This window comes from Onychostoma macrolepis, chromosome 06 (genome assembly GCF_012432095.1).
Source record: "Onychostoma macrolepis isolate SWU-2019 chromosome 06, ASM1243209v1, whole genome shotgun sequence".
Classification (NCBI taxonomy): domain Eukaryota; kingdom Metazoa; phylum Chordata; class Actinopteri; order Cypriniformes; family Cyprinidae; genus Onychostoma; species Onychostoma macrolepis.
Window position 1 is genome coordinate 28,176,252 of NC_081160.1, and position 118,780 is coordinate 28,295,031.

General features: G+C 36.2%; 8 protein-coding genes across 10 annotated transcripts; 3 read left to right on the forward strand and 5 right to left on the reverse strand.

Moving 5' to 3' along the window:
• Positions 1-13,954: 13,954 nt before the first annotated feature.
• On the forward strand, positions 13,955-17,990 carry LOC131541849 (uncharacterized). Of its 2 annotated transcripts, none has more exons than XM_058777827.1 (5): positions 13,955-14,676; positions 15,214-16,030; positions 16,117-16,251; positions 17,009-17,079; positions 17,284-17,990. In XM_058777827.1, exons 2-5 carry the CDS (start codon positions 15,223-15,225, stop codon positions 17,314-17,316), a joined length of 1,047 nt encoding a protein of 348 aa, XP_058633810.1. In that variant the 5' UTR covers positions 13,955-14,676; positions 15,214-15,222; the 3' UTR covers positions 17,317-17,990. The 2 variants fall into 2 exon arrangements, with proteins under 2 accessions (XP_058633810.1, XP_058633809.1); XM_058777826.1 differs by having other exon boundaries at positions 13,960-14,631; positions 17,284-17,989.
• A 114-nt stretch (positions 17,991-18,104) lies between these two features.
• On the reverse strand, positions 18,105-21,249 carry LOC131541850 (patatin-like phospholipase domain-containing protein 2). Its single transcript, XM_058777828.1, has 4 exons — positions 20,708-21,249; positions 19,666-19,798; positions 19,411-19,533; positions 18,105-19,251 (listed from the first exon to the last, which is right to left on the reverse strand). Exons 1-4 carry the CDS (start codon positions 20,892-20,894, stop codon positions 18,780-18,782), a joined length of 915 nt encoding a protein of 304 aa, XP_058633811.1. The 5' UTR covers positions 20,895-21,249; the 3' UTR covers positions 18,105-18,779.
• Positions 21,250-22,511: 1,262 nt separating this feature from the next.
• rplp2 (ribosomal protein, large P2) lies at positions 22,512-24,903 on the reverse strand. The gene is made up of 5 exons (XM_058779226.1): positions 24,750-24,903; positions 23,910-24,033; positions 23,159-23,207; positions 22,951-23,052; positions 22,512-22,643 (listed from the first exon to the last, which is right to left on the reverse strand). The coding sequence occupies exons 2-5, from the start codon at positions 24,030-24,032 to the stop codon at positions 22,567-22,569; spliced, it is 351 nt and encodes a 116-aa protein (XP_058635209.1). The 5' UTR covers position 24,033; positions 24,750-24,903; the 3' UTR covers positions 22,512-22,566.
• A 2,914-nt stretch (positions 24,904-27,817) lies between these two features.
• rps26l (ribosomal protein S26, like) lies at positions 27,818-29,854 on the reverse strand. Its single transcript, XM_058779218.1, has 4 exons — positions 29,731-29,854; positions 28,296-28,473; positions 28,060-28,190; positions 27,818-27,914 (listed from the first exon to the last, which is right to left on the reverse strand). The coding sequence occupies exons 1-4, from the start codon at positions 29,731-29,733 to the stop codon at positions 27,879-27,881; spliced, it is 348 nt and encodes a 115-aa protein (XP_058635201.1). The 5' UTR covers positions 29,734-29,854; the 3' UTR covers positions 27,818-27,878.
• Positions 29,855-31,104: 1,250 nt separating this feature from the next.
• On the reverse strand, positions 31,105-44,999 carry ppp4r1l (protein phosphatase 4, regulatory subunit 1-like). The gene is made up of 20 exons (XM_058779889.1): positions 44,775-44,999; positions 43,948-43,992; positions 43,477-43,606; positions 42,850-42,956; positions 42,624-42,766; positions 41,279-41,425; positions 40,904-41,011; positions 39,978-40,043; positions 39,608-39,766; positions 39,254-39,378; positions 37,500-37,981; positions 37,196-37,413; positions 36,374-36,457; positions 35,899-36,084; positions 35,466-35,627; positions 34,841-34,941; positions 34,620-34,740; positions 34,288-34,422; positions 33,813-33,954; positions 31,105-33,432 (listed from the first exon to the last, which is right to left on the reverse strand). Exons 1-20 carry the CDS (start codon positions 44,779-44,781, stop codon positions 33,287-33,289), a joined length of 2,814 nt encoding a protein of 937 aa, XP_058635872.1. The 5' UTR covers positions 44,782-44,999; the 3' UTR covers positions 31,105-33,286.
• Positions 45,000-45,610: 611 nt separating this feature from the next.
• rab22a (RAB22A, member RAS oncogene family) lies at positions 45,611-60,722 on the forward strand. The gene is made up of 7 exons (XM_058779373.1): positions 45,611-45,954; positions 49,743-49,822; positions 50,902-50,983; positions 54,162-54,233; positions 54,718-54,824; positions 56,435-56,544; positions 56,958-60,722. The coding sequence occupies exons 1-7, from the start codon at positions 45,919-45,921 to the stop codon at positions 57,059-57,061; spliced, it is 591 nt and encodes a 196-aa protein (XP_058635356.1). The 5' UTR covers positions 45,611-45,918; the 3' UTR covers positions 57,062-60,722.
• A 1,207-nt stretch (positions 60,723-61,929) lies between these two features.
• Positions 61,930-84,556, forward strand: vapb (VAMP (vesicle-associated membrane protein)-associated protein B and C). Of its 2 annotated transcripts, none has more exons than XM_058779451.1 (6): positions 61,930-62,266; positions 71,911-72,063; positions 77,586-77,689; positions 79,004-79,084; positions 79,291-79,467; positions 80,430-84,556. In XM_058779451.1, exons 1-6 carry the CDS (start codon positions 62,209-62,211, stop codon positions 80,586-80,588), a joined length of 732 nt encoding a protein of 243 aa, XP_058635434.1. In that variant the 5' UTR covers positions 61,930-62,208; the 3' UTR covers positions 80,589-84,556. The 2 variants fall into 2 exon arrangements, with proteins under 2 accessions (XP_058635434.1, XP_058635433.1); XM_058779450.1 differs by having other exon boundaries at positions 61,931-62,266; positions 80,427-84,554.
• Positions 84,557-89,705: 5,149 nt separating this feature from the next.
• apcdd1l (adenomatosis polyposis coli down-regulated 1-like) lies at positions 89,706-102,269 on the reverse strand. The gene is made up of 4 exons (XM_058779159.1): positions 101,922-102,269; positions 93,030-93,213; positions 92,214-92,742; positions 89,706-91,355 (listed from the first exon to the last, which is right to left on the reverse strand). The coding sequence occupies exons 1-4, from the start codon at positions 101,980-101,982 to the stop codon at positions 90,585-90,587; spliced, it is 1,545 nt and encodes a 514-aa protein (XP_058635142.1). The 5' UTR covers positions 101,983-102,269; the 3' UTR covers positions 89,706-90,584.
• Between the last annotated feature and the right edge of the window lie 16,511 nt (positions 102,270-118,780).

The following is a 118,780-nucleotide window of genomic DNA, read 5'->3' on the forward strand; positions in this document are numbered from 1 at the left end:
CAACGTTATTCAAAACAGCTCAAAATGGTGGCTGAACATACATTTTGTACTCACTACTCCAGTGTTTTACATAATGACATTTTATTATAAACAGCATACATTAATATTTAATTTAATATCAGTTGTTAAACAATATATTTTGATATGTAAGGGTGGGCTAATCACATACAATAAAACCAGCTCAACAACTCACCAACAGATATTGTTAACCCAAAACTGTTCGTTTAGGATGCAGATCAGATAAGTATTACTATTTCTTCCTTTTTAGGATCTTTAAATACATTTTAACAAGTTAAACAACGTTAACCACTCGATTTCTCAGCTTCTCTTTGACCGTTAAAGTATACGTTCGGATTTCTTAAAGGGGAAGCGTCAGGACAATACCATATATAACGTTAGATGTTTGTGTTTCTATGAATTCCTACTAACATGTAATGCATTTTAAATTATTCAGACATTATGAAATGTCATACTTATCTTTGTCTTACTGTAATATTATGAATTTCAGTTATATTTGTGTGTATTCAGATGCATTTTTATTGAGGGTTACAAGTACACACATGCAGTGTTACTTTTAAAAAGTAATTAATTAACAGAATCAAATACAGTGCCTTGAGAATGTATTAATACCCCCTTTTTTTATGTTGCTGCCTTGTGTTAAACTGCTTTAAATTACTTTTTTCCCCCCACATCAATACACAGTGTTGGACAGTAACTAGTTACTAGTAATTTAGTTACTGTAATAATATTACTTTTTGCAGTAACTAGTAGTGTAACTAATTACTAATAAGATTTCAGTAATAATATTACAGTTACTTTCCATAAAACAGCTTAGTTACTTAGTTACTTTTGATGCCTCAACCCCGCTGATTTAAAATCTAACAATCAAATAATTACTAGATTTATTTTCATAATTTTCATGATTCACACATGCATGTGATGTCCCCAGTGCAGCAGGCAAGCTTGGAATATGGAAAAGCTTACATTCAGCAGATAGAAATATTGCATTATGTGGGATTACAAATTTATTTAAATGTTTAATTTAGATTCCAATGTAATAGTGTACAAACTGAAGAAGTTATATACCTTGTATTTAGCATTTAAGGTGAAAAATGGTGACATGAGTCAGATCACTACATCAGATGCAAGAGGTCCCTGCCAGTTCCTGTTCTCCTATTGTAAGTGAAATGAGCCAGACTCGAATCTTTTGTTCTGCAAATGGCTTTCGGAGCCCCCTGGCCCAGACATGAATCGTTAGACTGATTGGATTATCAATGCAATCGAGTGTTGTTGATTGGGTCTGTCTTTCTCATTTGCATGCTTTGTTTAAAGTCGTCACCCAGGTGCTTGGTCTCCATTCCTAAGCACTGCCCCCTAAATGTATTTAAAACTACAATGTATCACTGCTTTAGTTAGACTTGGATGACTACAGCGACGCGCAGCGAGTTCTCAATAAAGAGTAACTTCTGTATGAAAGATATCCCAACGTCTCCTGGTCTCTGCTTCGTAGAAGATAAAAGTTCACAACAGATGGTGCCGTGACCCGGATAGAGTTCCAGCTTCCTCACCTGAATCCAGTTTGAAAACTTCAAGCTCAAACAAAGATCTGCTTCCAGACTGCATCTTTTGGAATCCAGCGAAAACTTCAAGCTGAACAAAGATTTCCAGACTGAATTTTTCTCTCAACCAAGGTTGTGGTGAGTGCTGTCTCTAATCCAAAAGAACCTTTAAGACCAGTACAAATTTGTTTATCCTCTGCGCCACAGAGAAGAGTTAACAGACAGCTGTAGGGTTTGGTTAACTAAGTTTTCCTCTAAAAATGAACTTTTAGAGATGAAGTTACCCTCTGTCCAGGCAGGGAAGTTTAGCATCAAGTGCTAATATTGTTTTATCCTCTGTTCTGTGTAGGCAGGGAAGATTGGCATTTACGTGCTAGTTATTTTGGTTTATCCTCTTTTCACAGAGAAGTTTAGCATTTCATGCTAATAATTTTGGTTTATCCTCTGTTCTTGTAGGCAGGGAAGTTAAGTGTGAAGTGTTGGTAATTTGGAAAGTTAACAATAGTTAAGCTGTGTTAACAAGTGTACCCTCTGTTGATCAGAGAAGTTTTAGTGTTTTGATTGTGTGGTAACAAAGTTAACAATAGTTAAGCTGTGTTAACAAGTGTACCCTCTGTTGATCAGAGAAGTTTTAGTGTTTTTGTTTGTGTGGTACAGAAGAAACGTACAAAATGGTTAGAAGGAATGCTAGGCTGATTCCAACAACAGAAAAGGGTGGTCTTGCGACTCCTTTGTGGTCAGATAGCGAATTCAAATCACTGTTAGAGTGCAAATGAACCTAATAGTCACTGAAAAAGTTAGACAAGAACTAATTCAGAAATATGAGATCCATCCAGATAAGACTTGGTCTGTAGATGAGTGTAAAAGGTATTAGGAGCATGTGTTCGCAAGAACAATGTGAAAGGCATTATCTGCTGCCACAGAGAATTTGGTTTAGCACTAGCTACACAACAATCTCAGCGTAACTCAGAGCTAGAGAAACAGAACAATGAACTTCAAGCTAGAGTGTCCTCTTTGACTAAGAAATTGAACCGCAACAAAGCTGCAGCAAAACTGATGTGGAAGTTAGTCAGCGGATAAAATTTACCCTGATTTACAAGCATTCTTTGAAAGAGATGTAGCTCCAATCAGTAATTGATGTGCCTGTAAATTCGGTCAATGTTTGTGGTGCTCGGAGAAGATCTCAAGGCATTGAGGAAACTGAAAGTGTTCCTCTCAACTCTTCTGTTGTGCAAATACAAACTGTTGCCAAAACACTAGGACCTAAAGATATAGAGAGACTGTCTCAGAGCTTACCCTCAGCACGCACACATTTTTCTGAATTTAGAAGAGTATTGATCAGTAAAATGCGCCTTTACGACATGTCTTTAACAGAGGTAACGCAGTTGATGTCACAAATTCTAACTGAATCTGAATTCAACAGTTTTGAATCTGCTGTTACTTCTGAACTGCGACATGCAAGTAAAGGTGATTTAAGAGAAGGTATTTTGAAAATCCTAAAGAATATCTTAGGACCCAAAATAGATTGGTCTAGAATTACTACCTGTGTGCAAAAGAAAGAAGAAACTGTGAGTGAATATACTGAGAGATTTTGTCAGTCAGCTGTAATTTACAGTGGAATTGTTGATGACCCTGAAAGTGTGCTAGATGACAAGGGACCCCTAGTTCGTATCTGGTCAGATGGCCTTGTAGCCGAATACAGAAAAGCTTTACCATTCTTAGATCTAACTTGGTCTAACAGAACTCTCAGAAGTAACCTAGACAGGTTAGCTACATGGGAAAGAGATGCTGATGTCAAGGCAAAAGTGAGAGTAGCAGCAGCTACGTTTAACACAACAAAACAAGACAAGAGATGGTCTAAAGAGAAGGCAAATGCAACTACTGTGAAAAATTAGGACATTGGGAGAAAGAGTGTAGGAAGAAGTTGCAAGATAGTAAAAGAAATGCTATGCATAATTCTGCTCCTCCTCAGCCTGCCTACAACCCTGAAGTAGTTCCGCCAGTGACCACTGAAACTTTAGGACAGTTTCGTACAGGCTCTTGTAAGAGCACAACAAGACCAGGAAAAAACTAATTGTTGGGGCTGTGAGTAGCTACCTTTCCCCTGTAATCCATCACAATGACAAAATAATTTTTGTGAAAGGTAGCGTAAAGAGAAAGAGATTGATTTTTGCTTGATACAGGTGCAGAGTGTACAGTAATTCCTACAAAATTGGCACAAGTTTTAAACATCCCATACAAGAAAACCAAACTTTGTTTAACTGGCGTAATAGGTGAAGATTCTGTTTTGTATGAAACCCCGCCCATAGAGGTACAATTTGGCCCAAAAACTCTGACTACAAAATTGCTATGTGCTCCATTAAATACAGGTGCAATTTTAAGCATGGATCTTCTGAGACAAGTACATCTAACGTTAGACGTGTCCTCAGAATCCGCTAGCATAAAAATTTCCTCAGCACAAGTTTCTACCAATAATGCAATCCCTACTGAGTATGCTTTCTTACAGAATCATCTAATTTGGGCTAAAGACAAGGATGATTGTGGTTTGTTAACAGGTGTAGAACCAGTTAAATTGACGGAAATCCACCTCCGGTCACCAAACAATATCCGATTAATAAGGAAGCTATACAGGGAATCAAACCTATTGTAGAAAAGTTGCTGAAGCAAGGAGTGCTAGTTAAAACCAACAGTCCATGTAATTCACCCATATGGCCCATCAAGAAATCAAATGGGACATGGAGACTTACAATAGACTACAGAGTAGCCAATAAACATATTGATAAAATCACCCCTAGTGGCAGATCCATCTACAATTTGTAATGGCTTACCATTAGATTGTAAGATTTTTCAGTAATTGATATGTCTAATGGATTCTTTTCTGTACCGTTGCACTCTGACAGCCAGTCATGGTTAGCTTTCACAGTTGACTATGAACAATACCAGTGGACACGATTGCCACAGGGATTTCAAAACTCCCCAACCATATATCATCAGGCTGTCAGACGTGATTTGTGTGACCCAGAATGTCCAGTCAAACAGTCCACTATGATTCAATATGTCGATGATATTTTGCTTGCCTCAACAGACCACGAGGTACATCAAATTGAATTGACAGCATTGTTGGACTATTTGCATAAAAGGACACAAATGCAGCTTTCACAAAGCTCAAATTGCTAAAAAGCAAGTCACATTTCTGGGTCAAACAATTGGTGCAGGAAATAGATCCATTACACAGGATCGGCGGCTTCAGTCAAAGCCATACCTCCGCCTACTACCATTAAAACACTCCGCTCATTTTTAGGAACAGCAGGTTACTGTAGACCTTGGATTGAAGACTATGCCTTGATTGCACAGCCTCTCTATGATTTGTTGAAAGGCCATGGTAAAGATTCAGATACTGTTTGTATGGAAGAACTTCATATCAAAGCTTTTAATGATTTGAAGAGAGCACTATGTCAAGCACCAGCATTAGGAATTGCCCAATCTGATAGACCCTTTGTGCTTTATGTCCATGAACACTTAGGCTTTATGACTGCATGTCTAATGCAAGATCATGGGGCAGCTTACGCCCAATTCATTACTATTCTGGTAAACTTGACATAGTCGCTCAAGGTATGGGCCCATGCCTCAGAGCAGTACAGGCAGTTCATCTAGCGCTTCAGGCTTCATCAGGAATGGTGTTAGGTCAGAATGTAAATGTAAAATGCCCTCACGCAGTGTCTGCACTAATGAATCAAGCAAAAGTCACTTCTGTCACCTCCTCCCGTTGGGGAAATTGGTTAGCAACGCTCACAACCCCGAACATTGTTATACAGCGTGCACCAGTCACGAACCCATCCTCATGTATGATGTCTGCAATGACTGAAGTTGTGTTAGAGGGTGAAGGTGAAATGACTCATGATTGTGTTACGCTTACATATGCAGCGACAAGTGAAATAGCAGAAACTCCCATAGAGAACGCAGAATTGGAGTTGTTTGTTGATGGTTCAGCTCAAGTTATTGAAGGTAACAGACGAGCAGGATATGCAGTAACTTCCACCACTGAAGTAGTTGCTTCAGGTCGACTTCCAGATCATTTTTCAGCTCAAGCTGCAGAACTAGTAGCCTTAACAAGAGCATGCACGCTAGCTTCAGGATCAGTTGCAAATATCTACACAGATTCCAGGTATGCTTTTGGGGTAATTCATGATTTTGGTGTTATTTGGCAAACCAGACAATTTCTAACTTCTGCTGGATCCCCCATTAAGCATGCTGGATTAGTGAAAGATTTAATGTTTGCCATGAAACTCCCAAAGAAATTAGCGGTGATCAAAGTGAAAGCACACCTCACAACTAATACTACGGAAGCTAAAGGTAATGCTCTTGCTGATGTAGCGGCTAAACAGGCTTGTTTCTATGCAACTGTACAAGTGTGTTCAGGTAGTACAGCACAGAAGACAATTCTACCTCCGGAATCAATCATTGATCTGTATAAAGACGTTCCTCTATATGAAGCATGGACATGGTTAGAAAAAGGAGCCACTGTGGATTCATCCGGCTGCTGGACCAAAGGGGGAAAGTATGTTGCTCCCGAATCACTGTTGCCATATTTGGCTCAACAAATACACAATTTGGGTCACAGTGGTCCAGCAACGATGAATCACAGGTTCTCAAATCAATGGTGGAATCCAAAATTCAGAAACATAGCCACTGAAACAGTCAAGAGATGTGTAACATGTCAGAAAAATAATGAGGTACCAGCAGCCACCACACCAGCAGCACATACCCCAGCTCCACCAGGGCCATTTCGTCACCTGCAAGTTGATTACATATCATTGCCCCCTTGTAAAGGAAAAACTGACGTTTTGGTAGTAATAGACAAATTCTCAAGATGGGTAGAAGCTTATCCAACAGGGCGTGCTACAGCTGCACATACTGCTAAATGTCTTGTTACTGATTTCATTCCCAGATGGGGATTACCAGATTGCATTGACTCAGATCAAGGTACCCACTTCACAGGACAGGTAGTCAAGGAAGTGTCTAGAATGTTGAAGATTAAGTGGAACCTTCACTGTCCCTATAGGCCACAAGCATCAGGACAGGTTGAACGATCAAACAGAACAATCAAAACCAGGCTAAGCAAAATGCATCAGGAAGGAGTACCATGGGTTGAAGCACTGCCCGCAGTACTGTGTAGTATGAGAGCGTCACCTAACAGATCAGTAGGACTGAGCCCTCATGAGATTATTACTGGGCGTCCTATGCAGATGCCAGGTGTGATTGATCTTAGAAATGCTGATGTTCACATTGCTTCAGATGCCCTGATCGCTTACTGTGAAAACCTCACAAAGGCAGTACAGAGTGCCAGAGAGAGAGTTGAGTCGTGTTGGCAGACTCCACTAGAAGGTGGACACACTATCATCCCAGGTCAATGGGTCATGATAAAGTCGTTCAGAAACAAGCCATTAGAGCCTAAGTGGTACGGACCACATCAAGTGATGTTGATTACAGCAGCTGCAGTATTGTGTCAGGAAGGAAAACTTGGACTCATGTGTCACACTGTAAAGTTGTTCCTCCACCTACAGGGATAGGTTAGGACACATGGACCAGTGAGGAGCCCAGGGAAGAACCAGAGCAACAGGCTTCGGGGGCCAACCCTGCGGTGAACATCCCCTCATAGGCCTTCCCCATCCACTAGTCCACCCTCACCTCACTGTTCTTTAGGTGTCACAGGAATTAAGAAATAGGGAAAGAAGGAACAACAATAGCAGACGCAGATTGAACAGAGGATACAACCCTAATGTTTGTAGTCTTTAGAACAAATACTGCTGTCTTTTGTTTTCTTTCTTCCTCTGTGCAGATACCACTTGATGGCTGTCCTGAGACCCATACGCGCCAAACCCCTCACCTGCGCATGAAGCCAACAACAAGACCCACTACCGAGCCAACTGTCACGGAAGACAGAACAAAGAAAAAAATACACAACGCAGAGAATCACATACGAGAACTTCAGCCATCCAGCAACATGATCAAGACATTCTTGATCTTTCAGCAAAATTACACCAGATGGCTGAAGATAATTCTTCATGGTTCGGAAACCTGTTAGTATCAAGTGTTTCATGCAACAAATGACTCACGCCCATCACGAGAAATGACAGTTCCAACCAGAAAAGACTATTAAGAACTTCACGGACCATAATTGCATGTTTTGTTTCTGTGTCAGCATGCAATTACAGACAATCAACACAGAACAAGTGCTATGTGCCTGTAACGATCACAAGTTACAAGAATAAACTTTTAAGTGTCTAAATTTGTATTTTGTGAGAGTTATTAGAACTCTCAAAGGGGGAATTGTGGGATTACAAATTTATTTAAATGTTTAATTTAGATTCCAATGTAATAGTGTACAAACTGAAGAAGTTATATACCTTGTATTTAGCATTTAAGGTGAAAAATGGTGACATGAGTCAGATCACTACATCAGATGCAAGAGGTCCCTGCCAGTTCCTGTTCTCCTATTGTAAGTGAAATGAGCCAGACTCGAATCTTTTGTTCTGCAAATGGCTTTCGGAGCCCCCTGGTCCAGACATGAATCGTTAGACTGATTGGATTATCAATGCAATCGAGTGTTGTTGATTGGGTCTGTCTTTCTCATTTGCATGCTTTGTTTAAAGTCGTCACCCAGGTGCTTGGTCTCCATTCCTAAGCACTGCCCCCTAAATGTATTTAAAACTACAATGTATCACTGCTTTAGTTAGACTTGGATGACTACAGCGACGCGCAGCGAGTTCTCAATAAAGAGTAACTTCTGTATGAAAGATATCCCAACGTCTCCTGGTCTCTGCTTCGTAGAAGATAAAAGTTCACAACAATTATATTGATTTTGTCAGGAAAAAAGATCTGGCTTTACTTTACTCTGGCATTACATCCCTCTGATCGGCATGTGGTACATTATATTAATATAATTAAAAATATTGTTGGAAAATTAAACCGTTTCTTACAAACTCATGTGATTTGATAAAATACATAATGAAATTTAATTGCATATGGGTAACAGAAAAATTACTTCAAGCTAGACATGACAATTAATGAGATGAATACAACACTTGAATGTCACTATCAGTCAATATTGAGTGTTTGTAATAACTTCTGACTGCGATCCAATGTGGATTTTGGTCAAATGATGAGGCAGAAATATGTTGTTAGTAACATTCTAGAATAATTTTATCTGGAAGATACACAGTCACAACTTCTGTGGGGCGTGGAGAAAAACAAGTCAAGTCACCTTTATTTATATAGCGCTTTTAACAATACAGATTGTGTCAAAGCACTTAACAGTATCAAATTGGAGGATAGAGTGTCAGTAATGTATAATGATAAGATTAAACACTCAATTTTCAATTAAAGGCATTTCATTATTGAATTCAGAGATGTCATTATCTAGCTCAGTTTAGTTTAAATAGTATCTGTGCAGTAATGTAACTAGTAGTGTAGCTAATTACTGTTGCCAGTAACAATATTACTTTTGAAAGGAGTAACTAGTAATGAGTAATATATTACATTCTTTGAGTAACTAGCCCAACACTGTCCATACACCATATTGACAAAGCAAAAACCAAATTGTCACAAATTCATAAATTGATTAAAAATAAAAAACTCAAATAAGTACATTGCATAAGTATTCATACCCTTAACCAAATATTTAGCTGAAGTAACTTTACAGCCTCAAGTCTTTTTTGTTTGATGCGACAAGCTTTGCTCATCAACATTTGGCAATTATCTGCCATTTGTCTCCTTACCTCTTCATGTCTCAAGCTCTGTCAGGTTGGATGGGAGCAGACACACATTTTCAGGTTTCTCCAGAAATATTTGAGTGGTTGGGCCACTCAAGGACATTCACAGAGCTGTTTATAAGCGACTCTTGCTGTGTGTTTAGGGTCACTGTCCTGTTGGAAGGTGAACCTTCTGCCCGTCTGAGGTTCTGAATGCTCTGGACTGGGTTTTCTCTATATTTTGGTGCATTGAGCTTTTCTTCTATTCTGACAAGTCCCTCAGTCCCTGCTGCTGAAAAACAGCCCCACAGCATGAGACTGCTACCACCACACTTTACTTTTGGGACGGTACTCTGCAGGTGATGAGCAGAGCATGGTTTCCTTCAAACATGATGCTTAGAATTTAGGTTCATCGGACCAGATAATATTATTTTTCACAGTCTGAGGGTCCTTTAGGTGCTTTTTTTTCTTCTTTTGTCTTCACTGAGGAGAGGATTGAGTTTGGCCACACCGCCATAAAGCCCAGATCGGTGGAGTGTTGCAGTGATGTTTGTCCCTCTGTAGATTTCTCCTATCTCCACATATGATCATGGAGCTCAACTAGAGTGACCATCAGGTTTTTCGTCACCACTCTAACCAAAGCCCTTCTCCATCAGTTGCTCAGTTTGGCCAGGAGGCCAGCTCTAAGAAGAATCCTGGTTGTTTCAAACTTATTCCATTAAGGGTAACAGAGACTACATGCTTTTGTGAACCTTCAATGAAGCAGAATTTTTTTCTGAACTCTTCCCCAGATGTGTGGCTTGACACAAACCTATTTCTGAGCTCTACAGACTGTTCTTTTAACCCCAGGGCTTGGTTTTTGCTCTAATATGCATTATCAGCTGTTGGACCTTTTATTAAGACGTGTGTGCCTTTCCAAATCATACCCATTCAATTGAATTTGACACAGGTTACCTTCACTCAAAGTGTAGCAACACCTACAAGCAATATGAATGCTCCTGAGCTAAATTTCAGCTGTCCCAGGTAAGGGTATGAGTACTTATGCAATGGAATCATTTAAGTTTTTTATTTTTAATAAATTTGCAAACATGTTAAAAACCTTTTTTTTTTTTTTTTGCTTTACCATTATAGTGTATGGAGTGTAGATTGATGTGGAAAAAAGTAATTTAAAGCAGTTTAACATAAGGCAGCAAAATAAAACGTGAAAAAAATTAAGGGGCATGAATACTTTCGCAAGGCACTGTAAGATCTTACAGGACAAAGTGAATTTCCATTTAAAAATCACAATGTCCAATATGATACAAATCAATAAAAGATCCTACAGGAAAAATTAAAATGCCATTAAAATCAATCGGAATGTCCAATAGGATTCTAAGAATCCAATAAGATCCTAAAGGATAAACTGAAATTCCAATAGGATTTTTTGACAAGGGGTATACTGTGGCAGCCAACAACAGCACAGCAACCCTCCGCACATTTTTGTATGTGGTTATATTGAAAAAGTTTCAATTCAGTCCATCTTTTTTTTTTTACCCCGTTTTAACGGATTTCTATGGAGACCTGAACACGAGAGCACCCAAACGGAAGTTAGAATCCATCATGGCGCCGCTCATCGGTTATTCAGGAAAAAGGTCTATACTGTATGTAGAAGGGAGACGGACTTTCCATTTCTCTTCTCCCTCCTCCCCTTATAATAATTTCCAAAACTGTATTCTATATCTTATTATACCAGTGTCCTTCAGAAAGCTAAATAAATGTGTACTAACATCATTTGAAGTTTTTCCCAGAGGTTTCTTAAGTGAATTCCCTTGCACCCCCAAATTCCTTAAGCTTTCTTTCATCTTTATTCTTTCTCTCTCATACTTTTGGCATTCAAGTAGGCTACCACATGTTCAACAGATTCAATACTGTCACAAAATTCACATCTTCCTGATATATGCTTACCTGAGATATCTAAGCAGTAAGCACTTATTTAACCCACAATGTCCAATCCTTAACCTAGTGAAAATTATTTCTTCCCTTCAATTCCTTCCAGTGATCTTCTCTGTCCCAACCTTCTGTTGTATACTGTATAAATGTCTCCAATTAGCCTACAAAATACAGACTTTTTTATACACTTATGTTATTTCTTTTCTTTTCAAATATGAGATATGCTAAAATATACGAGATATGCTACCTATGTCGTAATATTTGGCCATGTAGGTTATCCTGATGGCTTGAGAAAGAAAATTTGCTCAGGAGAGTTTGGCACATAAATACGGGTAGATCGCCCAGTTACGATATAGATTGTTGTAATTATAAATGAGAATATCCTCTGCCTGTGTTCACGTGCTGGTTCTCCCTTCCTCTTAGCTCAATTAAGCTATAAAACAGCTAATGAATGTTACTCATCCCATGAGGGATTTCCCCTGTTGCTTCACGTCTGTCCCTCCAACTCTCTATTACCCAGCTTTGTTACACCCTCTTCATTCATTATTCACATGATGTTTTGGTCTCACTCAATAATTCAAAATGGTCACATGATGGTCTAATAACTGGAGTAAAGTTCAGAATAAAATAACTATTATGTTATTACTATGATGACACTCTCTCATGGTTGACTTGGCACTTGGCAGTGACCTGAAGAAAGACTTACTATATGAAAAAAATACAAAATAAGAAATGGGTGAATAAAATGGTGAAAAACATAAAATAAGTGGCCAATGAACTTTCCCTTATGAATTCATACCCATTTAAACCTAACCTTCCCACATAATTTGCCAGCTACCAACATACACAAACACCGCCATCAAAGATATTGAGTACTTTTCATTGGTTTTTAATGTTTGCATCATTAAGGTGTATCAAAGAAACAGATTCAGTTCATAAAGTACACTTTCAGAAATAAAGTTACAAAAGCTGTCACTGGGGCGGTACCTTTTCAAAACTTTTGTATCTATTAGGTTCAAATATGTATACTTTTAAGTACTAATATGTACCTTTAGGTACAAACATGTACCTTTTGAAAAGGTACTGTCCCAGTGACAGCTTTTGTACCTTTATTTCTGAGAGTGTAGCATGTTTAGCTATAAAAACCTACTTCATTACAGAGGAGTTTAAAGAAAAACATTAGTAAGCATGTGTATTTTTAGAAGCAATATGCAGCAAACATTAATCATCTGTCTGAGAACATATGTGTGTTTGGAAGGTGAGGTTCCTGCCAGCTGTGCATTGTTAACCAAGGAGATACTTTATCTTCTTTATGTCCATACATGTCCTTGCCTGGACACCGAAACCTCCAAATCACAAATGCACTGTGTGTAGAATAATGAGAATAGATGTGCTTTTCTGTTTGCACTCACACTCCATTTAGTTTGAGGGCACCATTCCTCACCTGAAGGCCAAACTGACAACATTTTCATGTTGTCCCTTCAAATAGATTGTCATATTTATATTTAAAAAAAAAAAAAAAAAATCTAGCTGACACCAGAATTTGCATTAGATCAGCCATACCTCTTTCTCAATAGCTCAAAGAATAAAGTTCTAAACATTATGTGGTCAAGGTTTCATCAAGAGATGAAAGCACAGCACAGTCATTAGTCATGAATCAAAATCACATCTTCCCAAATAATATGGAAAGAGGAACTTCCTTGTACAATGTTGTCTGATATGCATGGTGCATTTCCCATAAACCGCATCACTGAAAGCCAGATCTGGTTTGCTGATTACAGTGTCGCAATTACCGTGCCTGTGAATCATAAAAGGTCTGTCCCCTGAATTATGCGTGTCATATTTCCAAAACTGAAAGTCTTTAAAGGTGCGTGCAGTAATGCAGACATCATTCAGAGAAACAAGGTGAAAAGTCAATCATTATCCTTCCAGGAAACTGTCTACATAATTTCAGTAAAGCAGCCAAGGTCTGCCCCCACACATCCTTCAGATGACCTCTAGTGGTCATATTATTGAACTGTTTAGTGTGAATGGACCACATAGAGAAAATACACCAGAGATGCATTACTTAATACATCTTATATATGAAAATAGATGTATGTGATATGTAGAAAAATAAATCAAGACAGAGTGGCACTGTATCTTTACAGGATATGGCATATGTAAGCCATACAGAAAGTATGTGATATGCTATGAAAAAGTGTATCTGTCATCATTTACTGGATACCACTGTAATGTACAACTACACTGTCTGTATTGGTACTGTATACAAAATAAAAGCAATCACCTTGGTACTCTTGTAATCATCAATATAGAGCAATGCACTCCCATAGCATGTTTTTTTTTTTTTTAAGTAAGAAAGTGTCTGTTTTAAGACATCAATTTAACATGCATGTGGTTGTTATTGCCATTATCTAGCTATTTGTGCATTTATGTATTCAATAATTCAGTCAGCTATGAATACAATAAATATTAATCATTAGTAACCCGACCATAAAGTATTTCTTTATTTCATTCCATAATAATGAAAAGGTGAATAGTGAAAGTAAAAAGAGACCATGTCCTTTTTTGGTGACAAGCAGCCTGTAAACAAGGGGATAACTCAGCTGACAAACTGGTTTGACTTTAAATGGATTTTCCCTTTGTCCATTTTTATGCAAAAACATGTGACATAATGTTTTGAAGTAAGTCAAATTTATGGTCAATGCATGACATTTAACTTTTTTCCCCTGATTTTTGTCTGCTTGCATTTTAGTGCATTCTTTGATATGAATTAGGCTACTTATCACAAAATCAGAAATGTCATTCCCAGAAAATTTATTTATATCGCAATACCTGAATTTTTGCATATCCACTTGTCTTGTCTTGATTTCATTTTCATTAGCCACCAGAGTTTCTATGTCTTATCTTAGACCTACACAAAATGGAGGGTTCAGGAATTTCTTGCTCTAATGTCATCTAACAGAACACACATTAAATGGCTTACTGGCTGCAGAATGATGATATCTCTTCTCTTTATGTCACATAAATGCATAACTCTTGACTTAGAAAAAACAACTAAATAATTCTTATTGCACAACTCAGTTGAAACTACTTCTATTCAAACCCACTTGGAATTATAGGTTAGTTTCATTTTAAATTATTTTGTGGTGCCATTTCCTTATTCATCTTAAATTAAGAGAAAACATGCGTCAAAACCGTAAACATCACCTGACCTGACAAACCTTTTCCCAGACTACCTGTATGACGTCAACTCCTGCTGCAACGTCTGCTGATAGGTGTTTGCAAAATGGGCGTCGTTAACGTCGCCTACACGTCCAAGGTTCCTCAAAGACTTTGCACTAAACAGTCACCACTGGAGATAGAATCAACGTCGTAGAGTGCGAGAAATAGTAAGACAAAGGCAATGGTTTATTTCAAATCTTCAGTACATTCAAGTAAAGCTCGTCTTTTAATATCGTTTTGGGTTTGTGTTTTTGTTGTTAGCTGATTGTACACGTGCCGTTAACACGGTGTTCAAAATTATTTTAAGATCGACGATTCTTAAAGGGATAATTTCCGTAAAAACTAAAATTTCGTCTCCTTTATGTGGAGAAAATCATGTATATTGGTATAATTGAAATTTTTCCAATCAACACAAAAGGGGATTTGATACAATGAAAATTAATGGTGATGTTCTGCCTACAGTAATATGTGGCGATTTTATCGGCCGATTTTTAGCATTGTACGATTAGCTTGTCGGCAGATAACTTACTTTTTTTCTGTTTTCTGTTTTTCATTAGTTAATTTTGATTGAAATGTTTTGTTAACTAAGTGTTAATTTGCAGTTCAGCAATTTTGCATGTTTTGTTTTTGCTCTCTTTCTCTCTATATATATTAGGCCGTATTAGCCATCAACCTACCTGCATACATTGGAAATAAATAAAAAAACATTAGTCAATCATTAATACAAATGCTGATGCATTTTTTTGCAGTATGACACTATGGCATCCATTTCGAATGACCAGAATACACAGCCCACCCCTCAGCTGCTTTCAGTGGGAGAAAAGGATAGAAAAAGGCTCTTGGAGGTGTATGTAAAGCGAAGTCTCAGCCTTAACGATGGATTACAGTGTCCTCTGAGACAGGAGCAAAGATCACGCAAATCGGTTGCCATCAAAGAGCGCAAGACAAGAGATCGCAAACATTCCAGCGATACATCTCTGAACTTGACTTCACAAGCCTCCATCTCAGATGAGGACATTAGATATGAGCCCGTCGCTGAACCACCAGTGGATAAAAAGGAGACATCGTCTGAGAAGAAATCCAAAAAGTGGAGAGTTAAAGGGAGTCTGCGCCGCGACGATGGCTCTAATGCGTCGCAAAAGTCCAATAGCAAACCCAAGAAGAAGTTTCTACTTTTGGGCAAGGAGGAAGGCACTGATGCTTTATCCCCCCAAACAAGTACAGTTACTGCTGGAAATATACATTCAGGTGTGCAAGAAAATCTGGAGACTTCTACAACAGAAAGGAAGGACAAAGAAGGCAAGAAGACGAAGAAACCCACTGTATGGAAGAGTTTCTTGAGCTGGTTTTCCAAAGGAAACAGTGAAAAGGAGCAAGATCGTCAGAGAACCGAAGAACAGCTCCCTCTTTCCCATCCCTCAACACCCCAAATCTCTTGTTTGCCTTTAGCTGACACCATATCAAAAAGCGATATCAACCTGCGCCGTTCAAAATCTACGAAAAAGAAATCTTTGCACAGGAGATCATTAAAATGGAGGCGAAGTGGAGACATGTCCAGTGAAAAATGTATGTATCTCAGATTTTCTCCATGTATGTGCAACTTTATTATGGATGTTCTAATAAAGTTCTAATAAAGTTTGATTTTTTAACAGCTGTTAAGATGGTGGAACCCACTAACTCATACTATGAGAAAATGTCAGAGGAACTGGAGAAAATTGTGCATGAAGTGAAAGACAGTCCAGGCGATGACAATGCCGCTCAAATAACAGACCAGAATGGTGTAAATGGTGAGTGTTATTATAATAGATTATTTGAATAATGCAAAAGAGGTGGGTTAAATATTACACACAGAACAACACAAACCAGGTTCAGCTGGTTGTGTCTCAGTGTCTGAATTACAGCAGAATAGGAGTGAGATTAAAGGGATAGTTCACACCAAAACTGAAAATGCTGTTATCATTTACTTACTGTCATGTCGTTCCAAAATCATTCTTTCTTTCTTTCTTTGGTGAAACATAAAAGATATTTTGGAAAAAAAAGTCTCCTTTCCAATATTGTTTGATTTCAGACATTCTTCAAAATAAATTATTTTGTGTTCCACCAAAGAAAGTAAGTCATACAGGTTTGGAACGACTGAATTTGATCCTGGAGGACCAGTGTCCCTGCAGAGTTTAGCTCCAACCCTAATCAAACACACCTGAACCAGCTAATCAAGGTCTTCAGGTATTTTGTTTTCAGGGTTGGAGCTAAACTCTGCAGGAGAGTGGCCCTCCAGGATCAATGTTCCCCACCCCTGCTTTAGAGTTTGGCAGACATCATTAGCATAATATGTCATTGTACAGAAAAGATGGATGAAAATGTTTCCAAAATGTATCTTTGGTCTTCTGCACAAAAAGTAACCCAGTATACGGGTTTTGAATGATGAGTAAATAGACATTAGCCTCAGATTGTAATTTGTTCTTGTGATTTTTCTTGTTGCTCAAAGCACAAACAATGTATTTTCTAATATTTGCTCATTTTTCTATCATGTTTCTCAAACTATAGTCTCACAGGAAGAGGCTATCAGGAAAATCATAGAAATTATAAAACAGCAAGGAGACTTAATAAATATCAAGGTAAGTGTGTCTCATTCCTTCTGAAATCACTAAGTATTACTGAGACATTTTATAAGTATTGCAGATGTTTGGCTCAGTTTTAAACGGGTATGAAATGTTAAAAGCACCCAAGTATTGCCATTTTTTGCAATGTGTTATTTAAAGGAGATCCACCCATTTTCTTTAGATGCCTAATGTTTTCTGATCTCCTCTTCCCTCCCCCAGCTGAAAGAGAACAGCACCGTAACGCTTATCTGAATGGAATCACCTATAGATCCTTCCAGCAAATGGCTGATCAATACGTGCAGTCAGAAGTTCCCAATAACAAAACCCAGCCGCCTGTCGTGGCACCAGAGCTGGTGAAGTTCGCCTTCACTCTGGATTTCACAGCCAGAGTGGCTAATCTACACCGCCAAACCACGGGCCAAATCATGGGCTTCGGGAACCAGTATCTCCAAGATCGCTTCACTCACATGAGCGAGAGCCATCCGCACCTCTTTGACATTAAAGCAGAGGATCGGAAAACACAGAACTCTGAACAAGAATTCATAAGCTTGTAGAAGCATGAGCTTCTAGTTGAAATAGTTTTACTGCTTGATTTACCTTTGAAATGTAGCAACACAAAACAAAGCCATAGAAGGATTTTAAAATAGGATTTGTTTTTTGTTTAATTTTGCACAATAACACACACCATAAAGAACTGGGTTGGTAATATCATAAAACATTAATGTGAAATGTTACATAGTTTTACATCATAAAAAACCCTGTAAGAGAAATCAAAAATGTGATTTTTTTTTTGTTGACAAATTATGATGTATTTGCACAACTGCAATCATTGTTTTATTTACATAATGTATTTTTTTAATCTATGTATTATAACTCAAATTTATAAGCTTTACTCACTAAGCACACACACACACACATATATATATATATATATATATATATATATATATATTTAGTTATGTTGTAACTGTATATGCAGGCATATGCAGAATGTTTATTAATAAATGTTAAATATATTGAATAAACACATTTTGTCAAATGATGCTGATTTCATTTATTTCCTTCTAAAATTAAGTTAAAATGATGGAAAATTGTAATTAAAAATATGTATTGTTACATTAAAATATGTAAAAATTATTAAACAAATTATCCATTTTAATTATTCAAGATTTTAAAAAGCTAATTTAGTTATGAATGACAAAAAATATCACAGTATTATTACAGCCAACTATTGTCTGATATAGTTTAATGCTAATTTGTGCAATATTATTTTCATTGCTCTATTTGATCTGTCCTTAGTTTAATTATTTTTTTAATAAACAATATGTACAGTGAAATCAGTCTGTCCATAATGCATTTATTAGATTAGTCTTGCATACATAAAACAAAATATCACTGTGGCATGTTTATTATATTTTTACATTTAGTAATTTTGTCATTGTGATTTTGTCATTTTTATTGGATTTTGTTTTTAAAAAATTATTTCCATATAGCTTTTGTTTTTGTAATTTTAGTACTTTAACTTGTTTTCCTTTCATTTCCAAAGCAACATTTCTCATTTTTATTCTTTTTAAGTTTATCTAAAATTTATTTTATTTCAGTTTCAATTCATTATAATAACACTGATATGTATACATTGACATACCGTATTCATATTCTACTATTCTGCAGTAGAGACAGTAGAGACTTTTGTTTGCAATATAACACACAGTCATTCAGTCTTCCTCTTGTACATCCATGTCAGAAATAAAAGGAGAATAGAGATTCTCATCTACTTCTGTGTTTAGTAATAAACCTCCCTCATAATCTAGCTGGTCCTTCTGAAGCTGTAGTGGTTCAGGATGGCTGTCCATTTCTAACTCTAAGTTGAGCTGCAGGAGGAAGGCTGAAGATAGTGGCTCTGCATCTGTAAGGATGTCAGCTGTCTTTTTACAGAGACCACCAGATCCGGTGAACTGGAAGCAGAGGAGAGATCGTCGTCTAAACCTGAGAGGCTGTGTCTGGCTCGTGTGCTCCGGCTGGTTCTTTGAGGTTGAAGTGGAGAGACACCGTGGCAGAATATGCAAAGCAAGAGGAAGTAAAGGAAAAGAGGACCAAGGAATTAAAGTGAAGGGAAGAGATGGGAAACAGGACCAGGGTGCGAGAGCAAGCGTGGGGTGCAAAGTTGGAATTTGCAAAAGCAGGAATCTGGAAAAATTCAGGAACATCTAAAAATGTTAACAAGTTCAAAATCTACAATGCATTCACATTGTAATGTCACATAATGGAAGTTAAATGGGTTGCTAATGTCATTTCATGAATGAAAAGCTCAATCATGGATGCAAAACTTTGCTCTACTTGTTTTACCTGTTCGGCAAAAGTCCTCTCAAGTGTGCAAAGACTAACCGCAGATGTGCGATCACTTCCTGTTTCAATTCCCTGCCCGCATTCAGGACCTGGTGGGGAATTTTCTTCACCCAGCACAAAAATCTGTTTGGTGTCCAAACACACATAAAACATGTATGACAGTAGGTGCTTACATAGTTTTCTTCGTATCTCATGCACTGATAAGATACACAGAAATGACAAACACAAGCAACATATTTAGACTAAAGAGCTGACCTATAGATGAATGAGATGACGGCTGAAGCAGGCAGAGTGTACGGCAGTAGGGTGTAGGATATGAGACGATATAGCAGGATGTTGTTGTGGAAGGTCCAGATGCCAAACCGCTCAGCTAAGTTACAAAGCAAAGCTGAAGAGAGAGATTTTGTTTTAGCATGTGCGTTTATACAGTGCAAACATGGAAATTCTGTTAATTATTATATTATTGTTTAATCATTGTGCATTATACAGCTGCCTCAAAGTGTTAAATAATATTTCATTAAATAATATAAAATCAAGTGTAATCTGCAAACAAATGCTGCTATATAGATTTTCTCAAAATTAATGTTTCTGAGCCATCTTTGCAATGAAAGCCTGCATTTATTTGATAAAAAAAATACAATAAAAACAATAATATTGTGAAATATTGTTACCGTTTAAAATAGCTGTTTTCTATTTTAATATATTTTAAAATGTAATTTATTCCTGTGATGCAAAGCTGAATTTTCAGCATCATTACTCCAGTCTTCAGCGTCATATGATACTTCAGAAATCATTGTAATATTGATTTGCTGGTCAAGAAACATTTCTTATTATGTCATACAGTTTGCTGCTTAATATTTGTGTATAAAAAAAATAAAATAAAATAAAGAACAGCGTTTATTGCTTTTGATCAATTTAGTGCATCCTTGATGAATAAAAGTAAATAATTCTTTCAAAAAACACTTTTTGCTTTGATATTTTTAACATACTGCAATGATACTGCATTTTCAACACGACTTCACTGTTTAAATTCTTTTCAGGCCTGTATATCACTAGATACTGTTTGTCATATTTATTTCAGTCATGAACAACTTGTACCGCAAAAACATTTGCCCGACATGATCCTTCTGTAGAACAGGTGGGATATAAGGGGCGTAATGAGGGTAAGAGTGATGGATGGCTGCCCGCTGGCCCTCATAAAGCTCTGATGCAAGCTTTCCAGGTAAAATCAACAGTGAAAGCTGGAAGTTCATTGAATCTTTTCTGGATTGATCATGTATGTTATTGGGCTACTCACCTCTTTGTATCCATGCTGGCAGGCTGATATACAGTAACTGCTCCAGTGAGTTCAGGTTCCAGGGTAAATCGTCATGCCCATGATAGTACTCCTCCGGTAACTCATTATCCGCTTCATCTGCTTCGTCCCACCTTTTCTCTTCTTCTTCAATTATCTTATTTTCTCTGACTTCTTGCGTTCTCTTCATCTTCACGTCCTCAAGTAATTGTGTTAGATCATACCTCCACACCAGAATTATCAGATCCAGCCCCGGACACCAGATCCTGTCAGCAAATATCTGTATTGTCTGGTAACAGAACAGCTAGTCAGCAAAGTTGTCGAATATCCAAAACCTGTTAACAGTAAGTCTTATCTGGTACTCAAAACTGTATTAACAGTCTTTTATCAGCCAATAATTTGACTGAGTAAAGCCAGTGATGAGCAGAAGCAGGAGATAAGAGCAGAGTTTTTTGAATAGTCTTAGTTGTGTATGTTTCGATGCTCGGACTTAGACTGACCAGCACAATTCTAACAAGTGTTATTATTCCACAAGCAATAGCAATGGAAAATTACTGCTTCATAACAACAAACCTTGAAATGGCTGGTGGATTATATCATTGTAGCAAGTGGATTGCAAGCATGTTGTCTTTTATAAAGACCAACAAACTAAAATATTCAAAACTTAAAGGGAAAGTTCACCCAAAAACGAAAATTGCAATTATTTACTCACCATTAAGTTGTTCTGAACCTGTATGAGTTTCATTCTTCTTTTGAACACAAAAGATATTTTGAAGGATTTTGGTAACCTATACCAGTTGATTACTATTGTAGACAATATTGTCCTCCAAAATATATACTCTTTATATTTCACATATAAACCACCAGTTTATAAAAAAGTTGAGAACAAACCAACATGTAAAATTTACTTACGTCAGTTCATAACATCTTTCACGTCCAGGGAGAGAGAGCAGAGCAGCAGAAGCTCTACTGAAAGCCTGATTTTCCCTGAGCAGTGAATTGAGATCAAGCTTATTTTAGAGAGTGACAGTAGGCAGTCAGCATAACAAGGCATTGCCAGTTTATGCTATTTGGCCACCTGGACCTATTTTTATACACCCGACTAGTGATTGATGGCTGCAATAATGCAATTGACTTCTGACCAACACATGCTCAGAGGCTTTTGCCAGTCACTCATTGTGTTTTTCTCTAAGCAACATGTCCTATTTTATAAAAGTCACCGTGACCTTCCTAAAAAAAGGCTTATTTAATATATTTTCCCAGTTTGTCCCAGTTTAATATACTTATCAAAGTTCAATGGTTTAATTATCACAGTCTTCTTGATTGTTCCGACATGACAATTAGCTCAACCAATGCTATGAGTTTGGAGTAAATAAGTGAAGTAGAAGTGATGAAAAAATTAAATTTCCCCCCCAAAATTTTTAAAAAGCATTATTATTGAAGATCAGTTCCATTGAGTAAAACAATTCAAAGTAATTCCGACCATGACTTTCAACTTACAATATTTCTTAATTGTGAATTCTATCTTGCAGCATGCCTTCATATTTCATAACTGTGGATTTACAATTGCTTACAATTTGACTTTATTTTCTTATTTCAAACTTCACCAGTTTTCCCATACCATTTTGAACCGTTAAGAGATTACAAAAAATACAACCCTAATACCATATATATCCTTACAGAAAACATTGAATTCAGAACCTATTTTTGTTTGTTTGATGAGATCTATTCATCTTAGATCAGTAAGAAATATATATAAATAATAAAAACAATGTACCATTTTGCACACAAATGATCATAAGGCAGCTTTAAACACAAATCTTTTCCTTTTTTATTGTATTTTTACAGATACAAAAGAAAGATTAATCAAAGAGGCCAAAGCCCATGTCTTCATCAGACTCCTCAGATTCTTCTTTCTTCTCTTCCTTTTTCTCTTCCGCTGAAAAATAAACATGCAAATGTGAAATTACACATCACAAAGCTTCTTGGTTATTTCTGACTTCAACCACACAGTAAATTATCAGTGGACCAGAACAGCCTGTCTGAAATTAATGTTTGGACTGCTGCAATTTAGCATGAGGGAAGAAGGCAGGAATGCTACTATCTGATCCATTACAAACCATTAGTGTGAAAATGAAAATGAGAAATATTTATAGTTTTTGGTTTTAACAAATGCTTTTTGGTTTAATGGTTTCAATTTTAGTTTTCTATAAAAACCTTGGTAGCAGGTTAATTAGACTACCCACCTGCAGGTGCTTCCCCGGCAGGAGCGGCAACACCACCACCAGTGGCAGCAGCAGAAACCGCCACTGCACCACCCGCTGGAACGGAGGCTAACTTAGAGAGGCCTGTGGCAAAACAGAAGTAAACAACAAAGTGAGACTTATGAAGAACTCACAGCTCACGTGATTTTTATATTATGTAGGTCAAAGAGTAAATACAAAGCAGCCTTACCAGCATTCATGACTTCATTGATGTCTTTGCCATTCAGCTCACTGACGACCTGTTGAGTAACACCAGAGATTGAATCATTTGGGGAATTTGCTGCATTATGTGAGCACCCATCTTACTGATTAAGAACAAGCAAACAAGGGCAACAGAGTTGCATGTGCAAAACCAACAGAACTGTGTTGAATTCCTGATAAAGCTGATAATTTAGATTGAATATACCCGAGAGATTTATTTAATAGTCCTTTTTCACATTTCCGGGTTTCTCAGCAGCGGAAGTCATCATAGTTGGGATAACTTTGAGAGGAGTGAATGGGAGGGAACCACAAATATATATTTTTGCATTCCTATTTGCTCAAACAGCAAAAGAAAAACTCCACGATAGATTTTTCTCATGACTTTCCAAAAAATTGAGAGACTGATAACGGCAGTCTGAAGAGAGAACAATGTCAAATTTACAGTCTCTCCCATAGACGCTGCATTAGAAACACCCTTGCATTAGCGTTAAGCATTAACTAGTTTGTTGTAATTTGATGCAAAGATGATTGAATACAACGTATAGTGTTATAAATGTACATACATTTGAAAAAAAAAAAAAAAAAAGAGGATTTACGATGCAGATGAAATGCGTTATCAGTCTTGTGAAAAGGGTGCATATGGTAAAAGGCAGAAAACCAATTAATGTTAAGTTTAATTATAAAACACTTGTATAAAAAATCAGTTATATTGAGATGAAGATTTAAAGGTTTATTTGAACCTTGTTAAGACGCTCATCATCGGCCTCGATTCCAACACTCCCCAGGATGTTCTTGATGTCTTTGGCGGATGGGTTGTTGTTGCCACCCAGAACAGCCAACAGGTAAGCGGCCACGTAACGCATTCTAGAAAAAAAGTTACAAATATTACAACTGATTAATGGGTTTGTTTATAGTTATCTTTTATTCATATGATCTAAAGAATTTTGACCATATATATATATATATATATATATATATATTTAATGCTTGTGTATTTTACTTGAATAATAAATTAAATTTTAATATATCTAAAATGCAGCTCCAATAGATTAAAACAAAAATATCTAAACTGTGAATTAAATCTTTGGTCCCACAACGGGTACTATTAATTTTGAAAACATGGTATTAAATTACAAGTAAAATATTTCTGATATATTGTAACCTAATATATAAATTAAACTGATAAATTAACTGCTATATTGTTCCAGAGATCGAAAGAAAGCCTCCAAGTCAGATGTTTACTAGGACTGAACTGTCAAGCAGCTGACTTGGTTTATTAAGCGTGTCACACACGTGCTTGGTTTAACGTTACAAAAATCTAATTCAAACAAACGGAACATTTTCCAACCCTTTACAACTTACTGTGTTATTAATTTTAATTACATTCTGACATTTTTCTAATCTGAGCGCAAGGAAACAAAATGGAGTATGGCTATATCACTTGATAAGCGTGTGCTTACAGAGGGGGAAATGCAGTCGGGTTTTGATCACAAATACTACCTAAACATACTTTAACACTTTCAACATATAAACAAGAAGTCAAAGGAAGATTTAGTGTTAACATGTCGATATAAACATACTTTAAGTCTGCGAAAGACACGAAACGTCGGTCACGCTGCAATTTCCGGAAAAGAGAGGACGAGTAGAGGGAAATAGCTGAAGAATGCAGCAGTATGCGATGATCTGATTGGCTGCATGGTGCGCCCTGTCAAAATGGCAAACGCTGATTGGCCACTATTTTCTCCTCGTTTATGGCGTGCTGTCAATGGTGTGAGTGAATGTGACAGCCATGGTATTGTGAATCAGGGCGATGTTTGTTGATTTTAGGCATTTGTACCTCTCTGAAGGCGTTTTCCCTTTAAAAAAAAGAGTAATATAATTTATGTCAAACTTGATTTTTTTAATAAATAAAATTAAATATACATTTTATTAACAACTCTCTATTTTAAATTTAAATGTTTTAATCCCTTTCCAGTTTAGCTAACAGCTACACATTCAACATCACCTCACACTAGTGAATAAAGAGATGAACAGCTAAATCTTCTAAATCTAAAAAAATATCAGTATGAGACTAAAAAAGTAATGTAAAATTTCTATGATTTGGTCTTTTGACACTTTTGGTGGCATTTAATGGCCTTAACCCCCATTCGGTTCTGACTTTGATACACAACAACTTCTTGTTTTATTACTTACATCACTTCTTATTTTTCTTTCGCTCTCTTTTTCTAGTAGAGGCAAAAATAAAAGGAATGAGGCATGCATGACACATCTCCATATACACATAAAGAACCCTTTCTTTGTGTACACTTGAAGAGCAATCTCTTGTAAAGATAATTTTTGACATTACATCATAGCCAAATATTAGAATAGCGCCTATTTAGTAAGTAAAACAAACAGCTCCTGACATGACCACATTAAAAGAATACAAAATGAATAGACATAGAAGCTTTTTATTTACAGTAACAAAAGCTCACAATGGCAAACACAGCAATCACAAACGCTGACTCAGAATATTAAATAGATTTCACAATTGTACAGGCAATTAACACGATCTTTTATATTTTACTGAAAGGGTCCTAGAATTAGATTCAGTTTCAGTTCCATCTTGATGTAGAAAGCAGTGGAACTCTGATCAAGGAAAACAGATGTGAATTTCAGAAACGTTTACAGTTCTATTAGCTCTTCATCCTTCTCTTGTGTAAAGAGGTAAGACACAGATTCCAGAATAAACTCCAGGGTTTTCCTCCAGCTGGTCACATACCAGATCTTATACACGAATTCTCCGAAGAGCACCAGCAACAAGAGTACCATAACACTCAGGAAGATCCGATCGATGTGGTAGAGCACCTTCTCTTTGAATGTGCGTTGCTCCCACGGCACTGCGGCCCGAGCCTCGCTGTATTTGCTGAAATGGAGGAAGGCTTCCTCATCACTGTTTATCTCCTGTGTCTCCATCTCCCGCTGCTCCACAGCTCCGTCACCTTCTGCCATCCTGCTTAATGCTCTCCAAAAGTCAGGCCTTTGGAAATTGCTTTTGTAATGAAATTTCCAACTTGTGGAGACAGGCCTCTTCCCGGCGCGTCCTCTTTTGTTGGTCTTCCCTGGGCGCAGCTGAAGAATAAAGCCTGAAGTAATTTAATTGGCAGCAGCTTAATTAGTTTTCAGTCTCTTTTTAATACCTGAAGTTTGAGAACATACAAAGGATGCCTTATTTAAATGATTTGAATGAAACTAATTAATTAAATGCAGTCATTTTAATTGAGTTGGTTCATTTCCATTGTCCCCGTCAAGGCTGCTGTGCGTGTCTGACTGAATACAGCAGGCTGATTATGAACACACCTCACTAAGGAGATCACTAAGACTTAGTGACACTCAGCACTTTTCAAAATCCTAAAGTAACAGATGGCAAATAAGGGGAATAATGCTGCTGACAAAAAGGCATCTAACATGGCTTTATTTCTTTGAAAAACTTTTTCATAAGAATTTTTCATCAATTTATTCTGTAATTGTACTTATTTGAATTGTATTTATTCTGTATTTGGGAATATTTCATTGATTTAATGAACCCATTTACAGTCACTGGACTTTAAGTGTTACTTTTCCATCTGAGAGTGACTAAAGCAGTTAGGATGCAAGTATGTGCATTTACAAGTGCACATGCAAATATTTATATAACATATGGGTGTATTACTTATTACATGCAGAAAATCTTGAAGTCACAATCTTCATATTATGACATACTCTGACTGTTCAATCCTGAATTTAGTACACCTGAGTTTATATAAAAATAAGGTGAGTTAACTTATGCAAAAATTTAAGATAAAAAATTGGAGTCTGTCTGTACTTTATGAATGATTTAAACTAGCAAAAAGCTGGAAGGATAACATTTATCCATGCAGTTATTTAAAATTCTCTAAAATATGTTATTTCATTAAAGTATCTTAAATCATCAGATGATTAATCAATTTTTAATATATTCAGCACATAATATTACTTGTTGGATCTATTTCATATAACTATAACACTTTTTCTTATTACTATTCCTAAAATAATTAGGATCATATAAGATAAATATTAAGTGAAATAAAAAGTATTAAAACAGCCATATTTCTTTGAGGTGTTTTTATTAAAAAAACGTAAATAATATAAAAAACTATTGGGATATGTTCACCTACTATAACAGAGAATGATAAGTTTTAAAATAGTGCTGTCAAACGATTAATCGCATCCAAAATAAAAGTTTTTGTTTACATACGTGTGCTGTGTATATTTATTATGTATATATAAATACAAACACATGCATGTATATATCTAAGAAAAAAGTTATGTTTATATATTAAATATATTTATTTCTAATATAAAATATAAGAATATAAATGTGCATGTAAATATTCCCAAAATATATACTGTATGTGTGTGTATTTATATATACATAATATACACTGTACACACACATTATGTAACCTAAATCTTTTATTTTGGATGCAATTAATCACGATTAATTGTTTGACAGCACTATTTTAAAATTAATTACATGATAAAAAGTGAAGGACTTCTTATTAAATTTGATAGAACTCCAAACCACACGGCAGTAACAAATGCAGTGAAACCATCATGCAGCAACAATCAAAACGATGAAACACCAGAACCTGTTTTAGATATTTTATTTTTCTGCATAAAAATGCACAGAATGTGACAGTTGATTTGCTTCACATGGGCTTTGGAGGAGCTCTGGGTGCAGCACCCTGCAGGAAAAAAGGAAAATGAAGAAAATGCAGGAAAAGAAAATGCTGAGATGCACATAAACACCAAGTAACAAAATACAATGCATGCACTTTAACCCTACTAATTATTACAGACTGGCCTGCAACAGAATTTGATTGTACTTACACTGGGCCTGAAGCGGGGAGGTGGTGTTCGGTCCTTGCGGGCCTCCCGGGATCTGTTTCTCACCACCTTGCTGTGGATGGCACAGCTAACACAGTAATGCAGCTTCACGTACAGCTTGGGCAATACGTATGCTACACAGGAGGAGGAATAGGGATATAAAAAAAGAATTAAAAATTACAAGGAATAGCACACATTAAGACTTTGGCAAGGTTTAGGTAGTTAAAACAGCCACTTACAGTCAAACACACTAGCTTCTGAGATGTCCCTCACAGCGGCAGCCTCCACAATGTTCCTGATGACAAACTTCTTGATGGCCTTGTCCTTAGGAACACAGCGGGCACAGTTGGTGCAACGGATGGGCTGGACATGACCACGGCCCTTCTTTGCACGTCCGTTGTTCCTTCTCTTCTTAGTCTGTCAATTCAAAATGGAAAAATTTAATCATTAGGAGTATAGAATATAATGCAATTAACATCCTACACCTTCTGCCCAATGAATTTACATACATTTCCCAGTTGTTCATAAGCTATTTAAAAATTGCATAATATAATTTAAATTTTTACACAAAGCTTTTTCCTCGAGAGCCATTTGTTGCTTGTGCTAAATTTTAATTAATTAATATGATTAATTTTAATTTATCAGAAATTCACATTTTTCTAATTTTCAAAAACTATTAAAATAAAAATGGAAAACAAATTAGGCTAAATGTTAAAAATTCAATTTGAGCCCTGTATGCAGTTCTCATAGTAACAAATCCTGGAAAAATCAGCACACGGCAGAAATCAAAATTTTCAAATTTCCAAAAATTATATAAAAACGTAAAAAATAAACTAAGATTTGTATGTGGTTCCAATAGTAATGTAAATCCTGGAAATATCAGGAAATTGTAAATCAATAAAAAAATTATATTTTTAGGATTTCCATTATTCCGTTTATACATAAAATAAATAGCCAATCATTAACTTACCATTTTAAAATGTCTAAAAATTTCATTTCCAGGATCATTACAATGAGAACCACTTACAGACATCATATTTAATTAATTATTTTTTTTTTTTTTTCATTTTTGGACATTTGAAAATTGGTATTTCCTGATATTTCAAGGTGTTGCATTACCATAGGAACTACGTACAGATCTTAAATAAATTTCCAAAGATTGAAAATGGATGTTTTTATTTTTGCACCAATCAAAATACATGACTGCCAAAAGTACTAAAATAATCACCGTGTCGATCAACTCTTAAGTGTATATTACACTTGAATACCAAGTTAGATACAGCATCAATCTTCATATCAGCTCAGTTTACACTCAAGCACTGACAGGCTGCAGCGTCTTCCTACATAAGCAAAATAACGACTATAACACAACAAGCATCAGTACGCTGAAGAACTAATAGGCGATAATAAGCATTAAATGGAAGTATTTTACTTCATATATACAGAGTAACAGGCCTGTTCATGCCGCGTGCTACAGCAGATGCAGCACATGCTAGCCATCTTCACAAACGTCTTACTAAAACTGTCCAATAATCCGATATAGTGGCCCACATTTAATAAAATCAAATACGTTACTAACTATACTTTGTGATCACACAGTTTTCTTGGGTGTATAAAAGAGATTTCATATACTAAAACATATTCACGAATCAATCGCGAAGGCTCGCGACTCACCATCTTGAACCGGAGGCAGGAAAGAGGACCGGAAAAGGCGAACCGGAAGTAAAATCTTTCTCTGCTACACAACAAAAGTCTATCGAACGGGAAAATACTGCTTTGATGCGATGCAAACGTATATATAAACGTTTAATGGACGGAATACAATATATATTTACAATTTAAGTATATATATCACTATATGAAACGGGGGCTAATACTGCGGAAGGATATCTGAGTTGATGGCGAAGGCAGCGTAAAAGTCATGTAATAATTATTATAAATGACAGATTAAACGTCATTAATTATGATTACACAAAATAAATGTACTACTACTAATATTATTATTATTATTATTATTATTATTTCATCATGCTAGTAGGGTCAATTAAGCAGAAGTCCAATAGGGAGAGTTATGATTTTTATTTATTTATATATTTTTCTCTCTCTTAAATGTATAAAAAACAATATTTAATTAAGTTATATGTAATAACAAAAATAATAAAATACTTTTGAAAACATTTTCATAATAAATCAAAATGTACAGCAAATGTTAACTGCACTCTTAAATATTACAATAATGCAAGAATGCTCTTTATTAATATGTGACCCTGGACCACAAAACCAGTCTTAAGTGTCAATTTTTATACATCACGTTTTATACATCATCTGAAAGCTGAATAAATAAGCTTTCCATTGATGTATGGTTTGTTAGGATCGGACAATATTTGGCTGAGATACAACTATTTGAAAATCTGGAATCTGAGGGTGAAAAAAATAAATAAAAATAAAAATATTGAGAAAAATCGCCTTTAAAGTTGTCAAAATGAATTCTTAGCAATGCATATTACTAATCAAAAACGACGTTTTGATATATTTACAGGAGTAAATTTACAAAATATCTTCATGGAACATGATCTTTACTTAATATACTAATGATTTTTGGCATAAAAGAAAAATCTATAATTTTGACCCATACAATGCATTTCTGGCTATTGCTGCAACCAGTGACTTAAGACTGGTTTTGTGCTCCAGGGTCACATATGTAAGGTGCAAAAGAATCAGTTGATCTGGTGATTTCTAGATTAACTGTCTTCAGAATAAAAAGCACAATTGAGAAATTATTTCAAATTTATATTATTTTAATTAATGAATACTAAAAATAACAATACATAAAATGTATTTAAAAGAGATGCACAGAAAATTACAAAGGTTGTAACCTGAAAGGTTAGGATATAAAATCTTTGAACATGATACACTGAGAAGAATAAAAGGGGGCAAAAGAATCGAATCAGATGCTTGTATCATAATATTGTAACATTACTGGAAAACTAGTGGATCAGTACATATGCAGACAGTTTGAAGTGGTTTAGTTGACACATCAGTGCCTCAGTAAATCACAGGAGAATTTATTGGGGAAAATATAACAATCTAACAAAATATATATCTACTTTCAACATGGTCCATATGGGGGGGGGAACAAAGAAACAAAAAAGGACAAACAGCCACACACAGACGCATGCAGACACACAAACACACACGGGAACAGAAGGAAAACAACTTCCCCTGTTACAATTCCAAGCCAAATATCGCCACAGGAAAAAAATAAAAAGACTGGCCTCGACTCCTGTAGATATCATCAATAAAATCATATTATCAATTTGATCACAGGCTGTATTTCAGAGCTAAACTAAACCTATCTTTTTTTTTTTTTTTTTTTTTTAAACAATTCCATATACACAATCCATAAACATATTCCATATACACATCTGTGAGAATAAATGTACCAGATCCGAGCACCACTTGAGTTTGGTCAAGACAGTTGCCTTATTTAAAAAAATCTGAATCACTGATTTTATCATGATTCATCCGGTCCAACAGATTTATTTATTAATTATTATATATACTGTATAAAACAAGGACCTGCGATTTTCTTTCCATTGAACCCTTAATAGTAAAGTGCTCTTGGCAAAGTTTGCCCTTACATGCTGATGTGGGTCCAGTCCTCCTAATTTAAATATATAAACCATAAAAACAGGCATACTGATAACCAATCAGCAGCTAGACGCGAGTTAACCGATGCCAAGAGCAGCACAACCATGCTTTATAAAATCAGATGGTCCGTCATATCAACTTCAAGCACAAAATAGCTTATTTAGTATAAAGCAAATTTGGGAATTGTCTGAATGAGAGGAATCATGGCGTGCTTTGATTAACTAGTGCAAATCTGACTAAACACAAAGTGTCAGAAGTGCGGCGTTTTCCACAGACAACCAAGCAGTGCCCTCTGCAGGCCAGGCCCTCTTAGCTCAGAATGAACCAATCAAGATTTTATTAATATTTTAATGTAATTTCTTAAAACCAGACATGTCTGACAATTCTGGTTGTCCAGTGTCTAAATGTCGTCTAGTGGCTGTAAAGGTTGCTTGGAAAGCAACTCCTGACACCTCTCTAAAATACTGGCCCCTTTTATTAAAAAACGGCGAGGAATAAAACCGCTCTCCACCAATCAGGGAAGACGAGGAGGTTACGTACAACTGGATCACATTCAAAACACGCAGAAAAAACATGTACATTAAAATGTCAGTATTGAAAGACAATAGCAAATTCTTGTGAGCTACAAAAGGTTTGAGCAAAAAGAGAGGGAGGTTTTCGGCTCCTGAGCTGCAAAAATTCACTCATTTGCCGTTTCTAAACACCGTTTCCCGCAACAATCTGGGTGGATCCTGAGGGCCAGGTAAACAGGAGGTTGGTAAATGCAGCAAAAATTCTGCAGCATCACTTGGGCTCAGCTCGATACCATTTTGCGGCATTGCAGCTTTAAAAAAATCTGAATATCAGGTCTCCCTGAGTTAGTAGCACTTCACTGTGTCAGTCTGCTTATGTCTTCTTAGTCCTTTTTGTTTTAAGAAATCCACAAGAAAAGGAAATGGAGGAAAAAAAAAAAAAAAAAAAAAGTAGTACAAATGTACAGTTAGCTTTGGAGGGGCAGCTGGTAGCATCTGAACGGTCTGATGAAGAGAAACGACGCAATCCATCGTTAAGATGCGTCTTGTGTCTCCAAATACTTTCTGCTGCCGCAAAGGTGCAAATAAAATCTTGCACCATTCAGAGAGGTGAGATGGTTGTTCTGTGTTTGAAAGTGTGTGTGTGTGTGTTTGGCTGTGTAAGTGAGAGGTTGAGTGGTCCTTGTGTTTGTAATTGTCATTTGTAATTGCTTGACAAGGCAATCTCACAATTTAATCATCTAAATGGTGAAAACCACTGTAGAAGATTAATTTGCAAGGCTGTATTAGTCGTATTACCATAAATACGCATACATTTGCATATTTTAAGGATCCAATTTTAGATTTAGCTACATATCAGTAGAAACGTTTTATAAATGAGGCTGTTTTGTGTATAATGCATAATATATGCATGCACTGTCAAATGTGGAGCGTATCAGGAGAGGATAAGGATACATTGTGTGTGCGAAGGTCTTGGTCAGTAGTTCCTATTTGTAAACACTTGTCTGTGAATCCGTTTAGTGTTGTTCCTGCTGGTGCTTGTTCATGTGTGCGGACAGTACATGGTGCTAAATTAACGCTGCTGTGTCCATGACGTTTCTGTTGGGATCCAGTGTGGCAAAGAACCGCACGTCCCTGTCCTTGTCCATCCTCAGCTCAGACAGAGCCTCTTCCAGCTCATCCGAGTAAGCGCTGCCTGGGTCCTTGAAGTACGCTGAAATCAGAGCACAGACATAGGTGATCAGAACCCATGCCTAAACAGTGACACTTACACCAATACTTATTTAGAAAAACATTTTATTTTTTGTGCTACTAATAGTGACAGTTTGTTTAAAATTAAGTTAAATGGCCACTAGCCTACATTAAGATAAATCTAAAGAACTGCAAGAACTTCAAATAAAAGAATCCCTTTTAAAAAAAATAAAAATAAAATAAATAATAATAATACTACTACTACATGCTGTGGTTTTGGTCCATTAATTTAATTTAAGCCCTTGGAAGGCCTAATGAAGGAGTGAATGCATGCATAACATCCTGTAATGCAGGCATCTTCTAAGTTGTCTTTATAATGTGTGAGTGAAGAGTGAATCTTACGTTTTTCCAACACGCTCTGCCGTAACGCCTTGGCCACCAGCACACGTACATTGGGTACAGGATCTGACGAGAGGCTGAGCAGACTGGGTAAAAGGTGTTGTGCAAACTGGTCAATGGGCATACAGTCCTCCTCCACAATGGCCTACGTGGAAACATAAGAAATGAATTAATCATTCTCACACATTGTTAGATATAACATCCAAGAGCACTCAGTGTCGGACCTTGGTTCTCTTTTGAAAATACAAAACAAAATAAATTATTTGCACACCAGTTTGTTATTCTGATATCACCAATTTCAGAATTATGAATCCCACAGTGTCTCGGAAAAAACTACAGTACTACTCTCTATGCAAAATAATTATTGAAACTTGAAATTAACACCATCAAAAATATGAGATCTATGAATGAGAGAAATGTGTAAAGATGGTGTGACTGTAAATCCTGTATAACACTAAAAACCTGATGTAAATTTTACCTGGCAAATGAATGCGAATGCCTGACGTCCGACCCATTTGGGACAGTGGCAGAATCTCATAATGAGCTCATTAATGAAATTCAGACCCAGATCATGAGCTTGACAGGCATACAACTTAAGCAGGATCTCCACCACCTACACACATTCACAAGACAAATTTGTCACTAAATACAAGTGTGGATGGTAATACCAGGTGTAAACAGCCTATAAGCCAAGGTTAAAAACAGTCCAGTGGAGTTACTTAAAGCAGAACACAAACTCAAACAATACAGCTAGTGAAAGGCATTGTAATGTTGTTGCTATTTTTGACAACTGAAGGCAACACGACGCACCAGTTTATAGGAGATCCACCGCACTTCTGACACTTTGTCGGAGCAAAGGTTAAGTGCGATCTGTCTGAGGTAGTCATACACGTCGTTGTGGCTGTACAACTCAATGATCAGGATGAGCTGCCTAAATACACAGACACAGACAAATGCCACAAGAGTGAGATCACACTTGAGAGCTACAAAAGCTACATTGTCAACGAAGCATGTTACAAAGTAGCACGTACTCTGCAAGCTCATAGCGGAATCTCCAATTTCGGCTGTTGTCCGTCACCATGAACTCCTGCAGCTGATACAGATACTCCCGACGCTTATCGGCATGAAGAAGCTACAAAAAAACAACGTAGAAAGATTTGTTAGAGCCAGTGTTGTTGAGACTAAAACAACTAAAACAAAACGATTAAAAATAGTTTTCTGTAATTGAAATAGAGATGAAATATAAATATTAGATGAAAAATTTAAAAGAGAAATGTTGCATCAGCAGCTAACCGAAATAAACAAGGTTAAGATGAAAGTGCTAAAATGACTAAAACCAAAAATAAATAAAAGATATATAGAATTATTAAAAAAGAAAAATGACAAAAGCACATAACAAAATTACTTCTATTAAAAAAAAAATCTACTACAATAACACTGTTTGGGACAGCCATGACATGCTCATAAAATTTGTAATTAAACATTTATAATAATTTAAGAAACTAAAAAAAGAAGAAATATATAAAAACTGTCTAAAATTATAATTCTTGAATCATGAAGCATTTATTTTCAGTATAGGCAATTTATTTTCAAAGCTCTTGGTATAAAATGCTAATATATTCTGTCTTCCAAATTGAGGAAATTTCATATTCTCACCTTCAAGAAATCATACAGGTGTTTGAGGACTCCTATCCGCACCTCATCGAGATCTTTGAGGAAGCCGTTAAAAATGGGCACCAGGTCAGCCGCGGTCAGCTGATCACCCAGAATCACTGCCAACTCGTGGATAGAGAACGCCAGCGTCCGCCGCACCTTCCACTGTAACACATTCAATAGTATTTCATTTAACAACTACTGAAGCTATTGTGCCTATTCCTCATTTTTAAAATATTTACAAAATAAAGACAAACAATAATCAATAATAATGTGGCACAGAAAAAATATTGTTTAATTATATATATTAATAATATAGGTTTATGTAACAATTATAAAGTGAAGTGTTACAGTACTGTACTAACATTAGACACAGAGTTTTGCTAAAACTTTTCAACAAATAACACCAGCATTGTAGATTGAGAGGATGTTTTACCTGTACGTCTGTAGCAAGGGTCTCATATGTGTCTTTGAGGCAGTGCCAGTTCTGTCTGCCCAGCGTTAGGGCGACGCCTGGCAAGCTGAATGCACAGTGTTTGGCGATCTCAGTGTCTACGGTCTGAGCTCGAGCGGGGTCTGTCATGGACAGATACTGATCCAGCAACTGCTGTGGAATTACATTCTGCAACGACAGAAAGAATGATTGTTAGGAAACATCATAGATTTAATAAACTACTATCTGAAATAGTCTTATTCCTAGGAGGAATTTCTTTGTACATTTAATGTGCTTGTGTCATGAATAAATCCTTAATAACTGCAAATGAACAGCTGGCACAATAACACCTAAGGTTTGTACAACTACCTCAAAAATCAAGGCCAGTGGAAAGCTAGCAGATTTTTATGTTAAGACATGCAAGATTTTTTTCATTCTGCTTTATAAGTCACTGTACATATCCAGAGCAGTACATTACCTGAACTTTAGACTTCTCCTCCTCACACATTTTAGCTGTGTCTGAATCTTTGTCCTCCTCCACATTTTCTATTAGTTCTGACTCCTGTGTGCACACACATAACTGCATATATAATCAACTCTCTACTGTAGAGTTACTGTGCCAGCACTTCCTTCTAATGACATTTGCATAAACCGATTTACATAAAAATGCAAATGGGGAGCTGCCAAGGCATGTCAAATAATGGCAACTGTTTAAAAAAACATTTAAAACAACATTATTCTCCTTGTATTATTGTTATGACTTAATATATTAATTGACACTACATGAAATATAGATATTTTTCCACAATAATGTAGATTCTTCATTTGGGGGCTTTTCTTAGCAAATACTGCTATGGAATTTTTTTGATTAAATATCTATTAATAATAATAATAATGATGATGATGATGATGATGATGATGATAAAAACATTAATACCAATGAAATGTAAACTATAATTTTAATATTTTAAAAAATGGTTGAATAATTTTTTTTAACATTTGAATTAGCTTTTTTTCTTCTTTTTTTTTTTTACAATATTATTATAATATATAATTGTATTATTATTATTAGGGTTATGAAAATAAAAAACCTTTTAATTTAATTACATACACTGACAGTCTAAATAATAATAATAATAAGAGAAACATTTTTAAACATTGTGAGCATTATTACATTAATTAAATTTCATATTTCAAACATTAAAATATGAAAGACCATTTCTTTTAAATGTTTTTTCCTCAGAGACAAAAAAAAAAAAACATTCTTTGAAATTTATTAACTACAAAATCGTCCTCTCACCTCACTGCTGTGTTCAGAGTCATCGACCAGCACTGGTGAACTGGAGGGTGAGTCTGAGATCTGTGCGTCTGTCAGTGAGAGTTCACTCATGGCACTGAGCTCATCGGTCGTCGGGGAGCCTGTGGAACCGTTACTCTCTGACACAGACTCATCTGCATCTTCTGTCTGACTCTCCAGCTGGGCAGCTTTCAGCGCAGCGGACAACACCTTCACTTGAGCTGCGAGTGGAAAGCACACAGGGAAATAAATAACCATGTCCTTGTGTGGAAAAGGTAAAAAGAACATGGGCTCTTTTTGCAATCACCTTGCACATCAGGATCATCCAGGTGAGGCTGAAGACAGTCCAGAACCTTCTGGATCTGAGAGCTGGTGGCTGGGCCTTGTGAATCTAAACTTGGCACGTCTTCTTTCCCCTCACCTTCCGTCTCCCTCATGGTCTCATCTTGTTTCTCTATCACCTCATCTCTTTTCTCTTCTTGTAAGAGTTCCAGGTCTTGGGTGATGTCAGGTAGTGGGGCTCTCCAGAAGGTGAAGGAGTTGAACAGCGTGCACTCTTCCGTCTGCTGGTGGGACAAAGGGGCTGAGTGTTCAGGGTGGCCCAAGCTGGTGGCATCTTTTTGGGGTTGGGTAGAGGAATTTCCTTCTGGAGGATGCGATGGTGGACCCGTCAGAACTGAAGTGGATTGTAGCTGCTCTGAATGGGGCTGAATGAGTCTGCCTGGAGAACCAGCAATGGAGGCATTGCGGATGTTACTGGAGTTGCTGGTAGTCACTTCCTGCCCGTGGCTACAAAGACAGTTGTGCAAAAGAGTTTCAAAAATGTATTCAATATAAAGTAGTAACTAAAAACTATACTACTGTTCAAACATTTCCGGTCTCCAAGACTTTTTAATGTTTTTTAATGAGCCGAAAAGAACGCATTTTTTGTTATGCAAATTAGTTTTTGTCACTTTTTCATTAACTGTTCCCATCTGGTGGAATGACCTGCCCAACTCAATCCGAGCAGCTCAATCCTTACCCATCTTCAAGAAACGGCTAAAAACTCATCTCTTCCATCTTTATTTGACCCTCTAACTCTAGCACTCTCTATTCTAATTTTATTTTATCCATCTGTCTTTTTATTAAAAAAAAAAAACACATTTTACCCTCTATCAATTGCATATTTATTCTCTAACTGCTAGCTTTTCTTGTAAAACTGCACTAGTTTCTTTTTTGTATTATATCTACTTGTTTCTTATAAAAAAAAAAAAAACTAGGTTTCATTTTTCTATATTCTATCTACTCGTTTTCTTTAAAAAAAAAAAAAAAAAACTGTGTGTACTGCATTAGGCTAACCAAGGCTTGTAATAGCACTTGCATGTTGTTGCTCTTTTGTTGGTTTTGATTGCTTCTATTGTCCTCATTTGTAAGTCGCTTTGGATAATAGCGTCTGCTAAATGACTAAATATAAATGTAAAGGTAATGTTTTTGAAAGAAGTCTCTTACATTCACCAAGGCTGCATTTTATGATGAAAAGGACAGTAAAATGGCAATATTATATTTTTAATTTTAATATATTATAACATGTAATTTATTCCTGTGATGGAAAAGCTAAATTTTCAGCATCGTTCCTCCAGCCTCCAGTGTCACATGCTCTTTCAGAAATCATTCTAATATGCCGATTTGCTATCACAAAACATTTATACATTTTTTAACAATCCCTTAATTATCACTTTTGAAAACAACTGTGCTGCTTACTTCATTTATTTCTTTGTTATTGCTTTTGGTGTAAACCATTTTTTCAGGATTCTCTTTTGAATACAAAGTCCATAATAAAAATTTATCTGAGAGGGGGGAAAAAAATTAACTTTTTTTTTCTAACAAATGCAAACTTTTACTGTCACTTCTGATCAATTTAAACCCTCCTTGCTGAATAAAAGCATGAATTTCTTTATTAAAAAAAGCCTAATTATACAAGGTTTCCAATAAAGATTGACACCCGACTACAACTACTCAATTACAAACATGTATTTTTTTCTGTACAAACCCAGTCACAGTAAAGAAACCATGTGCATTTACCTCTCAGAGCAGATCTTCTGTATCTCGCGGAGGGTTCCATCCTCACAAAAATGCAATCCTGTGATTGAAGGGTTGGCAAACGTGGAGATAAAACGACCTAGAGACTGGAACGCAGCCTGGCGTACCTGTAAAGGAAAAGAATATAAGCATATGTTCCATTCCCTTTAAAAAAATAATAATAATTAAATGTAAAGAGATTTCAGAAATCTCACTGATCCAAAATCCTACTCCACATTATACATCCACTTAATAAACATCAAATAACCACGTTCACTTTCAGAGAGGACAGAAATTACATGCTGAGTCACAGCTTGTTAGAACACAGTGTTAGTGTGTGCGTTTCTTTGCTCTTACCCAGCGTGACTGATCACTAATGAGGTTGATGAACAAGGGGGACAATTTAGTACGCCGCACCTCTGGAGAAGTGCAATTTGAAACAACCATGAAGCACTCAGCACAGGCTTTCCGAATACCCCACAGACTGTCTGAGCACAGGTCAAAAAACTTCGGCATCTGAGGTGAGGACAAAGAGAGAATGCTGGTTAACACATTTGCATGTCATGTCAACAAAAATCTGCACAAAGACACAAACAGACTTTAAGGCTTTATAAGATGAAAGGTGTTTTCTGGGTCTTGCACTCAGAAATAATTAAATGCATTAATTCTGGCTGTGACTGCAGTATTGTTCTGAATACAAGCACAAGAGGAATGCAGCAAGTCTCACCAGAAGTTTCTCTGTGGCTTCCTGGCCAACAATAGAACAGAACTCGCCAAAGTTTGCAGCACAAACCTGATGGTGAGAGAAAAATAAAAAACAAAGTGTAATAGAAGGTTTAGACATTTGCAATGAGGTCAAATTCTGTCTTCTGTTATGTTGTAAACAGAGGCCTGTTGCAACTCAAGCAACACTGCTTCTTGCCAACCCAGCACGAGTTGCAAAAGTAGATTAACATTCTTCACGACTTCTTCTACACAGTGTACGCCTGAGTTTTATTACTGCACTTATTTGAATGACAAAACAGTCACAAACATATGCATGTACCAGAACACAACTTCACCGTGTCAAGGCTTCTTGTTTTTGGAAGCCATTTCTGTCCACTGTGTTTTTTGGATTGTTACTTATTTGTCTCATGATACTGATATAATATAATGCTGCATGGACTTGGTATTTCCACACTTTTGTAATAAGGGAAATACACTACTGTTCAAAAGTTTGGGTCAGCAAGTTAAAATGATTTCTGAAGCATCAGCATATTGGAATGATTTCTGAAGAATCGTGTGACACTGAGGACTGCTGAAAATTCAGCTTTGCAATCAAAGAACACTGTACACTGTAGTATTATTTCACAACATTATTGTGAAACAAATAATTTGCAACAAATTTGTATCAACCACAAGGTTTTGAACAGTAGTTCATTTTTAATGTCATTGTATTAGGAACAAATGAACAAAAGTCATCTGCAAACAAATTTTAAAGTAACTTCCCTTTTTGAGCCATTTTTGGATTTACTTTAGGTCGCAAAGTGATTATTATTGTATGTATAGCATATGCATTTCACACACAATGCAGTTCATCACATCAACTATGAACATGTTTCACAAAACAGTTCTAAGCTCTTCCACAAATTATGAAGCACAGAGTATCATTACCTTGCGGACTTGAAATAATCTGACGTCACTGCAGAGTTCACAAAAGCGCAGCAATAAAAGGTGTTCCACCGTGTCTTTAGTCAACATGGTCACAAGCTTGCACATGATCTGCAACAAAATATTATTCACCGTCAACACAGAGACCAAAACATGAAAATTTCAACACGACCCACAAAACAATTAACACAGTAACACAGTATCATGCAGACAGTACACAGATAAGCATTCTGTCACAGATGGAATGAAGTTATGACAGGAAATAACAAGTTGTTATCTTTTCAGTCCTGTGAAAGCTCATGGCTTACATATTTTTACGATGAGTATTTTCCGCTTCAAAGTAATCAGCAGAGCATTCTCTTAAACACAAAGACTCACCGCAACTGCTTCGATCTTGTAGTCATCGTCACTGCTGGGTTCCGTGAGCTCCAGAAGCACAGGGCAGACCTTTCCCTCCATATCTGCCTTGCTCATCAAACCCTGTTCAAGTAGTACCAGCAGAGCAGCCTGGCTCGTCTTTCGCACCTATGGGAAAAAGGACAGACAAAATTGACTCAATGGGTTGTCTAAATGATTAAAACAACTAAATGACTAATTCAGTGTTTCTTTAACACCAACAAGTGAAAGTGACGTGACATACAGCCAAGTATGGTGACCCATACTCGGAATTCGGGCTCTGCATTTAACCCATCCAAAGTACACACACGTACGTTTACTTGGCTATCTAAATGGGGACATTCCATAGGTGTAATGGTTTTTATACTGTACAAACCGTATATTCTATTGCCCTACACCAACCCTACACCTAAACCTACCCCTTACAGGAGACTTTCTGCAGTGTTTACTTTATTTTTAAACTGGTTTTACAAATGAGGACGTCCCCAAAGGGAGGTTTTTGGAGATTTTGTCAGGTTTAGCTCACTTTTGGGTACAAATTTGTCCCCAAAATATGGTTAAGTAGACACACACACAGACACACACACGGGGAGCAGTTGGGGTATTGAGGGTGGAGAGAGCGCTGTACATTCACTCCCCCCTCCCCACACCAAACATGAAAGTGGCATATTTAACAAACCAATAGGCTAAATAACAATTACAAAATTATCATTGTCTTCACTGAAAAACGGAAGCCTAATGATTATGCATAATAATGGGACCATTTCTCAAGCAATCTGATAATTGTTGTGAAACTTACTGTGACTATTACAAAAGAGCTTTTTAGATGGTTTTGTGAGTATTACAGAATAAACGATAAAATGGAATGAATTTAGAGATGCAATAGTGAAAGTAAAAGTTAAAGCAGAGCATGCAGTCAGCAACCAGAACCTTCTCCGGCAAGTTTAAAAATGTTCCCCTAAGCAGTTCCAATGAAAATATTGAATCTTATTTTCTCTTTCTTTCTCTCTAGAATTAAATTATATATTTATAATTATAATTAAGCAATTAAAATTAAAATTTTAAATATATTTGAAATTCTTTTAAATATATATATATATATATATATATATATATATATATATATATATATATATATAAAAACAATATTATTAATTTAACCATATATGTATTTTTTTTTTGTTATACATTTATTTACTAGTGCCCACTAGTAGGTTATTGGCTATTTTAACCCCTTTAAACTCATCCCTACTCAAAAATATTTGTCATCATTTCCTATTCAGATAAACGATTCAAACAACAGGCAGTTTTTCAAAGTAAAACTCACCTGGTTATTAGGGTCTGTGAGATACCGGACCACAATGGGTACCAGATACCGTGAGAAGGCTTCTGGGAAATTGGGGCGATTTTCATGAAGGAACATGGCAATGTTTGGTACCTGTTCCATCAGCTCTGCTCGCACTGTCGGTTCTGTAACATCACATTACATTTACAATATTATGTACAGTTCAGCCATTCTAAACAAGTCAAATAGAGTCAGAAGTCATACAAACCTCCATCCTCAGACATTCTGGCCACTGTTTCCATGACGCTGATGAAGTCATTTTCATTATCACTGAACTCCCGGAGCACATCCAGCAATCCACGAGCCACAATTTGCCTGAAAATAAACATCAAATGTATCAAGCACACCATAACAGTCCACATCACATGGGCCTTTGCAATTTATATGCACAAAACTATTTGGAAAAAAAAAAAGTTAAAAAAAAAAAAATTAACAATTTTTCCAGATTAATGTTCATAATGTTTCCAAGCCAAAATATCAGAAATCACCCAAGAAACATTCAGTCAAAGCCAAGTTCTTCTACGATGACAAGTTTGGCTCCTTACAAAGTATTTCTGGTCCAACATCATATCAGGTTCGCTTTAAGCCTTTAAACTTTTCAAATTATGTTCCACTATTGTGCCATAAAAAAAGTTATCCTCATATTTTCTGTATCAAATCTCACTTATATTCGAGTGATAGTTACAAGATGGACATATAAAACCTAATACTACTCCCAAGAAAACACTGAGTATTGCATTTCAGAGAAAAAGAAACATCCATCTGAAATCCATCTCACATAACATGTCTGATAGTTACTCGTTTTATACTGCAGACCACACGCTTTACATCTCACCTGTTGAAGACGTTTTCACTGAAAGCATATTTCTCCAGCCGGCCCAGAGGGGTGAGATTATCCTGGCCTGCATCCAGGAAAGCTGTTATCCGAATCCCATCACACTCTGAACCATAGTCATCGAATCCAACTGCAAGACAGATTCATACGGACAGTTAACGACAGAGTATAAATTAACGTTGAGTTTGTTAGTACAGCCAGGTGGCATCAAATGCCAGATCTTTTAAATTCATACCAGGAATCTTATTAAAAGATGAATAGAAATTCAGAATGAGAGAGTAGAGGCGATTTGTTTAATGGGAAATGATTTACTTTACAGCAAGAACAGTTAAAGAGATACCATTACAAACCACTTCTGCCATCAAAATATTTGAGTGGGACATGTTCTTGAGAGGTTTTATAAGATTGACCCAGTCACAATGATGGAGATATGTTGATTTGTAAAGTTGCTGAAGAGTTCTGTATACTCACAGTCATCCAAATCATCATGACCATCTTCAAAATACAAAGACAGACCTGGGGAAACAAACCATAAACTGAAGATCAAAGAGACAGACAAGTGTCTAGTAGACAAGCTGACAGGTTCAAGCCATGCTGCTGTGACACGAAGTTCGGCTGTGACTCACAACCTACTAGTAAGCTACTTTCCTAGACAGCATTTTTGGTCTTTTCGTTGCAAGAAGGTTGAGTGCAAGTGCTGCCTAGTTAGACTGCTCACTAGGTTTTGACACACAGCCTTGGCATGTATCGTAGTGTTAGGCTAGCTTTTATCTCACGTATATGTCAACTCAGGTTTCTACATCAAATAACCCGCTTACTAGGCGAAGATGTCTTTTAAATCGTAGTGTGCAATAACATACAAACAGTTCTTGAGCTATGACACTTTAGAAATGCATTTTAAAGGTGACCAGTTAACCAGACGAGTTATCCGGAATCGACCCCGGTCAGGTTGGCTAACAAACTGACAGTCAAGCTCTTGTCAGCTCAGCTATGTTATCTTCATTATGTACTATATAATTTCCAACCTAAAGTATTTAATACAACATAAATGATCTTGTTGGCCCAAAGTAGTTCCTTATCACAGTACTTTTGTAATATCCCAGTCTGTCCTGCTAGCTCCACAACTCGCAACTAGTGTTAATCCACTTAAAAATTCACCAGGCTCATGACCTTTCGTCTAAAATACATCAGAAAAATTGAAAAGGCATTACGAGTCATGACAGTCAACAGTGATAACAGAGCCGATTCTCTTTAAACCGCCTCATAAAGCTTTAAATAAATGTACTAAAGCACGTTACCTGCCATCTTGATTTACAGCGGGGCTGTCACTCCACTTCCTCAAAAGATTTCCTGCTCTTATTTCAATCCTGGCATCTATGTGGATATCAAATACTTAAAAAACAAACATAAACTCATCGAAACAAAACACTTTTACGCGTGAAAATATCGCAAATATTCGTTTCGCTCAACCGAACGCTCGATGAGAAAAAAATAAAGACAATGTCGATCACGTGACTAGTCTAGCGACGTCCGATTCGTGAATGAAGAGTAGAGTCGGATCTTTTCAGTGAATCAATAGAACCGGTTCACAAAACTGGACTAAATGATTCTTTCACGAAAAGCCGCGCTTTGAAATTAATGTTGTTTAATGTAAATGCAAATTTTGGTTATAAACCGTTTTCATGAGCTTAATCAGGATTGCGACTTTTTAAAATTATTAATATTTCCATTATTCTCAGTGGCAATTCGCATATTATCATACAATTTATTTAAAATTAATCATATTACTAAATAATGTATTTAAAATGTATTTTAAATTTCTAGTATTTGAGGGGTAATTGTGAGGGGTAAAAAAAAGTATTTGAGGGGTAAATGTGCTTAATTTGTATTATTGTATTATTTGTATAAGTGTTCTGTAAACTCAGTTATCCATTATCATGAACCGGAAAAATTAAATTAAATTACAATAACACTTTTGATACTAATAAACATAATAAACAGCCGTATGTGCTTTATTTTTATGCTTGTTATTTGTTAGGACAAACAACACGAGATGACGTAATTAGTTACTTTGCTGAAACAGTTTTTGAACGGTTCGATGAAACGAACTGTTCGAAAGAACCGATTCGCGGGAATGACTTCCCATAACTAGACTCGTCAACCGGAGTTCAAGATGGCGATCAGCGAGCAGCTAATATCGCAACTAATCGATCATTAATATAACATCTAAGTTCTCATACTATAATAAGCTATACGCGTTATGTCAGTATTTCAAATCAGCCTCTTATACCGTCCTAAAGTGGATATCCGACACTAGTGTCTAGAGAGAGAGAGAGACTGTGTGTGTTGTTTTTTAGCTTACGTCAAATAGAAATAGTTGCTGATCAGCTTTATGATACTGTTTGGAATGATTGGGAAGTTTTCATTAGTTTGGAGGTCAACATGTCGCTAAGAGAGTTGAAAGTATGCCTTCTTGGGGTAAGATTTATATTTGCTTTTTACGACGTGGATTGCAGTTTGGGTTCATATTTAATGTTTTATCACTATGTTTATGCTCTGTCATAAATGTTATTGCATGCTATAAATAGCAATAAAGTGTGCCAGTGGTTTAATCTATTGTGCAAGCTTTGACGATCTCTTTTAAAGTGTTACAGTAATATGTCTGGGCTGATGACGTATTTAACCACCCATTCAGATGTGGATGATACATGTTTACAGAGTTTGAGAAGTTACATTTTGTTCAGTAGATACATTGGATATATTTGTATAGGTCAGGTTGTGTTGTCAAATCAAATCTTCTAGCATAAGGATTTCGTTTGGCACAATTTGACGTTTTATACCTAACCTGAAGCCATTTTTTGTAGTGATATCGATTGGTTTATTTTACATGTGGTTTTGACCTTATATTCCAAACTTTTGACAAAAACTTTGTACAAAACACAGATATGTGCATTTTTAACTAACATCATGAAGTTGGAAAAACACATCAAAAGAAATTTAAAAAGTGTTTAATAAGACACAAATGACATTACTTATGTTCTATATATATACAACCCCGAATTCCGGAAATGTTGGGACGTTTTTTTAAATTTGATTCAAATGAAAACTAAAAGACTTTCAAATCACACGAGCCAATATTTTATTCACAATAGAATATAGAAAACATAACAAATGTTTAAACTGAGAAATTTTACAATTCTATGCACAAAATTAGCTCATTTCAAATTTGATGCCTGCTACAGGTCTCAAAATAGTTGGGACGGGGGCATGTTTACCATGGTGTAGCATCTCCTCTTCTTTTCAAAACAGTTTGAAGACATCAGGGCATCGATGTTATGAGTTTGGAATTTGGTCCCATTCTTGCCTGATATAGGTTTCCAGCTGCTGAAGAGTTCGTGGTCGTCTTTGACGTATTTTTCATTTAATGATGCACCAAATGTTCTCTATAGATGAAAGATCTGGACTGCAGGCCAATTCAGCACCCGGACTCTTCTACTTTCGAAGCCATGCTGTTGTAATAGCTGCAGTGTGTGGTTTTGCATTGTCCTGCTGAAATACACGTCGTCTGGAGGGGAGCATATGTTGCTCTAAAAACTTTATATAACTTTCAGCTAGGGCTGGGCGATATATCGCATGCGATATGCATGCGCATCTCGTCAGTAAAGCTGGTTCCTTGATTAGCGGTAAATCTCCATCACATGTTTTCAAATGGAGCGGCATTTAATTCACGGAACCATAGATCACTGATACTGCTACGCAATATCGCATTCATTATCGCAGATGAATCGCCTTCGATAATGAACGCGATATTGCGTAGCTTGTCAGTGAACTACGACTCTGTGTATGAAATGCCGCTCCATTTGAAAACATGTGATGGAGATTTACCGCTAATCAAGGAACCAGCTTTACTGACGAGATGCGCATGCATATCGCATGAGATATATCGCCCAGCCCTACTTTCAGCATGAATAGTGGATTTCCAACAAGAATGTCAAATTTGAACTTGTCTGACCATAGAACACTTTTCCACTTTGAAACAGTCCATTTTAAATGAGCCTTGGCCCATAGGCTTCCTTTTTGCATGATAGAGCTTTAGTTGGCATCAGCAGATGGCACGGTGGATTGTGTTTACCGACAGTGGTTTCTGGAAGTATTCCTGGGTACCCTGCTGAAAAAAACAATAGAACCCTGCCCAAAACACAATAGAAAATGTAATGGTTTTAATGGTTATAATGGGAATTGTATTGGTTTTAATAATGGTGTCTACTGGTATGTGATGGATTCTATTGGTGGGATGTTAAATCCTATTGGAAAAATGCCCAAAACACACTACAAAAAGGTCTTTTGTAATGGTTTTACTGGAAAAAGCTAATGGTTTATAATGGTATTTTAATGGATGCTCATGCAGAAAGGATGCGTGTGCCACTGACCGAGATGCTGAGATGTGCTGTTTTCCTTAATGCATAACCTTTATTTTAAACCTACAAGTAAGTGTATTTGTATGATAGCACTAACTGTAAAGTGTAATGGGGTAATCAAAATAGCCTTTATACTCAATTATGCCAAGTTCACACTGCACGATTTTAGCACGATTTTTCACTCGTGACAGGTTTTGATAAATCGCCGACAAATGCCCGAAATCGGAGACAAACCGGTGCTTGTTCACACGAGTGACAATTGCGCAGTGTGAATTATCAAAGATGCGATCGCCGACGCCCGTGAAATATTTGGCATGCTAAATATCTGGAGCTGTCAAGTGATTCACAATCCTGCTGTGTAAATGAGTTCTAAGGTTAGCCATTTACAAACAACGTGCCTACATTTTTGCATTAGAATATACAGAACAGGTAGGCTACATGAAGATGAAGAATGGGCTAGGGTTTTTCCTGTAAATAATATTCTTCTATAAAGGACCAGAGATTTATTGCATTTTCATCACTTTGAGGGCTTTTATAGGCTATAAGAAATAAACTCATTATAAAATGCACAACACGTTGGTTTCACTTCCAAGTAGACTACTTAGATTTGTGTATATAAAAATTTCCCAGCAGAATTATGTTTGTTAACAAGTCATCTTTGTTTATTGTGTGTTCGGGGAGGACTTATAGACCATAATATCAGCGTGATCTTGCGTTATTACCTTATCACTTCTCGCGTGCGTTTGGCTGTAGTTTGCGGACCAGACAGAGCTGTCTGCGATTCTTCCTGTTGTAAAGTCATGCAGTGTGTAACCTCCTGTCGCCGATCCATCGTGCAGTGTGAACACGGCAGAGACTGAATGCTACCCCAGATAGTCGTGCAGTGTGAAAACAACGGTGAAAATCCTGCAGTGTGAAATCGGCATTAGCCTAGTCTGTGTTTTCTGATTATTTTAATTTTTAGTTTAGTAAATTTAACTTCTGCTTTAAAAGCATTATTTTTGTTTAAAGATTGCAATGTTACAATGTTAGAATGTAATGTAATTTTAACCCTTTTTGCACATATTATATGCCTACATGCTTACATTCATTTTATTTGTTTAATCCAAATACAGAATACCGAGATATATACACCATATACCGCAAATCAGCCAAAAAAAGAAACGAGATATGAATTTTTGGCTCATATCGCCCAGCCCTATTCCTGGGCCCATTTAGTAATGTCAATGACAGAGTCATGCCAATGAGTGATGCAGTGTCGTCTGAGGGCCTGAAGACCACGGCATCCAACAAAGGTCTTTGGCCTTGTCTCTTATGCACAGAGATTGCTCCAGTTTCTCAAAAATCTTTTGATGATGTTATGCACTGTAGATGATGAGATTTGCAAAGCCTTTGCAATTTGACGTTGAGGAACGTTGTTTTTAAAGTATTCCACAATCTTTTTACGCACTCTTTCACAGATTGGAGAGCCTCTGCCCATCTTTACTTCTGATAGACTCTGCCTCTCTAAGACATCCCTTTTATAGCTAATCATGTTACAGACCTGATGTCTATTAACTTAATTAGTTGCTAGATGTTCTCCCAGCTGAATTTTTCAAAATTTCTTGATTTTTCAGCCCTTTGTTGCCCCCGTGCCAACTTTTTTGAGACCTGTAGCAGGCATCAAATTTGAAACGAGCTCATTTAGTGGATAAAAGTGTAAAATTTCTTAGTTTAAACATTTGTTATCCATGTTCTATTGTGAATAAAATATCGATTCATGTGATTTTGGAAGTCTTTTAGTTTTCATCTTATTCAAAGTTTAATAGTTTTGTGTATTTTGTTACTGATTTTGATATTGTGTCTTAGGATACAGGGGTTGGAAAGTCAAGTATCGTGTGGAGGTTTGTGGAGGATAGTTTTGATCCCAACATTAATCCCACAATTGGGTAAGCCTACTTCAAAACACACTCACACTAAGGTCAAGCAGACTGTGATGCAGGTTTTTCTGATTTCTTACATGCAATTCTGAAGGATTGGCACATAGCAAACGCAGCAAGTGGTGACATGCACTGAAATGGAAGCTGTTTTAAGCAAACAAAATTGATACATAGTGTGTTGAAATTTCCAGAGGATTAGTGTTGGAAGCACTGTATCAAAAAATGACTTGATGAATTATTTGTTTTAATAATAATTGTAGTAACAATAATTCAATATCTTAATTAAAAAAATGTAAATCAGCATCTGGAAGTAGTTCCACTAGCTGACCTGTTGGTGCTGGTAAGTCTGAATGTAATAGAGATTCACATTGCGTTAAGGGATTTAATAAACAGCATTGATTGTATAATACATGTTGCATCACAGTGTGTTAAAGATTTAAACTGTGACCCCTTTTAATTGAGTTACATAAGTGTGAATCCAATTGACACACATTTCAGGGCTCAACAATAAAGATTTTTCTGTTGTCCCAGTCAGGCAAGTCATTTAGATTTGTGCCCTGCTGGCCAACAAAAGATGATAATATAGTTTTTTTTATAAATTAAAAAAATAACAATTTACAATTAATTAATTAGGTTTTTAATTTGCAATAATAGCTGTAAATTATGCATTTACAATTCAACAACTATGACTGCATGAACACATTTTTGGCATACGGTGGTATAGGTAGTTTAATGCTTAGACAGTGACAAACAACAAGCAGTTCTTATTATGGAACTCTTCATGTCTTGCGTTTGTTTTGTGTGTATTTTCACCTGGCAAGACGCTTGTAAACCCTGTAAAACCATCTATAAGTAGATCCACATGACATCTATACATTTTCCTCATTTATTTCTTAGATTCTGGGAGGGGATCAGTCTGGATTTAAATATGGTAGAATACAATAAACAAAGCTGAGAGACTTATTGGCATCTAAATGCATTGTAAAAATTTCTGAAATATCATCAGCAGATGTCTCAGATTCCATGCCAACCTATTTATTTGTATTTGTATTCCTAATGTTATTATTGATCTTGCCGATTTTTCTCAGAGCATCATTTATGACGAAGACTGTGCAGTACCAAAACGAGCTTCACAAATTCCTCATCTGGGACACAGCAGGACAAGAAAGGGTAAACAGTAACAATCAGTACACACACTGGGGTGACACATACGCAAGCTGACAGCCATTAAACACAATGTTTACTCTTTCACTTCTGTTTTTGCAGTGTCTTTTCACTTCAGACAGGGGGCAGTATTGCATGCACTTCTCTTGTATGCATGCATGTATTTGAGAGAGAGAGAGGGGTTAATGATATTGGAAGGGGGCTGGTCTTCTTCATGTATTTCTATACGTTCTATATCTTTACGCTCTTCTCTCCCAAAACGCTCTACTATGTTAGGCAAGACAGCTGAAGTGTATGGGTGTCATCTCATAGTTTGAGATGTTTATCACCACTCATGATTTGATGGCAGTCTTGAGGCTGTTTGGAATATGATCTCCTCTTATGTTTGTCTGTGATGTTATGTGATGCTAAATGTAGAATGCCAAGCGGCCCACACAAGCTGCTAGAAGAAATAGTATCATACCGAGTGTTAAGGAATTGCTTGTCTCTTTTTATGCAACTACATCGAAGATCTAGGACTTTTTTTATACATGTAAAGCAGCAAAATAAAAAGGTTTTGGATTTTAAAACCGCAAAAGTTCAGAAAATTAACTGGAAAATTCATGTTTTGCACTATTTTTAGGTCAAACGTAACACAATTGGTGGGATTTGGCATGTTAAATCCTTTGTACAAAAGATAGACATGCCCTTATAGTCAAATTTTTCACTCAAATTGTTTTGATTATTAGAAAGATGCAAAATAGAAGTATTGGTCTTGAATGTTTGGATCCTACTCCATACGAAAGAATGAGCATATGGGAAAGTCTGACTTATCTAGCCTCTTTACCCTCATCTGGTCCTGTTTAGCGCTTTGATGTATTCCCACTGGTAAATATGGTGTAAGTTCATCATCATGGCCTTTGAGTTGTTAAAGAGGTCAGGTTTGCTTTACTTTGCTTTGTTCGGGATGCTCCAGAGCCTGATGGGATGAAATGCTAGGCCATGTCAGAGATAGCGGTTTTTAGAAGAGCAATCAAAGCCAGAATCTCTCTCTCTCTCCCTTCCTCCCTCTTAGTGTCTTTCTTTTCGAACTTCAAGCTCTATTGTGATTTTGTGAAGAGAAGGCAGTTTTGTCCACAGATTCCTGTACTCTAGTGGGAGCTGTGATCAGGCTTTTCACTGGCTGTCAAGTGCTTGATTAGATAATTATCCGGCACATTGCTTTTTCAAACAGCGTTGTAGAAACATGGCTTGTTTTGTACTCTTTGCTTTTTGATTTAGTGGTTTTGTGGGTGCATTAAATTGATCAAAAGTGACAAAAAAGACAAAAAAATGCACGTAAATGCTGTTCATTTGAACTTTCGGTTCATCAAAGAATCCTGGGGGAAAATGCATTATGGTTTGCACAAAAATATTAAGAAGCACAACTAATTTCAACATTGATAATATTAAGAAAACAAGACATTTCTTGCCGCATATTAGAATGATTTCTGAAGGATCATGTGACACTGAACACTGGAGTAATGATGCTGAAAATTCAGCTTTGCATCACAGGAATAAATTACATTTCTAAATATATTGAAATAGAAAGTTATTTTAATTGTAACAATATTTCACAATATTCCTGTTTTTACTTAATTTTTGATCAGATAACTGCAGCCTTGGTTAAGCATAGAAGTCGTCTTTTAAAAAAGAATCTCCAGTTTTTCAAAAACTTATTTTCGTTAGATAGAAGCAAAAATAAAAATTGCATATAGCTAGCAAAGCGATTTCATGAGGTCTTTAAAAACGACAAATCAACTTGATGGCAAGAGTAATTTGAAGAGGTAGTGACTGGAGGAAATTGGATGAGAGAAAACGCAGGAGTAGAGTTGGAGAGGGACCACACAGTCTGGAATCCTGGGATATGTCTGAGGAGACATCCTGCAATTTTAGTCAAAATCTAAACTGAAGCATTTCCTCTTCCTTGTGCAGCGAACTTTGCCAAAAACAGCTATAAATGTGAGAAACCGTGTCAGTCAAACTTGATTTATTCATTTCATTGGCGAAAAAGATGGATTAAGCAGAGCTCCGATCTGTTTTCTTAACTTAAATCCAATTTAAATTGTATTTATACAGCGTTTTCATGAATTAAATAATAAACTTTGAATGGTGTCAAATGAATCTGTAGAATAGTTATTAATAAATGTGATCTCACTTCGTACTGATGCAATGATAAGCAAAACCAGTTAAGAACTACAGGTTTAAGTTCCAATTAGTTTTAGATATTATTTGTAAATGATGTACAGTATGTTCACGCATATTGCTTTATTCACTTTTATTGAAAACTAGCAGTTCATAAAACATTACGTTAATGAGCACAAATTTATTACTGTGCACCAATTTGCAGCTCATAACTATTAATTGTAAAGATCTCAGTAATTTGCCAAAACTGTAACTTTTGCCAAAAAAATACATTTCTTAACTGTGTATTTGATTTGAAGACTATTTCTCAGGCTAGCTCACACCTAAATTTAAGAAAGTATGAAAAAAAAAAAAACTAAACTGCCAAGGTTTCTTGCCATGTCTACTTTCCCTATCCTGTCTCTCTCTTAATCATTCACTTTCTAATGCACTTTTCCCCTCTTTTACAGAGGAATGGCATACTGGATCCAGCTTGTTTTTATTAATCAGAGCCTTTTTGGTCTATTTTTGATGACCGGGGTCGAACAACCCAACTACGCTATTTTATAATGATTAAACGCTAACTTCTTCTGACACGTCGCGCTCATCTTTCCCCTGATGGCTCCCACATGTGTTGATACGCCTTTCCATGCAGTTCCTCAATTCAAGCCTCCTTGGCATGGTCGTCTGAAACACAATTCTCCTTTAGGTTTTAACAGTGGCTCACGTCTAGGGTTTTTCACCGTGGTTTTCCCTAACCACCGCCTAGAGTTCTGTTTGAACGGAACAAGTTGGAATAACATGCGTTTGTTTGTGTTTCAGTTGTCCATTTAATTCGGCATGAAACTCGAAGGAGACCTCCGCCAAAGCGAACAAATTCTTTCAAAGCTCTGATAATAAGCATACGCAGGTTGAGATCACCCTGCTTGGGCCCTAAGAAGGGATGTTATCAGTGATGATTAAGTCTTGTTTTTTTTTGTTTTTTTTAAGTACAAGCCATCATTTTTCCCTCACATCTGCATGTTATCTGTTTCGCTCTTAGTTTCGTGCCCTGGCTCCCATGTACTACAGAGGCTCTGCTGCGGCTATCATTGTGTATGACATCACTAAAGAGGTACTGAAATATTTCTTCATTATTACTACACAAATCTTTCTGCTGGTAAAGCTATTAAAGGGATAGTTCACCCAAAAATGAAAGTTCTGTCATCATCTACTCAACTTCATGTCGCCTGAACTATGCAAGATCTTTTTTTTCCATGGAACACTAAAGGAGTTATGGGCTGAGGTAAGACTTTCAGTGAATAGTGGGTTAAATGTCAGTCTGTTCCTCGCACAAGGCTATCATATGGCTTTTGATATATCATGCACAAGTCATACAGACTAATTTTATGGTGCTCGACAGCCGCTAGTTTGCATTCAAGTTCAATTAATGGAAAAGAGCAGCTTGGACAGTCGGCTAGGTAACTCCTTTTGTGTTCAACGGAAGAACCGTTACCACGCAGGTTTTGAGCAACATGAGGGTCAGTAGATAATGACCATAAAGCCTTATGATGTAGCAGTGTTGCTTGTCTTAAAAATCTCACCCATCTTTCACTCAGGACTCATTCCAGACGTTGAAGAACTGGGTGAAGGAGCTTCGCCAGCACGGACCACCCAACATAGTGGTGGCTATCGCTGGCAACAAATGCGATCTTTCCGATGCCAGGTGAATTCCACCGTTCCTTGCCACAAAAGACTCCACATCCTGTCATCTCTATTCAGCTTCAAGGGATGCACCCGCGGTGGCTGTCAACTCAATTTGACATCGGGAAAAGACCCGCATATTTGCTGTCAACTTGTCTCGACTCATTGAAAACAAGCTCACACACGTACCGTTACCATAAGCATAACTTGTGATGAAAAAGAAATCCACTCTTCAGCGGTCTATAATTTATCTTTCCACTTTAAATTGCTTCACTCTTCCCACAGGTCCAATGATATGTCTTGGTTCACCATTGCTTTCTTTGGCAGTGTTAGTCGGCTGTCAGTGCGGTTGTATTTTACTTTTCGAAACCATAAAGACCGAGACATCGAATCTGAGGAATAGCGATCACACCGCAAGCCATTCAGGCAATAAATATCAGGGAAAATTCTTGCAATTGTTCTGTCTGGCACATAAAGCTTAGATATTTTTCGTTTTCTGGCACAACTGGTCCTGTTCTCAGTGATCCACAGCCATCATTTACTTTTATACATGGATTTTATTGTTTCTTAAAAATTTTTTGATCCAAGTTTAAGAGGTAAAAAATCTGTCATCATGAAAATACAGTTACTGATAACATTACCCCAACTAGAAATCTGAATACTATTTCAAATTAAGATTATACTCTATTAAAAGCATAACTAAAAAAAAAAGGCAACTTTATTTTAAGGTCCAATTTTGGCTATTAACAAACCATTAACTATGACTTTTGCCTCAATAAACATCTAATTTGCTGCTTATTAATAGTTGTTAAGTTTATGTATTGGGTAGGATTAGGGATGTAGAATATGGTCATGCAGATTATGTGCTTTATAAGTACTAATATTGAGAATTGGTCCCTATACTGAAGTGTTACCACAGCATTACTTTTGCTTAGACTCAGGGGTAGATATTTTATTGCATGAGTAATTTTTTTTTCTTTTTCACATTTGTTGAAGTCATGAAAACACTATCGTGGAGTTTTTCTTTTGCTATTTAAGCAAATGGGAATGCAAAAAATGTATATTTGTGGTACTCTCCCATTCACTGCTCTTGAAGTTAACCCAACTATGACAACTTCCGCTGTAGCAAGGTGGCAAGGACTTTTTTCGACTTTTTTGAGAAAACGTCACCAGCTGGGCAGTTGATCTAAGAGAGAACGAAGCGTCAATGGAAAATTGATCCGCTGTCAGTGTGACTGGCCTGATACGTGCACGGGTGCAATCTGATCAGGACCTGTGATCAGGTGACAGGTGCACAGAGAACCAGCACACAATAGTTTACATCCTACATGCTGCCGTGTACTGGTTAAACAGCACCGTCACAAAAAAATACATGAGCTTTACAAGGTTCTGCCCACTCAGATAATCTCCCACACATGTTCAGTGTCAGTTTAAATCTTTGTAGTTGAAAATCTCCAGAATATCACTGACATGCCAGTGTTGTTGAGAGTTTTAAACATCTTAGATTTGTTCATTTATGAAACCGATGACTAATTAGTGTGGTATTAGTGTTGTAAAATAAGCTACTGCTCTTTTTTTACTCGCCTCTCTAATTTCACCTATTTTCCGCTGCTCTGTCCTTTTGTTTTCCAGAGAGGTGTCAGAGAAGGATGCTAAGGACTACGCTGACTCCATACATGCCATATTTGTAGAAACCAGTGCCAAAAATGCCATTAACATCAATGAGATCTTCATTCAGATAAGTGAGTAAAATCCTAACTAGTATGTAATTGACAAGACTGTAGAAATCCAGAATCACTCATTTAGACCCCTGTGATTTTAGTTGTTATTGTGCTTCTTAATCAAGCAGGTTTCGTTTGAATAAATGCTGTTTATTGCAACATGATCTGTTATTGAAATGATAATGAATGCATGATCTATAATTGATCCTGATGGTGGTGAGAATAGTGCTTCGTTGGATACTTGTTCTTGCCACTTGGACCCAGGGCAGTGGTTGAGTTACAGGGGATACAGATCTTTTACCATGGAGCTTGGCAGTGGCCCCATTGAGGAACAGGCGTTCTTGCGGGTGCACGATACTGTGCTTGTGACTTTTGTGCAGGAACTGAAACCAAATCGTTTTTTTATGTTTTTTTTTCTTTGATTTCCTTAACAGGTCAAAGGATCCCAGTTATAGACACAGATGGTGGGTCTGCAGTCAAGGGTTTCAAACTTCGTCGCCAACCAACAGAGTCGACCAGGGAACGCACTTGCTGTTGACGCAGCCGTAAACAATTTGGCCAGATCCTCTCCAGCTTCTTGTTTTATTTTCGATTAGTGACCAAGGATAATAGCAGATGAAGAATGTGATGACATAGGGGAAGATACGTAACTTCCTTTTGGAGCCAAAAAAGAAGTTCAGTTAAGAATGGAATGAGATATATAGTCTAAATCCCGATGCACTTCCTTGAGAAAAGATGAAAATGCCCTCATACAGTTGTTATACCTTATCTTGCCTGCTCTTTAGCCCCCGTTCAAATGTCTTTGGGGATCCGTTTCTGTTCTAGATCACTGCCCAGAATCAGACAGCAACGAAAGCACCTGCTTAACAAATCAGATACTGTCCTGTCTTGCTCTCTTTCTCTCTCATTCATTCTCATCTCTGTGCAACAACCTCTGCAAAACTCTATGAAGTTTCCAAGTGAAGCTGTTGTCTGTACATTTTAAGATTTGCAGCACTCCAAATGCAAGGAACACGGCGGCGTTCTTGTCTCACTATTTTTGCACATTTTTGATGTATATGATAAAAAATGTGAATCTCATGAAAGCTGTCATATTCAGGTCCCATGTCAGTCAAATTAAGTGAAAAAATAGGAAATTATATTTTGCATAAAGTGAAGAAGTCCATTCTTAGGCCTATTAAGATGTTTTTCATTGTGTAACAGTATAAAATTAATTTCAACTAAAACAGTAACTAATGTAACTGTATTACATTAATGATAAATGCAGTATGAAAGTGTGCTTAATTGTCCTGAAAGTAATGTAACAAAATGCTCTTAAAAATAGACCTCATTATCTCTCTTTTTTTATTATGATTATGAGGGTAAAATGACACAGACATGTTTTCGTGAGATTTACTTAAACACAAATTTACTATTATAAATATCAATATATGTTTGTATTTCTGTTACGTAGGACCGGTTGTGAGCACTTCTGTCTTTCCTATATTTTGTATATGAAAAAAAAAACCCCAACTAAAATCAGTGGTAGTACTAAAAATATAAATGAAGATAACTCTGGGATTCAGCAAGAGATGTCTGAGCCTTGGCCAGCAGCCCTATTTTGAGATGAGTTTATGAAGTTATATATGAAGAATGTGCCAAATCTTTTTTGTGACATAGTAGGAGTTGGATCTTGTAGTAGCAGATCAAGAGGTCAGTGATGCTGGTGGTGGCATGTGTGAGTTCAGCAAAACCTTCTGCTTATTTAATCAGTTTGCAAGTCGAGATAACAGTAGTAACACATTCTTTGCTCCAATTAGCCACATTCTGGGATGCCAGATTCTTAGCTACAGATCCAGCCTGTTCTTGGATTAACAAACAGTTAGAATGGACTCTTATGTTTGCCGGTAAATGTCTGTTGTTACCGCTTTCAGTGCATTATCGTGGTATCTGAGAAGTTCAGTCTTCACGCTTTGAGATAAAGTTAGCCAGTCTTCTAGAATGCTGACAAGAATAGCAGATGCAAAGTGTTAGATTTGATACCTTTTCCAACTGTTCACATGTTTTTCATATCAGAAATGAGCCAAATGCCAGAATTCTGTACACGAAGTGGTGCGATTTAGGCTTTTGTCCAAGACTTTGTGAAGTGTGCATTATGTCCGAATACTTTCTGAAATTGCATTTTAACCATTTGTGTTGGTTGGCAGTTGGTCTCTTCAGATCCCTTGCTGTTCCATTTTATGACATTTTTTACTGGATTGAGTGATTTTGTGAGGTCTTTGCCAGATGCCCTAATTGTCTCATAAACATTTTTCATCTTTCTCATTCTTTCACTGAATAACTTTTGGTTTGCACATCCAATATGCTTTTACTATCTGGACAGGGATAAAAAAGGAGCATATCTGGAAACTAGTCTTGGTTCAGAAAGAACAAGTCATTTAGAAAAAAAAAAAAAAAAAACAACTAAAGAAAGTAGTTACTCTATACCAAATATTCTGCTTTGATTAATTTTTTTCCTGTCACTCAATTTTTGAGCCTAAATGTTTTCTTAAGAGCTCTACTGTCAGTTTTGTTGAAGAAATACACTTAATTTGGGAGAAAAAGTCTTAAGAATTGCAGAAAATACCTTATTTTTTGACAATCTGTGAAACTTACATTTAAAAGATTTAGATTAATGTACACACTATTCGATCAAAACCATTAAGATAATGTGGTTGAGTGGCTCTTTTTCTATACATCATGTAGAATTTACACTGAGGTTTATTCAACCAAAATTGAACATTATCTTTTACAGTTTTGTCATGTATGTGAATATAGAGTAAATACATTTTGCTTTTTTAACTGCATACCCACAATGACAAAGTGGATAAAACGTGCTTATAATGTGATTCATCTACATGCACATCAGTATAACTCATGACACCATCTCTGTTGTTTTTAGAAATTAGTATGTGGCTTCTGTAATTTGTCTTATGATGGTACTTTAAAAAATTTGTCACAAATATTATCGCATATGCTTTTGACACATTATATTGGCGTATAGGAGTGTTTAGCGAATCAGAATGAATATTATGGGCATCGTCAAAGTCTTGCGTTTCTTTTGCCGTCATTTATCTTGTGATTTTATATGCAGTGATGCCAATGCACCGTAATGTTTTCAGGAATTCACAAGTGCAATAATAATACTTTTCCCCTCCAAAATGTGTGCTGTCAGTAATAATAGCCGAGAGATTTATAGACTTATTGCAGTAATTGTAGTTAATCCATGAATTTTAACACAACAATATTTTCCTTTAGAGACCGTGCTTGTTAAATGGAAAAAAGGGATTACTTGGAACAATACTTTGGGGATAAAATTGCACTTTTTCAGAATTGCTGTGTCTTTTGCCCTAGTTGAAACAACTTGAAAAAATTACAGTCCTAAGCAGTTTCTATTGATGTTTACACAGAGAACAACATCCAAATTGATTCTTCCAGTGTCTGTAATATACCTTACTGCGAAGTAAAACCAGAGTCTTAAACTTTTTTGTTTTCTTTCGGTCATTTCGAACTAATTGGAGAAGGAAACAGTTCAACTAATGTCACATGTTATTAAACTCACTGAAGGGCCTTTACAATGTATGGAAATGCATTACTAGCTCTAAATGTTGTGGAATAGCTGTTTTTTGTCTTGTATAGAGCCTGTGATCCACAGCGAGACCAAACGTCTCATTTAGTCCTGTTGAAGTTCTTGACTTCTTTGCCAATTGAAAAGGACTTGCTGAATTGGTTGTCCTCTTGCTAGGGAGCACAGGCTTTGCATTAATGCCTTTGAGGGGAACTACATGCTACACTTGAGTCAGACAGTACGATATGCTGTCTGGTGTGGTTTGCAGTGGTGTTTAGGTTGAAGAACAATGCCAACAGTCTTGGGCTGGCCCTAAGAAAGTTGTGAAATTCTGCTTACGTACTTTACATCCTTGTATATACCACACATAGATGAATTGTATAAATTAATTGATATGTAGTCTTTCAATGTCAATGTCATACTTACCATTGTAATTCAGTATATACAAAAGTAATTTAACCCAATCATTAGGTGTTCTTGATATTTAGCTTATTTCTTTTATTATTTTGTCATACAATGAATGCTTGAAAATAACATTTTATTTGTTGATTTGTGAATGTGCAAAAGGGAAATGTTAAGCTTTTTTATTAATAATAAAGTTATACAAAATCTGTTTTCATTTTTTTTATGTTATGTAATCAACATACAGCTTTATTGGTTTGTGATCTGGGACAAGTTACTTCGTAATTATTCTAGTTTTAGGTAAAAATAAATAATGGAGCAAATGTCTGCCTGCAGTTTAGAGGGATTGAGAATCTGTTTGGAGCAGGTGATAGTTCCTCCTGAACTGATGGGGCTATATATATAAATATGACACTTGTGGTATGTGTCTCCTTTGGCAGGGAGTCCCTGCTGAACCTTTAATTGTGCTGAGGAAAGTAAAACGACTCTCTAAGAGCTTGTGTTCAACTGCCAAACTGAGCATAAATTAACTCCCCTAATTCAACTATAGATGCGAGTACGATGTGATCCAGAAACTTGGCTGAGGATTAAGTAATTCATGTTAATTCTTAGATATATTCAGTTGGATTACTTTACTGCGTTTGAGGAACAGACTTTTCTTCTCATTATTATTTGTGTGCAACACATTATGATTAAGCAAAATCTAAAAACACATTCTCAAAGTCCATATCCATGTCTTATGTATCAGAGCATTGGCACTTACAGAAATGTAGGTAGTTCACAAATAACAAGATTTCTTTGAAATATTTCACTATTTTTAGTTTCCTTTAAACTTAGTTATATTATTATTACTATTATAAATATGTGGGTTTAATTATATTATCAACATAATAATAATTATATATTTTTAGAATGTAAGTACGTTAAAAATATTTCACTATTTTCATTTACCTTTTAAACTTTTTGCTGTGTCAATTATCTGTTTGAGGTACAAATATTCCATGTATCTTAAATATAAGGTCAATCGATTTGAAATAATTATGCAAAAATACATAATATTTTATATTATTTTAAAATATTTGTATTAGATTTTCTATTCCTGTATTTATTTTATTTTAAATGTCCTTTATATTTAAAATATTTTCTTATGTCTTCATAATATTATTATATTATGTATTATAACAGTTTTCTATTATATTATATTATTTATTTAAACTTATCAACAGTATAACCGTTTGTTAATAGGCTATATAACCTAATATATATATATATATAATAATAAAAAAATTAATTAAGCTGCATAATAGTATCATTTTCTTTAGTGGTCATTGCATGTACACATATGTGAAGTTTCCATAACATTTTCATAACACGGTTGAAGACAGATGACCCATAAAGACCACCCCCACCCTCTTTCTACACCCTTCTCCTCCTCACATCAGTCGCCACTACTCAGTGCATACTGCAGGGGCAGTGACGTCACGGCCAGCCTCTCTCTCTCCCACAGTCCCTTCCTGCTGCATCACAACAGTCGCTAGTGGATCGGGTAACGCTGAGCTATTTCCACTGCCTTGTGGAGTTTTTATTTCAATAAATGTAACAGAAGTCCTCATCGACAGCCTCCACCGTCAAGCCCGTCGCCGTCAGTTCTAGCGGACGTCAGCGCAGCAGTCGACGCGTTTGAAGCGCAGTGGGAGATGGCCAGGCCAGAGCAGGTCCTGCTTCTTGAACCGCAGCACGAACTGAGGTTCCGAGGTGAGCTGAGAGACTGACACGGCCGTGAACTAGCGGCTATAAAGCCCAGCACAAAGAGGGAGGGTCAACCGACGTGTTTTTTTTAGGGGTTAAGGGCAGAAAGAGGCGGTGAGGTGGCGTTTCTGACAGGCCTCAGTCCTTGTAATAATAATAATAATATGGCGCAGCGCCGTAGTGGTGAAGCGTTTTAGACTCCAGACTCTCATTAAATGTCCTTCATGTGACAACTACGGGTTAATCGAGTGTTCACTAGGTTTAGCAGAAGACTGACAAGCACGTTAGCTCGAGCTAGCCTGTTTTAGGCCTTGACATACAGGCTGTATTGGTGGGCTGGTTAATTCGGTTAGTATGAATCGGTGCAACCGGTGTTGCCATATCCGCTTATTATTAGCGACGCTGCGTTGCATTTTTTTTTTTTTTTTAAATAGAGTCGCTTACAAAAATGGGCTGTTGTGTTTTTTTACGAGGTTGTTTCCTGAATACAACAGAGACTTCTTGTGTGGTAGTGTTTAGCCTGTATACAAAGTGTGCGTGTCGTTATTTAATGTGATATTTCTCTGTCACTACGTGACTTAATTTCTCTGTTTGAATGACCGCTGTGAGTAAGCTGTCAAAGTCGAGCTTCATTTCTCCTCATGTTCAGATGAACAGAAGGCGAAATAGTTCCTATCGTAAGCCAGAATAACTGGGCCGCGTATTTTTGCTTCTTTTGGTGAAGCAAGTTGATTATTTTTGGATTATTTTAGCAGAATTGGTAGCGTATTTTTTGTAGCAAAATCTGGCAACACTGATACCTACCTTGAAGCTGCTTCCAGTCAGGAAGTCTCTGGCAGCAGCGAGAAAGATTTGACACTTGTACTATTATTTTACTGCCATGGTTCATAGTTCCACCCATAGACTGTAAAAAAGAGGTTCCACCTGACATGGATATAATTATTCTAATTATGTGTTCATATGACTTATGTTGGGATTTTTGTGAAAACATGTAACGTTTCATTGAAACTGGCATTTCATAGATGTCTGGAAGGTTTGGGACTTTTAGTTCATGTGCCATTTAATTTTTACCCAGTTTTAGCATAAAAGGTATAGGTATCACCAGTGTTGCGGCAGTAACTATTTACTGTGATATTACTTTTTGCAGTAACTAGTAGTGTAACTAATAACTAATTAGATTTCAGTAATAATATTACAGTTAACATCCATAAAACAGCTTAGTTACTTTTTATGCCTCAACCCCGCTGATTTAAAATCCAACAATCAAATAATTCCTAGATTTATTTTCATAACTTTCACGACTCGCACATGCATATTGGAATATGAAAAAGCTTACATTCAGGAGATAGAAATAGTGCATTATATTGATTTTGTAAGGGAAAAAGATGATCTGAGCACTGTGATGTAAGTTGTGGCTTTACTTTACTCTGGCATTACATCCCACCCACATCCCTCTGATCAACATGTGCTACATTTATATTACTATAATAAAAAAAAAACAGTTTCTTATGTGATTTGATAAAATACATATCGTATATGGGTAACGGAGAAACTACAATTAGCTTCAAGCTACACGTGACAATTAATGATATTAAAACAACACTTCTACTTGAATGTCACAATGCCCACATCTCAAAATCCAACCAAAATTTAATGAATGAACCAAGTCCCCGCCCTACTTTTTTTTTTTTTTTTTTCCCAATAATACTTTACATCCATTTCAGATCTGTCACTAAATCTGTTTCATCACAACTTTAAAATCAAATAAGCGTTGTGTATGCATTTTTCCTTTACACTCCAACAATCAATAATTTCTAGTATTAACAACCATTTATATATTATTAATAGTAACCAGTCCATTAGTCAATAAATCTTCTGTATACACTTCATGTGTAACAGTGGTTTCCGGAACGGAAATGAACCTGCTTAAATTGCTTCTTCCACAAATATGGTGTGTAATTAGTTAGTCTGTACAATTCCACTAGGATGACCCATTCAGGCTGATTTGCAGATCAGTTTTTGAACATTATAAGCAGCACAACACACATCACATTGACAGGATAATCAGCCAATCAAAATGCTGTGGAGGTACTGACAATTCAATTCAATTTTATTTGTATAGCGCTTTTCACAATACAAATCGTTGCAAAGCAGCTTTACAGGAAATTCTCATGTGATCTTCCCTTGTTGATGCACAACTTAAAGGGATAGTTCACATTCTGTTATCATTTGCTCATGCTCAAGTCATTCCAAAACTATTATGTTTTTATGTGAAATATAAGATATTTTGAAAAATGTTGCTGTTTTTTAGTCCATACAGTGGAAATCAGTGGGCTCCAGTATTGTTTTGTTCCCACCATTTTTCAAAATATCTTCTTTTGTGTTCTACAGAAGAAAGAAAGTCATAGAGTTTTGGAAATATACGAGTAAGTTATGACAGAATAATTTCTGGGTGAAATTTAGGGAGCTCTGCGCAGCTATAGTGAGCTCAACTTTAGATTTACTTTTAGGCTGAAGCTTTTATACAAAGCGACTGGTATTGCATTCAAGGTATACGTCTTATTAGTTCATGCATTGCTGGGAATGGGTAAAAGTGGCTTTTCCTTCCTCTGAAACTTTATATGCTGAAAATAAGTATGTTATACACTAGTTGATCTCACATTTCAAAATTGTTTTGCTGTTGATTATTTTCTCATCTAGAATTTCTCATCCTTGGGCCTTTTCTGTCATGCTTTATTCTGCTTTGAATTCTGTAAAAAATGTATATGCTTGACTTGTGTTGTGATTTAAGGAAGTATTACTATAAATGGAATGGAAACCGAAAATTCACAGTTAATTTAGATATTTATTTTCAAATTTAAGTAATATCATACTGCTTGAAATATGCTCTAAATTTAAAGTTTGGGGCAAATCAACTTGCAATGTCAGTGAATTAGTTTTCCTTCTCCATAGAGTCTTCCTTTTTTAGTCATTTGTCAGGACAAACCTTGTAAATTGTCTTGGGTTAACTGGGACGTTTTAAACCTTATGTTGGAAATGTTATTATTGTTCATGACGTCATAGTCTTTGGTTCATTGTTTAGGCGTTTCAAAAATGAGAGCAGTTCTCCTACTGCTTGTTCACACCAGCAGCTTGTGAGGTGACATTAGACATGTTCTTGGCTGCAGGAGATGTATATCAATGCCAGATAACTCTCAATGCCATTAGCTCTCCCCAGTGTATTTAGTTTGTAGTCAAAATACTTATCGCTAACTGTTTAATCTAGTGGTTCCTGTCTAAAGCTGGTGTTATGTTAGAGAGAATTTATGAATAAACTGAAAAGAACAGCTCACACAAAGTCTCTGACAGGCCGTACATGAGCTTTGCTTATCAACAGCCAAACCTTTCATAAGCACTGATATTCAAGGCTAATGAGTGTGTAACCATTGCACCTTTTTATTGCTTAGTTTTCCTTTGGTGATCTTGCTTGTTGAGCAATAATGTTCTTGTGTACGATTCCGCTGAAACGATTTTTTCAGTTGATGTCACCTAAGCCATGAGGTTATTGGTTAATGCTAATATCTTTGTAAGTGAGTGCAATGCAATGCTGTTTCAAGTGTTGCTCATTTAGTGTGAATGCTTATGTTGAGTAATTCAAGTGTTTGCCAGGAATAGTATCATTCTCTTCCAGGTTTCATTTTGGTTTTTAATCATACACTAAAATTGAGGAAGAAGAGACTAAGTCAGTTCCACTGTGGAACATGGCAAGTTTTAAAATGCTTCTCTAAAATTGTCCTGATTCAAAGGGTAGTGCAAAGTTACAGGGAAATTGTTGCCTGATGTTAGTCACGCTCTTTTGCTCTGACAGGTTTTTAGGTCCGCTTTAGTTTATTTATTTATTTATTTAATTTGTGTTCTACTCAGACAATGCATGTGATACACTAGAATAATAAAAATATAAAAAGCGTTAGGAACAAGCAAGGTTATGGGCTGTGCTGCAAAAATTGTTTCCAGTATTTTTGTCTTGATTTCCACTTCCAGTATCCATAAAAGAATGTAAATGATAAATTTATTTGAAAAGCAAAATAACATTAGATGTAAAGTCTTGTGTTCAGAGAAATCATATGTAATTTTGTTAGGTTTATGCCTAAGCAAGAAAAAAAATATGATTTGGGTTAAGAACAATAGACGTATTCAAAAGAGAACAAGCTTATTTTTCAAACCGCTTTGGAAAACTTTTTCCCTTTTTTTATTTTTTGCTTATCTTTTTCTTAAATAAGCTTACACTTCACTTAATTTTAAATTTTTTATCTAAATAAAAACTTAATACATCATTTTCCTGATGTGTGCACTGGACAAGCATCTTAGGTCTCAGCATTTTTTCTCAGGGTCTTGCACCATGAACATCTTATGGCTGTGTGAAGTTGAAAAATGTGGTTTTTAGAAATACATCCTTCTTAATGCATATTTTTAATTAGGGTTGTTCCGATTCCGATACTAGTATCGGAAATTTCACCGATACCACAAAAAATTCTGGCATCGGTATCGGCGAGTACTTGAACCCATGTACCGATCCGATACCATTTTCTTAAACAAGACCTATAGTTATGCGCGCTAGCTTTGCTTAACGCTGCAAATAGGAAATAAATTCTTCATCGCTGCTCAGAATGCAAACACAGGAAGCTGTGCTGTGTTGCCACAAGCAACCACTATTTAGAGCAGCGAAGAAGTACAAACATGCAAGCACATTGCCAGTAAATCACTTGCATATGCGACTAAATCTTCACCCTGGGCGACTATGTGATGTCTAATATTAGCCACTGGCTGATAAATAATCAGATTTTACTCGCCAGTGTGTGAGTTGGAGGCTATGTATAAGTTTAGCACAGATATATTGTCACTCGCCGAACACTCTGACTGAGCGCTTCAGAGTTTCTCTCTCCGTCAAGCGATCTATTTTTCAGATCATCTGAATGAATGCGCAGCGCACCTGTATTTGACGCACCGTAAGCTCTAGTGTGAAGCGGACAACTCGCCATCGCTTTGCTTTTTTTCTCACACGCAGAAAGAGAGAGAGAGAGTCTTTTACATGTAAGCGCGTCAATTCCGAATGGTATGTAAACGATATTCTTTGTTGTATTTTTCTGTCAAAATAACGGAGTTCCTTTGGAATTCTAACTGCCGTGTTCTCCGGTAGTAGGCTAGCTAATGAGCAAACGACAATCTCATTGGCTGGCGCTCACCTATTATCGTCCCTGTTTTGATTTCAGCCAATCAGTTCGAGCCAATGCAGACAACGTGATTAATATTCATGAATCCAGCAGCTCGTTAATCCTTAGTGCGTTTATATTGTTCTTAGTAGAATTCATAGTATGATTATTATCTTATCAGTATTATTGATAGTTTCCCCCCCATTTTTACAGAAACACTGAATGATCAAAAAAGCACCACCACCCTTTTTCCCTAAGTTCAGTTAAAATGACTAATATGCATTCATACATGGTTACCAAGTTTTAATTCTAATTACTAAAGTTCTATCATTAAATAATACTTGATTATCATAATATATTTATAATGCTTGACTGACTGATGTTAAGAGTGTACTTTTTTCCAAACATTATATATTATATTTTTTGTTTACTCACCAGACTATCTATCTATGGTGAAGCGCACCGTAAAATAATTGTATGTATCAATTCATACAGGGCTAGTAAGTATAGCTGTATAACCAGATACATAGTATCGGATCAGTACTCTGTATCGGCCGATACCCTGAGCCTAGGTATCGGAATCGGTATCGGGAAGGGGAAAAGGGTATCGGAACATCTCTATTTTTAATGCTCTTCTGTATCATGCATTTAAATTCGGCATGATTTAATGCATGCGTAAAATAATTTTAAATAATTTAATTTATTAATTGTAAGATTAATTCTAAATCACAGCTACAAGTATGTACTACACAATTGAGGACAGTACTTTGACAAGAGTTCATTTAGCCAGATTTGCATAAACGCATTCTAACGAAGCTGTGAAGATCTCAAATCCACTGTGTAGTTCAAAGCACAGTTACAGGTTTATGTTTTATAAATGAGGTACAGTGCATTTATTTCTCAGCACTGGACATTGCTTTTCCCTTTGAGGAGGCGGCTAGAATGGGTCGTTCGCCATAAAGGAGCCACAGCAACTTCATCTCTAATTCAAATTAGAAATGGACTATGTCTCCTGTCTAAAACTCTGCCCCCTACAATACACTTCATTGAAAAGTCTGTGATGCTCTGGATTAGCAGGTAACCTCAGGTAACAACCCAACCGTCCAGGCATGCCACTTTGTATTTAAAGCATCTGAAGCTGAGACTCATCTGTGGAGTTCAGGAAGTAGCCCCAGCCAATAATTATATGGAAGTATAAAAGGCAGTTTGAACCCATGAGATTTTAAGGTGACCCAGTTGTAGTAGTAATGTGGCAAAGCTGTTAAAATACGGTGATGTCTGTTTGATTTAGCAGGGCTGCACCTTTTTGGCCTACTAATACCTTGACCTACGTGGCGAAAATACATAAGTGCTCATTGATTCAGACCTTGGATAACTGAATTATTATAATGATCATGAAACGGTCCTGTAATAAATATGTTTTAGGGCTATAAAGCAGGGTGTAAATGAGAGGCAGATGTTGAAATGCCGAGTTGGAAAGACGAGTCACATCTGCACACGTGTGGATGCCAAGTATCTCTGCAGACAGATGTGTTGGGTATTTCCGAGCCGTATGAAAGGCACACATAATCGCTTGAGGCTTTTCCGCCGCCGTACCTTGTTTGGCAGAAAACCTTCTTCAACAATAAATGATGTGTACAATGATTTTTTTTAAGGTTCTCAAGGGAACATGTTTTGTGTCTGCAGAATATCCTGGAACTTTCTTGATACTTAAGGTCATTGTACACTGAGTCTGAAATTTTTGCACGTTAAAAAATAAATACGACCTCACGTTGTGTCAATCACGTTTAACACACTGCCTCCGAAATTTTCGTCCGTCGTCAAAAAAATTTGGATCAGGTTCGATTTTCTGCGTTTTCGCATCCATAGCATGTGTTTTGATAGGAAAGGATGAAGAAAACGGGAAAACGCACGCGAAAATTTCAGACTCTGTGTGCAATGACCTTTAGCCTGACTCTGGAGGTCAAATTGAAGATCTTAAGAAAAAACACGTATGCATTAAATGAGACTACATGGCTAGAAGTAGTATTAATGTACTCAAGTCAATTATATTTATTATTATAGCATTCTCAGTATTACTTAATATCAGCATTTTTTTAAAATGTTTATATGATTTTTTTATACTTTATCTTTTTATTAATGCATATTGCATTATTTTTCAAAATCTGTTATTTGTGTTGAAACGTTTGCAAAACTGAAAATTTACTGTAAGTCATACTTGTTGTTTTTTACTTGTATTATAATTTTCAATTAACTGATAACCTTTTTTTTTTTTAAACAAAATTGCTCAAAATGCCAATCCCTACAATATAGGGCTGTTTTGTTCATAATTTGAGTGTTTTGTTCCTTTTAGGCTGTTGGTATTGATTGACGACGTTGTGATTTACCTAATGAAATTAATACAGAGAAAGATGTCTTTCTGCATGACTTATGCTTTGCAATTACTTATTCCCTAATTGTATCAGTTTCTCCGTATAGTCTGTATGAATGGAAATGACATGGAGTGTAAGGCTTTTGGCCAGGAGGATAGTCCATTGTGAGGCCTTGTGCAATGTTTGTCTCTCTATAAAGGTTTTAAAGGCCCAAGGCACTTAGTTCATCTGCATCTTTTCCTTGTAACACACAAAGGCTCAAACAACATAAGGCCCAGTATGGGTTTCAAGTGTCACAGCCTCTCAATAATTTACCTGGTTTAATAGAATTAACCCAGATGAGGTGTTGCATACTTGATGTGTGGCGCTGCTGCATCATAAAGGGTAAGGAATGTCTGAGACAGATGTATGAAGTCGGCGTGAAATCAAACACAACCCCATTTAATTTCTTAACACATATTTTTGGTTATGTTGGGCACAATCTCTTTTCTCTAACTTTGTAATTGATCATCAAAATGTAATAACTACTTGCACAAAAGTCCTGTTTCTTTTTTAAAATTCTGTTTCACATGGAAATGTCACATTGTGGAAATAAAAAATGTTGCTAATTATGCTGTTTTGTGTTGACTTCAATACATTAGAAGAAAAAGAAATCTTTGTGAATGAGACAATCTTGGCAGCATAACTCATCTTTGACGGTCAGAGATTTTATCTACTCTTCCTGTTTGAGCAGAAACCGCTGCACCATGAAAGGAAAACCAAATCATTTGCCATTCAAATCTTTCAATATAATGTCATACCATATGTTATCCATTTCTCTGGATTTAGCTGTGGGTAAACAAATTCATCAGTGTTGTCCTTGGACTTCAGGATTTATAGTGTTGCTACAAACACATTTATAGTATTATTAAATTTATTTGTTTTTCTACATTTTTATTACTTTTTGTTTGTTTTAACAGAGAAAAATATGTCTTGAATAGCCATATCAACGCTTTGATCTTTCAGCTCGTTCTGATTTAATGTCAGAATGAGACAAAACATATGTTATGCTATGTTGGATGGCACTTGGTTTTATCAGGAATTGATTGGCTATAGGGTCAATTTTACTCCCTTTCAAGTTAGTGTGAAATGAAAGGTTTAAAATCTTTGTCTGTAAGAAATTGTTTATTTAGCAAGGATACATTGATCAAAAGGGATTTATAATGTCACAAAAGATTTCGGTTTCAAACGAATGCTGTTCTTGTACTTTTTAATTAAAAAATCCTAAAAAAAATGTTTTTTAAAGTATCATTTTTCAAGAAGTATTGAGCAGCACATCTATTTTCAACATGGATAAGAATTAGAAATGTTTCTTGAGCAGCAAATCAGCATATTAGAATAATTTCTGAATGATCATGTGACACTGAAGAGTAATGATGCTGAAAATTCATATTTGCATCACAGGAATAAAATATATTAAAATATAAAACAGTTGTTTACCATTTTAATAATATTTCAGAATATTGCTTTTTACTATTTTGATCAAATAAATGCAGCCTTGGTGAGCATAACAGATTTCATTCAGAAACATGAAAAATCTTACTGAGCCCAAGATTTTCTCTCTCACCTTATTGTTTTCAGGTCTCCACTCTGTTTATCACCACAGACATTTAAATAGTTTGATCATGATTGTGGACTGATTAGCATCAGCCTTTGGAAGAACAAATTCAGTTTGTTCCCTTTTCCTGAAAATCACCCTTATTCTTTGCCACAGTGTAAAGCGAGTGCCAGGGTTGAGAACAATACTGTGTAGTCTTTTGACCTTTGATGTATCGCTAATTTTGTAATGTGCCACTAATTTGATTTGTCTCGAATCATTATGTCTAGGTGGGGTGAAATCGGTTAGAAGGTTGTAAATCGTTGTGGTCACTACTTAGAGCAGTCTGGCTGCATATATTGCTCTTGATCAGTTTGAGATCTTTTTGCAGTAAGCTCCCACCCAGTACACCCTAGAAACTGAATAGCAATGTGCTAACAGCCACACTGTAAGCCCTAGAATCATTTCAATGCGTTTTGAATGTACAGTAATGTCCTCTTTTTCTCCCCTCAGGTCCATTTACAGATGTGGTGACCACCACCTTAAAGCTTGCTAACCCCACAGACAGAAATGTGTGCTTTAAAGTAAAGACGACTGCACCGCGCCGATACTGTGTGCGGCCAAACAGCGGAGTGATTGATGCCGGAACCTCGATCAACGTCTCTGGTAAATGCACCTTGTTTGTCTTTTTGATGTTACTCACAATAAATGAAGCCTTTAAAGCTATGCCTCAACTCTACCAATGCAAATACCAGTACCAAAGCCCACATGTTGCAAAGTTCAAAGCGTAGTTGAGGACAGTTTGAGATTTGAAGTGTGAGCTCTCGATGAGCCTTTAATGGTTTGTCAAATTAGCATTTTGATACCATTGCTCTTTTTTTGATAGAGCTCATAGAGAACTTCCAAATGCTTCCAAAATCACAAGGATGTTGTTACCTTTAAAGCTTTCTTAGTTCTTCTAAGTTATTTTCAAATTACAACAATAATAATAATAATTTGAATATTAATATAAATAAGAATACATATAAATTTTACATATAACAAATAATTTTATAAGAAAAGTGTAGTAGTAGTGGTAAACATTTTATGTATGCAATATTGTTTATTAACAGTATTGTTTTGCTTGCTCCATAATTATCAATAATATTATTAGATGTTTTTTTTTACTTGTATGTATGTATATGTAATTCTAATGATTTATTATTCATAAATTGTTTTGCCTGCTTCATAATTAACAATTATAATAGCTGTTATACTAATTATATTATTTTTTATATATTCATATAATTAAAAATTATTTTTAATATTAATATTATTTATTGTTTTGCTTGCTACATAATTACCCAAATTGAAGTATTTTTCTCCATTCACTGGTTCTCTTAGTCTTAATGACTCGCTGTTTTTAATTTTAAATTTTTTTTTTTTTAATATTGCAGATACAAAGCCATATATAGCATTCATTACATTAAATACAGTGCTATGACTCATCTGCTCCAAATCTGTAGATTGTGGAGGAACCACTTTGACGTCAGTGTTGTGTGTATGACACAAACGTTTGGAATGAAACCATCAGCAGTCTCTCAAAGAACCAAGTGTTAAAGTTGACTTTGTTTTCAAATGATCATTAGCTCTCTCAGGTAATTGTTCTGTATGAGCAGTTGATATTTAGGTCATTTTGAAAGGGATTGTTTAATATTGAATCATATTTGATCGTTTCTGTTGATCTGTCACAGGTCGTCTGTTTGTGTGAGCTTGACAGCTTGACTTGTATCTGTAGGCAGCTCTGTCTGTGTGGATCCAGACTCCTGTCCCTGTTATAAGTATTACCCCTTTTTGCAGACAGCTTTTTTTTTTTTTTAAACACATCCTGGTTTCAGTAACAAAGTGATGTGTCTGTATGTGTGAAACTTTATCATTTATCAGAAACACACACCTTTTGTTTTGTTTTTTTAACGGAAGGCTGAGAATGACACAAAAACTGACAAACCCCTAAAAACCTAGGAATAAGCAAATTCAAATTAAATCCCAAATTCAGGCTAATATGAAGCAGTGTTGTTATTTGTAAATAAAGCTAATAGCTTTAAAATTGTTTTGTGTAATTAAAACACAAGTAAGTATAAAAATATGAGATGGAAAAACTTGAATGAAAATTACAAATGCTTCCTTGACAACTAACTGAAATAACTTTAAGAAGAAGTGCTAAAATTGCTAAAACAAATAAAAATACAGTTATATGGAAATATATATAAAAATGACCAAAGCACAAAACAAAATTACTAAAACATTAACAAATTAAAATGAAAACGTGATATATGGAAATAATTCTAATTCCAAATATTAATACATACTATAAAAATGTATAAATAATGATAAAATACCACTGATTTGAAGGTAAATAGTGATTAACAATAAAAGTCGTAATCATTTTTTGTGGTTTTCAGTTTTGGTGATATGAGCAACAGTGCCACATTGATGGACACAAAAATATCATATCAACAGTCAAAGTTGAAAATAGTTTTACTTTTTGCAGATTAGCTAATTGGAGTGAAGACATCGGAGTACGCATATCTCCTGTGAGATACTGTGGTTGCCAAAATGAAGGAGACGTTTATGTTCCAGCACCTTTATATCTATTACCCAACTGCTCTTTGTGCATGACGGAAACCTTTACGTAACCAAGAGATATTTTTGTAACAACAGTTGTTGATGTCTGAGACCTTGGAGAGTTTTCCTAATAACTCAACTCGTTTGAAATCTCCGAGCCTCTTGGAATCTCATGGACGTTCTTAAATTGCTCTCATTATTCCGTGTTGATTCCAATGTTTTGGGATTTCTCTCCATGGTGAGATGCCTGGTCCCTGTCAATATATACAATAGCTCTGACTCACACAGTTTTCCTTGACTGGTGTTTGAATCAATGACATGCTAAATCATCCCTTGCGTATTTATCACAGGGGATGCACAACGGATTTTGCTTAATGTGCTTTTGACTTTTATCCAGACCTGTGAGATGAGCCTCACGTCTCATTCTCAGACATCACTGTCAGTCTCGGTTCTGTTATTTGTCCACAGTTCAAAAGCAATAACTTCAAGCTCTGAATTACACACACACACACACACACACACATATATATATATATATATATATATAAGAACTGTCATGGTAATATCCAATTACATGTTGATTATACCTACTTGTTAATACATTTCTCTGACTCAGAACCTTTGCTTTGGATGTTAGTAAGTTAAGTGCATTTTTCCAAACCATTAGTGTTGTCTGGATTTCCTCTCATTTTCTCCCTCTCTCCATTAAGGCTTCACAGTTTTGCCGAGGGGATTCCGAGGTCATGTTTCATAATTAATGGAGTTGTTCACTTTTTATCTCCAGGGATCCAGTTAATTACGCAGTGGAATGATTGTCTGCAGTCAGGTGTTCTGTTGTACTTTTTATTTGAGATGGCCGCGGCCGTCGCTTGAATTCACATGGTCCAGGGAACATTTTATGCAGTTGTCCTGCCCCCAGACAATGGCCCCAAAGACGACCGCTCAAGCTATGACCACGCAAACTCAGTGTGATTAGAAATAGTTCTCTTTTAAGAATTCAAGAAAGAACAGCTTGTGCAGACAGCTCATAAAATTTGTGTAAAAGACAGAGATTGTGCCAAATGTGGTTGCTTTCAAAACAAACAAAAAAGAGATTTAGAAGGACCTCTCCATACATGAACAGTCCTCATCTTTCTACATTGCACAGAGATTCCTAATAAACAGTGTGCATACCTGAGAGCATGAATTAGTTATTATTTGTAATGTTAATCACATTAAATGGCCAAACATGATCAGATTAATTCCAGACTGCATTGGGGTTTTTTTCTTTTTTTTTCTTGTAATTTTTCAACCGTCTTCAGGCTAACATTTTCCATATTTTGTAAATTTAAGCATCATATAAAGATGTTCTTTGTTAAAGAAAGAATGCTCTCCTCCTTTGATAATCATTAAATCACTGCCTCACTTGTGTTGGATTGTGTCAGTAGTGAACTGCCAGGAAGAACTGTCAGTCACAGTCAGCATGGAGCCGCCCATTTTATTGTTCAGAACAAGAACTCTTCATTCTTAGACTATATAGTCTTTGTTTAGACAGGCAGCAAAAATTAGTTTTTTTTTTTTTTTTTTTTTCTTGGTGAGTCCGACTCGATCTGTTCAGTTATTTGTAGTCTGAACATTGGAAAAACACAGGAAATGTGTTTTTCAAATACACATGTGGTTTGAAATCTAATTGTTTCAGTCTAAACGGCAAGTTTTTTGTCATTTGGATTGTGATGTGCATATTATGCCATATACACTACAGTTCAAAAGTTTTATACTTTGTACAATTTCCTTTAATGTTAAGTCTCTTATTGGATCAGAAATACAGTAAAACAGTAATATTGTGAAATATCATTACAGTTTAAAATGACTCTTTTCTATTTCAATACATTTCAAGTGTAATTTATACATGTTATGCAAAGCTGAATTTTCAGCATCATTATTACAGTTTTCAGTATCACATAATCCTTCAGAAATCATTCAAATGTGCTAATTTGTTGCTTAAGAAACATTCCTTATTATTTTTTCAAAAAAACTGATACAATTTTTTTTTCAGAATTCTTTGACGAATTCAAAGTTCAAAAGAACAGCATTTGTTTGAAATAGAAATATTTAGTAACATTGATAAATGTCTTTACTGTCACTTTTGATCAATGGAATGTGTCCTTGCTGAATAAGTGTTATTTTACAAACATTTAAACGTGTAGATAAATCAGTTAATCAATGACAACAGTTTTGGTGAAACAAACAGATTTATGTCGTTACAAAATGACAGTGTGGACAGTAGGTCCTATACATTGACTTTGACAACAAAAAGATTTGTATGCAGCGTGAACAAAGCCTATATGTTCATATAATAATATAACATTGCTACCATCAATGACAAATCATAGCTTGAACTTGACCAGACTTCTTAGGTCAAGGATAGCAACAGTTATGTGTGAGAGATCTGAATATTTGCTCAGTGCAATTTTTTTTCTTCTTCTCAGAAATATTAATGATTTGAGCTGTATAAATAAAGCCATGTCAAGACTCATTTAAACCCTCTTCCTCTGTAGATACGTGTAAAAATACCCCCTTAGTGATGATGGTGAAACACCGTTCTTTCAAGTGCAGTCGGGAAGATTGGGACTGACAAAACAGGACATTCCCAATCTGTCTCAGCCGTCTGTTTCCAGTTTGCAGTATCGACGGTGCTTGATTGCCATAATGGCACGCAAAACCAGAGTGAGGTTTTTAACTCGCGGGGGAGTTGGCGTGCACCTTCTGTGAGCTCGGCAGTAGTAGCCACATCTGAGAGAGCCTTTGAAATTAAGAGATCATTTGTTTTTAATGAAACTTAGCAGCAGTTTTCCAAAATCACGCACACATTCACCCCCAATGTTAAAAAAAGACCCTTTTGAATCCGAATTGTGTGTGTCTTTTCAAAAGGGCGCTGGGGGTGAAATCGGCCTTCAGTACCGATTCCAACTGTGCCAGAGCCCTCGCACGCCAGGCATAAGAAAGTGATCATTGTAAATCACGGTAACAGCTCTAAATTAGCTTTTGCTCATTGGAATGACATCAAATAACATGGCCTTCTTTTGGATGGTGCTGATGGGGTTGTAGACGTGAACTTCCTCACACCAACACCTGGTTTGAGTTAAAGGCTGAATGTGTTATTATTAACGTGAAAAACACTGTTTAGGAGCTGTAAGAAAAATTACCCTTTTGGGGTCACTGAAGTTTTATCAGCAACGTTTGTAGTGGGATTGTATGCAACGAATGACTAAATCTTTTTGTTTCAGAGTAATGCTTTACACCCAAGTATTTGATCACATTTGGACTGTTGAGATGCCTTTGTCTCATACTAATGCTAATAGAATGCAGTTTTACTGTGTTCTTATTCCTTAAAATACAGAAATTATGTTGGAGCCTTGGCCTAGCGTTTAGTGCTCATGTAGGCAGCACAGGTTCGAATCTGGCTCAGAACATTTCCCAAACTGGTTCCTTCTCCTTCCTCTCCTGTTCTCTTTTGACTATCCTGCCAATAAAAATCTGGAAAATGCTAAATTAATTGTTCAGTATGTATTTATGTTCTTGTGTGTGTTTGTTTGTTTCTTCAGTGATGCTGCAACCGTTTGATTATGATCCAAATGAGAAAAGCAAACACAAGTTTATGGTACAGTCTCTGCTGGCCCCACCTGATATGACCGACACTGAGGGAGTGGTGAGTAGTGATCCATGCCACCTGCTTTCTCAAGATTTATACTCGTTCACTTGTTCAGAAGCATTTGCTTTTGGTTGCATATGCTCCTTTTTAGTAACACTGTAAAACTTGCATATATAAGGTATTAAAAAACCATTGTTGATGTCTTAAACATTATAATTGGTCCAAAATGTATTTTAGAATTGCTAAGTGAAGGTGAATTCATAAATATATTATTATTTGTAAACCTCTATAGTATTTATTAATATTTTAAATTACCTTTTATTTGTTTACATTTTTAATTTTAGTAGTTTTAGTAATGTTATGAGCTTTTATAATTTCTGTTAGTTAGTTTTTTTTTTAGTATTTCTATTATATTTCTACTATTTCAGTTTTAACAACATTAGTACTTCTGCTTGAACTTATTTTATTTCAGTTAGTTTCCAAGACAACATTTCTAATTTTTATTTATGATTTAAGCTTACATTTCTCAACTAATATTCGTATTTTTAATGTATTTCAGCTTTTTTCAGTTAACAAAAAATGTATTTTTAATAGTTTAACAATAACAGCACTGGTCATAAAACAGTATTTTGCATTATTTTAGTGTTTCAATATATAAGCTTCATAGAGAGTGTGCTGCAGTGCCAGTGAGCAATAATATTGTGATAACCTCCAGCATAGAGCAACAACATGGTCTGAGTTTTCTTGTTCAAGTAATACAAACAGATGTCATATAACTCCAGCAGTATTTGACGGGCCCAAGAGTACGATCCAAATCTCATGTTCATAACTCTTTTGAAGCTTTCTGAATGACATCCCAAATAGAGCATACTGAAAATGTGTGTGCATGTGCAGATGTAACGATAAATAGGTTATGAAAACGTCAGGAATGGAGAAGCGGAAGGAAAATGTAGAGCAGAGATCTGACTACTTATTCGCTGTCCTGAGCTATTTCCACTATTCCTGTTGATGGCTCTAAAGCTCAGCAGCAAAACCGAGCAAACTGCCTCACCCTCTGCGGTGTATTCTTCTAAGATATAACTACTGTGTCTGATTTGAAACTCTCTCAGTGGGCAATTTAATACAACTAACATCCACAATTGGCATCAGTTTGCATTTGATATTTTCTATTTTCTATCAATATGCTGTAGTACTTTTTATTAACTACATTTCTTTGGGGAAATCTTCCCTGGCCTTCATGTCGGGAATGAGCCTAAAAATGCTGTGTATGTACGCAGGTCACTAGGGTTTGTAAACGGCTCATGAGGTGTTTATTTGGTGTATCATCATATTTATGCGCGTGTTTACATATGTTGTTCTTCTCTCATGCAGTGGAAGGACGCCAAGCCCGAGGATCTGATGGACTCCAAGCTGAGATGTGTCTTTGAGATGCCCGCTGAAAATGAGAAAACAGTGAGTGGATGGGTTTTCATGTTTTTCCTCATGTTAGCGCTGAGCTCTAGGCAGTTTATGAAATGACAAAGACAGCAGGCATGACGCCCTGTCCTAAAACTAATAAGCAAAACAGATTCTTGGCTCTTTTATGGATGCATTTGCTCATGAGTCTCTGTGTGTGTGTGTGTGTGTGTGTGTGTGTGTGAACCTGATTGTGGCCACAGCATGAAATGGAAAGCAATAAGATATCCTCCAGTCTCTCAAAGTCGGAATCATCCACATTGTCTATGAAGTCCATGGCCTCCAGTCTGGATGATGGAGAGGTGAAGAAGATCATGGAGGAATGTAAAAGACTGCAGACGGAGGTGCAGCGGCTACGAGAGGAGAACAGACAGATCAGGGTGAGTAATGTTCGCTAATTGCGTTCTCACAAATGTCATAAAATATCATCAGACAAATTTTCTTTGAAACTCCGAATTCAAATGTACTTAATGTATTTGTCAATTCTCAGAGTAATATTACATTATATACTCTACAGTTTAGAAGTTTGGGGTTGGTAACAGTTTCTGAAAGAAGTCTCTTAATGCTCACAGAGGCTGCATTTATTTGATCAAACTTACTAGCAAAAGTGGATTCGGACACGCCCTAAGTGCACCTGCGCTGTGCGCTTTAGCACTTAGATAGTTAAAATAGGGCCCGAATGCTTTTTGGTCAGTTCTTATATGGTCACTACATTTACTAACTTGATTTTAGAGGCAATGAAAATTATGCTTAAATTACCAGTAGGCCTTTGTAGAGACAAAATAAAAAGGTTGAAAGTGGCATTTAAGGATACACTTGCTCTAAATGCTGTTTTAAATTTAATTACAGGAATTTTGATCTTTAAAGATCTTTAGAGCTGTTATTATGCATTTTAATTTATTTTCTTCCTCTGATGTCCACTTAAAATGTTTTTGTTGTGCCTAAAATAGAGATTTAAAGTTTTTCATGACAACTTTGGCCCTTTGTCAGTGTTCAGGCTGACTTTAAGAAATGCCCTATTTATATCTGCCACCCTGCTCTCTAGGTATAGACAATACAGAACTGCCATACTGATCGACCAGATGACTTTTGCTCTTGATCACATATTGTTTAAATTTGTAACGGCCACAGGATGTTGAACATACTGAGAAACAGAACTGAAGATAACCTGGCCTTGCTCATCAGCGCTGTGTGAAGCTGCAGCTGGGGACCATTACTGCTGCTTGTTTAATGAGACAAGCTCAGGGCCAAAAGCGCTTTTCATAACTCTCCAGATTATTTCTGTCATCTAACTATCTTTATCTCTCTCTCCGCCCCTCCCCCCATATCCACTCCCCAGCAGGAAGATGATGGTCTGCGGATGAGGAAGAGCACAGTAATGTCCGCTCCGCACTCATCTCAAGCGGTGAGAGTGAAGGAGGAGGGGCTGAGCACCAGGGTGATCGCTCTAATTGTGCTGTTTTTTGTCGTGGGTGTCATCGTAGGCAAGTTGGCCTTGTAAAATCCAAGAGGGGAGCGCTACAAGCATGCATTGCGGATGAAACAAAAACAAAACAGACAAGTAACCAATGCAGAATTTGTTTAATCCGAATGCCATATCATTTGGGTAGTTTTGGATTAGCGAGGTGTGTAAAATTAATAAAGTGATCAAGGAATTTCATCATGTTATGTGCAAAGAATAAAATTTAAAAAAAATAATAATAATAATAATCTGACACAGCTCTTGCCTCAAAATTGTGAAATCATTCTGGCCCCTGTTCCTTAATCATTTCTGATGCAAGTTCAAATGGATAACAAATGTCATAGATTTTAACCACTAAAAATGTCGTAGGGATTTTCTAACACCAGATGTGCGATTGAGTTGTGGTAGAGTGAATGTTGTTTTATCACTTTTTTTTTTTTCTTCTCAGTGGGTCAGAAGCAAATTGAAAATGTGTACAAATGCTAAACATCTTTGAAAAGTGACACGTGCATTTAATTTATGCGTACCCAAACATCTTGCATTAAAGCAGCAGTTCACTGAAGTTCAGCCTGTATATTTTCAATCGCTGTCCAGCTAAATGATAAAACACGCCTTCTAGTATCTTCCCCAGTCACACTGGTGTTAAAATAACATGCATTTGCAATATTCCATCCACTTCTGTTCAGTCCGACTCATATGTTTGAGTACCAACAGGTACTATGATTCAACATATAGTTCCTTGGCAAATGAGATAACGTCACTAAATATCCACATTTTTGTAAAATGTCAACTGTTTCACTCGCAGTCAATTGACGTTCCAATGCCAAAACCACCACAAAGTCTTTCTTTTTAAGTGGCTTGGGTGACACAATTTGACTTTTAGGTTATTTTTGGAATTCAAACATCATTTTTTCAAACAGAAAGGAAATGGACTGTTAGAGACAGATATTTCAAACTGCTGTTACTGGGGAAGTGTTGGTGAAACCGTTTAGCCATTCACCTACTCATTTGCTCCAGAAACCATTTGAAACGATATTTCTCTGTGAACTGCTGTGTTTTTCGGTAAGGCGCAGGGCTGACGTCCCTGAAACCAACACTTCCGATGAAGCTTTGCACAAACCGAGTTCCCTGTCAGAATCAGAATAGATTTTTCACCTTTCTTTATTGTCGTTTTCCTTTGGTAAGGGATATGTGCTTGAATGCATGGCTCTGTTGAGAGCAAAAAATACTTTATATTTTATTAAGCTGCTCCATAGGTGAAATGTCCTTTTCAGGCCCTTTTATCACACCTCTGTTTCCATTCTGCTGCCTGTAGACCGGAGTTAATTTATTGATCAAGTCATTATATACAGTAATAGTGCAGCTGCTAAGCGTAACTTTTGATGCACCATGTACATGCAACTGGTTGAAGGCCTCTCTCCCTATGAACTTTCTATCTGAAGATGCCACGAGGAGAGTTTATCATCAGGTCCATAAACACTGACCCCCTCTCACTTTACCCTCCAAAAAAGAACAAAAAAGTAGTTAAAGGTATAGTTAACCCAGACTTTAACATTTTGTCATAATGTTCAAGTTGTTCCAGCTCTTTTTGTGAAACACAAAAGGAGATGTTAGGAAGATTTGCTCTATTTCCATACGAAGGAAAGTAAATGGTGATGTATGCTGTGAAGCATGAAAAAGCACCATATAGGTATCATAAAACTCGTCCAAACATCTTTTGCGCTGTATTTCAAGTTGTCTGAAGCCATTTAAATAGCTTTGTATTTGCATTTGGCACTCATTGTGATATATTTATGAGATTTTGCAGATGATATTCTGTGTTGATGTGGTGTATTGTATGAATTGATACATTAACATTTGAGAGCTCCAATGTAAGGTTATAAGTGAAAAAAGCTTAAATTTCAGTCTGTTTTCTACACAAAGCTATGTATGGCTTTAGCATGTAGTGCACAGTTGTTTGAATCACATTTATGGTGTTTTTTTGGTGGGTTTTTTGCGCTTTTCAGGATAAATTCCCATTCACTTTTATGGAAAAGTGTAGCTTGGACATTGTGCATAGCATCATCTTTTGAGTTTCATGAAAAAAGTTTTACAAAAATGAAGTCGGAACAACATAATGGGGAGTAAACGCTGACAAAATGTTGATTCTTGAGCCAACTATTCCCTTAAAAACTGACACATGTGAGTATTGTTACCTGTATTTTAGCCATGCCAAGCCTACACCTCATTTCAGATAAATGCATGGCTTCGATATGCCTTGTCGGTGGTCTGAAATGTACACAACACTGGTTTATCTCGCAGCATAAGGCTTTAAAAAAAAAAAAAAAAACACTCCTGACATTTCTGCACTGTTTTCCTGAGCCCTCTGTTTCTTTGCTGTCCTCTGATGTTAATTTAGTCGTTTTGTTTGGATTTAAGTTATGAATAAAGCTTTTATTGCACAGAACTGTTTATATTAAAAATGCACTACATATAAAGAATGTCATCTTCCCGTACACAACGGTCTGATCTTTGTGAAATAACCGAAATGACATCAGAAAAGAGACTCTTCCTACAGGGGACCATTTTGTGACCTGATATGTATTTGTGTCATAGTTTGGTGTTGTGGGGGGTGTCTTTTTCTTTAATGTTTCTCTTCTATTCCCCCTTCTTTGAGAAGCTTTTGTTTTCAGTTGTTCATCTTTGGCTGATATTGGATTTCTAAGAACAGAGGAGCTTACGATATTGTCAAACGGCAAAACTTTGCTTTGTAAGTAACTTTAGGAAATGTTCAGGGTATAGTGATTTTTGGACTGCGGTTTATGTATAATTCACCAAGGAGTATGATTGCCATGGAGAGGGAGGGATTTGGGGGCCTATCAGCCAATCAGCTGGCTCGTAATTATACCTGAACCTTACTATAGTGCCCCAAACCTTCACATATGATGTAAACATGAAGGTGACCGTTTTGTATGTATATAAATAAATAAATAAATAATGAGTCTAAGATGAAAATTAAGGTTGATATTCCTAGTCAAGTAGTCTATAATGGTATATAAAGAAACCCCAACTTTGTTGGACTATGTAGCATCTTAATAAATTAAATCAATAAAGCCCCAGACCAAAACGTTTTGTGATGTTTGTTCTTTTGTCCAATTTCCATTGTTCACTTAATTGAGTAGTCCACCCAAAAATGAAAACTTGCGTTTTTCTCCCTTAGGCCATCCAAAATGTAAATGAGCTTGTCTCTTCATAAAACAGATTTGGAGAAATGTAGCATTGCATCACTTACTCAAAAATGGATCTTCTGCAGTGAATGGGTGCCGTCAGAATAAGAATCCAAACAGCTGATAAAAGCATCGCAATAATCCACAAGTAATCTACATGACTCTAAATGAAACAAACAAATCCATCAAGACATTTTAAATTCAAACCATTTCTTCAAAACGAATTCTTTCTCCATTGAAAAAGTCTAAATCTGGAGAGAAATATGCACAGATCAAACACCATATACAGTACAAGTGAAAACGGTTCAGGACAACAGGGGATTGACTTTACACTGGAGGAAGCATTATTATGGATTATTCTCAGCTGTTTGGACTCTCATTCTGACGGCACCCATTCATTGGTGAGCAAATGATATAATGCTAAATTTCTCCAAATGTGTTCCGATCTTGAATGGTCTCAGGGTGAGTATTTTCAGCCAATTGAAATTTTTGGCTGAACTTACTTTAATACATTTTCTGTATTGTACTCATGTACTGTGAATTGTGTGTGTTTATATGTTGTTAATATTTTTTAGTAGTGACAACAAAATGATGGATAGTATGCCTGTCAATGGACTTCCTGTTGATTTTTGAGGAGATTTCGGAGTCGACTGCCTTGTAAGAGACTCTTCAAATGGCTTGAAAAATTGCACTTTTAAGAGTTTCTCAAACATTACAGCTGTGGTTAAAAGCATATAAACCTCTATTATAGACCTGTGACATCATTAAACTCCACCTCAGATCTACCGCATTTCTTTTGATGTTCATTTACCCACAAGTAGACATGTTCAAGTTACAGAAAATGACAGGACACCTGCACAAATGTATACATAACTTGCAAAAATAATGTAAAAAAAGATTTAGGAAGTCTGTTCCACCCAGCTTATAAACTACACTTATTTGGATTTTACACATTTGGCCTTGCAGGATTGCGGACCTCAGTTTGGTCTTTACTATAAAATGCATGCCCCCTTATTCTTTTTATTAAATTTTAAAAAAGTACTGAGCAGATGTTGGTATTTACTTAAACAGAAGCATTTTAGTTTCTGTACTTTTCTGTATCTGTAGTTACAATAAAGCATTTTTATTGATTAAATAATGCAATACCAAGGACATTTAGAGACATATAAAAAAAAGACATTTAAATAAATTGCGACAATGCATAAATGTCTGTGTTTTTTAAGTTATAAATGATTAGTTCAATTAAGTGTTTTTAAGATGCACTTTTTTGTGCATTAGTTTATTTATTTCACAAAAAAGGGACAGTGTACATTAATCAACATTCATGAATGTGAATGTACCCAAATTAGGCTGAAGGCTAGTTTTCATTGGTAGTCCCTTTGCCAGATGTTAGTAGGCCAAAAAACTAGAGAAAGTCCAACTACGAAGTTTCTATGAAGGTAAAGAGTATTTACTCCATCTCACAAAGCAGAACAATAAACGCCTTTTTGTTTGATTGATGACCTGCTGTGAACTTTAAAACAATAAGCGCACTTTTACTACATGAACGGAATGAGGTCAGTCTAAGCAAAATTTGCCCTGGTTTTTCATAAGAATGTAATCGATCCATTACAGGACCTCACACTTACACTTTGAAAACAGATACCATAAAAGAGACCTTATAGATATGTAATGTCTTTTAAAATTTCCTCTTTGTCAGTGGGTCTAGCTGATGTTGAAGTTTTATTAGACAGCTGGAGCTCATATACCGAACTGTACAGCCTTGTAATGGATGTTTCTAATGGAGCTTGTGAGTGGAGGTCTGTAGTCGAGAATATAAGGGCAAATATAGCTCTGACGTAACTAAAAAATTGAGGCTGTTACTGTACTCTGGAAGACTTTTATGAAGCAACTTGCTTGTACCAGCGCGGTCTCAAGAGGTAGTATCATTTTGTGGGATGAAATCAGTTTTATGATGGTTTGGAAAGACTACCATCAAATAATGATTCTTATAAATAGTGCAAATGCTTACCATGTGTGAAGAATACTTTTGTAATGAGATACAATAACTCTTTTTTTTTTTTTAAGCATCTCTGCTACATCTGAAGCAATGTCAGTTGTCTGGCCGACCGAGGGGATTTTTTGCCGCTGTTAAGTATGGAATGTTATCTTTGTACTTTTATAATTTCTGCATCAAAGGCTGGATTTCATCAGTCTGTTTAAGAAGTTGGTTCACATTGTTTCCTTACTTGGGAATTATTATGACAAACCCGCAAAGATTCTGAGGTTTGGACGCATCGATTTGCTGAAGGAAAACATTTTACTTTGGCATTGTGTTATTGTACCTTTTTTTAAAATTATTATCGTTTGCCAGCCAGGAACATGTTCTTCTGCGAATGCATGATTGCAAAATGCAAACTTACCACCATATACGGATCACTCCACCCCAGTGGACTGTGCATGTCAAGTCTAGTTGATTTGATTCTTTGGTTCATGTTTTTCAGAACTGAGTACTATTGTTGGACTGTTTACCACAATTTAGGTCTGAATCCAAGCAGGCCAGGTTTTCGTGGATACATCAGTGCATCTAGTATGATTGCAACAAATGCAACAGTAACATTTATTCTGCATTCAGAAATTAAACATTGTCTCTAATCGGCTTTGATTGCTAGTTGTGCTTCATCACTCTACTGTTTTTATCTGCATATATTATTTTTTGTATTAAATTCCTGATTTTAAATTAACCATTAAGTGGCAAATCAACATAAAATGTATCTATTTTTTTTATATATAATTATTGAAATGTATTATTACTGAACTGCAAAATATGCAAAATTACACCGTAAAAAGTGAAAGTTGACTTAACTTAAAAAAAATTAAGTAAACCCGTTGCCTTAAAATTAAGCACATAATTTAAAAAAAAAAAAAGTTAAGTGAACTTGACAATTCAATTAACTTATTTAATTATCATTTACTTAAAAATTAAGGCAAAGGGTTTCCTCAATTTTTTTAAGTTAAGTCAACTTATCACTTTTTACAGTGTATTAATATGATGTACACTACTATTCAAACATTCGGGATTGATAAGATTTTAAAAAATCTAAAAATTTTTGATCAAAAAAAGAAATGAAGAGTTTATTTGCAAAAACAGATAACTCAGTTTTTTTTTTGTTTTTTTTTTCAAAAAACATGTTTTTCATTATGTTGTCATGTTTTTGTGTTAGTTAGCTGTTTTTTTTTTTTGTTTGTTTTTTTATTTTTAACCTAGTTAAAATAACCCAACTGCAGTTTGATTGAGATTAATTAAAATACACAATGAAAAAACATGATTTCTGAACTCCGACATGTTAAAAACGGAGTTATCTGTTTTTGCAAATGAGCTCTTCAAATATTATTGCAATTTTCAGCATCGTACTACAGTCTTCAGTCTCACGTGATCCTTTAGAGGTCATTCTGATATGCTGATTTGCTGCTCATGAAACATTTCTTATTATTATCAATGTTGAAAACAGTTGTATAATGTTTTTGTGGAGACAGTGATGCATTTTTTTTTTTCTGGATTCTTTATGAATAGAAAGTTCAAAAGAACAGAATTGATTTAAAATATACTTTTTTGCAACATTATGAATGTCTTTGCTTTCATTTTTGATACATTTAATGCCTCTTTCCTGAATAACCATATTAGGCTACTTTCCTTCAAAAAAAAAAATCTTATCAGTGAAATCCCGAACAGTGAACAGTAATGGAAAATGTCTCTTGACTTGTAATGGTTTCATGCTCTCGGCAGCAGTAATTCCCCACACCATGCACTTTCCAAGTTCGTCCTCTTCTGTAGTGAATTTAACACAGTCTGGCTCGCGTTTTTGTTCACCTTGCATAGTTTTGTTTGCGGTTTTTGAGGATGTCACGCTATTCTACCAGTGGCAGATGCACACAGCCTTTGATGTCAAAACAAAAGACATGTTTAAAAGTTGATAAGCCGGTTTATTTTGTCATCCTGGCTCTGCACGACCCACTAGTTTAGAACGGCGGCTGTAGTGTGTTGTTTCTGATCACAAGAGCCAATGATCAAAGCCGCCCATCCCGTTAGCAATAATAATTAGAGCAGGAGAGCACGGCGCAAAGACAATGTAACTAGGACACAGTCATACTGTTATGCTTCGTAACTTTTCATTGAACAGTGCAAAATAGGCCTTGTGTTAAATCTTTTTATAGATTCTTTTGACAAGCAAGAAGCGTGATTACAAGCCAAAGGCTTTTTTCGCAATATGATCTTCCTACAGTTGGCTTTTATTAGTTTAACTGTAACCACAGAAAGACCTCTGAAAATTGTCACTTATTTTTAATCATATTTTCTGGACTTCTACAGTCATCTGCTGTTATTGGCGAGCTCGCTGTATGCCACTGTCAGTATGCTGACTTGTTCTCCTGCTCTTTATTTAATATTTCCAAATTCCCAACGTTCGGAACTCTTGTTACAATCAGAAAGCATTACCTCATGGCACCCAGAGCCACCGTCACAGACACGATTTAATACGAACAATCTGCTGCCTTTTGGATGTGACTCGCTGACTCGTTTTGCCCTCCGCGCTCTCTTCCGTTCCGTCCCTCGGCCAGCGACCATTATTTCATTGCTTTTAACAGAAAAACCACAAACTCCATCGTTTCATGATTCCAAAAGAGTTGTTTAACAGGAATAAGCCCGCAGATGGTTTTAATGACGTAGATCTAAGATAAGTAAAAAGAAATAGAGAGAAAAGCGGAAGTCTCTTGAGTATTTTGGGTAATGGCTGGCCATATGACATTGCTTATTAAGGCTAAACATTTCAAAATTAAGGGTTATTCCAATTTCTTTTCATTTTTTACTGTTAGGTTTGAACTCTGGGTTTGGCTGTTATCTGGTAAGTGCAAATGCTGAGAACATCTGTGATTAATAAGACAACACTTTATAGGATTGTCATTTTTGCATACAAGCAGCTTTTCCCCCCACATAATGCAACAGCACAGTTTTTTTCAGTGATTTTGTTCTGTAAGTATTTGTGCCATGCATTTTCTCCACAGGGGCTTTCTTAATTGTGACAAGCCATAAAACAACCCACCCACCCATATATGAGAGTCGCAATATTTTTATGTGATTCATCTTCATATTTGAAGCCAAAAGCCAAAAAAAAAAAAGGTATTTTAAGATAGAATAAAAATGTTAAACCTATGAAATCTTGTGAATAATGTAAAAAAGAAAACGCTGCATATTATATAAAGTTTATATTAATTGATTATTACAAAATAATTCGATACATACACACAAATATATGTAGTGGGAGTGGGATTTTGCTGTATACCAAATCTGAAAATGAGTATGAACATATGTAGGATTTCATGAGTGCCTGGCATCTCTGATTATTTCATTATACACGCATTTATGCATGTAATTAAGGATTAACTTATTAAAATGGTAACTGCTAAAATGCACATCTACAGCAATTGTTTCTGAACCATATAAACTAATATGGTAGGCCTATTTCTCGCTTTTTTTATATCCCATATTTATTTATTTTATATCCAATTTTGAAATTATGACTACTATGGTACATTTTTGTAGGGGTCGTGTCAAAACTATAACAAGCAATATCATGCATTTTTATGTTTGACAGATTCATTTGGACGTCTTGGAATTTTTTTGGGGTTCAAAGATTGCCTCCAGAACAAGGAATCGCTCCACTCTGTAAAAACAGAAAATCGCACGCTCTGCTAAACTAAGACTGAATGAGTTGAACACTTCCTGTTCTTCCAAATAAACAGAGGGAGTGAATTGTATGCAGAGTTCTGAGAACTTACGCTTCAGATATTGGCGAGCGCGAGCATAATGTGGAAGCCATATGACAGCTCTATTCAAATGTCTTGCACATGTATTCAACACTGGATGTGAATTGAACCATTGTGCAAGAGCTCACCGAACGTGCATAGTCACACACAATACATTTTGTACAGTACTATATATGTAGATATGTTAATAGAGAATCAGTTCAAAAAAACATCCATTAAGTTTCTTATCAAAATTACTTTAATAGTAGCAATAAATATGTTCACCCTCACCATTATTAGAAGATTAAAGCTACATAAAATTTATTAGATGGCAAAAATTAGCTAAGTCTCCTTGTCTTGAAGACAACAGCATAATATTGAAATAATACAGGGTATTTTATGTTGAATGTAGTCCATATATGCATTTCAGATCAAATAATTAGGACATACAAGATCAGAAAAAGGCATTTTGACTTCCAGCGTGTTTATATTTTTTTTTTGGAAATCTTCTTTCTTCATTTACAGTCGAAAGGGAATCTGAATGTCTATCTGTATCTCCCATATCTGGTTTTAAAGCTGAAGAATTGCAGATATAATGACTGTTTTCAAACACTTCTTCCTGTTGGTCGGTCCAACAGATGGTCCCGCCCCAGATTCACACCATTGGTTGTACACTGGTAAATATTTGAAGTACTTGACATGTAACTGTTTATCTTGATGGAATGTTGGCAAATATACTTTCTACAGAACATTCAGGTTTTGAATAGATATCCATGTAGTATTCTTCTGGAGTTCATATGAAACGACGCTTCAGATTGCAGACATCAAAAATAATGCTTACATACTATATGATAAAAGGAAGTTTCTATGTAAAAATTTTGCTTTATGGAGATTTCTTAGATTAAAAAAAGTGTCATATTTCAGAGCATTTGCAGCAAGCGTTTTGTTATAGCACCAAAAAGAACAATCCTCCAGTCTATCAGATTGTACAGTGCCCGTAATAAATGGGTCAGAATTTGATCAGTGAACGTGAATGGCACGTCAAATTTTAGAAAAGATAAATATTCCAGCACCATGCATTTAGAACAGACAGCAGAATCAACGAAGAGTGCAGTGCATTAGCAGAGCTTATCTTAGGTCCTGTTGAATGATCACTGTAGGAACTGTAGCGTGGCTCCACCCCAACCCTTGTGCTGCATTGCACCATTGGTGTCTGAAAGGACGTTGGCCTTTTTGCAGGTCGATCTGGGCTGGATCCATCTGTGGGCCTTTCCCCAATGAACAACAGGGGGCGCCCTTTATGATCCACCCCCATCTTAAACAGCTCATACTCTTTGTGCGGAAGTCGTATTCCCAATGCGTCGCATCCGTCCGTCCAGGTTATGTCTTGCTCGACACCCGTCTCCCACCCGCCCGGCTGCCCACATCTTCCATTTTGCGTTGAATTCAATTCCCGCAGCAGTGCTTGGTCATACACGATCACTTTTGCTCGTGTCACCTTAAAGACGAGCTCGGTGGCCCCACGTACTTTAGCTGACTGTCCCACTTTAACATAATGACCTGATGCCAATAGTGTAAAGCTGGGCTGGCGGCACATTGGGTCGGAGTAATGTTGGTAGGTCCCGTCCCAAGTGCGTTGCTTCTCGTTGAAAACAAAAAGGCGAGTGAGGAAAAGGACAGCTGGATGGGACTCGCAGCGTTGACTCACCCAGTTTCCATTTAGATCCAGAGGGATGGGAGGGGATGGAGGAAGGATGGGTGGATGCTGTTCAGAGGCTCGGTATACCAGGGCGCACACTGGGCATGGGTGGATGTGGTGCTGAGAGTAAAAACGAGGATTTTGTTAATTTTAAGGTTGGCGTCAGTTCTATTTATTTATTTTATTTATTTTGGAAGAAATTAATACTTATATTCAGCAAGGGAGCATTAAATTGACAGAAAGTGACAGAAAAGATATTTAAAATGTTGCAAAAGATTTTGAATACTGATCTTTTGAACTTTCTATTCATCTAAACATCCTGGAAAAATGGTTTCCACAAAAAAAAAAAAAAAATTAATCTAATATTTTTTTCCCACTATACAGAACCTCTTGTGGATTGGAAAGGTTCCACACTCTTAAAAATAAAGGTTCTTTATTGACATCTATGGTTCCATGGGAAACCTTTTATCATCTGCAGAAACCTTCAATTCCACAAAAGGTTCTTTATAGTGGGGGAAAAAAAGCTTCTTTAAATTATTCAAATGTTCTTTACACTAAAAAATTTTTTTTTTTTTTTTAAACTGTTCACTAAAAGGTTCTTTGGGGAACCAAAAATGTTTGTTCTATGGCAGGGATCCTCAAATCTGGCCCACGAGATCCACTTTCCTGCAGAGTTTAGCTCTAACCCTAATCAAACACACCTGAGCATGCTAATCAGTGTCTTCAAGATCATTAGAAAATCACAGCTAGGTGAGTTTGATTATGAGTTGGAGCTAAACTCTGCAGAAGATTGGCCCTCCAGGGAAAGATTTGAGGAACCTTGTTCTATGGTATCATTGTGAAAACCTCCTTTCTGAACCTCTATTTTTAGAGTGCATGGTTGATAAAGGTAATTGAATATAGTCAGCATTTTATCTTAGCAGTCCTAAGCAGTTTTTAATCAAAAAAAAAAAAAAAATTAGTAGTCTTTACTCTTACCATAGCATTCTGCAGAGGCTCCTGGTAACCAGTCGGTCTGTGGTGCACCCTTTCCTTCCAGTCTGTGTGCACATCCCCTAAGAAGAGCTCCTGAGGTGGCCTGCTGTGCGGATGGTGATGGGTCTCCACCCGCAGCAACTCCAGCTCCATCATGGAGAACCCAAGAGCACCTAGGCAGTCTTTCTCTGCTTTGGCGTTGAAGAGTTCATAGAAGCGATGGGGCACCAGGTGTCCTCCAGATTTGAGCCCCAGGCAGGAAGAGGGCAGGCGGCTAGAGAGCTGATGAGCGGCCTTCTGGCTGTGAATGACCATTCCTACTTTATGGAGGTGGTGCTCTGCTTCAGTGGCTCCACGGGTGATCCACGAGGCCTGGTGTAGCTGCAGTTTACCCTTGATTACAAGAGAGTAGGTTGGGATGTGGCACTCGCTGTCAGAGTAATAGTGCTGGAGGGCCCTGAAGAGACGTGTGGGGCTTTGGTAAAATGTGTACGATCGAGTGAGGAATTCTGGGCCGGGTCGCACTTCACATCTGAGAAGAAAAGAACAATATTTAAAGTCAAAAAGTTAGTTATGGCAGTTGCAAACCACTTTAATTCCATGTGATGCATTTTCAAGTGAAGGATATTCCATGAGACAAAATGACTGAACTACTTTAAATGACGCTTGGCTTGTTGCTTCAGTTTCAGAGTAGGTTTCTCAACACCGATAATATGCACTGACAAATCATTCACAATAAGACCAAGATTTTGCATTGAAACAAATTGGGTCGAATCTGTATTCACGTTGACTTTAAAAGTAGAAAAGTGTGTCTCTTACCTGCTTGACACCCAGTGGCCCTCCAGTTTGGGTGGTATGGTGGCTGTGATTCTTGCTTCGTTCTGTAGATGGCGTAGCTGAGTCTGGCACTGTGGCTCCCAAAACAGTCTCGTGCTGAGGTTGGCATGGGGTACGAGTGGGGCGGTGGGCACTTCCCAAAGCTTACTGCCCCTCACACACAAAACTGAGGAGAGAGACGGAAATTATCAGTCTGTATGTATGTTAATGCAGACATTGCATTATTGCATCTGCCTCCATGAAAGCTTAGTTTATATAAAAGTGTGATTTAGGTTTTGACCTAATCTTGCTTAAAATAAATAACCCAAAAATCACCCTCAGATCATCCTTAAATGTAGATCAGTCACGTCATCTGAGCAGAAATGTAGCATTATCACTTGCCTTACCAATGGGTCCTCTGCAGTGAATGAGTGCAGTCAGAATGAGAGTCCAAATAGCTGATAACATCAAAATAATCCATAATAATGGACTTCACTCCATCAGTAGAAACAAATCCATCATTAAGGCACTTTTAACTTCAAACTGTCGCTTCCTGCCAAAATTCATAACTGTTAATAATGCTTCTTCCAGAGAAAAAGTCCATGCTGTTGTCCTCTCACATCAAAATCCACCGACATATTTCTCTCCTAATTCAGATAAAATGACTTATTGACTGGAAAATGCAATATTATCCTAGAAAAACAACGGTTTGAAAAATGCCTTGATGGATTTGTTTCTTACAAACACACAGGTTTTCACTTCACAAGAAATTAATTGATGGACTAGAATTGTGTGTATTATTGTGATGTTTTTATCAGCTGTTTGGACTCTCATTCTGACGGCACCCATTCAGCGCAGAGGATCCATTGGTGAGCAAGTGATATAATGCTACATTTCTCCAAATCTGTTCCAATAAAGAAACAAACTCATCAACATCTTGCATGGCCTGATGGTGACTAGTTTCAGCAAATTTTAATTTTTGGGTGAACTGTATCATTAAGTTTGTTTTCTTTTCATTATTGAAGTTGTAATGAAAAAGAAAAGGTATTTTTTATTTAAAAATGGATATTTTAAATCCTAAAAATTTCTATATGTTAATGTTTTTAATAAAAATATTTCCTTAAAGTGCAGGTCTTAATTTTTAAGCTAGTCCCAATTAACAGTTTATGTGTATTGTTGTTGCTTGTAATAGTTGCCAATATATTAAATCCAAAGGGCTTCATTGAAATCATTCCAGAAGGTCTAAGTTTGCAATAATGTGCTGATCTCTTTTCATGACTCTGTCACCACATTTCCGAATAAATTAAACCTTTAAAAACCTCAGACACTTCAAAAAGCTTTGGTACCTCCAGCAATAAAATAAAAAAAATAAAAAACCTCCAAGAGGAGCATTTTCACTTCACGGTCTTTTACGGTCCATAAACAGGATTTTGCTGAACTGGAAGTGGTTGAAGGATTTTGCATTTCTGTAATTTTCCGTGTAATGAAACGTGATGAGGTCTATTAGAGCCATATATAGATCCCAATCCTGCTCTGACCGCGATTTGTGGTGAGGGGCGGGAGGCCAGAGGTTTGGCATGTCACTTCAATCAGACACCATCTTCAAGGGAATGGGAAGGGATATGTGGCACTGGCCAATGAAAACAACAATTTTTGACAATTTTTTTAAACAGACAGAAAAGCAAACATGGTTCCAGCTCACGAGGAGTGAGATTTGTCAACATGGCACTGGGCATCTTTGTTTGATCGGTAAATCTCCTTGCCGTTGGCCTCACCACAGAGCTGTCCTTGAGTAAGAACATTATAGATATATGGTGTAGTAAACCTCATTAGCAGAGGGAGAACTTTGGGAAGTTGCATGCTGAGAAGTGCTTCACTATACATGGGCACAAAACATGAGCTCTTCTATCAAACTTGCTCCAAAGAGAAGGGTGGGAAGGAGAGAAACAACTTTATTTGGGACTTCATTGACTCTTGTGGCAAATGTCAAATAATTATTCCAATTACAAACAGTTATAACATTTCAAAGTCACATTTCAACCTGAAATTGAAAGAAAATTAAGCCTGCTTTAGGACATTTAAGATTATTGCATCTTGACAGTTTTGATTTCCTTGCAAAACTCAGGAAATACTTTTAATTATAAATTAGATGTGTGAGGTTTTTAATTTAATTTAAAGTACAAATACTTTTTAAAAATAATTTCAATATGCAGTACTATTCAAAAGTTTGGGGACATAACATTTTAAGTCTCTTATGCACACCACAATATTTGCAGGAACCATGATATGTTTTTTAAGGATTTTTTTTAATGAATAACGCAATAGAACACCATTTATTCAAAATAGAAATGTTTTTTAACATTATAAATGCCTTTATTGTCACTTTTAAGCAATTTAATGTATCCTTGCTGAATAAAAGTATTATTTAAAAGTAATATTTAAGTATTTTATATATATATATATATATATATATATTATGCCAAAAAAAAAAAAACATTTTTGAATGGTAGGGTTATGTATCTTTGCTCTCTGTTCTTTTGATTTGAGATAAAATATATCGCCGTGTATTAATTTATAGTTTTTCAAACAGTTCGATGGAACTTTTAATCAGATAAAACTTCTCTCAGAAAAGTACTAAACAGAAAAGCCTTTATTCACATTTGTTAACTGTAGCCCTAAAATTTCTCTGATTGCATAATTACAGAGCATTTATTGAGCATGTCAAGCTGGGTCTAGTTGTTTGCCCTAAAGAAGGGAATTATTTCCTCATGCTGTTTGGGAGGGATCCAGACTGCTTTTTAAAGTTTTTTTTCCCCCCAATACGGAGCCAGTGTGAAAGCAGACGTGTAGGTCATGATTACAATAAAGTGATAATGCTAGATAGAGTTAGTGCTTTTCAGCTGCCTGTTTACGGTTGTTTTGGTGGTTCAGCAGCCTCTAATCAAGATGGTTTTTTTTATTCAGTGCAGGCCTGTTTTATGTTACTATCTGCATGTGGATCACTTGAACATAGAGTAGAAATAGCTTCTAGGCTTTTCACACTTGAAATTGTAAACCAGGGTAATTTTCAGCCTAGTTTCCCCATATTTCAAATACTTTACTATGGGTAGTCAGATTTTAACTTACATTGTAAGTTTCTAAAATATTATTTACGTTTGTCGCTCAACTGCTTCTCTCAGAGTTCAGGGCTCATGAATATTTCATGAGGCAGGCACTCTTCATGTTTATGATTGGTTGCCTGTTGCAAAACCTCTGGCGCAGCGCTTCAAAAACTTGGGTTGAAAGCTGCTTTTAGTACCATTTCAAAATTAAAAGTGCTCAACCTGTTTGTAAACGTGACGTTTACATGTTTTAAAAGCCTATAATCGCTGAAAGTTACTGTATTGTTCGTTAGCATTTGCATAGGCTACAGTTGAACCAACTTGTAAAGCTAACGTCGCTGTCGCTAATGTCGAAAAAAGAACCCATTCATGAAAATGACTGCCTTTGGATCACTTTTCAAGGTGAGTTATCGATTATCCGTGCTCGCGCGCGCGTGTGTGTGTGTGTGTGTGTGTGTGAGAGAGAGAGGGAGGGAGAGAGAGAGAGAGACGCCCCTTTAATTGGTTAATAGAAGCGCTGTGGTTGTGCTGTGTTGTGTTGGGTTATACGATTAGCTCTCAGTGTAGCCATGGTGTAAATTTTGTGAAGATTTCACGGCGAGATCCTATCTATTTTACAATTTCTCTCTCTCTCTTTCTCTTATCTTTCTATCTCCCATATAAATGGTACGGAAGCGCTGGTGCGTCTCAGTCAAAGCGGCAGTGCATGATATTGAGCAGCAGAGGGCGCTGTGGGTGAATGTGTGTGGTCTCTTTGCTTACAGGCAATTCCCTTTAGTGTGAGCCAAAGTAAACTACCTGTCTTAATATTCCAACCATTCAACACCCCCAGACACACACACACTGGAGACATTGATTTATAGATGAAGTGAGGCTAGCAAAAGTACCTTTGTCGGTTTCATGTATTTGTTTTTATTTGTCATTTCAATTTGGACAGCTTCTCTCTCACCCCTAATGCGTCATTACTGAAGAGTGGCCAAAAATAAAACATCCCCTTTCCTCTCTACCACTACAGTATTCCTCCTGCCATTGCCTATTTAATATAATGTGAATGAAAATGAGACTGTGAGAGACACAAGTTTTTATCATTTATTCAAAAACATTAAAAACGAGTTATTCCAAAGGACACAAAAAAGTCTAGTTGAAAGTCTTGAACAGAATATTGAACAGACTGTACACATGGCCTCATTTTCAGTCACGTCAGACCAGTGTTATTTTACTATCAGTCATATACTTTTTTTTTTTTTTTATATATATTTTGAATTCGATTTTTGATTTATTTTTTCAGTTTTCATTTTAATTATAGTTGAAGTTTTAATTTGAATTTTTATTTTTTTGGTCACTTTTATTCATTTTTTCAAGTTTTAATAGTGTTTTATTTATTTAGGCTAGTACTTCAACTTAATCAAATTAATGTAATACATTTTTTAGAGTAAAAAATTATATTTACTAATTTTACTATTAGAATTAATACTAGTTAATTATTAATTATTTTATAGTATTTTGTTTTAATGACAATGTGCACTCAACCTGGAAATGGATCAGAATGTTAAAAGATTTCTTAATTTTACATCATAACTTTATTTTACATTTTCAAAATCCTAAACCTTCATTTATTTTATGTTTAAATTAAAAATAATAATAATTTAGACTTTTGGATCATGCTGTATATATCATGGTATATGAATATTGTAATGATTCAGAACCACTACATATATCAAAGCACCATCTGATACCATCATCACTGTACTACAGTATTGCCACATGCATGAAATGGCCCTTTTTCAGTGTTTTAACTGCCTTTGTGCCTCGGGTCCGACTCTCTCTCCCACCGGCCCCTGCTTTGATAACTGCTCCCTGATGAAAAAACTCCCATTTACACCTCATTTACTTTGGATAGAGCTCAGATTCCTCGCTTCCTCTCCCTCTCCCTCTGTCACAATCTTTTTGTCTGATGAAGTACAGTTACAGAAAGGTAAAGTTTCAGAGTCAAGTCTGCATGTGTGTGCATGCATATAAGCGCTGGGGGCAACAAAGGTGTGTGAACGCTTGTTCATGTGCATATGTTTATGAAAAGAGTAGGAGAATATGTTTGTCTCTTGATACGTGCAAGTGAATGTGAATACGATTTGTGTACAGAGCAGTTATATCTACATCTATGTAAGAAATGGTGGGTGTATGTGTGCTTTTTTTCCCCAGAATTCTTCTCATCACTCAACTTCCTTACAATTCTGCAGCATTGTTGTCTTTTCATGAACGTTAAACCTACTTAATCTAGCAGTTGTTTTCATTTAGATAAGGGATTATGAGAAAGTTTCTCCCTCAAAGTAACGGTTACCCCTAGGGTTAACTCAACATTACTGATAGTGACTAACCAGCAGAACTCCTGTGTAACTTATCCCTAATTTTTTTTTAGTTTTGTTTGGTATTTGGATGTAGTTAATGCAATATCTTGCTAGCCTAATCAAAAACAACAAGTATTTGATTATTAATTGAGTGTTAAGGCAAATTATGGCACAAATGCAGTTAACTTTATTAAATTGTGTGCCAAATTCCACCCTAATAAAAAAAAAAAACTGCAATATTACAGTGATATTTAATAATTTCATCTAATATCACTTTCACATGTATGATGGTATGATTTTTTAAAGATATTTTTTAAAGTCTCTTATGCTTGCAAAGGCTTCAGTTATTTGATCAAAAATACAGTAAAACAGTGATATTATGAAATAATATTACAATTTAAAATAACAGTTTTCTATTTTAATATATTTTAAAATGTAATTTATTTATGTGATGCAAAGCTGAATTTTCAGCATCATTACTCCAGTCTTCAGCGTCACATGAATCTTCAGAAATCACTCTAATATGCCAATTTGCTGCTCAAGAAACATCTTTTTATTATCATCAATGTTAACCACAGTTGCGTTGCTTAATATTTCTGTGTAAACCATGATATAATTTTGTCAGGATTTTTTATAAATAAGCTTGAAAAAAAATTGAAATAGAAGTCCTTTATTTGAAATAGAAGTCATTTGTATCATTATAAATATCTTTACTGTTACTTTTGATAAATGTAAAGCATCCCTGCTATATAAACATATTAATTTCTTACTTTATAAATGAAGAATTTATAAATTTGTAATTTGTAAATGTATCTAAATTAAAATTTTACTTCAAACTTTTAAATAGTATTGTATATTATATATTATCATGTATATGGGATATGTTATATCAAAATGTGGAAAAGTTTTTTTTTGTTTTTGTTTTTTGCAAACATTCACTAACATTAGTCAGCCATATGCAGTAATCCAACCTGTTGCTGACCACATACCAAATCAGTTAACGAGATAGTAACTGGTGTGATATGCTCCTATAGCTGATTGATGATTTTGAAATGTTGTGCATTAGTCAAAGTCTCTCTGACAAGCACTGGGCCTCCTTTTATCTATAAATGGCTGACAGGCTTTCTCTCATGTCATCTGCTTATGAATATTACTCATGCATCTCAAAGCAGACAATTTCTTTTAAAACGGTGGAATGAGAGGAACAGACAATGCCAAACAGCTGGAAGAATTACAGTGGCGATTCCTTGTAATGCTGGAAAGCCTTCATGGTTTTTTTTTAATCATTGTTGAGGTGCAGCTTCTTGTAAAATCACCTTGTGTTAAATAATTTTCCACTTTAAATCAAAGTAGACAAAGTGTAACAGCCAACAACAATACAGCGTTGCATTTAGCATCTGTTTTGGCAGATTACTCAAGCGCATGGGCATGATATTAATCATTTTCACAGATTTAATTCCACTGTTTGATGAAAGAATCCCATGTTTTGTAATAAAAGAGAAAGTACAGGCACATAAATGCACACATACTGACCTCTGAGGTCATGGGTAACTGCCATGAGTCATTGGGGGGCGGGTGTAATTGCACCAGTCTTTCCCTCTCTCTCATTCTGTAGGCGGCCTGATAGTGAGAACAGAAGCCTATTGCTTTCTTCATCACCCTAACCATCCCTGACTGAAAGGAACGAGAGCGTAGAAGAAAAACAGCCACTAAATGGCATACGAACAGAAGGGGTCGTTAATGGTGCTGGCCTGTTACTCTAATCATTATTTTAATGGTGGCATTAGTTCCACGGCTGTGATCTGCTTTCACAGGAAACAATGGCCTCCTCTAAACCCCTGCTAACTTTAAAAGAGCCTGGAACAAAAATGGGGGTCCGGGGCCCATGGAGGAGACTGACAGGTGAAAAGAGTGGTGCATGGGGAAAGGTGAGAGTAAGATCACAGTGTCGAGCCAAACTCTTTGCTATTTATATTTAAAGCGCTTTCAACTTCACCTGACTAACTTACAGTGATTTTCCCGGAGAACAAGCCAAATTTCTGTTACTTGTGCACTCTTAAAAATGAAAGTTATAACCTTATGCCATTGGAGAACCTTTTAAAGTTCCTGAACTGACATTTATTCTTTATTTCTTTAGAAAACCGTCTGTGTGGTGCTTTAAAGAAGCCAGAAACTGACATGCTGATCTGAAGAACCTTTTTCATGTCAAAACAACTTTGTAGACCATACATAGCGACAATACAGTAGTTGATGAGGTGCTGCAAAAACTTTTTTTTAAGAATTCAAAATGTGAATTCAAACATATTTCATTTACATTTAGGCCTATATTTGGAATATATTATTTGCATGCAAATCAGAAGCATTTTTTTTTTTTTTTTTACTTTTATACCCCGCTGTATGTTTTACACATGCACAAATGTCCCACCAAGATCAGCTAAAGTATTCTGAAAGGGTGCAAGTGTGAGTTGCATGTGTTTCTTTTAACAATTTATGGACAAGTTTAGTTTTGTCATTGGTTTTATTAAGGTTAATTATAGCTGGAATTACCTCTAAAACTTTAACTGAACCTTTCCCTGAGAGCTGTTTGTCATCCTTTAGATCTTAATTACTCTTATGAAATCCAGACAAAAAAAAATGCAGTAAAACTTTGATACACTAGAAAATGCTCAGACATGTTGGTCTCGATAATGAAGGTGTTTTGCTTGGCAGCTCTCATACTTTAACACATTAACACTAAGCCATTCTTAAGCTAGCTTATACTTAAGATTCTCATAATTCATATTTGTGATTATTTTACATTAATATAAGACACAAGATTCATTCATTCAAATGTGCCATAAAAATTAATCGTATATGTTTCTGATTTATAATGATTGATTTGCCTGGTTGGATCTGTGATAAATGCAGATCTAGGCTGTACTCATATGATAAAAATGAAGGTTCTTTAGGTTCAGCAAAGAACACTTTTCTTACATTTTTGGCTGTATAGTTTTTTGAGTTGCTGTATGGTGATTTTTAATATATGAAGTTAATGCAGTTGCATTGTAGGTTGTTCACTGTTTCTTCACAACAGTGGTTCCCAGTCCCGGTTCTGAAAAACTGCACATTTTGGATATCTCGCTTACTTAACTCACCCGATTTATATAATCAGCCTATTAGTAGAGGCTCCAAGACCTGAATTGGGTGTGTCAGATATGGGAGACCAGGATTAAGAACCACTGCTTTAAAGCACCAGTTTGTTTTAGAGAATAAAAAGCACATTGTATGACTCCAAAAGCTTTTTTTCTGTGGCGTCACAATATAAAAAACATTTTATGATTCAAATGTATCAGGCGTATGATCACGTGCTTTCATGATTTTTTTTAATAAAAATATTTTAAATAGCATCTTGAAATGCTTCATTTAGAATGACAGATGGAAAGAGTATAAAAGACAACAAGTTAACTGACCTTGCATGAGAAAAACCACCCAAGTTGTATTCAACAGGTGAACAAGTCTCTCCTCAGCCATGACCAGGTACTAACAGTCACCAAATCACTTTACAATCAATGTAGGGTTGAAAAGAAAAAGCTTTGGAAATGCTCCTCTCCTGGATGTTCACGTCAATGAGAGCGTGTCAGATGAGAGATTACCAGTTATGCAGATCAACTTAATCCACTTAATCCAAGTTTCATCTTCAAACATGAAATTTTCCATTCATGGTAGAACTCATTGACTGAGTTTGCAAGATCTCCTCTCTTGATGGTGCTTGAAAGTCCGTCCCTTGTTAATTCTGTGCTCTCTCTGGTGATGATAAACCTGTGTGGTGTTTGTAAGAGTCTGTCTTTGGGTTACTCAGTTGAGAGGAGCTAGAGAGCGGAGCGAGAATCTGAGAGGGAGGGAGGGAGAGAGAGAGAGAGAGAGAGAGAGAGAAAAGAGGAGGGAACTTGTAACCTCCAAGCATTAACCCTCTGGGGAGCACTCAGGGTAAGGTGCAAAAGGGCACAATCAAAGCCAGCAAGTTGAGAAACCTACCCGCAACATTAGATTAAACATAAATGTGTTAATCAAACACACACACCTATATATAAACAAAGTTTGACTGATGCAACGTAAGCAGAAGGTTTCCTGCATTAACTTTGTAATACTTTAAATCTTTTCTCCCTTTACCTCATATACACATATAATATGGGCATAGAGTAGGTGTTAAAAAGCGATGGCACAGTGCCATCTGAGAAAAAAGTTTTGGTATATTGAAATTAGAACTTGACTCTGCCAGCTGCTATGATTTTGAAATGCAATACAGCAGAGATAACACAGTGAAAGTACAGTCCAACAAAATAAATCTGTTAGTATATGACATGTGACCCTAGATAGCATTAAAAAATACCAGCTATAAATAATATTTAATATAATGATATATTAAATGGATTTAATGCATATGAGGTAAATTATGAGTACAAGTTTAGTCATTAATGGTGTTTAATGTGTTGGTGAGAGTGCCATGAAACTGGCACTTTGTATTTCGATGCTGCAGCCAATGCATTGAAGTGTTTATGACCTGAGTGATTTGGATTCTGTGTTATGTTCATGAGGTCAAGTTGAAGAGTTAACTTATATGCTTGGATTCAGAAATGCATAGAAATTGGATGGATTAGAGTGGGTTTTTTGTTTTTGTTTTTGTTTTGTTTTTTGCTAGGTAAGGTAAATTAAATGTGTAGCCCACTAAACACAAAATCTTTTCGCATATGGACTGCCGTGTGAACTCATTAACTCTGAATCTGAATTCTTCTTAAGCCCTCTGTGATATCATTTTTGGCCACAGCCTCATAACTGTTTGTGACTGCTGTGTCGATCAGTCATTCATTTAGTAATGTGTTTGTTGCAGTAAAGAAGTGACGAGTGAGAACAGAGTTGGACCGCGGACATAACCCTGAGGAGCGCCAGACCATGTTGCTGAGTTTCACCACTTGTGGTTTGCTGTGATGATAAAATCCAGTGTCTAATTGCCAGACAAGCTGCACAAACTCAGTGTTTCACATCTCAAGAGTTTATTTGAAGAAATAACAGCTGAATTTCATAACTAAAGGTAACGGTCAGTACAGTTCATGTTTCATAATGATCACCAGTGGTTTTGCTAGTAATGAAAGATGGCACGACTGTGTAATTGAGTTATTTTGATTTATTAATTCATTTGTTTATAATTATAAATATTATTTATAATATTTATTCATTTATGAGTTATTTAATACAGTCTGTTATTTCAGCATTTAGGCAAAACAAATCGGAAAAGTTAAAGGTGCTAAAAAAAATTGTATCCCAACTTAATATGCCAAAACAAACAAGTGTTTTTGGCACTTTTAAAACATTGCTCTTTTGGTTTGAACACCAAGACACACCTAAAAATGCAACTCAACCAATAGCATGAATTTGGGGGTGGGACTATCTGTTTGCCCAACCAATGGGAGACAGAGTGTTTGGGGAACCTGTTAAAAACCAATCGTTATTTTTGCAGTTTCCTTTGGTAACAATAGTGGCGCCAAATTACATACTTCACCTTTAACCATTCTTGTATTAAGAAGAAACTGTTATATTTAGCTCACATGTAAGAAGAAGATAAGTTTTACATCATATTCCCAAGATATGGTTACAGCACCCCCCACAGGACCTGTTTAGTTTCTACACACATTTATGGACATATTCTCTGTCTCGTTCCTTTTTCCACTCTCTTTCTGACTTTTCCCTTCACATTGCTTTCCGTATAATGGACGCAGCTTCCAATCTAACACACCCATGCACCCAAAACCACAAACAGCTCTCTAATCAAAACCTTTCCGTCTCGCTGCCTTCTTTGTCACACACTCTTATGCACAGATTTGATGTCATTGAGGTGCAAAGCTTCTTTGCAAAACCACCACCCATTTCATTCTTCATCCCCCCCCCTTTCTCTCATTTCCCTGAGGCCTGTGCAATCAGTCATCTGTTTGATCATGTGGAGATGTGGCTTTAGTGTGTGTGCTGGCTTGGTGCGTAATTCTGTCTTGGTGCTTTGAGATATGAAAGAGAGTATTTTTTCCCCCCTCGCTTCCTCAGTTTAAACCAGAGATGCCGCAGCAGTTCCAAACCAGTGAAGTCTAACACATGGCAGTCGTCCAAGCTGCAGGAGTTCCAGCCCAGGTGGGCAAGAAGGGGGTTTGGCGCAGAACAAAAGCAGAATCGTGCCCCTGTGCATAAGATAAGATCCACTCTCTAATCATCACACATTCGCATCCCTGCATGCAATCAGGCAGCTGGGTGACTACAAATGCACACTGACACAAACACTTACTTTAAACACACACCGATAGGGCTGCCAAGCGTCTCTTACACTCTTCAAAATTAAAGATTCTTTATGGGCATCTATGATTCCTTGAAGAACCTTTGACATCCATGCAACATTTCCATGCACAAAAGTTCCTTTATAATAGAAACGTTCTTTAAATTATTAAAATATTCTTCACACTTTTGAAAAAAAAAAAGGGGGGGTTCTTTGGGTAACCCAAAATGGTTCTTCTTTTATTGCATCGATACAAAACCCTTTTTTGGAATCTTTATTTAAAAAAATGTAAAATATAGAATCAGCCCATTTATAAAGGAGCACTCTTAAATTTTTCCGTAAGAGGTTTTACCCATATAGAAAGATTTAGTAATTTGTTTAAAATCATAGCACTTACGTGATATTAAAAGTATATATTATTTTTACATTTCCAGTTTTCATTAATTTTGTTTTTCAATATTAGTTATTTTATGTGCTTTTGTCATTTTATTAGATGTTTTAAATATACTTCTAAATAGCTTTAATTAATTTTGATTTAAGTTCTAGTCATTTTAGTACTTCAGCTTATTTATTTCAGTTATATAAGTTTTCAGCTAATATTTACATTTGATTTTGTTTCTGTTTTATTTCAGTTATTATTATTTCAATTTCAACTATTTTTGACAGTTTTTATTTAACAATAACAACACTGCTCTCTGTTCATCTTCCACTATTTACATTCACAGTTCTCTAGTGTAGAGGACAGAAGCTAAATTAGCCCTTCAGTATGACATTAAAATTATAATTTTTTTTGAACTGATGCAATGAAGTAGTATGCATTTCAGCACTTCATTCAGTCAAGGAGTGATTGTTTTTCTAGCTGCAGGCATCAATCTCAAATGCATATGTGATGTATAGAAAGTTGGCAACCCCTTCACAAGAACTAACCCTAAAACACGTACAGGACATTTAGACTATATATAGTCTGCTTAATGACTCGTAAATATCCTTGCATTACACCCACGGTTGACTTTTAAATATTCAAACAAGCTGTGACTGTAGTTAAAACGGTTAGCTTTAGCATGCTTGCGCTTTGGTTGTTAATTGAAATACTTGCGTCAACAGTTTGCTGCTCTGTCTATTTACATTTAATAGTGTCTATTTGTAGACGGGGAGAAGTTGCCTTGTGGGTATGTGGACCTCCTGCTATGGATTCCCTCAGTGGTGGTCTTGGACAGAGCAGATTTTGCCTTTGCTCTTCTGATACGCCACTTTTAGCCTTTCTCTATCTGCACTGATGTTTATCTGCATGTCTTTTTTGCATAATCAGAGCACAATAGATGCCCAAACAAGTCAGAGCATAGCAACTTGGGAAGCATCCCGGCAATGTTGCCCCTCTTTCATCGAGAATTCCACACAGCCATAGCCTGGAATATTTCAATTCCTGTTCCGATGCCACATGGAAGATACATTAGCCAGCTGACCTCTGACCCCTTGTGTGTTTCTTTGGCTCTGTGTGTGTGTGTGTGTGTGTGTGAGGCACAAAAATAAACATTTGTATGCACAAACATGAAGAGTAACATTCATTTAGACACGCACACAGCGGCTCATTAGTGCAGTGCTGTCGGCAGGACCTTGCTTTTTCTTCCAGAGGTTACAACAGCTGCAGCTTTCAATGATCCGGAAACTAAAATAACTAACAAATAATGATGCTGAGACATTTCACAAATTCCCCATATTACTTACAACTACTCTTGCGTCTAACTCTGACCCAAATTAATCCATAAAAAAGTAACTGTAGTGTAATTACAGGTATTTTTAAATGCAATATAATCGAATTCCAAGTACTTCGTTTTGGAATCTTATTATGTAATGCAGATTACATGTAATTAGTATACCACTGGTTTTGAGTAGGCCTATGTTTTAGCTTGTTGCAATGTAGTGGTGGATTTCTAGACAGTTGGGAAGAAGTTTTTAACTTAAATTTAGCCTTGACAAAACATGCAGTTATGGATATATCATATATTTTTTTCATTATTTTGTAGCAGCCAGTACTGGATATTTAATCGTGCTTGTTCATTTCCTCATAAATGTTTTTAACACTATTTCTACATTAAAAATAAATGATATACAATTTTGTCCAAAATTGTATATCATTTATTTTTAATGTAGAAATAGTGTTAAAAACATTTATTTGTTAATGGGCATAAGAAGAAAATAATAATACTCTAATATCAGAATTTTAATGTTGTAGCATCTTAAATAACAATGAATCTGGCAGCTACATGTTTAATAAAACACACAAAAAGCCTTTCATATTTTATGTTTTCATTATTGTTACAAGTTATTATAGCACATTATCATTAAGGAGATTATCTTGAAGCGTTAGGGGTGATGGACGTGTTTTCTGCGAGAACAAAGGCTTTCTGTAATAATGTGGGATTAGCAGAAAGGAAAAATGGAAATGTTTTTGAAAGCTCTACTCACAACACATTTCTTATTATGTTGGAGGTTCCTCATTTTGGCTCAAAGACATTCCCCAAGTGAGAACACGCGAAACGTAAAACCCGAGATCTTGACTTTATCATTAATCTCTGTAGATCTGTGAGCAAATGCCTGGAAAATACAAACCCCTGTGGCATGTTTGCTTGCTCTGACTCTTCTTTGTGTCTTTCGTTCTTTCACTCTCTCCATCTAACATTTGCTGTCTAGAGTCAGTGATAAGACTTTAGAAGATTAGCCTGTTCTGAAGTCAGCAGCTATCTCATCTGCTAGCGGTTCGTGACATGAGTGTGGCTTGATATGCTAAGCATCTCACCATCAACACTTCATCATGCACTGATCTGAGACCAGCTACCCCAACCAGACCTCTACTGTTGTGTTAAAGAAAGCTCAAAACACATCTCATATCAGCAGTGGAATGTATCTTCAGCACATCACTTCTCACTGCATCTACAAAGCTGGAGATATCAATGTGCTCTCTGCAGAAACAAAGATTAACATACCACTGGCTGACTAATTAACTGCCTCCAGTTCAGACATCATTATTTAAAATTGTCACAAGCGTCCAAGAGCAAGCCTAGTTGTTGTCACGCTTATTTAAAGCAACATGAACGTATACATAGAGGGATTTGAGAATTAGATTATGAATATAATATTGTTTCAAAGCATTTGCTCTTGATTATTTTTAACCTGTAAATAAGAACTACTTGGAGAACCTGATTTAGTACCATATGACAGCAAAGAGCACCTTTTCTTTTTTTAAATGGTATTCTGACTATTTATTGTCAGATTTGATCGATTCCGTTGTCACTTCTGAATTAAAAAAAACAACGTACCCCAAACTTTTGAACGGTAGTGTATCACAGCTTCCACAAAAAAAAAAAAAAAAAAAAGAAAGGTTTTCACAAACCTTGGTGAGCGTTTTTTGAAAAGCAGTTTTGGTGAGCAGCTTTTGAAAGAATTATTTCAAAAACATTTAAAAAGCCTTAAAGATTCTAAATTTTAATTCTTTAAAAGTGTGAAATGGAATTTGCCTGTGACGTTACAGCTCAGATCTAAGCAATCTTGAATGTCCTGTGTCAGCCGAGTAACTGCCTTTGAGATGAATGGGAATGCTAACGGACAGCTTTTTCCAGGTGTTATAGACCTCCTTGATATTAGCATGGTCATAAAATAGTTTCCTTTTCCGGTATTCCCAAATGACTCTTTTTGTGCCATGTATGTGTTTTCAGATGTCGGCCACCTTTTTGCTATAGATGACACAGCCTCTATAATTTCTTCAACAAAAAACATGTGGACATCACAACTCTTACAAAAATTAACCATGGTTTTAAGAAAGGAAAGGAAAGGAAAGGACGTGACGTGACGTGCGGCCAAGTATGGTGTCCCATACTTGGAATTTGTGCTCTGCATTTAACCCATCCAAGTGCACACACACAGCAGAGAGTAGTGAACAAACACACACACACCGTGAACACACACCCGGAGAAGTGGGCAGCCAGTGCTGCAGCGCCCGGGGAGCAGTTGGGTGATCGGTGCCTTGCTCAAGGGTCTCACCTCAGTCGTGGTATTGAGGGTGGAGAAAGTGCTGGACATAAAAACGCTCCTAAAATGTTGAAGACTGGTGGATGCGGAGCATCAAGCTTCTACCAGACCTTCCTCCTAGAAGTTATGACAAAACCAATCAGACATTATCCTCATTGAATGTCCTGTGTCAGCCGAGTAACTGCCTTTGAGATGAATGGGAATGCTAACGGACAGCTTTTTCCAGGTGTTATAGACCTCCTTGATATTAGCATGGTCATAAAATTGTTTCCTTTTCCAGTATTCCCAAATGACTCTTTTTGTGCCATGTATGTGTTTTCAGATGTCAGTTAAAGACAAGTCTGTTGACATAACTACATTCCCACTTGTTCTAAGAGCCAGAATGAAGCAGGAATCCTCTGTGGCCTGTAACATGAGCCCTACAGATTTTGACACCATAGATATTACTATACATATGTGTGTTAGTGGTGGTGAATGAGGGTTCATGGGTGGTACAAAAAGATTTACTATATATATATAATTTATTTGAAATGGTACATTATTGAATTAAACTATACATATAATTTAATATGCCTAAATCTCCTTTAGAAACTCAGAAAGGCCAAATGGTGTATCATTTGTTTGGCCACCCGGGGTAAACAAACTAGGTATACGGGATATTTACTTGTGTAAGTGGTGTTGGTGAGTCTATTCAACCATGCGGTTTATCTTGAAAATGTTTCTTTAATTACTCACAGAAATGTATCTGTTAATTGAAACAGAAATTTCCCATGACTATGGGATTCCTCCAGCAGTCTGTTGGTTTTAATTGAACAGATTATAGAGGGAGCCAGAAGGGTGGTTGAAGGGGTCACAGACAAAGCCATAATTAGCTGTGGCTAATTGCTGTGTGGCTTCATTGGTTTGGTTAACTTTAGCATTTAGCCTCTGCTGGCAGATGGCGGAACTACATCTACATATTTCTCCATTGACAACTATTGAAAAGTAGCTGAGTGTTTTGGTAAATATTTTGTGTGCAAGCAGTCTTGATGCTTGCTGCAGAGGAAAAAACTGCAGTTGTGAGGGAGAGGAAAAGGTTGAGGCTGGGTGGTAATGGGAGGTAAATGGCCTGTTTGGGAGTCTTGCAGCAACAGGTAAAATGCTGCTCTCATTTCATACCTGCCGACAGGTGCTTGGCAAAGTATGAAAATGGAGGGTTACTCACAAAGAGGATCAAGGACAGTTGTAGTCACACCCTTCCGCCCTCACACTAGACAAACATCCTCTTTCAGAGGAAGAATGTTATCATGCACAGGTAAACATCAAATCTATATCAAAGACGTTTTGCCACCTGTACTTTTACTATTTTTTATATAATGAAATCTTCTAATACAAACTGTAAAGTCACTGCAACTTCTTTGTCAGCTTACCATGACCATTACATTTTCATTATCAATCATTGTGGCAGTATCTTCATGGTAAATAACCACATTTTTACACTATATATAGGTGAATTCAGGTAAATTGAGAAATATTAAAGGGGTCATGAACTGCCTTTATTTTCTCTGAGATCCACTTATAATGTTATCAAGATTTTTACATCAAAAAAACATCATAATTTATAAGTAATAGGCTATTTTCTGTCTTGTTTTAACCCCCTCATCGGAACGGCCGCATTGAACAGCCGTGGCCCACTAATAGTTGTGTATGTTTGACAGCCTACATCCTTCACTGGATGCTGCAGTGATTTAGGTTAAAAACACATAAATACTTAGTACATATCAAATTATCTGTAATAACAGACAAAACAATAGTGACCACGTAATGAAAACGGTTACTCACACTTGTGTGTTGCGACATTACATTGCAATCCAATATAGTCGGCACAGCAATCTTTCTGAAAATCCCGCGTCAAATTGTGCCGTGTATGCAGTACGCAGTTTGTGTAGGGCACCAACTCCCAGGAGGGGCACTATCCCAGTTGCTCAAAAATAAATAAAACAACAGCCTTTAAAATGACTTAAAATGCATTATATAAAAACAATGAGGTAACCCTGCTGAAAAAAAAAAACAATAGAACCATCACAGAAAATTCTAATACCACAAATAAATCACAAATACAATTATAAACATTACAAACCATAAATGTTTAACCATTAAAACCATTAAAAGATTTTTTATAGATTTATTGGTTTTAACAAGCCACCAATAGAAGGTGACCAATTACCAGTAGAGACTAACAGGGTCCATTATGTTTCCATTAAAACCATGCAAGTCCCATTATAAACAGTAAAACCATTACAAATGTTGTGATGGTGTCTATTGTTTTTTTGTTTTTTTTTCAACATTACATGTTATAAATGCCTGTAAAGGGCACCAAAGGCCTGGTAATTGCTGCTGTTACACTTACAGGACGATCATATCCTTGTTTAATAAGCTATTGACCGAACATTTAATTCAAATATCCACTTAATCTTTAATTTTCGGCCACCTTTTTGCTATAGATGACACAGCCTCTATAATTTCTTCAACAAAAAACATGTGGACATCACAACTCTTACAAAAATTAACCATGGTTTTAAGAAAGGAAAGGAAAGGAAAGGAAAGGACGTGACGTGACGTGCGGCCAAGTATGGTGTCCCATACTTGGAATTTGTGCTCTGCATTTAACCCATCCAAGTGCACACACACAGCAGAGAGTAGTGAACAAACACACACACACCGTGAACACACACCCGGAGAAGTGGGCAGCCAGTGCTGCAGCGCCCGGGGAGCAGTTGGGTGATCGGTGCCTTGCTCAAGGGTCTCACCTCAGTCGTGGTATTGAGGGTGGAGAAAGTGCTGGACATAAAAACGCTCCTAAAATGTTGAAGACTGGTGGATGCGGAGCATCAAGCTTCTACCAGACCTTCCTCCTAGAAGTTATGACAAAACCAATCAGACATTATCCTCAGACAAGGATAACCGCTGGATGCAATAACTTCTGAAAATATTGTTGTAAAACTGCTTAATTTTCTTTTGCGTGATTTCTGAATGCTTGAGACTATAAAATCAATTTCTGTTGATTCTTGGGTGAAATATGACCCAGATTTGTGCTTGACAGGTTTAGTGAGAGAGAGACCATTGATCTTTATGTTGGTTACCTTGGCCTGATTTAAAGATGCTGACAAACAGAGGCATCTACTGCATGTTGGTCATGGTGTCATTCTATCTTCATAGTAATCGATCCAACATGCTCACCAGTGCAAGCTATCATCTCCATCCCCTCCTCGTTAAAGAGTCTCTCTGCTACCATTTACAACAATACACATTCTATTTCCATCACTTTGTGATGTATGATTTATGAAGCACTCCCTCGTCTCGAGATCATGAAGTTCCATCTGTAACTTTTTTATCTCGCTTCTTGGTGAATTTACGACAAACAGCCGGTTTACAATTCTCGGTGCTGTATAGAAATAACAACCGAGTGTAACGACATGTAATGCACATAATTATTTACAATCACATCCTTACCGCAGGGACGCTCGGCAATGATACGGGACAGAGAGTTTGTGGGAATAGAATTACGTTCAAGATTTAGTGATCCTTAAAAGAAAGGCTTCCCTTGTTGGATTGGTTTACCTCTCCTGTGTGGAGTTCCCCTTCTGGAAATGGTTGGAGGAATAATCATAAAAACAGCATTGCAAGAACAAGTGAAATGAGAGTTGCTCATGTCGGGTCATGCGTGTAGCCACAAAAATACTTATATGAACCTGTGGGATTTTAGAATGAGCGTCAAACCTTTAAAAAAAAATCTATAATATTATAGCAATACGGAATTTTTTTTTAAAGAATACTTTTATTCAGTAATGATGCATTAAATTGATCAAAAGTGACAGTAAAGACCTTTAAAATGTTATTAAAGATTATGCTGATAATTCAGCTTTGCATCACAAGAATAAACTACATTTTAAAATATATTGAAATAGAAAACAGTTATTTTAAATTGTAATAATATTTCACAATAATACAGTTTTTTTGTATTTCTGATCTAAGTAGAACATGCAGTTAATCATTGTTCATAATCTTCCTTATAGAAGCTGAGCAGCTCTTCTATTGACTGTGGGAACTGGAGACGGATCAAACAGGCCATGTGCAGGTCAGACGCGGGGGGGAGGGTCATTTCAGATTCACTAGTATGAAACGTCTCCCGCGGACAAACCCACAGGTGCCTGATCCGCCAGCTTAAGACCCTCTAGTCCCCCTATATCCCAGGATCCTCTAATGTTTGTCTACATACTGTACTATGTATAAAGGGTGGTATTGAGCCCATGATTAACAGAGAAAACTCCAGAACCCATGACCCTTCAGCCAAGTTCAGTTCCAGAATAGAGAATTCTCTGCTTGATATGAACTCAAGGCCTGTAGAATTCCCAAGATTCCAGACTCAGTGTAGCAAGGAGAACAGCTAATGGTCTGTTCCTCCTCACAACCTTTCAACTCATCCTTACAGAATGAAATGGTGTAGAACAGATATAGAGTATATGGCACTGATGGATGACACAGAATTAAGTTGTTTTGATTTTATAGCAATCGTTTCATTTTTAAAGGGCTTTTGGATGATTATAAAGCAAATCCAATGAATGATTCAGGAAGGATAATATCAAAGGAATAGTTCACCCAAAAAATTAAAATGTGCTGAAAATTTACTCACACTTAGATCATCTCTTCACAAGATGATAATCGATGGACTGGAGTTGTGTGAACTGCTCAATGAACGAATCATTCATGCATCATTATCAAATATGTGCATGAGTGTCTGACATTTTTCCCTTCACAAAACACCCAGTTTTTAATTACCGTGCCACAGAAGTCCGTCTCTTCAGCAGATGTTTGCACACACACTTTCCTTCAGAGACATTTTTATAATCACAGAGAAGTGCTGGTGATGAAAAACATCAAACAACTCAATCAAAGTGGGGGAAAAAAATTATGAGACTTGTGGTTTTTCTTTTAATTCATCTGTTTATTTTAAAACCTCCTCAATCTTAATCAAATTGTTTAACATCTTATTCTGTTTCTCTGCAAAAGCATTCACAATATTCAGTAATTCTGTTATGGCAAAGCTCAATTTTCAGCAGGCCCGAGTGTCACGTAATATGCTGAAATCTTTCTAATATGTTGATTTGCTGCTCAAGAAACATTTATTATTATTATTATCAATGTTAAAAACAGTAGTGCTGCTTAATAGTTTTATTTTAGGATTCTTTGAGTACAAAAATATATATTTTTTGTAACAATGTAAAGGTTTTTACTGTCACTTGATGAATTTAATGCTTACTGAAACTTTTGAATGGTAGAGTTAGCAGAAAAAAATATGCGGATTAAGTTCATATAGTTGTATGTCCCTATACGTTAAATGATGTATATTTATACTGGTTTAAATTCATGCTAAATCATGCTACTTTACACTGAAGTTTGATAAGTATATTAATCTAGTGATGAGAGATAGTTTCAGATGTAGGAAAAACAAGCAGCACTGTAAATTATGGTAATCTCAGACGTTTCACACATACCACACAAAACATCTGTTGTGTTTGGCAAGAGAACTGAATATCTTATTCTGAGACTCCTCTTCTACGGAGGAATTCATACGTTTGTGTGAGAGAGAGAGAGAGAGAGAGCACAAGAGTGCATATTATGTACCATATACTAGAGGAAGGTTTATCTGGTAGATGATCACACTGTTTCGCTTGCTGGTTGACTTGCCTGTGTTAAGAGTGGTATGTCTGTGTTTAATGGAGTGTGTGTGTTCATATGCAGTTTTGTTCCTTTGATCTTCAAAGTTGATGGATGATGATAAAAAGAAGCAAAGTTCAATGTACTTTTCCTCACCATAGAAAATACCTTCCACTTTCTACTGCACATGACTTTATTTCTTTATTTCAGTCTGTCATTTGAGGCAAATTCCACAATCCTCAATTTAAAATGTACGTATTTCAATTGCATATAAAATAATAGTTATGCATAAATGAAACAGGTGAGATTTTTTGTAATATACTAATAAACTGAATGTGTTTTAAATACACAATAACCAGGTTTATTTATCATTATTAAATCCACTTAGTTTCAGCCTCATATATGCAAACTCAAATGTTCATGCTTTTTAATTTTCACAATCTTAGCCTTTTCATTTATGTATGACTGACAAATATGCGTCACAGTACATTTATTATTTGATGTTAAAACTGTTTAGCCCAAATGGAATGCGTAAATCTTACATTTAGTCCTAAATATGCAAAACATAAATCATTTTTAATCATTCAGCAAATTGTTTGGCCTAGTTCATGGTTATATTTATACACTTCAGTGTTGGTAATATAAGCAATTTTGGTACAGTGTTGGGTCACCACCGTAAAAGGTCCTGAAGCAAAATCAGTTGAGCACCACTGTTCTGGCTTTGCAACCATTTCTAAAACTCTGTGTCCTTTCTTTCCCTCCTTTGTCTCTCTCTCTCACACACACAAAACCTCACATTCTTTATAGTCTGAACCTCTGCCCTTCAGATTCCATCCAGTCTGTAACACCTATATAATCATGCCACTACTGCGCCCCCTCTGTGGCATGTGGGCCAATAATAGACAGGCCAGGTAGCTAAGCGATGAGGAATTTCACATTGATATTTGATCCCATCGACCCATGTAGCATGGTGAGAGTGTATGGGACACAGTGCATGTCAGAGTTTGAGGTTTCCTCAGCTCCTGCCCAAACATCTAGAGTAGCTCATAAAAGAGTAATGGATGTTTTATCAAAGCTAATAGCCTATGACAAGCAAAGAAAACAAAAGACACTGAGAATGTTATTGCTGAGGTGTTTGAAGAATTGAGGGCACAGAAAAGGAAAAATAAGAGACCCCCAAAGAATTGGTGGATTGGTATTAACCTCCTGATTAAGGGCCATAGAAGTAAACTAAATATTATGGAAAAGGCGTCATTTAAAAATGGTACAATTTCAGTTGAATTCACGCTTATTTGTATAGTGCTTTTCATGATACACTTCGTTGCAAAGCAGCTTAACAGAAAATAAATGTTTCTACAATTAAGATTTTGATTTTCTTTTTTTAGCAGTCATTACTCCAGTGTATTAAGTATTAATTTCCGTAAAAAAATCTTTCTGACCCCAAACTTTTGTATAATATTATAGGCTGTAATTTGTACAATGAGAAAATAAATACCCAATGATGATCGTTTAAAGGTGATTCATGGACTGTGACAGGTGTGTTGAGTTTCGTCTGGCTCTGGAAACATGATTCGTTTCGGTCCTCATGTCATCAATCACCTTTAACCCTTCTCATATCAAAGTGTCTAAATAGCCAGTGTCTAAAAGTTCACAAAACAAAGACATGAGTTCACTTTAAGAAAGACGGCACAGCTCAAATGCACCAAATACACTAAAGATAACACAAACACCCATCAAAAATAACTGTCGTATAAAGTTTCTCTTGTAAAAATGTCATTAAAAAGCATTGCGTTGCGTCTGAGTGGAGAGATCCAGCTGGCAGAGCTGAGTGTCCGGGTAATGGTGATTTATGAGCGCTGTGGAAGGAATGTTTGAGGAGCACATGTCTACGGCTCCGCTCCCGGCCGCTGCTGTGTGACAGGTGCTGCATGCGAGAGGCAACACTTTCCTGCTCATATCAACATTTTCATTTGTGCTGACGAGTCAATAAAAAGTAGAAGCAAATTCTGTGGCTATTTATGTACGTAAAAGATGACAGAATGGAGATTGTGTTCATATGTGTATATTAAATATGAATATTAAATGCATTAATCCATGCATGTCATTGTTAATGTACATTGCATATAAAAAGTTTATATTTTGAAACAAAAGATCACAAAATTAATGTCCATTTATTCACACTTTAATTTATTTAATGTCCATAGGGATAGATAGATAGATAGATAGATAGATAGATAGATAGATAGATAGATAGATAGATAGATAGATAGATAGATAGATAGATAGATAGATAGATAGATAGATAGATAGATAGATAGATAGATAGATAGATAGATAGATAGATAGAATATGAGTACATGTACATGATAAATATATAATAAATATTTTTAACATATATAAAATAATTTGTTTTAAAATTTTTGTTAAATTTAAAAATTTAATAAAAGTTAGTCACAAGAAATAATTTCCATTTACTTATTAACAAACACATTATAATCTTCATTACATTAAAATCAATCATTAAAATAATACAAAATAAAAATGAACAATACTCTAGCATCTATTATCTTGGTTAAATGTGTTGTCTATATTATTGCCTGCTAATACATGTTTAACATTTAAATCTCTATAAATTCATATTATTAATTTAATAATAACAATTATTATTATTGTATATTTATAGAAATAATGTTAACCATTTGAACCGTTATTGTAATGTGCTACCATTTCTTCATTTGGTAAGTTATATAATGAGCAGGTTTTCCAATGACATCTAAAAGATGCAAAACACCTTTATTAATTAACTATCAATTAATTGATTGATTTTGGACACATTTTATGGATGTGGCCACTTTAGCATTCTTTAGATTGTGAAAAAAATGAATCTCTTGCTAATAGCCCTGCTATCTATGAGAGACTTATTCAGTGAGAGTGCAAACAAAGCACAACACTAGGCGCTGTCACTCTTATCAGGCACTCAGGTCCAACACAATCAAAGAGATTCCTCTTTAGTCAAGGGCAAATAAATGTCATCACTCACGGCCACAAAGTATGAAAACCCTGTAAACATTCTGTGGGATTTTCTGCACTTGAGCACACATCATTCCTATTACGTACACATGCGTTCTCCTTCCATTCCCCGTGAGTTCCTCCGCGCTGTGGGGAATTGTGAACTTGCAAGAGACTCGCTGTAAAACATTAAAAACCCAACCACAGCCCTAAATTCCAGGAGATGTTTGCTAACCCCATGCCTGTGTCTAAGAGGACTGTGGGGGCTCAGGGGGATGTGATGAATGGGCCAAAAGAGCATGATGAATGTGGCTGCTGGGGTCTCTGTGTGTGTGTGTGTGTGTGTGTGTATGTGAGGATGGCCATCAGGGTTTGGGTACGCATGAGGGTTAAGATGAAGCAGAGAGGAGAATCTCACACTGAACTGTGAGGGAAAAAAACAGAGAATGTAGCTGAGTGATGGAAAAAGAGGAGAAGAGAGCAGAGACAAGTGTGTGAGAAAACAAAGAAGTGGATAAACACAGTCCTTTAGAAAAAAAAAAAAACGGATAATTTTATTTTAGGATGGCAATCGATTTAAAATTTTGATTGAATTTGTATGCTGAATAATTCATTTAATTTAATTAATCACAATTAATCACATATATGCAAAAAAAAGATCATTCAGATATTAAGAAATTAAGATAATTTGGATATCATTGTGGCATTTTTGAATAGACAAAAAATATAAATACTGTTAGGTTATTGCTCTGTGTAAACATGATAGAATGGCTCAGTTCTGCTATGAAATATCAATATTTCACAATCCAGTCAATTACCAAATTATAAAATCAAGTCTCATCCTTTTTTCTTACATCAGTATCCTGTTTCACTCTGAAATTTTGTCAGATTATGGTATAGTAAAATGAGTTGCAAATACCAGGCTGGTGTTTTACATTGGAACATTTGCCAAATATATATATATATTTACTGTGTGCTATGTAGAGAGTTTTTTTATACTGTAGTTTGATCTGTAATATATGATCTTTTATTGAGTAATGGCTGCTAAAAAAATAAGCAGAAATAATAAATTAAAAAAATATTCAAATAAAAACAGTTATTTTAAAATGTAATAATATTTCACAATGTAATGTTTTTCTGTATTTGAGAACAAATAAATGCAGCCTTGGTGAACAAAGAGACTTTCAAAACATTAATAAATCTTAATGACCCCAAAATGCGGTAATGAATAGTATGTACAGTATAATATGATAGAAATCCATATTGAGTAGTTTAGGAAGG

Excerpts from the sequence above, each read along its gene's own strand:
- rab22a (XM_058779373.1), top strand. The coding sequence starts at position 45,919 with ATGTCGCTAAGAGAGTTGAAAGTATGCCTTCTTGGG. Across the intron at positions 50,984-54,161 it reads ACACAGCAGGACAAGAAAGG|TTTCGTGCCCTGGCTCCCAT; the intron begins GTAAACAGTAAC and ends TTTCGCTCTTAG. Across the intron at positions 54,234-54,717 it reads TGTATGACATCACTAAAGAG|GACTCATTCCAGACGTTGAA; the intron begins GTACTGAAATAT and ends TCTTTCACTCAG.
- LOC131541849 (XM_058777827.1), top strand. The coding sequence starts at position 15,223 with ATGGCATCCATTTCGAATGACCAGAATACACAGCCCACCCCTCAGCTG. Across the intron at positions 16,252-17,008 it reads AGACCAGAATGGTGTAAATG|TCTCACAGGAAGAGGCTATC; the intron begins GTGAGTGTTATT and ends CTCAAACTATAG. Across the intron at positions 17,080-17,283 it reads GAGACTTAATAAATATCAAG|CTGAAAGAGAACAGCACCGT; the intron begins GTAAGTGTGTCT and ends TCCCTCCCCCAG.
- ppp4r1l (XM_058779889.1), bottom strand. Across the intron at positions 37,982-39,253 it reads CAGAAGATCTGCTCTGAGAG|CCACGGGCAGGAAGTGACTA; the intron begins GTAAATGCACAT and ends CTGTCTTTGTAG. Across the intron at positions 33,955-34,287 it reads CATTCGCATTCATTTGCCAG|GCCATTGTGGAGGAGGACTG; the intron begins GTAAAATTTACA and ends GTTTCCACGTAG.
- rplp2 (XM_058779226.1), bottom strand. The coding sequence starts at position 24,032 with ATGCGTTACGTGGCCGCTTACCTGTTGGCTGTTCTGGGTGGCAACAAC. Across the intron at positions 23,053-23,158 it reads CAATGAAGTCATGAATGCTG|GCCTCTCTAAGTTAGCCTCC; the intron begins GTAAGGCTGCTT and ends GTTTTGCCACAG. Across the intron at positions 22,644-22,950 it reads TGCCGGGGAAGCACCTGCAG|CGGAAGAGAAAAAGGAAGAG; the intron begins GTGGGTAGTCTA and ends TTTATTTTTCAG.
- LOC131541850 (XM_058777828.1), bottom strand. The coding sequence starts at position 20,894 with ATGAAGAGAACGCAAGAAGTCAGAGAAAATAAGATAATTGAAGAAGAA. Across the intron at positions 19,534-19,665 it reads GTCATCTCATTCATCTATAG|ATTTTTGTGCTGGGTGAAGA; the intron begins GTCAGCTCTTTA and ends GACACCAAACAG. Across the intron at positions 19,252-19,410 it reads AGAGGACTTTTGCCGAACAG|ATTCCTGCTTTTGCAAATTC; the intron begins GTAAAACAAGTA and ends GAATTTTTCCAG.
- rps26l (XM_058779218.1), bottom strand. Across the intron at positions 28,191-28,295 it reads AGAAGCTAGTGTGTTTGACT|CATACGTATTGCCCAAGCTG; the intron begins GTAAGTGGCTGT and ends CCTCCTGTGTAG. Across the intron at positions 27,915-28,059 it reads CTCCCCGCTTCAGGCCCAGT|GGTGCTGCACCCAGAGCTCC; the intron begins GTAAGTACAATC and ends TTTTTCCTGCAG.
- vapb (XM_058779450.1), top strand. The coding sequence starts at position 62,209 with ATGGCCAGGCCAGAGCAGGTCCTGCTTCTTGAACCGCAGCACGAACTG. Across the intron at positions 62,267-71,910 it reads GCACGAACTGAGGTTCCGAG|GTCCATTTACAGATGTGGTG; the intron begins GTGAGCTGAGAG and ends TTCTCCCCTCAG. Across the intron at positions 72,064-77,585 it reads AACCTCGATCAACGTCTCTG|TGATGCTGCAACCGTTTGAT; the intron begins GTAAATGCACCT and ends TTGTTTCTTCAG.
- apcdd1l (XM_058779159.1), bottom strand. The coding sequence starts at position 101,982 with ATGGCTGAGGAGAGACTTGTTCACCTGTTGAATACAACTTGGGTGGTT. Across the intron at positions 93,214-101,921 it reads GGTGGTTTTTCTCATGCAAG|TTTTGTGTGTGAGGGGCAGT; the intron begins GTCAGTTAACTT and ends CTCTCTCCTCAG. Across the intron at positions 91,356-92,213 it reads AGCCTCTGCAGAATGCTATG|CACCACATCCACCCATGCCC; the intron begins GTAAGAGTAAAG and ends TTTTACTCTCAG.